Source organism: Rana temporaria, chromosome 8 (assembly GCF_905171775.1).
Source record: "Rana temporaria chromosome 8, aRanTem1.1, whole genome shotgun sequence".
Taxonomy (NCBI): domain Eukaryota; kingdom Metazoa; phylum Chordata; class Amphibia; order Anura; family Ranidae; genus Rana; species Rana temporaria.
The window spans coordinates 182,632,822-182,775,317 of record NC_053496.1 but is presented as its reverse complement, the minus strand read 5'-3'; the positions used below and the strand labels follow the sequence as shown (position 1 = coordinate 182,775,317).

The 142,496-nt window shown below is 45.9% G+C and overlaps 9 protein-coding genes and 3 long non-coding RNA genes across 14 annotated transcripts in view; all 12 read right to left on the bottom strand.

Moving 5' to 3' along the window:
- Nucleotides 1–3,673: 3,673 nt before the first annotated feature.
- LOC120910745 (gastrula zinc finger protein XlCGF17.1-like) lies at nucleotides 3,674–7,936 on the bottom strand. Its single transcript, XM_040322480.1, has 2 exons — nucleotides 7,909–7,936; nucleotides 3,674–4,932 (listed from the first exon to the last, which is right to left on the bottom strand). Exon 2 carries the CDS (start codon nucleotides 4,829–4,831, stop codon nucleotides 3,851–3,853), a length of 981 nt encoding a protein of 326 aa, XP_040178414.1. The 5' UTR covers nucleotides 4,832–4,932; nucleotides 7,909–7,936; the 3' UTR covers nucleotides 3,674–3,850.
- An 18,674-nt stretch (nucleotides 7,937–26,610) lies between these two features.
- LOC120910581 (zinc finger protein 260-like) lies at nucleotides 26,611–33,039 on the bottom strand. Its single transcript, XM_040322340.1, has 4 exons — nucleotides 33,001–33,039; nucleotides 32,024–32,053; nucleotides 31,297–31,432; nucleotides 26,611–28,568 (listed from the first exon to the last, which is right to left on the bottom strand). Exons 1-4 carry the CDS (start codon nucleotides 33,037–33,039, stop codon nucleotides 26,746–26,748), a joined length of 2,028 nt encoding a protein of 675 aa, XP_040178274.1. The 3' UTR covers nucleotides 26,611–26,745.
- A 4,500-nt stretch (nucleotides 33,040–37,539) lies between these two features.
- LOC120909548 (zinc finger protein OZF-like) lies at nucleotides 37,540–39,386 on the bottom strand. The gene has a single exon (XM_040321320.1). The coding sequence runs from the start codon at nucleotides 39,289–39,291 to the stop codon at nucleotides 37,732–37,734; it is 1,560 nt and encodes a 519-aa protein (XP_040177254.1). The 5' UTR covers nucleotides 39,292–39,386; the 3' UTR covers nucleotides 37,540–37,731.
- A 12,851-nt stretch (nucleotides 39,387–52,237) lies between these two features.
- Nucleotides 52,238–58,317, bottom strand: LOC120909543 (zinc finger protein OZF-like). Its single transcript, XM_040321318.1, has 3 exons — nucleotides 58,311–58,317; nucleotides 58,020–58,155; nucleotides 52,238–55,264 (listed from the first exon to the last, which is right to left on the bottom strand). Exons 2-3 carry the CDS (start codon nucleotides 58,141–58,143, stop codon nucleotides 53,868–53,870), a joined length of 1,521 nt encoding a protein of 506 aa, XP_040177252.1. The 5' UTR covers nucleotides 58,144–58,155; nucleotides 58,311–58,317; the 3' UTR covers nucleotides 52,238–53,867.
- A 3,930-nt stretch (nucleotides 58,318–62,247) lies between these two features.
- Nucleotides 62,248–65,364, bottom strand: LOC120910580 (zinc finger protein OZF-like). The gene is made up of 2 exons (XM_040322339.1): nucleotides 65,214–65,364; nucleotides 62,248–64,089 (listed from the first exon to the last, which is right to left on the bottom strand). Exons 1-2 carry the CDS (start codon nucleotides 65,362–65,364, stop codon nucleotides 62,717–62,719), a joined length of 1,524 nt encoding a protein of 507 aa, XP_040178273.1. The 3' UTR covers nucleotides 62,248–62,716.
- Nucleotides 65,365–66,680: 1,316 nt separating this feature from the next.
- On the bottom strand, nucleotides 66,681–67,088 carry LOC120909546. Its single transcript, XR_005741294.1, has 3 exons — nucleotides 67,048–67,088; nucleotides 66,836–66,914; nucleotides 66,681–66,719 (listed from the first exon to the last, which is right to left on the bottom strand). It is a non-coding gene; the product is annotated as an uncharacterized LOC120909546 (long non-coding RNA).
- A 13,280-nt stretch (nucleotides 67,089–80,368) lies between these two features.
- On the bottom strand, nucleotides 80,369–98,983 carry LOC120909544 (gastrula zinc finger protein XlCGF17.1-like). Its single transcript, XM_040321319.1, has 2 exons — nucleotides 98,819–98,983; nucleotides 80,369–81,876 (listed from the first exon to the last, which is right to left on the bottom strand). The coding sequence occupies exon 2, from the start codon at nucleotides 81,563–81,565 to the stop codon at nucleotides 80,822–80,824; it is 744 nt and encodes a 247-aa protein (XP_040177253.1). The 5' UTR covers nucleotides 81,566–81,876; nucleotides 98,819–98,983; the 3' UTR covers nucleotides 80,369–80,821.
- Nucleotides 84,830–85,238, bottom strand: LOC120909545. Its single transcript, XR_005741293.1, has 3 exons — nucleotides 85,198–85,238; nucleotides 84,986–85,064; nucleotides 84,830–84,869 (listed from the first exon to the last, which is right to left on the bottom strand). It is a non-coding gene; the product is annotated as an uncharacterized LOC120909545 (long non-coding RNA).
- A 1,982-nt stretch (nucleotides 98,984–100,965) lies between the features above and the next one.
- Nucleotides 100,966–101,372, bottom strand: LOC120910744. The gene is made up of 3 exons (XR_005741559.1): nucleotides 101,332–101,372; nucleotides 101,122–101,200; nucleotides 100,966–101,005 (listed from the first exon to the last, which is right to left on the bottom strand). It is a non-coding gene; the product is annotated as an uncharacterized LOC120910744 (long non-coding RNA).
- Nucleotides 101,373–112,580: 11,208 nt separating this feature from the next.
- LOC120909542 (oocyte zinc finger protein XlCOF7.1-like) lies at nucleotides 112,581–124,229 on the bottom strand. 3 transcript variants are annotated; one of them, XM_040321315.1, is made up of 8 exons: nucleotides 124,191–124,229; nucleotides 122,635–122,746; nucleotides 121,850–121,984; nucleotides 121,560–121,763; nucleotides 121,265–121,471; nucleotides 119,676–119,846; nucleotides 119,393–119,534; nucleotides 112,581–114,649 (listed from the first exon to the last, which is right to left on the bottom strand). In XM_040321315.1, exons 2-8 carry the CDS (start codon nucleotides 122,716–122,718, stop codon nucleotides 113,664–113,666), a joined length of 1,929 nt encoding a protein of 642 aa, XP_040177249.1. In that variant the 5' UTR covers nucleotides 122,719–122,746; nucleotides 124,191–124,229; the 3' UTR covers nucleotides 112,581–113,663. The 3 variants fall into 3 exon arrangements, with proteins under 3 accessions (XP_040177249.1, XP_040177250.1, XP_040177251.1); XM_040321316.1 differs by lacking the exon at nucleotides 121,265–121,471; XM_040321317.1 differs by lacking the exons at nucleotides 119,676–119,846; nucleotides 121,265–121,471.
- Nucleotides 124,230–130,873: 6,644 nt separating this feature from the next.
- On the bottom strand, nucleotides 130,874–133,042 carry LOC120910579 (oocyte zinc finger protein XlCOF22-like). Its single transcript, XM_040322338.1, has 2 exons — nucleotides 132,804–133,042; nucleotides 130,874–132,695 (listed from the first exon to the last, which is right to left on the bottom strand). The coding sequence occupies exons 1-2, from the start codon at nucleotides 133,040–133,042 to the stop codon at nucleotides 130,952–130,954; spliced, it is 1,983 nt and encodes a 660-aa protein (XP_040178272.1). The 3' UTR covers nucleotides 130,874–130,951.
- Nucleotides 133,043–142,273: 9,231 nt separating this feature from the next.
- The window catches only part of LOC120909539 (oocyte zinc finger protein XlCOF22-like), a 4,031-nt gene continuing 3,808 nt past the window's right edge, over nucleotides 142,274–142,496 (bottom strand). Inside the window, exon 3 of the mRNA XM_040321313.1 lies at nucleotides 142,274–142,496. This exon is cut by the window's right edge and continues 1,697 nt beyond it. The gene's annotated coding sequence lies outside the window, so the exon portion shown is untranslated.

Genomic DNA, 142,496 nt, shown 5'->3' with positions numbered 1-142,496 from the left:
ATTTTGCACAGGTGATTTGATCAGTTTCACTGCCTTAGTAATCACCACAGCCTTTTCATCTGAGGGAAATCCTGAAAACCTGACCTGTTGGGGGGGCCTGAGAACTGGAATTGAGAAACACTGGTTTAGGACGATACATATTCTTCTACATATTTTTCGTTAAAAAAAAAATCACAATAAGCGTTTATTGATTGGTTTGCGCAAAAGTTATAGCGTTTACAAAATAGGGGGTATTTTTATGGCATTTTTATTAATATTTTTGTTTTACTAGTAATGGCGGCGATCAGCGATTTTTTTTTCGGTACTGCGACATTATGGCGGACACTTCGGACACTTTTGACACATTTTTGGGACCATTGGCATTTTTATAACGATCAGTGCTATAAAAATGCATTGGATTACTATAAAAATGCCACTGGCAGTGAAGGGGTTAACACTAGGGGGCGGGGAAGGGGTTAAGTATGTCCCTGGGTGTGTTCTAACTGTAGGGGGGGGGGCCTCACTAGGGGAAACACTGATCCTCTGTTCATACATTGTATGAACAGAAGATCAGCATTTCCCCCCCTGACAGGACTGGGAGCTGTGTGTTTACACACACAGCTCCCGGTCCCCGCTCTGTAACGAGCAACCGCGAGTGCCCGGTGGCGATTGCGCCCGCCGGGCACCCGCACGGGAGTCACGGACGAGCGGAGGGCGCGCGCCCCTAGTGGCCGCTCAAAGAGCCGACGTATAGCTACGGGCTCTCGCCCAGGAGAGCCGACCTGCCGCTGTAGAATGACGGTGGCTGGTCGGCAAGTAGTTAATAACTGTCCATTGACAGCTGTGTGGAGTCTACCAAGTAGGGTTTAAGGTCCCGTTGAATGGTTTGCTTATTATTTTTGAGAAATAAGGATTATACCGAGCGCAACCAAATTCTTCCCGTCTCCCAACTCAGTTTGGGGGTCATCAGACCTCCATATCCTCACAACGGGAGGTTTCTTAGAATAAATAGAAAATAATATCGTATTACCTCCTCAGCTGCCAGTTCTAACAATGTCTCCTCTCTACTTCCTCCCGACTCACCTCTCACCTGAGCTTCCTGTTTGTACCCGACATCACTTCCTGTCAGTAGACCATAGAGACTTTCTGTCTAGGTAGAGGTGAGTTCACCATCTTGTGGAGTTCAAAGGAACTGCAGCCTCGAGAAACATCTGTGTGTGTGTGTGTCACCTCCTCTATCACCAAGGGGGCTTAGAAATATATTACTGCCTAGTCTATGCAATGAATTTATTTATATCAGGGATTTATTGTACAGAGCTCTACGTTAAAGTGTAGCACCTGGCTACTTCCAGAGCCGATGCCAATGTAAATCTAGAGGGGGTCAGAGAGTTAAGTGACTCTGACCATGTTTAATCTGTTTAAATTCGGAGCCTCTGTCCCAGCTTTGGCTGTACTGTGTGTTCATGCTGTCGTTGCCTGGGGTACTGATCCCACCCCGGGCCGACAGGTGGCAGCAGTGGAGTCAAGTGTGTTGGATATTTCCCCCCGGCAACCTATCAGGAGGAGGCTTCCTCGCTGTGCATGCTGGGGAGGAGTATTTATAGGGCAGACGCCATCGTTCTGGGCTCTCGTCTTGGCGCCCACCTTCAGGGTAGCCATTCCACGACACCCCGGCAAAATGTTCTTCCGGGTCGGGTGACCACATTTCCAAACTACCATTCAGGGACACCCCCCCTTCCCAAAAATCAGCTTGTGCTGTAACGAATCACAGCACAGTGATTGGACACAAGAGGCGGGATTTATGATTTCTCGAATCACAAGCAGGGGGCGGGATTGTGCTCCTTCAGGCATTCCCGGCCAGGACAAGTAGTGTCAGTGAGAAAAGCGGCAATGTGGCTGCCTTTTTTGGGGGAATCAGATTGGCCGGGGGGGTGGCTGTGTCAGTTTTATTCCGGGACACTGAATGAATGTGCCCGGGACAGACCTGCAATCCGGGACACGTGGTCACCCTACTTCCGGGCCAGGGTGTGCGTGCTTCGCAGTGTTCCTGGTTCCTGGACCACGTTGGCCCTGAGCAAATAATCTACTACGTGGGCCCAGTGATCGACCGTATCCCCGATCTGAAGGAGGTCCTGAGCTGTCCATCCAGTTGGAGGAAGTTGACCGATGGGGAGTCCGTCTGAAAGATACCAAGCACAAGGCTGGTGTCCCAGGAGGGGCCGTTACATTAATCGGAGGACGAAATTTGGTACTGAGAGGCTGGATGTTGGTTGCCTGTTAGTCGCTGCACCCCTCCTTCTCTCTCCTAGAGGGACCCAACCAGCAGTAACACCCCCTCCTTCTCTCTCCTAGAGGGACCCAACCAACAGCGACACCCCCTCCTTCTCTCTCCTAGAGGGACCCAACCAGCAGTGACACCCCCTCCTTCTCTCTCCTAGAGGGACCCAACCAGCAGTGACACCCCCTCCTTCTCTCTCCTAGAGGGACCCAACCAGCAGTGACACCCCTCCTTCTCTCTCCTAGAGGGACCCAACCAGCAGTGACACCCCCTCCTTCTCTCTCCTAGAGGGACCCAACCAGCAGTGACACCCCCTCCTTCTCTCTCCTAGAGGGACCCAACCAACAGCGACACCCCCTCCTTCTCTCTCCTAGAGGGACTTAACCAGCAGTGACACTCCTTCTTCTCTCTCCAACATCAGTGCCTGGCCTCACAAATGCTCTTCTGGAAGAATGGTCAAACATTCCCATAGACACACTCCTAAACCTTGTGGACAGCCTTACCCGAGTTGAAGTTGTTATAGATCCAAAGGGTGAGCCAACTCAATATTGAACCCTCCGGACTGGGATGCCATTAAAAGTTCATGTGTGTGTAAAGGCAGGCGTCCCAATACTTTTGGTAATATAGTGTATTTACATCTGTATCATACTTTAAAAAAAAAAACTTGTGTTGATAAATTTCCAATATTTTTTTTATAAAATGAAGAAATGTTACATCACAAAAGGACATATATCACTTTCAGCCAGCAGATGGCACAATCATTGAACTAGTTAGTCTTGCAGTATAATCTGATCTCACTTGCCGTTCATCCACCAGCAATATCAATCTCCTCGCCCACCACCGGCTTCTGATGAAGTGTTGTGGAGATCAGACTATGCTTCTACTGGAATGGGTCCTCTTCCTCTCTCTGATGCCCCGTACACACGCTCGGGATTTCCGACGGGAAAAAGTCTGTCCGGAATCCCAACGGGAAAAAAGAAAGCTGGTTCTCTTTTTTTTGCCGGCAGGTTTGGAAGTCTTCAGTGCTCTATGATTTCCTTATACGGTGGAACCTCGGATTGCGAGTAACACGGTTAACGAGTGTTTCGTAATACGAGCACTGTATTTTTAAACATCATAACTCGGCTTCCGAGCAGGATTCAGGCCAAAGCGGTGTGCAGTACCACATTTGGCCTGAGGTGGGGGGGCGCCAAAGCCAAACGGCGCCGTTCGGAAATGCACGGAAAGGCTCGAGGACAGCATGGCTGACCTCAGCAAATCTCTGGAACAAAGTCTTTCTGAGGTTTGTCGAGGTCAGCCGAGGTGTCCTCTGGCCTTTTCTAAAGGCTCTCCGGCGCCCCGCCTGTGGCCACATGCGGTATTGCATGCTATTGAAGTCAATAAATAATTTCCGTTTCCATTGACTTCAATGGGGAAACTCGCTTTGATATGTGAATACTTTGGATTACAAGCATTCTCGTGGAACGGATTATGTTCGTAATCTGAGGTTCCACGATAAAGATCAGAGGAGCGCTCAGCCACGTGTTTTCTGAGATGTATATCAAGGTGAGCTTCTTCCCAGTGTGAGATCTCTGATGTACGGCAACATGTGATTCATATAGAAGACATTTCCTGCACTTGAGGCACTAACTTCGCCTTAAGGGTTACGTGGGATTTGTAATGATTAAAAAGATGGGTCTTCTGTGTAAAACATTTGCCGCACTCATGACAGGAATACGGCTTCTCCCCCGTGTGGATTCTCATATGTCTTTCAAGATCTGCTTTCCAAAGAAAGCTTTTCCCGCACTCCGAGCAGGAATGCGGCTTTTCGCCTCTGTGGTACTTCAGATGCACGGCAAGATTGGCTTTACGCAAGAAACATTTCCCGCAGTCGGGACAGGAATACGGCTTCTCCCCCGTGTGGGACCTCTGATGTATAGTGAGATCGATTTTATATACAAAACACTTATCACACTCAGAGCAAGAAAACGGCCTCTCCTTCGTGTGGCATCTCTGATGTGCAGAGTAATTGGACTTCCGCGAAAAACCTTTCCGGCACTCAGAGCAGGAATACGGCTTTTCCCCCGTGTGGGTCATCCAGTGTGTGACCAGCTGCGATTTATGAAGAAAACCTTTCCCACACTCAATACAGGAATGTAGAGCTTCACCCGTGTGCAATCTCTGATGCGCAGCCAGGATGGACTTCTGTGGAAAACATTTCCCGCACTCCGGACAGGAATGTAGCTCCTCACGCGTGTGCAGCCTCTGATGCGCAGAAAGATTGGACTTCCGGGAAAAACACTTCCCGCACTCGGCACAGGAATGCGGCTTCTCGCCCTTGTGAGATCCCTCATGCCTGAGCAGTGCAGATTTATGAAGAAAAAATTTCCCGCAATTGGGACAGGAATGAAGGTTCTCCCCACTGTGGAATCTCTGATGTAGAGAAAGACTTAATTCAGAGCCAAAGCTTTCCCCGCATTCAGAACAGGAAAATATATTTCCCCCCTGAATTCCGGCCCCATCCCTCGCAGTACGAGGTTGCTCAAAGTCAGAGGGGTTTGATGGTCTATCCATGCTGTGAAGTCCACCATCCATAGGCGAGGACGTGGTCTCTTCCCATACACAATCCTCATCTTCAAATTTATAATCTAGTGATGAAGCAAGATGATTCTTTAAGGATTTCTTGATGGTGTGTCCTGGAAAAATACAAAAATATTATTGTGAGGGGATTAATTCACCTAAACTAGGATGTCACCTGGTTCATGTAGAATTGAGTGACCAGATATGTTCTGCAGATGTCCCAATCAACCTCTTCCCCTCTTATAGGAACTGATGAAGAGTGCCTTTGGACCTCCACCCAGATACTTACATACGTTAAAAAAAAGACACAAGTCCATCGAGTTCAACCAATTAATATGTTTTAAAAACGTAAAAACCTCCCTATACAGAACCCTATTCTGGCAGTCAAAATTTATAAAAACCTTACCAATGCATGGTCCAAGATGTCCCAATAGTGCTTTATTCACCTTTAAGAGATCTCAACTCTTTGAGAACACCTCGGTGTAAACCATCTAGTCCAGGTGCTTTATTCACTGTCAACAGAGCTCAACTCCTTAAGAACACATGGGTGTAAGCCTCCTGGTCCAGGTGCTTTATTCACCTTTACTAGAGAGCAACTCTTTGAGGACACATGGATTTAAAGCGGGAGTTCACCGAATTAGTTTTTTTTTTCTCTTTTCCCCTTAGATGCATGCTCGTTTTGTCTAGGGGAATCGGCTAGTTGTTTTAAAATATGAGCTGTACTTACCGTTTACGAGATGCATCTTCTCCGTCGCTTCCGGGATATGGGTCTTCGGGAGCGGGCGTTCCTTCTTGATTGACAGTCTTCCGAGAGGCTTCCGACGGTCGCATCCATCGCGTCACTAGTAGCCGAAAGAAGCCAAACGTCGGTGCGGCTCTATACTGCGCCTGCGCACCGACGTTCGGCTTCTTTCGGAAAATCGTGACGCGATGGATGCGACCGTCGGAAGACTGTCAATCAACATAGGAACGCCCGCTCCCGCAGCCCATACCCGGAAGTGGCGGAGAAGATGCATCTCGTAAACGGTAAGTACGGATCATATTTTAATACAAATAGCCGATTCCCCTAGACAAAACGAGCAGGAATCTAAGGGGAAAAAGAGTCATGTGCGGGTGAACCTCCGCTTTAAGAACACATGGGTGTAAGCCTCCTGGTCCATGTGCTTTATTCACCTTTACTAGAAAGCAACTCTTTGAGGACATTCTGGTTCAGGTGTTTTATTAACCTTTAACAGAGAGCAATTCTTTCAACACACATGGGTGTAAGCTATCTGGTTCTGTTGCTTTATTTGTCTTTAACAGTGCGCAACTCTTTTGGCACTCATGGGTGTACGACATCTGGTTCAGGTACATTATTCATCTTCAACAGAGCTCAACTCTGTTTAGGACACATGGACGTAAGCCATCTGGTCCAGGTGCTTTATTCATCTTCAACAGAGCTCCACTCTTTGAGGATACCTGGATGTAAGCCTCTTGGTCCAGAAGCTTTATTTACCCTTTCTAGAGCACTTTCTAGAGCACAACGCTTTGAGGACACATGGGTGCAAAGCATTTGGCCCAGGTGCTTTATTTACCTTTAACAGAGCTCAACTCTTTGAGGACACAAGGATGTAAGCCATTTGGTTTGGGTGTTTTATTAACCTTTAACAGAGAGCAACTCTTTCTTTTTTTACGTGTATTTTGTGCGTGTACTCGAGAGAGGAGCCGGACTGCAGGAGTTGAGAGTAGGCAGGCCTCCCCCAGAGGCAGTCTGCCACCTTTCTCCATGCCCCGGGTGGCAATGGCGGGTGCGTGAGGGGGTCCTCCCACACAGCCCACCCTACCTGCTCCGCTTTGAAGCCCAACGGGGCAGAGGGACTCCTTATAAGGGAGTGAGAGGATTAGCCCGCTCAACCAGCCCCGTTAGTCCTTCGCCTCTCTTTTTAGAGACCGCGTGGTCAAAGTGCGTGCATGTTAACCCAATTTCGAGTGCGTGTAAGTGTGGTGGTTTTTGTGGGAGGGGGGTGGGCGTACTAAGCGCAGGCTTACCTCGCATAGCACACCCACCGGGAGCCGGGGTGAGACCACCAAACTCAATTCACATGTAGCCGAGACCGGGATCTGAACCTCTAGCTGCAGAGTTGAATGGCTTGTCAGCGCAGTGCCAATCGCGTTGAGCCACCGCAGCTCAGAGCAACTCTTTCAGCACGCATGGGTGTAAGCCATCTGGTTCAGCTGCTTTATTTACCTTTTCAAGAGCTCAACTCTTTGAGGACACATGGGTGTAAGCCTCATTGTCCAGGAGTTTTTTTTACCTTTTCTAGAGCGCAACTCTTTGAGGACACATGAGTGTAAGCCATCTGGTCCAGGTGCTTTATTCACCTTTAACCTCGCTGGCGGCATTCCCGAGTCTGGCTCGGGGTGAAATTTCAGTACCAATAGCGGTAACCCCGAGCCAGACTCAGGATCGCATCGCACTATCCAGGCAGGGAGTTACTTACCTTGTCCCCTGGATCCTGCGATGCCTCCCCTCTGGGTGTGCGTGCTGTCTCCTCCCTCGATTCACACAGTGCCGGGTGCCGCCGAGCTCCATTCCCTGTGACGTTATGACGCACGGGAGCGGAGACCGGCGCCAAATTCAAAAAAATAAAAACACATACACTTGCAGAATTGAGCGATAGCGATTTGTGGGGAAATTTGTCTTCAAACAGTGAAAGTAATGACAGCGTCAATTCTGCAACTGAGCAACTTTCTGTGTTTTTGATTTGATTACATTATTGAATAATTTTTATTATTATTATATTATTATTTGTTATAATTATTTATAGTTATTTATTATATTATAATTAATGATTTCGTGTTTCAAACTTCATCATACCCGGTATGTCTACTAGACTCTTGTTTGGACAGATTTAATTGAGTTATTCCTAAGAATTACAGGCCTACAATATAAAACGCCAAATTTCCTTGCAAAACAATTGTACCGCTTTCAGCACCAAAAACCTGACATAATCATACCGCCAGGGAGGTTAACAGAGTGCAACTCTTTCAGCACACATGGGTGTAAGCCATCTGGTCCGTCATTTCTAACAGAAGAATAAATGATGGCTCACCTGTGCTGATCTCTGTAGGAGTGTCCTCCTCTATGAATGTCCTCGTCATTCCAGCCTCCTCCGTATATTGCTGATCATCCCTCACATACGTCTCTTCTTCTTCATCCTCGACTTTTATGATAATCAGATCTTCACCCTAAACCAACAGAATGGCAGAAAATAACATCTGGAATACATATAAACACGAAGGAGAAGGCCTTAAAAAAAAAAGGCTGAGGGATCATCATCGGCATTCCAACTTTACAAACAATGCAACAAGAAATGTAAGGGCGCAATCAGGGCGACTAAGGTAGAACACGAAAGGCACATAGCGGAGGAGAGTAACATAGAAGTATTTATGATGTGAGATCACATAGAAAATATCATCTTGTAGAGTCCACACATCATCTCCACATGTCAGAGTGTTCAATCACTTTATGTTTCTGACCCTCAACTCCACCTACCTGATGATGGTGGGGGATGGTGTGACCTTCCTGTGTGGAATCCTGAGAATACAGAGGACGGGGACATCTCTCTGGTGGGTTTCTGTAATTAGGTGACTCCATCGTAATGTCCTTGTAGAGATCCTTGTGTCCTTTAAAAATCTTCATCACCCCATACTCCTCATCTTCTTCTTTATACTCTTCTTTAACAATGATATTATAATCCCCAAAGTTTCCACTCTGAATATATAAAACATTCATTGTAACAAACAAGCTTGTGTATAAATAATAACTACTAATATTTAATATTCATCTACCTGATGATGGTGAGGGATGGTGTGATCTTCCTGTGTGAAATCCTGGGAATACAGAGGACGGGGATATCTCTCTGGGGGGTTTCTATTACTGGATCCATCTGTAGGAAACACACACACTGACTGAATACATTGTTTCTATGTGTTTATCAGATGATGGGGGATCTAGGTGGAGCCTCCGTACTGCTCTCTCCTTTACAATAAAGTTTCCTCTTACCCGGTGATGTGAGGGGCGGCTGATTCTCCACCATGACGTCCTTGTAGAGATCCTTGTGTCCTTCTAAATACTCCCACTCCTCCATGGAGAAATAGACAGTGACATCCTGACACCTTATAGGAACCTGACACACACAATGATACAGTCACCATCCAGACACATCCCTTGTCTGTTACTGGATAATGTCCCAGAATTCCCGGCACCGCTCACCTCTCCTGTCAGCAGCTCCATCATCTTCTTGGTGACTTCTAGAATCTTCTCCATGTTGTGTTTCTCGGGTTTTAGGGAGTCACATGGAGGCACTGTGATGGTCATATGATCACCAAACTTCACAAGAGGAAATCTCTGTATTGGAAAAACATAGGAATATCATGTTAGAATCCCAGAATCATCCTCACCTCTCCAGCCAGGTCTGTGTTTTATTAATAGAGATAAGAGTGATGTCATGTGACCTCCCAGAATCCTCCTCCCCTCTCCGGTCAGGTCTGTGTTTTATTAATAGAGATAAGAGCGATGTCATGTGACCTCCCAGAATCCTCCTCACCTCTCCAGTCAGGTCTGTGTATTATTAATAGAGATAAGAGTGATGTCATGTGACCTCCCAGAATCCTCCTCACCTCTCCGGTCAGGTCTGTGTTTTATTAATAGAGATAAGAGTGATGTCATGTGACCTCCCAGAATCCTCCTCACCTCTCCGGTCAGGTCTGTGGTTTATTAATAGAGATAAGAGTGATGTCATGTGACCTCCCAGAATCCTCCTCACCTCTCCGGTCAGCAGGTAGATGATCTCCAGGGTGAGGTTTAGTATCCGCTCAGTCATGTGACTCAGGTCCTCCTCCATCCTCATTGATGTGGTCATGTGATCTATACAGGTTTCTCTGCAGATGGATAATGGAGAATTATTTGAAAAGCAACAAAAAAATAAATGGGGATAACAAAGAAAAAGTACTTAACAAGTCTCTGGTCTTTGGGTTCAGATAGGGCTCCAAGATTTCAAAGTCTTTTGGGCTTTTAAAGAAATAGGAGTTTTGGCTGAGATTCTTCGTTTTATTTGTAAAGGGGAGCTGGCACTCCCTTAGATACAGTTTTCCAAATGTATTCATATTTTAAATATATCAGATATCACGATCTAAAAACACATAATTCATCATGCACCATAAAATTATGATATGAACACAAGTTCTCATGACCCACCTTTGAAACATCCCTTCCTAAGAAGAAGAAATGGACCTCCCAGACTAGGCAAGAGAGCCACATTTCAAAGGTGTATTACTCGTACATGGTTTTAGGCCATCTATATAAAAGTGTCTGTTCCCAGCCTCCACTTGCAATGGCCATTGACCCATTACAACCAACTAATTAAGGTCTCTCATTCTCAGTTTCTGGGCTTTTTTTGGGATCCTACTAATGTTTTTTCACAACGTCCAATTAACCATTGACAAAAGTCGAGACTAAGGAACGGTTAATAACTGCCCATTGACAGCTGTGTGGAGTCTACCAAGTAGGGTTTAAGGTCCCGTTGAATGGTTTGCTTATTATTTTTGAGAAATAAGGATTATACCGAGCACAACCAAATTCTTCCCTTCTCCCAACTCAGTTTGGGGATCATTAGACCTCCATATCCTCTCAACGGGAGGTTTCTTGGAATAAATAGAAAATAATATCGTATTACCTCCTCAGATGCCAGTTCTAACAATGTCTCCTCTCTACTTCCTCCTGACTCACCTCTCACCTGAGCTTCCTGTCTGTACCCGACATCACTTCCTGTCAGTAGACCATAGAGACTTTCTGTCTGGGTAGAGGTGAGATCACCACCTTGTGGAGTTCAGAGGAACTGCAATCCCGAGAAACATCTCGTAGCGTGAACACATCCTTTTGCTGTGTGTGTGTGTATATGAACTGTTTATCCTTATAGATGGGGTCATCTCCACTCCCACCAAGGGGGATAGAAATATATTGCTGCCTAGTCTATGCAATTAATTTAGTTATTAATACTATACAGGATTTATATAGCGGCAACAGTTTACACAGCGCTTTACAATATTAAAATGGAGGCAATACAGTTATAATACTGTAGCGCTACCCCCTCAGGAGCCGCCGATTGATTTGGGATCAGCGTATCAAGTTACCTCTATGTAGCGTCCAGGGGTGAAGGTAGTGAGCAGAGCAGTAACCAAATGTCCAATCTGTAGTTGGAGTTTTTGAATGCTTTATTTTCCTGGCCCAACACGACCAACATCAACTTGAGGTAGACAGGAAAGGTTGATGAAAGTAGAATAACTTCGCAATATCTGGCTTTGGATAAGGAAGGCAGTCCTGCCTTCTGTAAGTGTATCAGTACGTCGCCACTCCAGCCAGAGTAGGTGAAGTGCCCCAGACAGACCTCTGCCACAGGCCTGGCAGCCGGAGCGTCACTTAAGGTTGCTGGGAGGAACAAGTCTCTGCCACAGACTTGGCTCTGATTAAATTTTGCGGCCTCTGCCACAGGCCTAGTGCAAGGTTGAATTGAACAGCAGAGCGGATCCTCCCAATAAGTCAGGTTAGGGTCACCGGTTGACAGTGTGAGTATACCTGTCAATGCCCGGTCACCAGGTCCCAGACGGTTCGTTCAAGCCCTCTTGGATAACCTGCCTCCGGGTTCTCCTCAAGCCGATCCCCCACCGAACAGCATACAGCCTGGGACCTTCTCAAAAGAAGTGGGGACCCAGTAAGTCACTGGAGCCCCTTGGTAGCATTAGCCACTCTGGACCAGGAGGGCCCAGAGTCAGGAACTCTGCGTAGCACGCGACCCCAGGCCAGGAGGGCCATAGTGGTGGGGCCCTTGATGTGCGCACACCCTAAAGGTGGGTGCCGCACCCGGAACCCGCGAAGATCCCAGAACAACGGCCTCCGCCACAGAAATACCCCTCCCCAGCATGCCCCACGAGGGAAAACTCCTCTAATTGGCTGCTGGGAAAAAGCGGCTCCGCCTGGACCTCTCTGGCGCCACCTGCCGCTAGGGTTGCCACCTCATCCCTTTAAAACAGAACACATATGAATTACACAGGTTCTGAGGCTAATTAAGGTGGTAATTAGAGTCATTTGGTGCCTTACCTGCATTAAATTAGCCTCAGAACCGTGTAATTCATATGTGTTCTGTTTTAAAGGGATGAGGTGGCAACCCTACCTGCCGCCCAGAAATGAAACCGCATCCCTGGAACGCAGACTGACCCACAGAACAATCCAGATTTGGCGACAACCAAATTGAACAAATTCCAGAATGAGAGCAAGATAACTCTCTCATTCCCCACTAAATTTAACATAGCGTCCTTTCTGAAAGTAAAGGGGCGCTACAATACAATAAAATACAAGAGGATTAAGAGGGCCCTGCTCAGAAGAGCTTACAATCTAATAGGGTGGGGTAGGTGGTACAAAAGGTTGTAACTGTGTGGGGAATGAGTTGATGGAAGTGTTAAAAGATTAGTTGGAGACGTGATAGGCTTCCCTGAAGAGATGAGATTTCAGGGATCGCCTGAAAGTAGCAAGAGTAGAGGATAGCCGGACAGGTTGAGGTAACATAAAAAGCAAAAAAATAGGTTGATCCCTCTTCTAGAAGATATCCAGATACACTAATTTTAGTATAATATGAGAATAATAAAAAAATAATTATTTTGACTAGGGATATTATTATTATTATACAGGATTTATATAACGCCAACAGTTTGCGCAGCGCTTTACATCAGGGAAGACAGTACAAATACAATTCAATACAGGAGGAATCAGAGGGCCCTGCTCGTTAGAGCTTACAATCTAGAAGGGAGGGTCAAGTGGAACAAAGGGTAGTTAGCTGTGGGAGATGACATGCCGAACGTACCCTCAGTTTAAGGCCCAATAAGCTGCGGCCTGAGAGTGTTCCTGCAGTCAGCACCTCTCTTGGGACCTGTGGGATAAGGACACGATGGGATAGCAGCCAAAATCCCAGGAAACTCCGTGGCACTTGGCATCAATGACACGGCTCGTGTTTACATTACGAGAGGTTTCTCGGGGCTGCATCCTCTGAGCTCCACAAGGTGGTGATCTTCTCCCTTCTACCCAGACAGGAAGTCTCTATGGAAGACAGGAAGTGATGTCAGGTATTGACAGGAAGTTCCGGGTGAGAGGTGAGTCAGGAGGAAGTAGAGAGGAGACATTTCTGAAATGGACAGCAGAGGAGGTAATAAAGGTAATAAGATCAAATGTTCTATGTACACCCAGTAACCCCCGTCATGTCCGTCCTCTTCCTCCATAGTCGCTGTGACGTCTTTTATCTCCAGAAGATGATGATACACACATATATATTGTGGAAGCGTAGATAGACCCCTTCAGGGTCCGAACATTTCCCCACTTATGAGGCTGAGACATTTCCTTCATTTTAGAGATCTCGAAAGTCATTGGACTGCCACCAATAAAATTTATGAGGGTTATCAATGCTTGAATGTATGTATGAATGGGACAGTAGAGAGAGGAAGGGAAGGTGAGAGCAATCAGCCAAAAAATGTCACTGATTCCTACATTCTTAAAAGTAAGGAAAAGGGGTAGCAAAACCGCTAACATTTTTTTTTTATAAATGGACCTGTAACCCAATCTACATGTGCCAATAACTATTGGACTCAGCCAACATAAAGGCCCCATTATATCCTCATCCTAATATTGTATAACCAATACAGTCCATATAATTCCTTGTTATCCATCTACAGAGAAACCCGCATAGATCACATGACCACATCACTGAGGATGGAGGAGAACCAGAGTCACATGACTGAGAGGATACTAAACCTCACCCTGGAGATCATCTACCTGCTGACCGGAGAGGTGAGGAGGATTCTGGGAGGTCACATGACATCCCTCTTATCTCTATTAATAATACACAGACCTGATCATAGAGGTGAGGAGGATTCTGGGAGGTCACATGACATCACTCTTATCTCTATTAATAATACACAGAACTGATCATAGAGGTGAGGAGGATTCTGGGAGGTCACATGGCATCACTCTTATCTCTATTAATAAAACACAGACCTGATCATAGAGGTGAGGAGGATTCTGGGAGGTCACATGACATCACTCTTATCTCTATTAATAAAACACAGACCTGACCGGAGAGGTGAGGAGGATTCTGGGAGGTCACATGACATCACTCTTATCTCTATTAATAAAACACAGACCTGGCCGTAGTGGTGAGGAGGATTCTGGGAGGTCACATGACATCACTCTTATCTCTATAAATAAAACACAGACCTGACCGGAGAGGTGAGGAGGATTCTGGGAGGTCACATGACATCACTCTTATCTCTATTAATAAAACACAGACCTGACCGGAGAGGTGAGGAGGATTCTGGGATTCTAACATGATATTCCTATTGGTTCTCCAATACAGAGATTTCCTCTTGTGAAGTCAGGTGATCATATGACCATCACAGTGCCTTCATGTGACTCCCTAAAACCCGAGAGACACAACATGGAGAAGAGAGAGGTGGGGAGGATTCTGGAAATGTTGTATGACATTACTGTTGGTGTTTCATTACAGAGTTTGCATCCCGTGAGGTTTGGTGATCGTGTGACCATCACAGTGCCTCCACCTCACTCACTGACTTCTGAGAGACACAACATTCAGAAAATTCTAGAAGTCACCAATAAAATTGTGGAGCTGCTGATGGAAGAAGTGAATGGGGCTGGGAATTTGGGTACCCTATCTACTAAGGAGTGGAAATATTTAGAAGGACACAAGGATCTCTACAAGGACGTCATGATGGAGAATCAGCCGCCCCTCACATCACCGGGTAAGAGGAGACTTTATTGTAAAGGAGAGAGCAGTACGGAGGCTCCACCTAGATCCCCCATCATCTGATAAACACATAGAAACAATGTATTCAGTCAGTGTGTGTGTTTCCTACAGATGGATCCAGTAATGGGAACCCAACAGAGAGATGTCCCCGTCCTCTGTATTCCCGGGATTTCACACAGGAAGGTCACACCATCCCCCACCATCATCAGGTAGATGAGGAACAATCACTGATAGTATCATTAGGATCTGTACATTATCTGCATTGTTACCATTGATGTCATGTTTATTATATATTCAGAGTGGAAACCCGAGAGATTGTAAAGTTGACGTTAAAATAGAGATAAAAGAGGAGGATGATGAGGATGGGGTGATGGAGGAGTTTCTAAAAGGACACAAAGATCTGTACCAGGACACCATGGTGGAGTCATCCAGCTACAGGAACCCACCAGAGAGATGTCCCCATCCTCTGTATTCCTGGGGTTCCACACAGGAAGGTCACACCATCCCTCACCATCATCAGGTAGGTAATAAACAGTTATCAGCAGTTGTGATTTATACACAAACATCTTTGTTACAATTACGGTTTTATTATATCTCTAGAGTGGAAACCTTGGGGAATATAATTTTGTTCTTAAAGAAGAGTTTAAAGAGGAGGATGCGGAGTATGGAGTGATGGAAAAGCTTTCTGAAAGACGCAAGGATAGGATGGATCCACCTAATACCAGGAACCCACCAGAGAGATGTCCCCGTCCTCTGTATTCCCGGGATTCCACACAGGAAGGTCACACCATTCCTCACCATCATCAGGTAGGTGGAGTTGAGGGTCGGTAATGTAACGAAACGTCCCACACTCCGCTTGAGTGGTTTCGTCATATACCACTTCCTCCCAGTCTGAATATAGATATCAGATATTCCAACTGCTCACAAGCACAAATCAAGACGATACTTGTTTAGTTGCTGAACATGGACTGTTTATTCGAACCAGAATACAAGCCTTATATACAGTAGAAGAGGAGGTTCTGCCCTCCTGCTCATAATATTTTAACAATACGCCTGTAACCAGAAACATATATTAACATGAGCTAATTAACTAATTCCTTTGATGTGACTCTGTGTTCTTCTGGTCACTTTTATGATAAATCAGGATTTCACTACAGGTCAGACTTGTTGTCACCGAGTTTTACACAGTAGATGATACATTATCATAAGTATAAACACAGGACACCTTCTCACAATAGCAGGAGCTCCAGTAGGAGTTGGCCCAACTCCTACATTGTACAGAGGCCAATGTGTTTAGCTCTCTCACCTAACATGTTGAGTTCCGAATGAAACAAACCAAGAATAGTCTTTTCATATATCCTGGGAGATATTGTGGATAAACATTACTCTCCCATTTTACGTAATCCAAGACATATTTTCTCAGCCACACAGGATGACTTAGACATAAGAGGTGCATGGGGAGCTGAAACAAGGGTTTCCCAACCTTTCCAAGGGATTCTGGGTTCCACGGGCCCTCCAGTCATAGGGAACATAAAGTGGTTGAACACTCTGACATGTGGAGATGATGTGTGGACTCTACAAGATGATATTTTCTATGCGATCTCACATCATAAATACTTCTATGTTACAAATGTTATTTTCTGCCATTCTGTTGGTTTAGGGTGAAGATCTGATGATCATAAAAACTGAGTGTGACGTAGAAGAGACGTATGTGAGGGATGATCAGCAATATACGGAGGAGGCTGGAATGACGAGGACATTCATAGAGGAGGACACTCCTACAGAGATCAGCACAGGTGACCCATAATATATTCTTCTCTTATCTTTGCTCTGTTACTGCTCACTGATTGGTCCAGAGAACATCTCCTCACTCATATCTACCTGATCCAGATGGAATCTTGATGGAAGTGAACTTACCCTCTCATATCTATTGATGATGTATTTCTATTTTTCCAGGACACGCCATGGAGAAACCCTCAAAGGATCGTCTCACTTTATCTCCAGGTTGTAAAATGGAAGATGAGGACATCACAGGAGATTGTGGAGGAGAAACGACAATGAGCTCCACTATGGATGGAGGACTTCACAGTGTGGATAGACCATGGAATCCCTCTGACTCTGAGCGACCTCGTACTGTGAGGGATGGTGTCGGAATTCAGGGGGAGCAGATATATTTCTGTCCTGAATATGGGGAAAATTTCACTATACACGAGAGCTCTCACACACAGGAGCTTAATTCCTGTTCTGAGTGCGGAAAATCTTTTCTTCATAAATCAGTACTGTACAGACATCAAAGATCTCACACTGGTGAGAAGCCTTTTTCCTGTCCTGAGTGCGGGAAAAGTTTCACACAGAAGTCCCATCTTTCCAGACATGAAAGAATGCACACAGGCGAGAAGCCGTATTCCTGTTCTGAGTGCTGGAAATGTTTTTCCGATAAGACCAGCCTTGTCAGACATCAGAGGTTACACACGGGGGAGAAGCTGTATTCCTGCCCCGAGTGTAGAAAATGTTTTTCACAGAGGGCCCATCTTTCCAGACATCAGAGATTACACACGGGTGAGAGGCCGTTTTCCTGCCCTGAGTGTGGGAAATGTTATACAAGGAGATCAGAAGTTGTCAAACATCAAAGATCTCACTCAGGTGAGAAGCCGTATTCCTGCTCTGAGTGTGGGAAGTGTTTCTCACAGAAGTCTTGTCTTACCAAACATCAGAAACTCCACACAACCCTTGAGGTGTATTAGTGTCCTTACTGCGGGAAATGTCTTCCATATGGTTCATATTTTGCCGCACATCAGAGATCTCACACTGGGAAGAAGCTCACCTTGATATACTCCTCAGAAAACACGTGGCTGAGCGCTTCTCTGATCTTTATCATGGAAGAAACCCTTTATAAGGAAATCAGAGATTACGAAAGACTTCAAAGTTCTGTCTGTCTTCCTCTGCTAGGAGAGAGAAGGAGGGGGTGTCACTGCTGGTTGGGTCCCTCTTGGAGAGAGAAGGTGACGTCACTGCTGGTTGGGTCCCTCTAGGAGAGAGAAGGAGGGGGTGTCACTGCTGGTTGGGTCCCTCTAGGAGAGAGAAGGAGGGGGTGTCACTGCTGGTTGGGTCCCTCTAGGAGAGAGAAGGAGGGGGTGTCACTGCTGGTTGGGTCCCTCTAGGAGAGAGAAGGAGGGGTGTCACTGCTGGTCGGGTCCTTCTAGGAGAGAGAAGGAGGGGGTGTCACTGCCGGTTGGGTCTCTCTAGGAGAGAGAAGGAGGGGGTGTCACTGCTGGTTGGGTCCCTCTAGGAGAGAGAAGGAGGGGGTGTCACTGCTGGTTGGGTCCCTCTAGGAGAGAGAAGGAGGGAGTGTCACTGCTGGTTGGGTCCCTCTAGGAGAGAGAAGGAGGGGGTGTCACTGCTGGTTGGGTCCCTCTAGGAGAGAGAAGGAGGGGGTGTCACTGCTGGTTGGGTCCCTCTAGGAGGGGGTGTCACTGCTGGTTGGGTCCCTCTAGGAGAGAGAAGGAGGGGTGTCACTGCTGGTTGGGTCCCTCTAGGAGAGAGAATGAAGGGGTGTCACTGCTGGTTGGGTCCCTCTAGGAGAGAGAAGGAGGGGGTGTCACTGCTGGTTGGGTCCCTCTAGGAGAGAGAAGGAGGGGGTGTCACTGCTGGTTGGGTCCCTCTAGGAGAGAGAAGGAGGGGGTGTCACTGCTGGTTGGGTCCCTCTTGGAGAAAGAAGGAGGGGGTGTCACTGCTGGTTGAGTCCCTCTAGCTGTGTAGTCTGATCTCACCTGACCTTCAGCAGAAGCTTTAAAGAAAGACATCATGGTGAGAGAGGAGCTAGATATTGCTCATGGATAAATTGAAGGGGAGGTGACAAGACTGATCATTCCATTGCTATAGTTTGCAGCCTGCACAGACTTGGAGAATGCCACCTGCTGGTGAAAAGTGGGAAATATGACATTTTATGATATTTTCAGATGTAACATTTTATAATTATTTGATAAAAGGGAAAATATATTGACACATATTTTTAAGTATAAAACAAAAAGGGAAATGTTTATATTCTTAAAATTGTGTTTTATAAATCTTTTGATAAAAGTCTACCTTCGGATTTGTATTATTAAATGGCTACAAAAAAAAAAGACGCAAGTCCAATGAGTTTATTCACCAACAGAAAACCTCCATATACAGAGCCCTGTGTACCCACAGGGGATCCAGAGGAAGGCAAAATAAAAATACCCTATAAAGCATGATCCACCTTGCTTCAACAAGGGAAAAAATATTCTTCCTCTTACTGATCATCTTATCCAGGGGGCCTCCAAAATCTTCAGTATGAGGGCCACATTGTATATTTTACAAAAATTTGTGGGCCAAAAAAAAAATGTTTTTATGTGGGGGGGGGGGGTGACTCTGATAGGGACTATCCTGTAAGGGGTGACTCTGATAGGGACTATCCTGTAAGGTGTGACTCTTATAGGGATTATCCTGTAAGGGGTGACTCTGATAGGGACTATCCTGTAAGGTGTGACTCTGATAGGGATTATCCTGTAAGGGGTGACTCTGATGTGGACTCTTGTGTAAGCTGGTTCTCTGATGTAAGTGGGACTCTGATGGGGACTCTTATGTAAGGGTTGACTGATGGGGACTTGCATGCAAGAGGGTATTCTAATGGGGACTCTCATGTAATAGGTTACTCTGATGGGCAATCTCATGGAACGAGGGCCTCTGATGAGGACTGTGTTGTAAGAGGGTAATCTGATGGGGACTCTTATGTAAGGGGTGACTATGATGGGGACTCCCATGTAAGGGGTGACTCTGATGGAGACTGTCATGTGAACAGGGATACTGATGAGGACTCTCATGTAAGAGGTGATTCTAATGGGGACTTTCATGTAAGGGATGACTCCGATGGGGACTCTTACGTAAGGGGGAACTCTGATAGGGGCTCTGATGTAAGGGAGACTAAGATGATTGGTTGTTGGACTAGCCCCCTTTGCAACCCTCTGGAAGGCCAATAGAACGCAGATTGTTGCGGCACATTCTATTTTCAAGATCATCTTGCTTCAAAAATGTATAAGAAAGAACCGGGATGGCCGCACTCCAAAAATAAAAATGTGTTCCTTTTAATAAAAACTGGTCACAACATGGATGTCACAGCAAAAAATCAGGAAAAAGGGCTAACGCGTTTCACACTCTTATACAGTGCTTATTCAATAAATAAGCACTGTATGAGAGTGTGAAACGCGTTAGCCCTTTTTCCTGATTTTTTGCTGTGACATCCATGTTGTGACCAGTTTTTATTAAAAGGAACACATTTTTATTTTTGGAGTGCGGCCGTCCCGGTTCTTTCTTATACATATTTGCATACTATTGCAGTGCCTGCACCCAAGAGATTGGACCCCACTTTGCAGTTCTCTGGGACCTCTGAGCGGTAAACTTTCTTTATCATCTTGCTTCAGTTGCAATTGAGCAATGTGGCAGGATGCCTGATCAGAGGAGGGATGGTGTCCTCCAGCATGACTCAGGCGATGCTCTGCCTCTAATACACGATCTCTGAGTTTATGCAGATCCTGTCTGAAGAGATGTCCAGCTTAACCTCCTCGATTTTGGTAGTCAGTGTTGCCTGGCAAGTGGAGATTGCCTCCAGGATCTTAGAAGTTTCAGGGATCGATGTCTCCATCCCAGAAGCGGAGGAGCCGCCATCTTCTCCCTGCCCATCCTTATCTTTGTGGTAGAATCTGTCCAGCTTTGCAATGTACTCTGTGATCTTACGAGGACAGGACAGGATACTGGCAGTAGAGGTATCATAGGAGGTAATTAGTAAACAAATATGGACACAGGACAGATCACAGGATAGACGAGGAGACGAGATGTCCTATGCCGATGGTTCCCCAATATTGTTAAAAGGGGTTTTGAAATGCCAACAAGCCCTGCGATCCCCATAAGCACCAAGCCATGGTTGTGGGGATGAGGCCCTTATCTTTATTTTCATGTGGACAAGTTGCTGTGCCGGGCAGTCCCTGACATTCCCCAGGTTGAGGGCATGTGGCCAGGTATGGTTCAGGAGTAGGGGGGGGCACATGTTTGTCTAGATGCTTGAATTTAATAACATTATAAGACCCTTATATAGGATAGGGGTCTGGTATAGATAAAGAGAATCCCTGGCCATGTAAACAAATAAGTTAGGGATAGTTTAAAAATGGTCAGGAAATAAGGGAACTAGTGTGCCCCCCTCCTCCTGAACCACGCCGGCAAAGCACATTGTTTCTATGGAAAGGGCCTCTAATCAACAACCTTGGCTCGGTGGTTGTGGGGGTCTGTGGAAGGAGGGCTTATCAGAATCTGGAAGCTCCCATTGGGAACCTAGATACCACATCCCATGTGAATGAGTAAGGGCTGCATAGTACTGCTAATTAGAAGTGTAAATAAAAGTCCTTTAATAAAAAGAACCCCCCCTCCCCCCAAAAAAAAAGTCCCACAAAGTACATCCATCGTCAATCACAATTGCTGATGCCCGCTGAAAGAAAAATAAATGCTACCTGCCGACACACGGCATAACCCATGGGTCCTCAAACTATGGCCCTCCAGTTGTTCAGGAACTGCAATTCCCATCATGCCTAGTCATGTCTGTGAATGTCAGAGTCTTGAGGGCCGTAGTTTGAAGATCCCTGGCATAACCCGACGACTGCTCTGGCGGATGCCAGCTGAAATATACAAACGGAGGGGGTCTCCCGGGTGAAGTCATTGATCATATAATGGTCATGTCCCTATACAGTCAATGACATCACCCCGGAGAACACGTCCTTTGTATATATCAGCTGTAACCCACCTGAGCTGTCAAGATCAGACTTGTGTCAATGAGGGGTATTTACGTTTTCAATGTTGGTGGATTTGTGATTTACATGGATCTACGTCGCTGGATGATGTGGAGGGGTGAATGTCCTATTTGTGTGCGTGTGATTTTTTTTTTTTTTTATTAAAGGATTTGTCAAAAACTCTGTTTTTAATTACACTTTTTTTTTTGTGAATGTATAGGGGGGGCCCTTTTTCATTCACATAGTGGGGCCAATATCTATATAAAAGGGGGGTTCCAGATTTCGATAAGGCCCCACCAACAGACCCCCTGCAACCACCACCGGGCCAGGGTTGTGTGGAAGAGGCCCTTGTCCTCATCTACATGATTGCTTTTCTGGAAAAGGTGGGGTGGGTCATGTGGTGTGTTATGGTTCACAATAAAAGGGGGGGGGGTGGAGCATGTTCCTCACCCTCTTTTTGTGGCTACATGCTTGAATAAAAGTCTAGTGTGTGGCCTGCTCTGGCTCAGAATGGAGGGGAGTATGTTCCTCTTACCCTTTTCCTGTATGCTTGAACAAGGGTCTGTTTTTTTTTGGAGTGGGAGGTACCCCAATGACATCTATACCAGATCCTTATATAGGATTAAGGTCTGGTATATATGAATGGAATACCCGGCCCCTTTGTTTACTGAGCAGAACTGTACATACAGTATACATATAGCGACTGTACATATGTTGCCTATGGGGGAACAGCCGTGGCTGCAACACGGCTATGGGAATGCCAGCCATTGAAGGAGCAGAGAGGGCTTAGAGATGGGTTCAACTAGGAAGCCAATAGGTTTCCACCACACTCCGGGGTGATCGGTAAGCCATGTCCGGAACATGAAGCATTATTACATATACAGGCATCTTTAAAATGGAGGAGTGGACAAGAACTTAGCCAATTTCAGCTAAGATGATATAGACCTTTAGATCTTTGTAGAAGGTCAATTACCACAGACCCGTGGCTCTCACATAGATGAGAAGTCCATGTCCTGCTCATCACGACCTCGCCTTTTAGATCCTTGTGGAAGATCAATCATCATGGAGCTGTGGCTCTCACATAGACAAGAAGTCCATGTCCTGCTCATCATGACCTCACCTTTTAGATCCTGGGGTTCTGCTGGCAGAGGGCAAAAGCCTCTTCCCCACAACCCTGGTCAGTTTTTGTGGGGGTCTGCTGGCAAAAGCAAGAGCCTTTTCCCTAAAAACCTGGTCGGTGGTCATAGGGGTTTGCTGGCAGAGGGTAAGGGCCTCTTCCCTGCAACCTTGGTTGATAGTCCTGGGGGTCTGCTGGCAGAACACAAGGGCCTCTTCCCCACAATCCTGGTCCGTGGTCGTGGGGTTCTGCTGGCAGAGGGCAATGGCTTATTTTCCCATATCCCTGGCCTGTGGTCGTGGGGATCTTCTGGCAGAGGGCAATGGCCTCTTAACCACAACCATGGTCAGTGTTCATTTGAGTCTGCTGGCAAAAGCCTCTTCCTCACAACCCTAGTCTGTGGTCGTGGGGGTCTGCTGGCAGAGGGCAAGACCCTCTTCCCCACAACCCTGGTCAGTTTTCGTGGGAGTCTGCTGGCAGAGAGCAAGAGCCTTTTCCCCACAAACCTGGACAGTGGTCATAGGGGTTTGCGGGCAGAGGGCAAGGGCCTTTTCCCCACATCCCTGGTCTGTGGTCGCGGGGGACTTCTGGCAGAGGGCAAGGGCCACTTACCTACAAACCTGGTTGGTGTTCATAGGGGTCTGCTGGCAAAAGCCTCCTCCACACAACCCTAGGGCAAAGGTCTCTTCGTCACAACCCTAGTCGGTGGTCGTGGGGTTCTGCTGGCAGAGAGCAAGAGCCTCTTCCCCACAACCCAGGTCAGTTTTCATGGGGGTTTGCTGGCAAAGAGCAAAAGCCTTTTCCCTACAAACCTGGTCGGTGGTCATAGGGGTTTGCTGGCAGAGAACAAGGGCCTCCTCCCTACTTCCCTGGTTGGTGGACGTAGGGGTCTTCTGGCAGAGGGCAAGGGCCTCCTACCTACAACCATGGCCGGTGTTCATAGGGGTCTGCTGGCAAATGTCTCTCCCTTACAACCCTAGTTAGTCAGTGGTCGTGGGGGGTCTGCTGGCAGAGGGCAAGAGCCTCCTCCCCACAACCCTGGTCGGTGTTCGTGGGGGTCTGCTAAAAGAGGGCTTATCAGAATCTGGAAGACGAAGGTGTGTTTCTCTATTATGGATGCGCCTGGTGGCACGTGATCTTGCATAGGCATTAACAAGGTGTGTAGCGTGGGGCGCCATGAAGAACTAACGGCACCGGCAAAAGGGATGCACATTTCTTGTTCTTTGTGGGACTGTCCTGGATTTAGCCCGTCGTTCCCGCATGGCACACATTTGAACCCAGTCTTAATAACACAAATTCAAAGCACACAAGGATTTTAAATGTATATATATTTATTACATATACAACACATTTGTATCCCGAAAAAAAAAAAATTCTCATATATTTGCATTTTGTTTAATTAAACCTACATCTGCAAAATTACCACTTTTAGCCAGCGGGTGGCACAACTACTGCACTGAGCTTGTTTGCCATGCTGTGTAATCTGATCTCCCCTGCTCTTCAACCGCAAGCAATATCTAACTCTTCTCTCGCAACAATTTCTTCATTGGCAGCTTCTACCGAAGTGCAGGGGAGATCAGACTACAAAGCTAGAGGGCCTCAACCAACGACGATACCCCCTCTCTTCTTCTCTCCACGCACACAGAACGGTGAACGTTGATATCTTCAGCGAACTTGCTTTTCCTTGTGAAGCGTTTCTTGCCTGAAGAATGGAGGAGCTCAGCCACGTGTTTTCCGAGGTCTCGTGCTTCTTCCCAGCGTGAGGCAAAACAGGATTCATATACACTATATTACCAAAAGTATTGGGACGCTTGCCTGTACACACACATGAACTTTACCATCCCAGTCTTTTAGGCAGATTCAGAAAGATTTAGGCCGGCGTATCTACTGATACGCCGGCCTAAATCAGAATCTGCGCCGACGCAAATTTAAGCGTATTCTGGAAACCAGATACGCTTAAATTAGGCTCAGATACGAGCGGCGTAAGTGTCTTACATCCTCGTATCCTAAAGTGTAATTTTTAGGCTGACCGTTAGGTGGCGCTTCCATTGCGGTCGGCCTAGAATATGTAAATGAGTAGTTACGCCGATTCACGAACGTACGCTTGCCCGACGCAGTAAAGATACGCCGTTTACGTAAGGCATTTTCAGGCCTAAAGTTATTCCATCAAATAGCTGGACTAGTAATGTTAAGTATGGCCGTCGTTCCCGCGTATAAATTTGAAAATTTTACGTCGTTTGCGTAAGTCGTCCTTGAATAGGGCTGGACGTAATTTACATCCACGTCGAAACCAATAGGACCGTGCGGCGTACTTTGCCGCAATGCACACTGGGATATGTACACGGACGGCGCATGCGCCGTTCGTAAAATACGTCAATCACGTCAAATCACCCCCCATTAACATAAAACACGCCCCCTCAGCCGAATTTGAATTAGGCGAGCTTACGCCGGCCCGATTTACGCTACACCGCCGTAAGTTAGCAGGCAAGTATTTTGTGAATCATGTACTTGCCTCGCTAACTTACGGCGGCGCAGTGTAAACACGATACACTACGCCACTGCTAGGTTAAGGCGGTCTTTCTGAATCCAGCTATTTGTCTGTAGGGTTCAATATTCAGTTTGCCCCGCCCTTTCCAGCTCAGTTGGCCTCAGATTTATCCCTCAAAGTCTTCCTGAAGAAGTGGGTTTATCCCACGAAACATGTTGAGGCACACCTGTATTATGAGCCCCCTACACTATTTTGTCAAAAGTATTAGGACACCTGTCTTTACACGCACATGAATGTTAATGGCATCCCAGTCTTAGTCCGTAGGGTTCAATATTCAGTTGGCCCCGCCCTTTGCAGCTCAGTTAGCTTCAGATGTATCCCTCAAAGTCTTCCTGAAGAAGTGGGTTTATCCAACGAAACGCGTTGTGGCACACCTGTATTATGACCCCCCCCTACACTTTATTGTCAAAAGCAGGGGTCTTCAAACTATGGCCCTCCAGTTGTTCAGGAACTGCAATTCCCACCATGCCTAGTCATGTCTGTGAATGTCGGAGTTTTGCAATGCCTCATGGGATGTGAAGTTCCGGAACAGCTGGAGGGCCGTAGTTTGAGGATCCCTGATCAAAAGTATTAAGACGCCTGTCTTTAAACGCACATGAACTTTAATGGAATCCCAGTGTTTGTCTGTAGGGTTCAATATTGAGTTGTACCCCACCCTTTGCTGCTCAGTTGGCCTCAGATTTATCCCTCAAAGTCTTCCCGAAGAAGTGGGTTTATCCCACGAAACACGTTGAGGCACACCTGTATTATGACCCCCCTATACACTATATTGTCAAAAGTATTAGGACGCCTGTCTTTACACGCACATGAACTTTAATGGCATCCCAGTCTTAGCCCGTAGGGTTCAATATTGAGTTGGCCCCGCCCTTTGCAGCTTTAACTCTTCTGGGAAGGCTGTCCACAAGGTTTAGGGGTGTCTCTATGGGAATGATGGCGAACCTTGGCACCCCAGATGTTTTGGAACTACATTTCCCATGATGCTCAACTGCACTGCAGAGTGCATGAGCATCATGGGAAATGTAGTTCCAAAACATCTGGGGTGCCAAGGTTCTCCATCACTGGTCTATGGGAATGTTTGACCGTTCTTCCAAAAGCACATTTGTGAGGTCAGGCAACTGATGTTGGGCGAGAAGGCCTGGCTCGCAGTCTCCGCTCTAATTCATCCGAAAGGTGTTCAGGACTCTGTGCAGACCAGTCAAGTTTTCCACCCCAAACTCTCTCATCCATGTCTTTATGGACCTTGCCTTGTGCACTGGTCCAAATCATTTGGTGGAGGGGGGATTATGGTGTGGGGGGTTGTTTTTCAGGAGTTGGGTTGGCCCCTTAGTTCCAGTGAAGGGAACTCTTAAGGCGTCAGCATACCAAGACATTTTGGACAATTTCATGCTCCCAATTTTGTGGGAACAGTTTGGGGACGGCCCCTGTTCCAACATGACTGGGCACCAGTGCACAAAGCAAGGTCCATAGAGACATGGGTGAGCGAGATTGGGGTGGAGGAACTTGACTGGATTGAGGTCAGGATGCGGTGCAGGCCAGTCATGTTCCTCCACCCCAAACTTCTCCCCCACGTGGCATCTCTGACTTTTACAAAGACTGTACATCCACGAAAAGCATTTCTCTCACTCAGCACAGGAATTCGGCTTCTCCCCCTTGTGAGACCTTTGATGCGTTTCCAGGTCTGATTTATAAAGAAAACATTTCCCGCACTCCGGACAGGAATGAAGTTTCTCACCCGTGTGCGACCTCTTGTGCACAGCGAGACGATACTTCCGTGAAAAAGATTCCCCGCACTCGCGGCAGGAATAAAAGGGATCTGGCTTCTCCCCCACGTGGGACCTCCCATGTCTGACAAGCTGCGGTTTCCTTTCAAAACATTTCCCGCACTCAGAGCAGGTATACGACTTTTCCTCCGCGTGAGACCTCTGGTGCTTAGTGAGATCAGACTTGCGCAAAAAGCTTTTACCGCACTCAGAGCAAGAATATGGCTTCTCCCCCGTGTGGAATCCTTCATGTCTGACGAGTTGCGGCTTCTTTCTAAAACATTTCCCGCACTCGGAGCAAGAGTATGGCTTTTCCCCCGTGTGAGACCTCTGATGCTTAGTGAGATGAGACTTGCATAAGAAACGTTTCTCGCACTCAGAGCAAGCATACGGCCTCTCCCCCGTGTGTGACCTCTGATGCACGACGAGATTACATTTATCTAGATAACTTTTCCCGCACTCGGAGCAGGAAAACAGCTTCTCCTTGGCATGAGCTACCTGATGTCTAGCAAGATGTGAATGAGTCATAAAATGTTTCCCGCACTTAGAGCAGGAATATGGTTTCACCCCTGTGTGGGTTCTCTGATGTATTGCAAGTTGGGCTTTCAGCTGATAACGTTTCCCGCACTCCGAGCAGGAAAACGCCCCATCACCCCCCGCGTGAGTTTTTTGATGTATGACAAGTGTTGATTTCCAAGAATAACGTTTCCCGCACTCGGGGCAGCTATACGGTTTCTCCCCCGTGTGAGACCTCAGATGCGCATCGAGATTAAGTTTAGATACGAAACATTTCCCGCACTCGGAGCAGGAATGCGGCTTTTCACCCGTGTGGTATTTCAGATGCACATTGAGATTGGTTTTATGTGAAAAACATTTCCCGCACTCAGCACAAGTATAGGACTTTGGCTTTGCGCCTTTGTGAGACCTCTCGTGTTTAGTGAGATCGGACTTACAGACAAAGCTCTTCCCACACTCGGAGCAGGAATACAGCCTCTGACCTGTGTGGCGCAGCTTATGTTCGGTAAGATGGGAATTCTGTAGAAAACTTTTCCCGCACTCAGAACAGGAATACTTCTTCTCCTCGTGACACTTCTGATGTCTCATCAGTTTGAATTTCTTAGGGAAACATTTCCCGCACTCGGGGCAGGAATAGAGCCCCTTACCCGGGTGCGATCTATGATGTACAGCGAGGTCTTTCTTATACCGAAAAGATTCTCCGCACTCAGGACAGGAATAGATCATCTCCTCGCCGACGTGCCTTCTCAAATGTGCGGAAAGACTGGACTTCTGCGAAAAATAGATCCCGCATTTAGAGCAGGAATATGGCTTCTCCCCCGTGTGGGATCTCCGATGCAGGACCAAGTCCGATTTGCTGAGAAAACATTTCTCGCACTCGGGACACGAGAAGATCTTCTTGCCCGTGTGCGATCTCTGGTGCACAGCGAGACGGTATTTATGTAGGAAGGATTCCCCGCACTCGGGACACGCGTGTCGCTTTTCACCTGTACGAGGTTGCTCAGAGTCAGAGGGATTCCGTGGTCTATCCACACTGTGAAGTCCTCCATCCATAGTGGAGCTCATTGTCTTTTCTCCTCCACAATCTCCTGTGATGTCCTCATCTTCCATTTTACAACCTGGAGATAAAGTGAGACGATCCTTTGCGGGTTTCTCCATGGCGGGTCCTGGAAAAATAGAAAGAAACGTCGTCAATGTATCTGAGACGGTTAGTTCACTTCCATCAAGATTCCATCTGGATCAGAGGAGAAGGGAAGCACCCTACATTGCCACATCCGTAAATAATTGGGCATTGATTGGCATTCCCTGGTGGTGTAGGGTAGCATACCTAGTGGTCCAGTGTGGATGCCCATCCCTGGTGGTCCTGGGCGGCATACTTGTGGTCCTGGGCGGGATCAGAGGGGGGGCTGCGCTGATGAACTATCAGCACAGACCCTCCCTGTCAGGAGAGCCGCCGATCGGCTCTCCTCTACTCGCGCCTCTCAGACGCGAGTGAGGAAAAGCCGATCGGCGGCTCTTCCGGTTAACATTTGGGTGGGCACTGGTTGGCAGCTTCCTGGACATTGATTGGCAGCTGACTTGGCACAGATTGGCATTCCCTGGTGGTGTAGGGTGGCATACCTAGTGATCCAGTGTGGATGCCCATCCCTGGTGCTGCGTACTGGTGGTCCTGGGCAGGTTCCAAGGGGGGGGCTGCGCTGATAAACTATCAGCACAGACCCTCCCTGTCAGGAGAGCCGCCAATCAGGTCTCCTCTACTCGTGTCTCTCGGATGCGAGTGAGGAAATCACCGCAAAGCCGACGCCTGCAGCTGCGGGCATCATCCCAGTATAACCCCCGAAAGCCGAGGACGCATATGTGCGTACGTTCGGCGACAAGGGGTTAAAAAACATATGTATTAAGAGACATAATATATAGTGACCCCTTGCGTGTCAACGCGTTTCGCTGTTAAGCTTTGTCAGGACACGTTGGGGTTCGTTGGTTGCAAGAGAAAGGAGAGATGGGTCTCATTATCTTGCAGGAAGATCCTTTAACAAGTAGTTAAAGGAGTATGATGTCCAACAAAGAGGAAAAAGGAGAATGGCTCCAATAATCTCGTAATAAGACTTGTGACTCGTACATTTATGTATCCTCATATGGTGGTCTCAAATAGAGGATAATACACAGGCTCGACAAAAAGACAGTGGGGTAAACAGCCGGAATTTAACTGGATCCTTGGGTCCAGGGTATTTCAACGATTACAAAGTCCTCCAATACAAAGGGTTCGACTGTGCCTAACTAAGCCATATAGTGTCCCCAAGTGGGTTGGCAATGTAAAAGGATCTCAATTAACCCCCCCCCCCCTGGGAGAAAGCTCAAAGCTCTTCACTTGTTGAACAAGACTGATCTTCCGGCAAGATAGCGAGACCGTCTCTCCTTTCTCTTGCAACCAACGAACCCCAATGTGTCCTGACGAACCTTAACAGCGAAACGCGTTGACGCACAATGTCTCTTAATATGTGTTTTTTTTATTTATTTTTCCATGCTCCGTTTCCTACCACATATATGTATTTTTGTATTTCTGTCTTGATAAAATATAAATTTTCTATATTCCCCATTGTTTAAAGTCCGACCTCGGGTTACCCTTTTGGGGACCCTTCTCTGTATCTCCATCTGTAACAGGTAGATATGAGTGAGGAGATGTTCTCTGTGGAGGTCCCAACCAGCTGGGACTCTTCCCCTATTCAGTCAAAGGGCATTGGGTCCTCCTCCCAGATCACTTCTACATTTACACAGCCTTGTCAGAAGAGCAGGAACCAATGGGGACTGGGAGGGGCGTGCTCTTTACACAACCACGAGCCTAGGCACTGGGTCATGTGATCTCCAATAAACAAGAGGGTCAACGTTCAGACTTGTAGACCCTTTACCATAGAACAAGTGACCATAGGCCTAGGCTTCTGGTGATATGTACAGTGGAACCTCGGATTACGAGCATAATCCGTTCCAGGAGAATGCTCGTAATCCAAAGTACTCGCATATCAAAGCGAGTTTCCCCATTGAAGTCAATGGAAACTAAAATGATTTGTTCCGCATTGACTTCAATGGCATGCAATACCGCATGCAGCCAGAGGCGGGGGGCATCGGAGAACCTCGGAAACAGCCGTAAAGGCCCGAGGACAGCTTGGGAACATAGTATTTCAGAGTCTTTCCGAACGGCACCAATCGCCTATGGTAGTTTTCAGCACCCCCCCACCTCAGGCCAAATGCGGTACTGCACACCACTTTGGCCTGAATCCTGCTTCTTTTGCGAGACAACACTCGCAAACCGAGTTAGGATTTTTCAAAATACAGTGGAACCTCGGATTGCGAGTAACGTGGTTAACGAACATTTGGCAATACAAGCACCGTTTTTGAAAAAATCCTAACTCGGTTTGCGAGCGTTGTCTCACAAAACGAGCACGATTCAGGGCAAAGTGGTGTGCAGTACTGCATTTTCCTGAGGTGGAAGGGCCCTGAACCTTTCCGAGGTGTCCTCGGGCCTTTCCAGCCATTTACGAGGCTCTCCGGCACCCCCCCCCCCACCTCTGGCCGCATGCGGTATTGCATGCCATTGAAGTCAATGCGGAACAAATTATTTTTGTTTCCATTGACTTCAATGGGAAACTCGCTTTGATATGCGAGTACTTTGGATTACGAGCATTCTCCTGGAACGGAATATGCTCGCAATCCAAGGTTCCACTGTACAGTGTGCATATTGCAAAACGCTTGTTAAGCACATTACTAGCAATACGAGGTTCCACTGTAGTACCATTATCAACCTATTATTGGCTGATATCACTCAGCTCCCGCTCTACTCTGGACCAATCAGTGTGCAGTAATAGAGCGGAGATAAAAGAAGAATATATTATGGGTCACCTGTGCTGATCTCTGTAGGAGTGTCCTCCTCTATGAATGTCCTCGTCATTCCAGCCTCCTCTGTATATTTCTGATCATCCCTCACATACGTCTCTTCTACTTCACCCTCAACTTTCATGATCATCAGATCTTCACCCTAAACCAACAGAATGGCAGAAAATAACATCTGGAATGCATATAAACACGAAGGAGAAGGCCTTTAAAAAAATACAAGGGGTCATCATCAGCATTCCAACTTTACAAGGAACGCAACAAGAAATGTAAGGGTGCAATCAGGGAGACTAAGATAAAATACGAAAGGCACATAGCGGAGGAGAGTAACATAGAAGTATTTATGATGTGAGATCACATAGAAAATATCATCTTGTAGAGTCTACACATCGTCTCCACATGTCAGAGTGTTCAATCACTTTATGTTCCCGACCCTCAACTCCACCTACCTGATGATGGTGGGGGATGGTGTGACCTTCCTGTGTGGAATCCCCGGAATACAGAGGACGGGGACATCTCTCTGGTGGGTTTCTGGTTATAGGTGGCTCCAACATGTCCTTGCGTCCTCCGGAAAGTTCCTCCATCACCCCATACTCCTCATCCTCCTCTTTATACTCTTCTTTAACAACAATGTTATAATCCCCGAGGTTTCCACTCTGAGTATATAATAAAACATTAATTGTAACAAACATGCTTGTATTTAAATGATAACTACCAATAATTTTTGATCACTTACCTGATGATGGTGAGGGATGGTGTGACCTCCCTGTGTGGAATTCCGGGAATACAGAGGACGGGGACATCTCTCTGGTGGGTTTCTGTAGCTGGATGACTCCTCCATGGTGTCCTGGTACAGATCTTTGTGTTCTTCCTCCATCACCCCATCCTCGTCATCCTCCTCTTTTATCTCTTCTTTAACCTCAACTTTAGGATCTCTCAGGTTTCCACTCTGAATATAGAATAAAAATGACATCAGTGGTAACAATGCAGATAATGTACAGATCCTAATGATACTATCAGTGATTGTTCCTCATCTACCTGATGATGGTGGGGGATGGTGTGACCTTCCTGTGTGGAATCCCGGGAATACAGAGGACGGGGACATCTCTCTGGTGGGTTCCCATTACTGGATCCATCTGTAGGAAACACACACACTGACTGAATACATTGTTTCTATGTGTTTATCAGATGATGGGGGATCTAGGTGGAGCCTCCGTACTGCTCTCTCCTTTACAATAAAGTCTCCTCTTACCCGGTGATGTGAGGGGCGGCTGATTGTCCATCATGACGTCCTTGTAGAGATCCTTGTGTCCTTCTCAATACTCCCACTCCTGCAAGGAGAAATTGAGTGACATAACAGCAGTAATAAGTGTGTGAAAAGCTCTCGCGCCCCGAAATGAACTCAGTGAAACAAATATATTTAAATATCTTTAAAATATCGGCCACAACAATCGGCATCATATATCGGCTGCCCCAATTTCTAAATATCAGCATCGGCCAGAGAAAAACCCATATCAGTCTACCTCTATCTGGGACCCCTGGATCTCAAAAACTACCAAGGAGGGAATATAGATGACCCGTCATGGTCACTCCAACTGATTTTACTCTATCATTGGGGAGCCCACCCGGTTGGTGGGGGAGTCTCTGGCTCTACGCCAATCCTATTCTTCCCCCATTTGTCCTTTTGGACCCTTCACTATACTTCTTCCTCACTTTTGCCAAGCCCATGGCTTGCTCACTGTTATTCTCCATGATGGGATCTCCCCCAGCCCCATAACTACTAAAGTGCACAGGCCCGACTATAGACATACGAAGCTCACCATACAGATTGCCTAGCTTGATGTTAGGTTCTATTGAAGGTTCAAGCTCAAATACACTATACTGCCAAAAGTATTGGGACGCCTGCCTTTACACGCACATGAACGTTTATGGCATCGCAGTCTTAGTCCGTGGGGTTTAATATTGAGTTGGCCCCGCCCTTTGCAGCTATAACAGCTTCAACTCTTCTGGGAAGACTGTCCACAAGGTTTAGAAGTGTGTCTATGGGAATGTTTGACGATTCTTCCAGAAAAGCACAAATGTGAGGTCAGGCACCGACGTTGGACGAGAAGGCCTGGCTCGCAGTCTGCGCTCTAATTCATCCCAAAGGTGTTTTATCGGGTTGAGGTCAGGACTCTGTGCAGGCCAGTCAAGTTCCTCCACCCTAAACTTGCTCATCTATGTCTTTATGGTCCTTGCCTTGTGCACTGGTCCAAATCATTTGGTGGAGGGGGGCTTATGGTGTGGGGTTGTTTTTGTTAGGGCTTGGGCTCTTAGTTCCAGTGAGAGAAACTCTTAGGGTCCTTTCACACGGAGCGGGCCGTTTTTGTGTCCGCTCCATGTGTGTCCGTCGGCTCAGCAGGGATCATCCGTAATCCCCGCTGAGCTGTCGGCGGACAGGGCGGTCCCCGCACACTGTGCAGAGACCGCCCTGTCTTTCCTCCGCTCTCCCCTATGGGGAATCGGATGAATACAGACAGTCTGTTCGTATTCATCCAACCCGCCGGACGGAAGAAAAATAGGGTTTTCTTCTGTCCGAAAAACCGGATCTTTACGGACGCGGATCTTTGCGGACGTTAGCGGATGCATCATCCGCTAACGTCTGCAATCCCATAGGGATGCATTACAAGTCAACGGACTTGTAAAAAGCGGACGAACGGTCCGCACATGTGAAAGGGGCCTTAAAGCGGAGGCCCACACAAATAGTGAACCTCCGCTTTTCGGAACCCTCCCCCCCTCCGGTGTCACATTTGGCACCTTTCAGGGGGGGGGGGCTGCAGATACCTGTCTAATACAGGTATTTGCACCCACTTCCGGGAATAGACTCCCACGGGAGTCACACCCCTTTGTGTCACCCCCCGATGTCTTCCGGGAAACACACTGGTCCCAGGAGACAGCGGGGGCCCAGCGAAGAAGCGACACATTACTCGCGCATGCACAGTATGGAACCGGGCAATGAAGCCACAACGCTTCACTTCCTGATTCCCTCACCGAGGATGGCGGCGAGGGCAACCGAGAGACGAGCGGTTGCTCAGCCTCGGCTGCCGACATCACGGGCACCATGAACAGGTAAGTGTCCATTTATTAAAAGACAGCAGCTGCAGTATTTGTAGCTGCTGGCTTTTAATATATTTTTTTTTTTTGTGGGATCTCCACTTTAAGGCCGGAGTGAGGTGCGAATTTCAGCTCTCTTATCTCTGCAGAGAGATAAGAGAAGTGTTCAGCAGATTAGCAACGTTTTAGATGCAAATTTGGAGACCTGGGAGAAGTAACGGGTGAGAGGAGAGTGGGGGAGAAGTGTATTGAGCTGAATGAGAGAAATTCCTGAAGAGAACTGAACACATCTGCGAATCAGCTGCGTACCCATAGAAGATAATGGGCTTGAATTTGCACCTGAGCCGCACCGCAATGCCTAAAAGACGCACACGGTTTTACTGCAATGCGCAGTGCGAATGCATCGCACATATGTGAACCAGCCTCATTGAAAACAATGTATTTAGAAATGTTCTGCGTATTGGATGCGGTTTAAGCCGCACTCAATTCGCATAAGTGTGAACCTGGCCTTAAGGTGTCAGCATACAAAGACATTTTGGACAATTTCATGTTCAGGCTCCACCCGAGCGCACAAATAAAAGACCACTTACATGCAGCCGTGGATGTCTGACCAACAACTAAATGGATGTGTGAAGATCCACCACATATGCTTCAGATAAATGGATAAGATAGCGGGTTACACGTGTATTTTTCTATAGATGTAGTCCTCTCTACTAGTCATAGAAGACGACATAACGGGAGGAGTTCCTGGGTGTAAATAAAAAAAATAAGATCTTATTACCTCCTCTGCTGCCAGTTCCAGCAATGTCTCCTCTCTACTTCCTCCCGACTCACCTCTCACCCGGAACTTCCTATTTATAATCTGACATCACTTCCTGTCTGTACCTGACATCACATCCTGTCTTCTTGTCTGGGTAGCTGTGGGATCACCACGTTGTGGAGCTCAGAGGAACTGCAGCCCTAAGAAACATCTTCACTCCCTCTATCACAGGGGTTCTCAACCCGTGGTTGGGACCCCCTCGGGGGTCAAAAAACAATTTGCCAGGGGTCACCATATCCTGGGCTGTTCCTGAAGTCCGCACCACTCTCTCAGACTCAACTGGGTTGTTCCTGGAGCAGCCGCCCATTCAGTTCACGGCATGGCCAGGGGGCAAAGACTAGAGGTTAGCTGACTGGTGAGGAATGTGAAGTGGGAGGGGCTGGAGGAGAACCTATGTCCTAAGTCCTAGGGCCAGATTCACAAAGAGATACGACGGTGTATTATCTACAGATCCCCCGTCGTATCTCTGACTTACACTGGTCCTATCTATGCGCCTGATTCATAGAATCAGATACGCATAGATAGGGCTAGATCCGACAGTGTTACACTGTGTTACACTGTCGGATCTTTTTTTAAATTTAAAAATGGCGCGGGGGCGTTCCCGCTGATTTACGATAAATAATATGTAAATCAGCGAGATACGCAAATTCACGAACGTACGCGGACCCGTCGCAGTGTTCTTACGTCGTTTCCGTAGCGGTTTTCCCGTCGTATACTTACCCCTGCTTTTATCAGGCGCAGCCAATGTTAAGTATAGCCGGCGTTCCAGCGTCGAATTTGAATTTTCCTACGTCGTTTGCGTACGCCGATTCACGAACACGCGCGTCGCAAGTCCCGCTCACGTCGCAACCACTGACGTCCTAGTGACGTCAGTGGGAGCAATGCACGCCGGGAAATTCCCCGGACGGCGCATGCGCATTTAAATCGGCGCGGGAACGCGCCTGATTTAAATAGTACACTCCCCTAGCCGCGGAATTTGAATTCCGCCGGGGGAGTTAGGATCCGCCGTCGCAAGTTTGAAGGTAAGTGGTTTGTGAATTAGCCACTTGCCTCCTAAACTTGCGGGAGCGGATCTTAATTCACGAAGATCGAGCGGATCTATAGATCCGCTGCGCTACGTGAATCTGGCCCCTAGTTCTTATACACTTATAGGTAGATTCAGGTACGTTGGCGTAACTTTGCGGCGGCGTAGCTTAAGGAATTTAAGCTACGCCGCCGTAAGTTAGCGAGGCAAGTACATGATTCACAATGTACTTGCCTGCTAAGTTACGTTGGCGTAGCCTAAATCGGCGGGCGTAAGGGCGCCTAATTCAAATGTGTTTGACGGGGGGCGTGTTTTATGTTAATGGCGCTTGACCTCACGTTTTTTACGGGTTTTTTCACTGCGCATGCGCCTACATTTCCCAGTGTGCATTGCGGCTAAGTACGCCGCACGGCCTATTGATTTCGACGTGGATGTAAATCCCGATTCACGGACGACTTACGCAAACGACATAAAAAATTCGAATTTCGACGCTGAAACGGCAGCCATACTGGACATTACTATTCCAATAGGGCCTAGCTCTAACTTTACGCGGCCTATCTCTTACATAAACAGCTTAAAAGTACTGCGTCGGCCGGGCGTACGTTTGTGAATCGGCGTATCTCCTCACTTACATATTCTACGCCGACCGCAATGGAAGCGCCACCTAGCGGCCATCCAAAATATTGCAATCTAAGATAGGACGGCGCAAGCCGTCGTATCTTAGATATGTTTAAGCGTATCTCTGTTTGAGCATACGCTTAAACATAAGTCGTGCCGTCGTACGTGTTGTAAAATTAACACCTTTGCACATTACTCGCTGCGTTGGAAACCAAACAAAAAAAGACCAAAAATATGGTAAATAAATTTAATAGTACAAAATGCAAGAAAAACTTTTATTATCAACTCTGCAAAGGATATCCAACTTTAAATATATATATATAAACACATTATAATACCAAAAGTATTGGGACGCCTGCCTTTACACGCACATGACCTTTAATGGCATTTCCAGTCTTATTCCGTAGGGTTCAATATTGAGTTGGCCCCGCCCTTTGTAGCATGGATGAGCAAGTATGGGGTGGAAGTTGACTGGCCTGCACAGAGTCCTGATCTCAAAGGGGATGTGGTGCCAATAACTTATAGATAAGTAAAAAAATCTTCTTTGTTTTTCAGGGTTGGGCTTGGCCCCTTAGTTCCAGTGACGGGAACTCTTAAGGCGTCGGCATGCCAGGAAATTTCGGACAAGTTCATGCTCCCAACTTTGTGGAAACAGTTTGGGGACGGCCCCTTCCTGTTCCAACATGACCAGCGCACAAAGCAAGGTCCATAAAGACATGGATGAGCGAGTTTAGGGTGGAGGAACTTGACTGGCCTGCACAGAGTCCTGACCTGAACCCGAAAGAACACCCTTCAGATGAATTAAAGCGAGCCAGGCCTTCTCGTCCAACATCAGTGCCTGACCTCGCAAATGCGGTTCTGGAAGAAGACATTTCCCGCACTCCTGACACTAATACACCTCGAGGTTTGTGTGGGTTCTCTGATGTTTGATAAGGTAACACTTCTGCGTAAAGCATTTCCCGCACTCAGGACAGGAAAACGGCTTCTCACCCGTGTGAGACCTCTGATGTCTGATCAGTTCCGATTTAGAAGGAAAACTTTTCCCGCACTCGGCACAGGAATGAGGCCTCTCGCCCCGGTGCAATCTCTGATGTTTCGAAAAATTGCTTTTCTTGGAAAAACATTTCCCGCACTCGGAACACTTAAACGGCTTCTCTCCCGTGTGGCATCGCTGATGCTCATGAAGGCTGTACTTCCATGAAAAACATTTCCCGCACTCAGAACAGGAATGCGGCTTTTCCCCCATGTGAGATCTCTGATGGGTGACCAGTTCCGACTTATAAAAAAAACATTTCCCGCACTCAGGGCAGGAATGAACCTTCTCTAGGGTTGCATGCGTTATCTGGTGTTTGTTAAGTGTAGACTTCTGCGTAAAACATTTCCCGCACTCAGGGCAGGAATACGGCTTCTCACCTGTGTGAGACCTCTGATGTGTGACAAGATCTGATTCATAAGGAAAAAATTTCCCGCACTCAGAACAGGAATGAAGCTTCTCCCCCGTGTGCAATCTCTGATGTGCAGAAAAATTGCTTTTCTTAGAAAAACATTTCCCGCACTCAGAACAGGAAAACGGCTTCTCCCCTAAGTGAGATCTCTGATGTGTGACCAGTTCCGATTCATAAACAAAACATTTCCCACACTCAGGGCAGAAATGAGACTTCTCACCCGTGTGCAACCTCTGATGTGCTGAAAGTTTGCACTTCTCTGAGAAACATTTCCCGCACTCGGGACAGGAAAACGGCTTCTCACCCCTGTGAGACCTCTGATGTCTGACCTGTTCCGATTTATAGAAAAATCTTTCTCCGCACACGGCGCAGGAATATTTATTCTGAACCGCGTGCGATCGCTGATGTACAGAAAGATCGCACTGCTTTGAAAAACGTTTCCCGCACTCAGGACAGGAATGCAGTTCCTCACCCGTGCGCGATGCCTGATGCGCAGAAAGATTGGACTTTCGTGAAAAACGTTTCCCGCACTCGGCACAGGAATATGGCTTCTCCCCCGTGTGAGATTTCTGATGTGTGAGCAGTTCTGATTCATAAAGAAAACATTTCCTGCACTCAGGGCAGGAATGAAGTTTCTCACCCGTGTGTGTTCTTTGATGTACGGTAAGGAGATACTTCCGTGAAAAAGATTCTTCGCACTCAGGGCAGGAATGAAGCTCCTCCCCCGTGTGAGATCTCTGGTGCACAGTAAGACCTAATTCAGACTTAAAGCTTTTTCCGCACTCAGGACAGGGAAATGGCTTCTCCCCCTGAATCCCGGCCCCACCCCCCACAGTACGAGGTTGCTCAGAGTCAGAGGGATTCCATGGTCTATCCACGCTGTGAAGTCCTCCATCCATAGTGGAGCTCATTGTCTTTTCTCCTCCACAATCTCCTGTGATGTCCTCATCTTCCATTTTACAATGTGGAGATAAAGTGAGACGATCCTTTGAGGGTTTCTCCATGGCGTGTCCTGGAAAAATAGAAAGACATCATCAATAGATCTGAGAGGGTTAGTTCACTTCCATCAAGATTCCATCTGGATCAGGTAGATATGAGTAGACATGTGCACTGCCGAAAAATTTGTTCATTTTCGCTGTATTCGTTTTTTAGCCTTTTTCGGAAACTCTGAAAATTCAAAGATTCGAAAATTTGAAAATGTTTGAATTCTGAATTTTTGAATTTCCAAATTTCCGAAATGTTCAAATTTCCGAAATTTCGGCATTCAAATTTTCGAATTTCCGAAATTCTAATTTTCGAGTTTCGAAATGTTGTAAATTCGGGAATTAACAAATTAGTCAAAATTAGTTAAAAAACTAATTAGGAACTAAACAAATTGCACATGTCTAGATATGAGTGAGGAGATGTTCTCTGTGGAGGTCCCATCCAGCTGGGACTCTTCCCCCCATCAAAGAACCTTTGGTCCTCCTCCACTTCTACATTTACAAAGCCTTGTCAGCAGAGCAGGAGCCAATGGGGGCTGGGAGGGGCGTGCTCTTTACACAACCACAAGCCTAGGAACTGGGTCATTTGATCTCTGATAAAAGAGGGTCAAAGTTCAGACTTGTAGACCCTTTACCATAGAACAAGTGACCATAGGCCTAGGCTTCTGGTGATATGTACAATGGAACCTCGAATTACGAGTATAATCCGTTCCAGGAGAATGCTCGTAATCCAAAGCACTCCCATGTCAAAGCGAGTTTCCCCATTGAAGTCAATGGAAACAAAAATAATTTGTTCCGCATTGACTTCAATGGCATGCAACCACAAGCCTAGGCACTGGGTCATGTGATCTCTGATAGACAAGAGGGTCAAAGTTCAGACTTGCAGACCCTTTACCATAGAACAAGTGACCATAGGCCTAGGCTTCTGGTGACATGCAATACCATTATCAACCTATCATTGGCTGATATCACTCAGCTCCCGCCCTACTCTGGACCAATCAGTGTGCAGTAACAGAGCAGAGATAAGGAAATACAGAAAAAGGGAGCACTCACATCGTTTCCTCTCCAATTTACGCATGTGGCAAAGAAAAAGATACTCAAGGAGTTACCATTGGCCGGACTTTAGGAGCATAGAAAACAATTGGGAAGTAGAAAAATATATAACAATTTTAGAAAAGTACATGGTATATTCAAAAAGTGTTCAGAATGATTAAAAATCATGTAGAATGATACAAATTGTACTGTGAGCGTCGACGCGTTTCACCGTTGGGCTTCTTCAGGACGCGATCAAGGTTCAGAGAGGTAACAAAGAGAGAGAACGAGTCTCACTGTCTTATAGTAGACTAGATCTCATTCGCAAAAATATCCAGTGACCGGGGTATTTCCAAAAACAGGGTCCAATATGTAAAATAATTCCAAAGGACTCCAAAGAAATAAGCCGCAAACGGCTAATTTCGCACTGAAAATAGGGAATCATCGAGCAGAGGCATGGAAGCTATACTATATCCCATCAGCACTACGAGCTCCGTGTGTGTAGTCCTTTCTTGGACCCTGGATCTCCTGACATGGTCACATGCCCTATTTTGGGCAACATGAGATGCCTCCATGCCTCTGCTCAATAATTCCCTATTTTCAGTGCGAAATTAGCCGTTTGCGGCTTATTTCTTTGGAGTCCTTTGGAATTATTTCACATATTGGACCCTGTTTTTGGAAATTCCCCCGGTCACTGGATATTTTTGCAAATGAGATCTAGTCTATTATAAGACAGTGAGACTCGTTCTCTCTCTTTGTTGCCTCTCTGAACATTGATCTAGTCCTGAAGAAGCCAAACGGCGAAACGCGTTGACGCACAAGGGCTCACTGTACAATTTGTATCATTATACGTAATTTTTTATCATTCTGAACACTTTTTAAATATACCATGTACTTTTCTTAATAAAATTGTTATATTTTTTCTACTTGCCCATTGTCCGGCCAATGGAAACTCCCTGAGTACCTTTTTCTTTGTTTGCAGAGCAGAGATAAGAGAAGAATATACGATGGGTCACCAGTGCTGATCTCTGTAGGAGTGTCCTCCTCTATGAATGTCCTCGTCATTCCAGCCTCCTCCGTATACTGCTGATCATCCCTCACATACGTCTCTTCTTCTTGCTCTTCTTCTGATTTAACCTCAACTTTTACGATAATCAGATCTTCACCCTAAACCAACAGAATGGCAGAAAATAACATCTGTAACATAGAAGTATTTATGATGTGAGATCACATAGAAAATATCATCTTGTAGAGTCCACGCATCATCTCCACATGTCAGAGTGTTCAATCACTTTATGTTCCCGACCCTCAACTCCACCTACCTGATGATGGTGGGGGATGGTGTGACCTTCCTGTGTGGAATCCCGGGAATACAGAGGACGGGGACATCTCTCTGGTGGGTTTCGGTTACTGGACGACACCACCATGGTGTCCTGGTACAGATCTTTGTGTTCTTCCTCCATCACCCCATCCTCATCATCATCCTCCTCTTTTATCTCGTCTTTAACCTCAACTTTACAATCTCCAAGGTTTCCACTCTGAATATAGAATAAAAATTACATCAATGGTAACAATGCAGATAATGTACAGATCCTAATGATACTATCAGTGATTGTTCCTCATCTACCTGATGATGGTGGGGGATGGTGTGACCTTCCTGTGTGGAATTCCGGGAATACAGAGGACGGGGACATCTCTCTGGTGGGTTCCCATTAATGGATCCATCTGTAGGAAACACACACACTGACTGAATACATTGTTTCTATGTGTTTATCAGATGATGGGGGATCTAGGTGGAGCCTCCGTACTGCTCTCTCCTTTACAATAAAGTCTCCTCTTACCCGGTGATGTGAGGGGCGGCTGATTCTCCATCATGACGTCCTTGTAGAGATCCTTGTGTCCTTCTAAATACTCCCACTCCTCCATGGAGAAATAGACAGTGACATCCTGACACCTTATAGGAACCTGACACACACAATGATACAGTCACCATCCAGACACACCCCTTGTCTGTTACTGGATAATGTCCCAGAATCCTCCTCACCTCTCCTGTCAGCAGCTCCATCATCTTCTTGGTGACTTCTAGAATCTTCTGCATGTTGTGTCTCTCAGGTTTTAGGGAGTCACATGGAGGCACTGTGATGGTCATATGATCACCTGACTTCACAAGAGGAAATCTCTGTATTGGAGAACCAATAGGAAGATCATGTTAGAATCCCAGAATCCTCCTCACCTCTCTCTCCGGTCAGGTCTGTGTATTATTAATAGAGATAAGAGTGATGTCATGTGACCTCCCAGAATCCTCCTCACCTCTCCGGTCAGGTCTGTGTTTTATTAATAGAGATAAGAGTGATGTCATGTGACCTCCCAGAATCCTCCTCACCTCTCCGGTCAGGTCTGTGTTTTAATAATAGAGATAAGAGTGATGTCATGTGACCTCCCAGAATCCTCCTCACCTCTCCGGTCAGCAGGTAGATGATCTCCAGGGTGAGGTTTAATATCTTGTCAGTCATGTAACTCCGGTCCTCCTCCATCCCCAGTGACGTGGTCATGTGATCTATGCGGCTTTCTCTATAGATGGATAGAGGAGAATTATGTGGACTGCACTGGTTGTACAATATTAGGGTGAGGATGTATGGGGGATAATGCCCGGCTTTGTTCTATTTGATCCAGCACTGCTCATTATTTTTTGATCTTTATCAAAAGTCGCCGGAAATATAATTTTCCCCCTTTTTTAAAAGGGATGAGCCAATCGGAATGGGTTAGTTTTGCAGGCTGCTCATTGAAATGCATCAGAAAGCATGCTGGGAACCTAAAATTTTACAGTGAGGGGGTGGGCATGTAAGAAAACCACCATGACACGTCCTTCTAAGCCAGGGGTCTTCAAACTATGGCCCTCCAGCTGTTCAGGAACTACAATTCCCATCATGCCCAGTCATGTCTGTGAATGACAGATTTACAATGCCTCATGGGATATGTAGTTCCGCAACAGCTGGAGGGCCGTAGTTTGAAGATCCCTGTTCTAAGCCACCTGATCACAGATTATAGGCCAGGAAGGGCATTCTTGGTAACCGGATCGGTATTGTGGCCAACAAAAATCTCATTAGTTAGTCCCTATTACCAAACTGTGAATAACTTGAATTTGGGTCAAAGTCGTGGTTGACCTGAAGCTCATCCCTACTCCCTAACTAACGCCTAATAAAATTAAGACTTTTACGTTCCAATTTGTATCTAATGGAAAAAAATATTTCGGGAATTTTTATCCTCATCTATTTGAGGCTCATTGGAGCCACTTCCGGTCCCAGAGAGACAACAGGATGTGAGAAGAACTCCTCGAAATGAGGGAAAAGGTGACCTCGCTGAAAGAAAAGAGGGGGCTGGATTCAAGAAGCAAATTGCGCCTGTGTAACCATAGTTACACAGCGCAATTGCTTACTTGCCCCGGCGTAACGAATGCTCCTGATTCAGGAACCTCGTTACGCCGACTGCAGCCTAAGATATGCGCGGCATAAGGCTCTTATGCCCGCATATCTTAGGCTGCATTCTTGCGATGGCCGCTAGGTGGCGTTCCCGTTGTGCTCAGCGTATAGTATGCAAATTGCATACTAACGCCGATTCACAACGTTACGCAAGCCCTGCGTGCGCAGTTTACGTCGTTTCCGTACGGCGGTTTTCGTGTAAGGCTGCCCCTGCTATTAGCAGGGGCAGCCAATGTTACGTATACCCGTCGTTCCCGCGTCGCGAAATTTCAAATTTACGTAGTTTGCGTAAGTGATTCGTGAATGGCGCTGGACGCCATTCACGTTCACTTTGAAGCAAATGACGGCCTTGCGACGTCATTTGCCGCAATGCACGTCGGGAAAGTTTCCCGACGGAGCATGCGCTCTACGATCGGCGCGGGAACGCGCCTAATTTAAAAGATTCCCGCCCCCTACGGGATCATTTAAATTGCGCGCGCTTACGCCGGGCATTTTGCCGGCGCGCCCACGCAATTTACGGAGCTACTGTTCCGTGAATCAAGGGCAGCACAGTAAATTTGCGGGGGCGCAGGGCAAAAACATTGCCCTGCGCCTCTGTAAAAAAAGCGCAAATCTACTTGAATCCAGCCCAGGGGTTCTAATCCTTGCACATTTTTGGGGGGTAATAGATGCACTTTAAGGCTCTGTTCAACCCACCAACAAAATGTCATAGAATACGTTTGGATAAAGAGATAAATGATAAAATACGATCGTATTACCTCCTCGCCTGCCAGTTCCAGCAATGTCTCCTCTCCAATCTCCTTACTCACCTCTCACCAGGAACTTCCTGTCTGTATCTGACATCACTTCCTTTCTTCCATAGAGACTTCCTGTGCCAGGTTAAGTGAGATCACCACCTTGTGGCGCCCAGAGGAACTGCAGCCCCAGAAACATGGACTTGTGCTGTGTGTGTATGTACTGTACACTCATCTGCCATAACTTTATGACTTTTTATCCCCATCTAGTCCTCCTAGAGATATTTCCCTTCACTTCCTGTCCCGAGAGACAACTGGAAGGGAGAAGAAATCTCTTCGAAGAGAGGATAATGAGGTAATGAGGTTGTTCCAAATTATAGTGTAGCGGTACCCCCATAGGGGCTGTTGTGGCCCAGCTGTCACCCTGCCCAGCCCGGCATTCACTTTCCAGACACTCCAAGACAATGAACTTGCCATGAACTGGCTTTGTTTTTGTTCGTTTTATTGAGGGAATTAACTTGAATGGGGTAAAGGAAATATTGGATGCCCAGTGAATTGGGACAGAACTATGTACACTCACTGCACATGCTACTACTTCGGTCTCCTCTAGCACTTTCCTTGCTTACAGACTATTAGCTAGATTCAGAGAGACTTAGGCTGGCGTATCAGTAGATACGCCAGCCTAAGTCTGAATTTGCGTTGGCGCTAATTTAAGCGTATTCTGGTAACCAGATATGAGCGGCGTAAGTGTCTTACACCGTCGTATCCTAAAGTGTAATTTTTAGGCTGACCACTAGGTGGCGCTTCCATTGCGGTCAGCGTAGAATATGTAAATGAGTAGATATGCCTATTCACGAACGTACGCCCGGCCGACGCAGTACAGATACGCCGTTTACGTAACGCATTATCAGGCCTAAAGTTATTCCATCAAATAGCTGGAATAGTAATGTGAGGTATGGCCGACGTTCCCGCATCGAAATTTGAAAATTTTACGTTGTTTGCATAAATCGTCCGTGAATAGGGTTTTACGTCATTTACGTCCACGTCGAAATTAATAGGACCGTGCGGCGTACTTTGCCGCCATGCACACTGGGATATGTAGGCGGACGGCGCATGCGCCGTTCGTAAAATACGTCAATCACGTCGGGTCAAGCCCCATTAACATAAAACACGCCCCCTCAGCCTATTTTGAATTAGGCGCCCTTACGCCCGCTCGCTTTAGGCTACGCCGCCGTAACTTAGCAGGCAAGTACTTTGTGAATCATGTACTTGCCTCGCTAACTTACGGCGGCGTAGTGTAAACACGATACACTACGCCGCCGCAAAGTTAGGGCGGGCTATGTGAATCTAGCCCTATTCCTCCTCCTTCATCCTGCACATCTCTTGATTCCCAGGAGCAGCTAGCACAGGTAATGTTAGGCCTGACACTGGCTCAGCCAGACCTCAGCAACTGCCCTTTGCAGGCAGGGGCCGTGGGCCCCTATAGTGTAGCAAAAAAATATAAAGTCTTTGGTTCTAGCTGTCCTAGATGGACTACTGCTCCCAGTCAGCCCTCTTCAGGCCCTGCCAGCCCTCCTGACTCCACTGCCCATGACACCACAGTCCACTCCACTGGCTCTGCACCCATCCCCGATTGCATGCTCCCAGTCCTCTCAGGTGTGCCCCCCAGTCCTCTCCACTGTGAATGTCACTCACCAGCCCTCCTGGCTGTGACCAGTTGTTCCTCTCCTTGAAGACTTGCCCGGCAATGCTCCCACCTGCTGTCCTCTCTTGCTCCTCCTGTGCTTCCTGTCCAGATCCTTCATGCGTTCTTAAAGGGCTCCATCCTGCACCCAGGCCCAAGGTCACCCCCCCAGACCGGGGAGCTCCCTCAAAGGCCCCAACAGCCTAGCATTCCATCTTCAAGCTCTGAACGACTCCAACTCCACCCCAGCTGGGCTAACCCCAGGTATTTAAGGAGGCCTGCCCCCTGCCAATCCAAGTTGGGGATTGGTCAGGGCTCCTTAGAGCACCCCAGGCAGCTCCACCTTCTCTCTCCTCCTTTCTTTCTAGTACCTTCCAGAATGCTCTAGAAAGAAGAGGGAGGTCTTAGTGATGCTGCCTGTGAGTGACCAGCTGCTAAACTCTGAGCCACTCCCAGCCCACACAAACCAAAACAAACAGGCCTGGCTGGTAGCCAGGCTGCCTAAATCTACTTTACTTAATTCACAAACCCCACTCTAGCACTTACTTAAGTAGAGGGTGCTACAAAAGATTTCCCCCTTCATTTCTTTTTTTATTGACAACTGTAACATTTTGGGTTTCCTGTCACTCATCCGGACATATAAAGGGTATCGATCTTCCGAACTGGAGCATACAATGATTAGCCATAACATTATGATCACTGACATTTAATGTAAATAACATTGATCATGTGATTACAATGGCATCTGAAAGTCAGGAGGTTGACACCGAGCGCGGAGTGGGAGAGCAGCAGTACGGAGGGGGGACACAGAGCGTGGAGGGGGAGAGCAGAATAATGGAGGAGGACAGCAGCAGCACGAAGGGGGTAACGGAGCGCGTAGGGGTAAAGCAGCACAGATGGGGGGAACTGGAGGAGGATACATAGACAGTCAGGTATCAGGTGAAGCATCGGAGCATTTTCCCCGAGTACAAGTACTCAGGGAAATGCTTGGTATCGGTACAACCCTACCACCAGAGCTGATCATTTAGGGCGCAAGTTCTGTATTCAGAAACAACTTGCGCCCTTAGTTACGGCGGCGTAACGTATCTGTGTCGGCGTAAGCCCGCCTAATTCAAATGTGGATGATGTGGGCGTGTTTTATGTATATTAACTGTGATCCCGCGTATTTGATGTTTTTTACGAAAGGCGCATGCGCCGTTTGTGAAAAAATCCCAGTGCGCATCGTCGAAATTCCGCCGCAAATCGTCATTGCTTTCGACGTGAACGTAAATTACGTCCAGCCCTATTCGCGAACGACTTAGGCTAACGACGTAAAATTTTCAAAACTCGACGCGGGAACGGCGTCCATACTTAACATAGGATACGCCTCATATAGCAGGGGTAACTATACGCTGAAAAAAGACTAACGTAAACGACGTAAAAAAATGCGCCGGCCGGACGTACGTTTCTGAATCGGCGTATCTAGCTCATTTGCATATTCCTTGTGTAAATCTATGGAAGCGCCACCTAGTGGCCAGCGTAAATATGCAGCCTAAGATACGACGGTGTAAAACACTTAAGCCGGTCGGATCTTAGGGAAATCTATGCGTAACTGATCTAGAGATACGCCGTCGTATCTTCTCTCTGAATCTACCCCACTGTCTATTCTTGATGTCTATCTATGGAGGAACAATAAGAAACCTCAGACACTTTAGCATACGAATATCTTTATTGCACGTATTACACAATGTTGATGCCGGTTCCCATTACCTTGGAACTTATACTCAGATTCACAACTTATTTTTTTTGCACTCAAAATCCCTAAATAGTTGAAAAATACAATTGGAAATACTAAAGGAAGTGGTTTTGGGATGGTTGAGTGAGTAATTGAAATGGGTTGGAAGGGAGGGCAATGGGAGGTTAATAGAGCAGATTGGGGGGCAGACATTACCAGAGAATGAGAAGACATGGTGGTGGAAGGTTATAGAGGTCCATAGGAGGATCCCTACCTTACCAATACATAAACACATAATAAAGTAACTCATTGTGCAAAGAGCCAGTAAGTAGGATTGCGAAAAAGGGAAACCTTAACATTTTTGGGTTCCTGAGGAACTAATGCCCGGTACACATGAGTGGAATTTATTTTGGAAAGAGTCTGATGTGAGCTTCTCATCGGAAATTCCAACCGTGTGTAGGCTCCATTAGACTTTTTTGTGTCGGAAATTCCAACGGACTTAGAGAGCAGGTTCTCTATTTTTCCGACAGAAAATATTCCTATCGGAAAATCCGATAGGAATAGACATCCAATGCTTCCGAGTATGCGTCAAATTATTTCCGAGCAGACGTGTTTGGAATACAGACGGGAAAAAAAACACGTCTGCTCGGAAATATTTTGACGCATGCTCGGAAGCATTGGATGTCTTTTTCTCGCCTCGTTGTAGTGTTGTACGTCACCGCATTCTTAACGCTCGAATGTTCAGAGAACTTTTGTGTGACCGTGTGTATGCAAGCCAAGCTTGAGCAGAATTCCGTCGGGAAAACCATCCAACTTTTTTCCGACGGAAATTCCGCTCGTGTGTACGGGGCATTAGGCTTCATGTACACTGTCCTACATTTACTGTGGCCAAGGGAATACACAAAACATTTTGTGGCCGGCGGGTCAAAACATTCCTATCCTGAACTTGAACCCTTCCGCGTTCAGGAGAGGAAGGTTGAAGCTCACCTAAATGAGGCAGATCCTAAACTCTGATAAAAAGCCTCCGTGTACATGGACACATAGGCCTTTATGGCGTTGAGTTCGGGAGCCTGGGCAAAAAAAATATAAACTCCAAAAACTCCTAAACTCAAGTTTAGGAGGTGCCAATGTACATGAAGCTTAAATATCCTTATCCTAAACATGGAAGTATACCGTTCAGGATGGGAACGTTTTGACAACAAGCCGTGGGAAAATGCAACATGCAGTAATGAATGGTGAATGGTCTTCAGTTTGGTCCTGAGACCTGATCCATTGTATTTGTCTACTTTGGTATGACCCGGCTTCGCCTCTGCTCCTTGCCTCTACGTAGCTCATCTGGTTACTCTGAACTTGGCCAGTTTACTGGACTTGTCTCTACTGCTTTGCCCATACTGACCTTGGTCTTCTTCGCCAGCCAATTTTTGCAATGTTTTTGAGTTTCCCATGGCCGTGGTCAGGGTAGGCTAGTGTACATGTAGCCTAAGGTAAGCTGGATTCTCAGGAAACCAGTGCAGACTTATGCTCATGCCGATGCGCATTGCAATGTTGCTCGTACTTCTGGACGAAAGGGCAACACCAGACGTGCTATGGTGACCCAACACGCACATGCACACGTAATAATTGGCGTGCATACTTTGTGCTCAGCAGCCTCTTTAAATGGATGTGTCACTGTGAGGCCTCGTACACACGACATAGTTTCTCGGCAGAATTCACTGAGAAACTCGGTCAAAACCCGGATTCTGCCGAGAAACTCTGTCGTCTGTACAGTTTTGGCTCGATGGAGCCGCCGAGGAACTCGACGAGAAAATAGAGAACATGTTCTCTATTTTCTCGTTGTTCTATGGGAGAAGGCGGCCCGCCGAGCTCCTCGGCGGCTTCATCCCAAAACTCGACGAGGAACTCGACGTGCCAAGCACGTCGAGTTTCTCTGTCGTGTGTACGAGGCCTGAGAAGTTGCTGAATGGTCTTCAGTTTGGTCCTGAGACCTGATCCATTGTATTCGTCTACTTTCGTATGACCCGGCTTCGCCTCTGCTCCTTGCCTCTACCTAGCTCATCTGGTTACTCTGAACTTGGCCCGTTTACTGGACTTGTCTCTCCTGCTTTGCCCAGTTGTTACTGACCTTGGTCTTCTTCGCCAGCCAATTTTTGCAGTGTTTTTGAGTTTCCCATGGCCAGGGTAGGCTAGTGTACATGTAGCCTAAGGTAAGCTGGATTCTCAGGAAACCAGTGCAGACTTATGCTCATGCCGATGCGCATTGCAATGTTGCTCGTACTTCTGGACGAAAGGGCAACACCAGACGTGCTATGGTGACCCAACACGCACATGCACACGTAGTAATTGGCGTGCATACTTTGTGCTCAGCAGCCTCTTTGAGGCCAGGTTCACACCTATGCGAATTGAGTGCGGCTTAAACCGCATCCAATACGCAGAACATTTCCAAATACATTGTTTTCAATGAGGCTGGTTCACATATGTGCGATGCATTCGCACTGTGCATGGCAGTAAAACCGTTTGCGTCTTTTAGGCATTGCGGTGCGGCTCAGGTGCGAATTCAAGCCCATTATCTTCTATGGGTACGCAGCTGATTCGCAGATGTGTTCAGTTCTCTTCAGGAAATTCTCTCATTCAGCTCAATACACTTCTCCCCCACTCTCCTCTCACCCGTAACTTCTCCCAGGTCTCCAAATTCGCATCTAAAACGTTGCTAATCTGCTTAACACTTCTCTTATCTCTCTGCAGAGATAAGAGAGCTGAAATTCGCACCGCACTAGTGTGATTCCGGCCCAAATGGAAGTGTCACTGTGAGAAGTTGCTGAATGCTCTTCAGTTTGGTCCTGAGACCTGATCCATTGTATTTGCCTACTTTCGTATGACCCTGCTTCGTCTCTGCTCCTTGGCTCTACCTTACTTCATCTGGTTACTCTGAACTTGGCCCGTTTACTGGACTTGTCTCTACTGCTTTGCCCAGTTGTTACCAAAATTGGTCTGCTTATTGGGCTTTCTTTGCCATGCACACTTGGCCCCCAGGAGCCTCTTTAAATGGATGTGTCACTGGGAGAAACTGCTGAATGATCTTCAGCTTGGTCCTGAGACCTGATCCATTATATTTGCCTACCTTGGTAACACCCAGCTTTTCCTGGGCTTCGTCTCTGCTCCTACTTCTACCTAGCTCATCTGGTTACTCTGAATTTGGCCTGTTAACTGGACTTGTCTATACTGCTTTGCCCAGTTGTTACTGACCTTTGTGTGCTTCTTGGACCTGCTGATCTTTCCCACGGGTGAGGTTTGGGTAGGCTAGTGTACATGTAGCCTGCTGAATGGTCTTCAGCATGGTTTTGAGAACTGATCTGTTGTGTGTGCCTACCTGGCTTCTCCTGGGCTTCGCCTCTGCTCCTTGCCTCTACCTTGATCATGTGGTTACTCTGAATTTGGCCTGTTAACTGGACTTGTCTATACTCCTTTGTCCAGTTGTTACTGACCTTGGCCTGCTTCTTGGACTTGCTTTGCCTGCTGATCTTTCCCACTGTTTTCCCATGGCCACCATTTAGGCTACATGTACACTAGCCTACCCAATGTGGGCTGGATTCTCAGGAAACCAGTGCAGACTTATGCTCATACGCATTGCATTGACTCTTATACTTCTGAGCAAAAGGGTAACAACCGATGTGCTATGATGACCCAGCACCCGCACATGGTGATTGGCGTGCACCCAGCAGCCTCTTTAAATGGATGTGTCACTGGGAGAAACTGCTGAATGATCTTCAGCTTGGTCCTGAGACCTGATTCCTTATATTTGCCTACCTTGGTATCACCCAGCTTTTCCTGGGCTTTGTCTCTGCTCCTTGCCTCTACCTAGTAGCTCATCTGGTTACTCTGAACTTGGCCTGTTAACTGGACTTGTCTATACTGCTTTGCCCAGTTGTTACTGACCTTTGCCTGCTGATCTTTCCCACGGCTGCGGTTTGGGTAGGCTAGTGTACATGTAGCCTGCTGGTCTTCAGCATGGTTTTGAGAACTGATCTGTTGTGTGTGCCTACCTGGCTTCTCCTGGGCTTCGCCTCTGCTCCTTGCCTCTACTTTGATCATGTGGTACTCTGAATTTGGCCTGCTAACTGGACTTGTCTATACTGCTTTGTCCAGTTGTTACTGACCTTGGCCTGCTTCTTGGACTTGCTTTGCCTGCTGATCTTTCCCACTGTTTTCCCATGGCCACCATTTGGGCTACATGTACACTAGCCTACCCAATGTGGGCTGGATTCTCAGGAAACCAGTGCAGACTTATGCTCATACGCATTGCATTGACTCTTATACTTCTGAGCAAAAGGGTAACAACCGATGTGCTATGATGACCCAGCACCCGCACATGGTGATTGGCGTGCACCCAGCAGCCTCTTTAAATGGATGTGTCACTGGGAGAAACTGCTGAATGATCTTCAGCTTGGTCCTGAGACCTGATTCCTTATATTTGCCTACCTTGGTATCACCCAGCTTTTCCTGGGCTTTGTCTCTGCTCCTTGCCTCTACCTAGTAGCTCATCTGGTTACTCTGAACTTGGCCTGTTAACTGGACTTGTCTATACTGCTTTGCCCAGTTGTTACTGACCTTTGCCTGCTGATCTTTCCCACGGCTGCGGTTTGGGTAGGCTAGTGTACATGTAGCCTGCTGGTCTTCAGCATGGTTTTGAGAACTGATCTGTTGTGTGTGCCTACCTGGCTTCTCCTGGGCTTCGCCTCTGCTCCTTGCCTCTACTTTGATCATGTGGTACTCTGAATTTGGCCTGCTAACTGGACTTGTCTATACTGCTTTGTCCAGTTGTTACTGACCTTGGCCTGCTTCTTGGACTTGCTTTGCCTGCTGATCTTTCCCACTGTTTTCCCATGGCCACCATTTGGGCTACATGTACACTAGCCTACCCAATGTGGGCTGGATTCTCAGGAAACCAGTGCAGACTTATGCTCATGCGCATTGCATTGACTCTTATACTTCTGGGCAAAAGGGTAACAACCAATGTGCTATGATGACCCAGCACCCGCACGTGGTGATTGGCGTGCACACTTGGCACCCAGCAGCCTCTTTAAATGGATGTGTCACTGGGAGAAGCTGCTGAATGATCTTCAGCTTGGTTTTGAGACCTGACCTGTTGTGTGCCAACCTGGCTTCTCCTGAGCTTCGCCTCTGCTCCTTGCCTCTACCTTGATCATGTGGTTAAACTGAACTTGGCCTGTTAACTGGGCTTGTCTATACTGCTTTGCCCAGTTGTTACTGACCTTTGCCTGCTTCTTGGACTTGCTTTGCCTGCTGAACTTTCCCATGGCCGCGCTTTGGGTAGGCTAGTGTACATGTAGCCTGCTGAATGGTCTTCAGCTTGGTTTTGAGACTTGATCGATTTGTGCCTACCTAGGTAGGACCTGGCTTCTCCCTGGACTTCACCTTGCTCCTTGTCTCTACCTTGCTCATCTGGTTACTCTGAACTCGGCCTGTTTACTGGACTTCTCTCTACTGCTTTGCCTAGTTGTTACCGACCTTGGCCTGCTTCTTGGGCTTGCTCTGCCTGCCGATTCAGTCCCTCACTTTCTGGCTACCGCTGACTGCTTCCTGCTCTGGTGCCAATTTGCTTCAGCATCCTATCCTGTGGACTGCGACTCCCAGCTCTACGGACAGTAGCAGCCAGCTACTCCGGCACACATGCTACTCCATGCCCTCCACTTTCCGCAGGGGTGCAAAAAGAGGCCTCCACAACGCTCTAGTCTTCACCCAGGATATGTGATACACCATGACTCAACTGTTGTTGCAGAAAAACTCCTCTATTCACTACAAGACTAGGCTCTTTGCATTGGTGCTAATACTCTTACTCTGAGGCACATGGTAAATGTTAAAAAAAAAAAAAAATGGAGGTGTGGAGGATCCCTGATGTACAGCAAACTATAAATCATATAGAAAACAATTCTGCGCTACTGCACCTTGAGGTTTGTGTGGGACCTCTCATGTCTGATAAGATTGGATTTCTGCGAAAAACATTTCCCGCAATCAGCACAGGAATACGGGTGCTTCTCCCCCGTGTGAGATCTTTGATGTGTGATGAGCTGAAACTTCCGTTGATAACGTTTCCCGCACTCAGGGCAGGAATACGGCTTCTCCCCCGTGTGAGACCTCTGATGTATGACAAGTTGTGATCTCTGTTGATAACACTTCCCGCACTCAGAGCAACAATACGGTTTCTCCCCCGTGTGAGACCTCTGATGCTCGACAAGTACCGATTTCCGTTTGTACGATTTCCCACACTCGGGGCAGGAATACGGCTTCTCAGCCGTGTGAGATCGCTGATGTATGATAAGTTCTGATTTCCGTGGAAATCTTTGCCCGCACTCGGGGCAGGAATACGGCCTCTCGCCCGTGTGGCATATTAGATGTACGTTGAGAATAGATCTATTCGAAAAACATTTCCCGCACTCAGGGCAAGAATACGGCTTCTCCCCCGTATGGGATCTCTGATGTATGACTAGGTTTGATTTCAATCGATAACATTTCCCGCACTCGGGGCAGGAATGCGGCTTCTCCCCCGTGTGAGACCTCAGATGTACGGTGAGCTCAGATTTCCACAAAAAACGTTTCCCACAATCAGAGCATGAGTATTTCCTTTCTTCTGTGTGAAATCTTTCATGTCTGGCAAGTAGTGATTTCTGTGTGAAACATTTCCCGCACTGAGAACAGGAATACGGTTTATCGCTGCTGTGGTATTTCTCATGCGCGGAAAGGTGGGCCTTCTGTGAAAAACATTTTCCGCAATCAGGACAGGAAAACGGTTTCTCCTCCGTGTGAGTTGTCTGATGTCTGGCCAGAGTTGATTTATAAAGGAAACCTTTCCCGCACTCAGGGCAGGAGTGAAGCTTCTCACCCGTGTGCGACCTCTGATGTACACTAAGGTGATATTTACGTAGAAATAATTCCCCACAGTCAGGACAGGAAAGTAGCTCCTCGCCTGTGTGAGTGCTCTGATGTCTGATCAGAAATGATTTATAAAGAAAACATTTGCCGCATTCAGGACAGGAATGTGGCTTCTCCCCCGTGTGAGATTTCTGATGTACAGAAAGACTTAATTCAGAGCTAAAACTTTCCCCACATTCAAGACAGGAAAATTTGTCCTCCTGAATTCCGGCACTGTCCCTCACAGTACGAGGTTGCTCAGAATCAGAGGGATTTGATGGTTCAACTACAATGTGAGGCCCTCCACCCATAGTGGAGCTCATTGTCGTTTCTCCTGTGCAAACTCGTATGACGTCTTCGTCTTCCAATTTGTAGTCTGGAGATAAAGTGAGACGATCCTTTGAGGGTTTCTCCATGGCGTGTCCTGGAAGAAAATATAATAACATCGTCAATATATCTGAGAGGGTTAGTTCACTTCCATCAAGATTCCATCTGGATCAGGTAGATATGAGTGAGGAGATGTTCTCTGTGGAGGTCCCAACCAGCTGGGACTCCTCCGCTCTTCAGTCAAAGGGCCTTTGGTCCTCCTCCCAGATCACTGAACCGCTTCCTTCCCGCCGTACGACTATAAACGTCCTCTCTTTGAAGAGGACTACCGTTGTTATGGTAGCAACTAGCTACCATAACCCCAGTATCCTCTTAAAGAGCCGGCGGTTCTCTTTCAGATAAAAGTGGTCTCTGTGGCGGATTCGCAGCAAGATCACTTTTATCGGTGACAGGAGAGGGGCCCACCCACCCTCCTCCTGCCACGCTCCAGTGTCCTCCGCCGCTTACCATGGCCGTCAGTAGCGGCGGAGGCGATCGGATCCTCTTCCGAGCCTGAAATGGAGACAAGCGAGTCATTGCAGGGCGGAAGCGACGTCACAACGTCACTTCCACCCATAGCTCTCAAAATGGTGTCAAAAGTGTTCGATGTGTCCGATATCATGTCGCAGTCATGACGCTGATCGCCGCCATTACTAGTAAAAAGAAAAAATATTTATAAAAATGCCAAAAAACTATCCCCTATTTTTAGACGCTCTAACTTTTGCGCAAACCAATCAATAAACGTTTATTGTGATTTTTTTTTACCAAAAATATGTAGAAGAATACGTATCGACCTAAACTGAGGATTTTTTTTATATATTTTTGGGGGATATTTATTATAGCAAAAAGTAAAAAAATATTGCTTTTTTTTCAAAATTGACACTCCATTTTTGTTTATAGCGCAAAAAATAAAAACCGCAGAGGTGATCAAATACCACCAAAAGAAAGCTCTATTTGTGGGAAAAAAAGGACGCCAATTTTGTTTGGGAGCCACGTCGCACGACCGCGCAATTGTCAGTTAAAGCGACGCAGTGCCGAATCGCAAAAAGGGCTCTGGGCTTTGGGCAGCCAAATGGTCCGGAGCTGAAGTGGTTAATAGAGTTTTATAGTAACATTGTACGGTATCTCACAATAGTAAGTACACCCCTCACATTTCTGTAAATATTTTCTTCTATCTTTTCATGTGACAACACTGAAGAAATTACACTTTGTTACAATGTTGTGTAGTGAGTGTACAGCTTGTATAACAGTGTAAATTTGCTGCCCCTCAAAATAACTCAACACACAGCCAGTAAAGGTCTAAACCGCTGGCAACAAAAGTGAGTACACCCCTAAGTGAAAATGTCCAAATTTGGCCCAAAGTGTCAATACTGTATTTTGTGTGGCCGCCATTATTTTCCAGAACTGCCTTAACCCTCTTGGGCATGGAGGTCACCAGAGCTTCACAGGTTGCCACTGGAGTCCTCTTCCCCTCCCCCATGACAATAAAAAATCCTTACATCCCTAAGTGAAAATGTCCAAATTGGGCCCAATTAGCCATTTTCCCTCCCCCGGTGTCATGTGACTCGTTAGTGTTACAAGGTCTCAGGTGTGAATGGGGAGCAGGTGTGTTAAATTTGGTGTTATCGCTCTCACTCTCTCATACTGGTCACTGGAAGTTCAACATGGAGCCTCATGGCAAAGAACGGATCTAAAAAAAAAGAATTGTTGCTCTACATAAAGATGGCCTAGGCTATAAGAAAATTGCCAAGGCCCTGAAACGGAGCTGCAGCACGGTGGCCAAGACCATACAGCGGTATAACAGGATGGGTTCCACTCAGAACAGGCCTCGCCATGATCGACCAAAGAAGTTGAGGTCACGTGCTCAGCGTCATATCCGGAGGTTGTCTTTGGGAAATAGACGTATGAGTGCTGCCAGCATTGCTGCAGAGGTTGAAGGTGTGGGGGAGGGGGGTCAGCCTGTCAGTGCTCAGACCATACGCCGCACACTGCATCAAATTGGTCTGCATGGCTGTCGTCCCAGAAGGAAGCCTCTTCTAAAGATGATGCACAAGAAAACCCGCAAAGACAAGCATACAAAAGACATGGATTACTGGAACCATGTCCTGTGGTCTGATGAAACCAAGATAAACTTATTTGGTTCATATGGTGACAAGTGTGTGTGGCGGAAACCAGGTGGAGAGGACAAAGACAAGTGCATCTTGCTACAGTCAGGCATGGTGGGGGGAGTGTCATAGTCTGGGGCTGCATGAGTGCTGCCGGCACTGGGGGGGGGCTACAGATCATTGAAGGAACCATGAATGCCAACATGTACTGTGACCTACTGAAGCAGAGCATGATCCCCTCCCTTCGGAGACTGGACCGCAGGGCAGTATTCCAACATGATAAAGACACCAAACACACCTCCAAGATGACCACTGCCTTGCTAAAGAAGCTGAGGGTAAATGTGATGGACTGGCCAAGCATGTCTCCAGACCTAAACCCTATTGAGCATCTGTGGGACATCCTCAAAGAAAAGGTGGAGGAGCGCAAGGTCTCTAACATCCACCAGCTCCGTTATGTCATCATGGAGGAGGGGAAGAGGACTCCAGTGACAACCTGTGAAGCTCTGGTGACATCCATGCCCAAGAGTGTTAAGGCAGTGCTGGAAAATAATGGTGGCCACACAAAATATGGACACTTTGAGCCCAATTTGGACATTTTAACCTATTTCACCTATTATTGGCTGATATCACTCAACTCCCGCCCCTACTCTGGACCAATCAGTGAGCAGTAACATAGCAGAGATAAGAGAAGAATATATTATGGGTCACCTGTGCTGATCTCTGTAGGAGTGTCCTCCTCTATGAATGTCGTCGTCATTCCAGCCTCCTCCGTATATTGCTGATCATCCCTCACATACGTCTCTTCTACGTCACACTCAGTTTTCATGATCATCAGATCTTCACCCTAAACCAACAGAATGGCAGAAAATAACATCTGTAACATAGAAGTATTTATGATGTGAGATCACATAGAAAATATCATCTTGTACAGTCCACACATCATCTCCACATGTCAGAGTGTTCAATCACTTTATGTTCCCGACCCTCAACTCCACCTACCTGATGATGGGGGATGGTGTGACCTTCCTGTGTGGAATCCCGGGAATACAGATGAGGGGGACATCTCTCTGGTGGGTTCCTGGTATTAGGTGGTTCCATCATATTTTCCACGTATTGGATCTTTGGGTTCAACGGAAAACTCCTCCATCACTCCATACTCCTCATCCTCCTCTTTATACTCTTCTTTAACAATAATATTATAATCCTCAAGGTTTCCACTCTGAATATATAATAAAACATTTATTTTAACAAACATGCTTGTGTATAAGTCATAACTACTAACAATTCTTGATCACCTACCTGATGATGGTGGGGGATGGTGTGACCTTCCTGTGTGGAATCCCGGGAATACAGAGGACGGGGACATCTCTCTGGTGGGTTCCTGTAGCTGGATGACTCCACCATGGTGTCCTGGTACAGATCTTTGTGTTCTTCCTCCATCACCCCATCCTCATCATCCTCCTCTTTTATCTCTTCTTTAACCTCAACTTTAGGATCTCTCAGGTTTCCACTCTGAATATATAATAAAAATGACATCAATGATAACAATGCAGATAATGTACAGATCCTAATGATACTATCAGTGATTGTTCCTCATCTACCTGATGATGGTGGGGGATGGTGTGACCTTCCTGTGTGGAATCCCGGGAATACAGAGGACAGGGACATCTCTCTGGTGGGTTCCCATTACTGGATCCATCTGTAGGAAACACACACACTGACTGAATACATTGTTTCTATGTGTTTATCAGATGATGGGAGATCTAGGTGGACCCTCCGTACTGCTCTCTCCTTTACAATAAAGTCTCCTCTTACCCGGTGATGTGAGGGGCGGCTGATTCTCCATCATGACGTCCTTGTAGAGATCCTTGTGTCCTTCTAAATACTCCCACTCCTCCATGGAGAAATAGACAGTGACATCCTGACACCTTATAGGAACCTGACACACACAATGATACAGTCACCATCCAGACACCCCCCTTGTCTGTTACTGGATAATGTCCCAGAATTCCCGGCACCGCTCACCTCTCCGGTGAGCACTACAAAGATCTTCTTGATGATTTCTGGAATCTTCTTGTTTTTTCTTTTTTTTTTACAAAGTTTTGGGTTTATTTCTCAGCCTATAATTGAAAAAAAAAAAACAACAGCATTTTTTCATGTACATATGGACTTAATAAAATCTTTATGTGGCCTTAAATGTAAGTACGTGAATTACTCATCGAGTTATTGCCAAGTTGACCAACCCACGCTCGCCTGGCATTATTTGAACTGGGTCGATGATCTTTGGACATGAAATGGTTAACCCCACTCAGGTTCAGAACATTCCCCCAGTTACGGGGCCGGAACATTTCCTTCATGTTGGAGACGGTGTCACCTCTTCTCACCTTAACGAATTATAAACTTCTAATTGGATTTGGGTTTTATTTCATAGCAGGTTTCCAGACATCTTCAATTCATAAACTATGATTGGAAAGAAAGAGCACAAAAGAACCATTAGCTCCTCTGCTGCCAGTTCCAACAATGTCTCCTCTTTACTTCCTCCCAACTCACCTCTCACCCGGAAACTCCTCTTTATACTTGACATCACTTCCTGTCTCTGCCTGACATCACTTCCTGTCTTCCATAGAGACTTCCTGTCTGGGTTTAAGTGAGATCACCGCAGCTAGGGGTTCGGATCCCGGTCTCAGCTACATGTGAATTGAGTTTGGTGGTCTCAGCCCGGCTCCCGGTGGGTGTGCTATGCGATGTAAGCCTGCGCTTAGTACGCCCACCCCCCTCCCACAAAAACCACCACACTTACACGCACTCGAAATTGGGTTAACATGCACGCACTTTGACAACGCGGTCTCTAAAAAGAGAGGCGAAGGACTAACGGGGCTGGTTGAGCGGGCTAGATCCTCTCACTCCCTTAGAGGGAGTCCCTCTGCCCCGTTGGGCTTCAAAGCGGAGCAGGTAGGGCGGGCTGTGTGGGAGGACCCCCTCACACACCCACCATTGCCACCCGGGGCATGGAGAAAGGTGGCAGATTGCCTCTGGGGGAGGCATGCCTACTCCCAACTCCTGCAGTCCGGCTCCTCTCTCGAGTACACGCACAAAATACACTTTAAAAAAAAAAGAAGTGAGATCACCACCTTGTGGAGCTCAGAGGAAACTGCAGCCCCCTCGTGAAACGTCTAGTAGTGTGACCAGTCATTGAAACCATAGCTCCCAACTGTCCCTGATTCCGAGGGACTGCCCCTGATTTCGAGGAATGTCCCTCTGTCCTCCTCATGTGTCCCTCATTTTGGTCTGATCTATATAGTTGTATAAAAAAATGCACTTGTTATCTATCAAAAAGTGTTTCCCAGTGCCAAACCTTTCATACAATTTCTAAATGGCTGCATTTATAAATTTTAAAAGCCAATATAAAGGAATAGTAGTGGTTAAAAAAAAAAAGCACTTGTGGATTTAATTAACCTTTTTAGGGTTAATTCCCCTTTTGAGGGGGTGTGGTAGGTGGGCGTGTCCTATGCCTACATACGTTTGTTAGTAGGTGTCCCTCATTCCTATCTCAAAATGTTGGGATGTGTGCTGAAACCAACGAGGGGGCTTATTTTATTCCACTGATACCAACAATGGCTCACTGCCTCCTGGTGTTGTCCCATGACCTCCAGTGTTCCCAGTGTCCATCCACCCTGTACCCAGTGTCCATCCAGCCTGTACCCAGTTCCCAGTGTCCATCCAGTCTGTATCCAGTTCCCAGTGTCTATCCAGCCTGTACCCAGTTCCCAGTGTCCATCCAGCCTGTATACAGTTCCCAGTGTCTATCCAGCCTGTACCCAGTTCCCAGTGTCCATCCAGCCTGTACCCAGTTCCCAGTGTCCATCCAGCCTGTTCCCAGTGTTCATCCAGCCTGTACCCAGTGTCCAGCCTGTACCCAGTTCACAGTGTACATCCAGCCTTTATCCAGTTCCCAGTGTCCATTCAGCCTCTACCTAGTTCCCAGTATCAATCCAGCCTCTACCCAGTTCCCAGTGTTCATTCAGCCTCTACCTAGTTCCCAGTGTCAATCCAGCCTCTACCCAGTTCCCAGTGTCCATCCAGACTGTACCCAGTTCCCAGTGTCCAGCCAGTACCCAGTTCCCAGTGTCCAGCCTGTACACAGTTCCCAGTGTCCAGCCTGTACCCAGTTCCCAGTGTCCAGCCTGTACCCAGTCCCCAGTGTCCATCCAGCCTGTACCAAGTTCCCAGTGTCCAGCCAGACTGTACCCAGTTTCCAGCCTGTACCCAGTTCCCAGTGTCCATCTAGCCTCTACCCAGTTCCCATTGTTCCCAGGGTAATCAGGTATTCCAGCCTACATACAGTCTTGGGTCCTACTACCAGTGAATTTGAGATTGCTCTTGTGATCCTTGTGTTCTCCCGTCTGTTTCCTGCTCCAATGATCTCCGTGGACTCCTGCCAGCATCCAGTCTTCCTTCACCATTGTGTCTCCTTTACCTACTTCTTTAGCTCCATCTAGTGGCCAAAATGTGGTACAGGTTCCTGAAATACCTCAATGAGAGAACTGTACCACATTCTGGCCACTAGATGGAGCTGATAGTACTGGAATGTATCTCTTAGAAAAATTACAGTGACACTTCATTCATTCAGCTTGCAGCATGCTTCTAACGTTCGTGCAACAAATGTTTTATAACTAGACCCCATAGAGATTGTGATGGTACCGACACCTTATAAGGGTCATCTTTAAGTAAAGCCCCCTAAACTTTTCTAATTTGAGACCCCCCCATCCCCCAATGTGCTCTTTTACCTCTGACAATTACAAAAGACTCCTGCATTGCTTTCATTTTGGCTGTAAAAATCCAGTTGAGATCTAAAGGAACCATTCAATCAGTCACCTGATTAACGATTTAAGTATATAGAAATTACAAATTTTATAGAGTATAAAATAAAAAAAACTTTGTAAATACAATTCAATTTTTATTAGATATAAATATGAAATTATATATCTGAAAATGTCATACTGGGCACGTACACCCAGCCAATGGCACTCTCCTAGCAAAGGCTGCTGCACCAAATTGTTTTTCTGTGTAGTCTGATCTCCCCTGCTCTTCAGCCAGAAGCAATATTTAACTCTTCTCTCTCTCTTTTGCTATTACAGTGTATATATCACAAGAAGAAGACGACGACTTGGTGAAAAATTTTGGTAAAATTTTTTATGAAATATTAGGCTTAGTGCAGTTTAGAGCTTGGGGCTGAAGAGCAGAGGAGATCAGACTATACTGCAGAAAGAACTCAACCAGCAGTGGCACCTCCCTCTTGCCATGTGGTTTCTGAGGTGTCCTCCTAATACCTTTAAGCTTCTGAGCTTCTGACGTAGAGCAAAACTGTAGTCTGTCTGTCTGTCTCAGAAAACATTTCCTGCACATTAATCTGCATTGGGGGACTTATGGGATCTTAGATGTCTGGAAAGATCTGCTTTTTTCGAAAAACATTTCCCACAGTCGGGACATAAATACGGCTTCTCCCCCGTGTGAGATCTGCGGTGGATAGTCAGGTCTACTTTATACACAAAACTTTTCCCGCACTCAGGACAGGAATACGGCTTCTCGCCCGTGTGGGATCTCAGATGCCCAGGAAGATGGGACTTCTGCGAGAAACCTTTCCCACACAGGGGACAGGAATACGGCTTCTCCCCCGTGTGAGACCTGTGATGCCTGGCGAGATCTTGCTTGCGCACAAAGCTTTTGTCGCACTCGGAGCAGGAATACGGCTTCTCGCCCGTGTGATATATTTGATGGGCGACAAGTTGTAATTTCTGTGAATAGCACTGTCCGCAGTCGGGGCAGGAATACGGCTTCTCGCCCGTGTGGGATCTCTGATGTCTGGAAAGATGGGCCTGCTGCGTGAAACATTTGCCGCACTCAGGGCAGGAATATGGCTTTTCCCCTGTGTGGGATCTGTGATGTCTGTCTAGTATTGATTTCTGCGAGAAACATTGCCCACACTCCGGACAAGAATACGGCTTCTCGCCCATGTGGTATTTCTGGTGTTTGGTAAGATGGCACTTCTGTGAAAAACATTTCCTGCACTCAGGACAGGAAAATGGCTTCTCCCCCGTGTGAGACATTTGGTGTCTATCAACGTGAGACTTTCTGGCAAAACACTTTCCGCAAATGGGACAGGAATAGGACCGCCGACCCATGCATGAACTGTTTTGCTCATGAAGATGGGATGAATGGGATTCTGTTAAGGTAATCATGTTATCTGCCTGAAGGATGGCTCCATCTCTTACAGTCGGAGGTTCCTCAGAATAATATTGTTGGGTGGTAGGGCTTTCTCCTGGACAATATTGTTGGGTGGTGGGGCTTTCTCCTAGACAATATTGTTGGGTGGTGGGGCTTTCTCCTAGACAATATTGTTGGGTGGTGGGGCTTTCTCCTGGACAATATTGTTGGGTGGTGGGGCTTTCTCCTGGACAATATTGTTGGGTGGTGGGGCTTTCTCCTGGACAATATTGTTGGGTGGTGGGGCTTTCTCCTGGACAATATTGTTGGGTGGTGGGGCTCTCTCCTGGACAATATTGTTGGGTGGTTAGGCTTTCTCCTGGACAATATTGTTGGGTGGTGGGGCTTTCTCCTGAACAATATTGTTGAGTAGTGATATTTTTTCCTGGACAATATTGTTGGGTGGCCAGGTTTTCTCCTGGACTATACTGTGTGATGTCCTCATCTTCTACTTTACAGTCTGGAGATAAAGTGAGACAATCCTCTGAGGTTTTCCAGATGTCGAGTCCATATACTATAAAAAAAAAAAAAACAATGAATGAAAAGGTTTATTGCTAGATAACCTCAGCCAGGGTTCAACCTACACCAGACAGCTTCAAAGCAGGTGCTGAGTATCTTATGCTTCCACCCTCAAGTAAACCAGGAAATAGTCCCTTCAAAAATAGGGACTGTCCTTTTATTGGAATGATAATGGTAATGGTGGTCCCCAACCCCTCTATCATTCATTTATGTATTACAGTTCCTTATACGGCCAATGATGTAGTAATATGAATAACAGTTGGTAAGGCCAGAGAGTGGGAATGCAGGAAGCCTAACCAACTTGCATTATGCATGACACAAATAAGGACTTAAATCATGAAAGAATGATTTTGAAGACCACCATTATTGGGTTCATAACTCAATAAGATCTTGAAGACCACCATCATTGGGTTCATGACTCAATAAGATCTTGAAGACCACCATCATTGGGTTCATGGCTCAATAAAATCTTGAAGACCACCATCATTGGGTTCATGACTCAATAAGATCTTGTAGACCACCATTATTGGGTTCATGACTCAATAAGATCTTGAAGACCAACATCATTGGGTTTATGACTCAATAAGATTTTGAAGACCACCATCATTGGGTTCATGAGTCAGTAAGGTCTTGAAGACCAACATCATTGGGTTTATGACTCAATAAGATCTTGAAGACCACCATCATTGGGTTCATGAGTCAGTAAGATCTTGAAGACCACCATCATTGGGTTCATGAGTCAGTAAGATCTTGAAGACCAACATCATTGGGTTCATGAGTCAGTAAGATCTTGAAGACCACTATTATTGGGTTCATCACTCCTTACATCACTTTCTAATGATATCTAGGATCAATTCCTATGTGTTAATGAATAAGATTTCATTCATCACTTTCTTACATCCTTATACGATCAATAATGTTATAATGAATACCAGTGGGGAAGAGCCCAAACGGAGGCCAGACAGTGGGAATGCAGGAAGCCCAACCAATTTGCATTATGCATGACACAAATAAGGACCTGAACTATGAAAGGAAGATTTTGAAGACGCCATCATTGAGTTGTTGACTTCTATTATCACTTTCTATGACACATGCGATCAATATGTGACAATTAATTACAGTGAAGAAGAGCCAAACTGGAGATCAGAGAGTGAGGGTGCAGGGAGCACGGCCAATTTGGAACATATATGACACAAATAAGATCTTGAAGATCACCAAAATTGGGTTCATGAATCAGTAAGATCTTGAAGACCACCATCATTGGGTTCATGACTCAGTAAGATCTTGAAGACCACCATCATTGGGTTCATGACTCAGTAAGATCTTGAAGACCACCATCATTGGGTTCATGACTCAATAAGATCTTGAAGACCACCATCATTGGGTTCATGACTCAGTAAGATCTTGAAGACCACCATCATTTGGTTCATGACTCAATAAGATCTTGAAGACCACCATCATTGGGTTCATGACTCAATAAGATCTTGAAGACCACCATCATTGGGCTTGTGACTCAATAAGATCTTGAAGACCACCATCACTTGGGCTTGTGACTCAACAAGATCTTGAAGACCACCATCATTTGGTTCATGACTCAATAAGATCTTGAAGACCACCATCATTGGGTTCATAACTCAATAAGATCTTGAAGACCACCATCATTGGGTTTGTGACTCAATAAGATCTTAAAGACCACCATCACTTGGGCTTGTGACTCAATAAGATCTTGAAGACCACCATCACTTGGGCTTGTGACTCAATAAGATCTTGAAGACCACCATCATTGGGTTCATCATGACTCAATAGGATCTTTAAGACCACCATCATTGGGTTCATGACTCCTTACTTTCTAATGATATTTATGATCAATGTGGTAAAGATTTCATTGATCACTTTCTCATATCCTTATACGATCAATAATGTAATAATGAATACCAGTGGGGAAGAGGCCAAAGACAGAGAGAGAGGATACAGGAAGCCCATCCAACTTGGAGCATGCATGACACAAATGAAGACCTAAACCATGAAAGGAAGTGATACTGAGGACCACCAGTATTGAGTTAATAACTCCTTATCATTTTATGATGACATATAAAGGTCTATGATTCAATCAAAAAGCATACGTAAAATGTGTAGGAGGTGCCAAAGGAATATGATCAAAAGAAGTGCATGTTATGTTTATTAAATTAGTGGATAGAGCAGAACTGACGGGTCGGAGGACATTTCATACGTCCCTGTCCTACTTTGATACAATGACTGTGGTATGAACAGAAGAAAAAGTATTTAGAATTTATGACCCACCTGTGCTGATCTCTGTAGGAGTGTCCTCCTCTACGAACGTCCTCGTCATTCCAGCCTCCTCCGTATATTGCTGATCATCCCTCACATACATCTCATCTTCTTCTGTCTTAATCTTAACTTTTATATCTATCAGATCTTCACCCTAAATTAGGAAAATTATAGAAAATAAGTATAAGCTTTCATACATATCAGACTTTTGTTGGCTTTTATGTTCTAGTTGGTCAGTCCCATCTACCTGATGATGGTGGGGGATGGTGTGACCTTCCTGTGTGGAATACAGAGGACGGGGACATCTCTCTGGTGGGTTCCCATTACTGGATCCATCTGTAGGAAACACACACACTGACTGAATACATTGTTTCTATGTGTTTATCAGATGATGGGGGATCTAGGTGGAGCCTCCGTACTGCTCTCTCCTTTACAATAAAGTCTCCTCTTACCCGGTGATGTGAAGGTTTGGCATTTCTCTATCTTTACATCCTTCAAGAAGTCCTTACTGTCTTCTAAATACCCCCAACCCTATATCAAGAAAAGGACAGTGACATCCTGACACCTTATAGGAACCTGACACACACAATGATACAGTCACCATCCAGACACATCCCTTGTCTGTTATTGGATAATGTCCCAGAATTCCCAGAATCCTCCTCACCTCTCCTGTCAGCAGCTCCATCATCTTCTTGGTGACTTCTAGAATCTTCTCCATGTTGTGTCTCTCAGGTTTTAGGGAGTCACATGGAGGCACTGTGATGGTCATATGATCACCTGACTTCACCAGAGGAAATCTCTGTATTGGAGAACCAATAGGAATATCATGTTAGAATCCCAGAATCCTCCTCACCTCTCTGGTCAGGTCTGTGTTTTATTATTAGAGATAAGAGTGATGTCATGTGACCTCCCAGAATCCTTCTCACCTCTCCGGTCAGGTCTGTGGTGTATTAATAGAGATAAGAGTGATGTCATGTGACCTCCCAGAATCCTCCTCACCTCTCCGGTCAGGTCTGTGGTGTATTAATAGAGATAAGAGTGATGTCATGTGACCTCCCAGAATCCTCCTCACCTCTCCGGTCAAGTCTGTGGTGTATTAATAGAGATAAGAGTGATGTCAGGTGACCTCCCAGAATCCTCCTCACCTCTCCGGTCAGGTCTGTGTTTTATTAATAGAGATAAGAGTGATGTCATGTGACCTCCCAGAATCCTCCTCACCTCTCCGGTCAGGTCTGTGTTTTATTAATAGAGATAAGAGTGATGTCATGTGACCTCCCAGAATCCTCCTCACCTCTCCGGTCAGCAGGTAGATGATCTCCAGGGTGAGGTTTAGTATCCTCTCAGTCATGTGACTCCGGTCCTCCTCCATCCTCAGTGATGTGGTCATGTGATCTATGCGGGTTTCTCTGTAGATGGATAATAGAGAATTATCTGGACTGTACTGGTTATACAAAATTAGAATGAGGATATATTGGGATTAATATGAGGGTTGATGTTACCATTAGAATTTCCTGATTCTGTACTATTGCTTCCGATGTGATTAAGCTCAAAACAGATTTTAATTTGTCTGGCTCCTGCCTTAACATGCAATTAGCTGTGAGGTCAGTGTGATGTCATAGGTGCTGACTCAGGATGGAGGGACATTTGAAGGAGGAGCTGTAAGGACCGTGTAGGGTTAGTGTGAATCCATGTGATGTGCTGACTCTGGATATAGGACTAGTGGGTTGGGCTTTAAAGGCACACAGTACAAATAATATAGAAAACTAGGAAAAATATATTGTTGATACAGAAATATCATAAAAACAGTTATCGATATAAAATCACGAGTGAATTTGAATTAACAACTGGTTTCACACACACGGTTCACATTCATTGTATGATTCTTAACATAGAAAGCTTAAATGAAAAGCATAATCATAAGGTAAGTTATATCACGAGTGACCGGGTGGTTATCCAAAGGAACAGGAGGGCTTGCTTTGAGCAATTCAATTTTAATTTTTTTACGTCGATTGCGTAAGTTAAAGTCGAAACCAATGACGTCCTAGTGACGTCATTTGGAGCAATGCACGCTGGGAAATTTAGCCGGCGGCGCATGCGCAGTTAAATCGCGCGGGGACGCGCCTGATTTAAATAGTACACTCCCCCTAGCCGCGGAATTTGAATTCCGCCGGGGGATTTACGATACGCCGCCACAAGTTTTGTGGTAAGTGCTTTCTGAATTAAGCATTCGCCTCAAAAACTTGCGGCGGCGGATTGTAAATTAGATAGGTTACGCGGATCTAAAGATCCGCTAACCTATCTGAATCCGGCCCAATATATACAACATTGAGTCTGACTAGCACAGATCATAGTGGGAATCTTATTCACCCTGTGCCCCTATTAGAGACAGAGGGTGATTTACACATAAGAGAGTCTGGGGAAGCTGGACACAGAGTTTTCCGAGCTCTCCAAGGTAAGCTGAGTTGCACAAACCCCCCACCCAACGTGACAGCACAGACACACAGGCTTGGCCTGAGGAAAGGACTCAGAGTTATGAAGTTATGAAACGTCTTCAACATTTAGGTCATGGTATATCTAGAAATAGTTACATTCAACTGGGCTTGTCCTGTAATCTTGAAGTTGTTATGTATCTTGCCCAAGCCACTTCTTCAGTTGGAGTAGCTACGAAATATCTTCAACATTACAGAACAAGTCCAGGTGAATGTAACTAGCTACCAATAGATGTACCATGACCTTGTTAATCGAGAACCTTCAGAGCCACACAGGCTTTGCCTGAAGAAGGGGCTTGGAGAAGCTATGAAACATCTTCAACATTCAGGTCATGGTACATCAAGTAGTAGTTGGTCACATTCAACTGGGCTTATTCTGTAATGTTGAAAATGTTTTGTGTCTTGTCCAAAGACACTTCTTCAGTTGGAGAAGCTACAAACATTACAGGACAAGCCCAGTTGAATCTACTACTTGATGTACCATGACCTAAATGTTGAATACATTTCATAGCTTCTCCAAGCCCTTTCTTCAGGCCAAGCCTACGTGTCTCTAAAGGTTTTCATTTGTCCAGGTCATGGTACATCAAGTAGTAGCTACCGTGTTTCCCTGAAAATAAGCCCGGGTCTTATATAAATTTTTGCAACCAAAAACACACTAGGGCTTATTTTCGGGGTAGGGCTTGCAATTTAATCCCCAGTGTGCACAGCCTAAAAGTGCTTGAAAAATGCCAGAATGCACCGCCATCACAGCAGAATATAATGCAATGGGTATTTGTCTCTGCAATCCAATTGTGTCACATACCTTCCCACATCGCCGATGGGTGCTTCTGTGACCCACCAGATCCTTCTTCCCTGGCACAAGCACTGCAGAGGGAGGGGGGCCAAGATCCCAGAAGAGGAGAAGAGGAGGGCAGCGGGGATCAGCTCAGCACTTCCGTGACCCACCAGATCATTCTTCCCTGGCACAAGCAATACAGAGGGGCCAAGATCCCCTGATGACAGCTGGCAGAAGAGGAGGGCAGCGGGGATCAGCTGAGTACAGCTCGGCGCTTCCGTGACCCGCCTGAGTTCTTCTACCTGCTCTGAGCCTTGCAGAGGGTGGGCTGAATTCCCCCGCTGACAGTTGGGTTTAGGGGAGAACTCCAGCGGCCCACAACTAGCCTAAGCTAGGGCTTATTTTGGTAGTAGGGCTTATATTACAGCCCTCCTGGAAAATCAGGGTAGGTCTTACTTTCGGGGAAACACGGTAGTTACATTCAACTGGACTTGTTCTATAAATTTGAAGACGTCTTGTAGTGTCCTCAACTTAGGAAATGGCTTGGATAAACGAACTCCAATCCAATCCAACGTTACAGAACAAGCCCAGTTGAATGTGACCAACTACTACTAGATGTACCATGACCTAAATGTTGAAAACATTTCATAGCTTCTCCAAGCTCTTTCTTCAGGCTAAGCCTATGTGTCTCTAAATGTTCTAATTTATCCTTATGACCTAGATAAACGAGAACCTTCATGGACATAAAAACCAAGATATACGCAATAAAATCTGCATACAACAGATAATGCTATACCCTCCACCCAAAAAAGATTTCACATGTTAAGCCCTGTACACACGCGGCTCGGCGGTAAAAAGTCAGCAGAGAAAACCGAGGGGGAAAGCCGAGAACCCGGCAGGAAAACTGCCATGGAGCTTTGGCCAGGAATCCCGGCCGTGTGTATGCTCCATCGGCACTGCCTCGCAGTCTTTCCCATAGGTAAATAGTAGATCTGGTGAAAAAAAAAAACGTTGGGAATCCCGACAGGGAAAATATAGAGCAGATTCTCTATTTTCCCGACTGTTTTCCTGACGGGAAAACTGCGAGGAAGCACACACGTTCGGTTTTCCCGGCCAAAAGCTCTCCTGGCAGTTTTCCTGCTGGGAAAACGAGTCGTGTGTATGAGGCTTTAGACTGCTAACATGAAATTGTACAAATCCAACACTTTTCCAAATCGAAGAAAATATTATGTGAGTGCACACAGGTTGTCTCCCTTGAGTGGTTAATATAATCTCTATGCGGTATAAGTGTCTTAGCATCAGCCGGTGATGAAAGTCACCATATCGTAATATAATATCTTAAGTTATTACCTCCTCTCTTGCCAGTTCCAGCAATGTCTTCTCTCTACTTCCTCCCGACTCTCCTCTTCACTTCCTACTTATACTTGACATCACTTCCTTTCCATGCGTTCCAGCTATTCCCGTCTACGCGTTCCACGATGAAGGTCGCCATCTTGTGGTGAATATGAAAACTGCAGCCTTCATTAACTCTTACTGGTCTGACTGGTGGCGCGTTTGCTCGTTCCAGCTTCATGTTATTACGTGTCCATATCACACATTGGTTAGACCAGCCCTTCCCAACCATTTTACCATGGAGGGACCCCTTGAAATAACATTTCCGTTCTCAGAGAATCACTGCTAATAATTACTATGTAGCGCCTGTGTACTTTCGTACAGGTGCTATATTTAAATTTAGTGGGGGAATGAGAGAGTTATGTTGCTCTCATTCTTTGATTTGTCAAATTTGGCTGTTGCCAAATCTGGATTGTTTTGTGGGTCAGTCTGTACTCTAGAGATGCAGTCTCATCTCTGGGCGGCAGGTGGCACCAGAGGGGTCCAGGCGGAGCCGCTTCTTCCCAGCAGCCAATGAGAGGAGTTTTACCTCGCGGGGCATGCTGGGGAGGGGTATTTCTGTGGCGGAGGCTGTTGTTCGGGGTTCTTTGCGGGTTCCTGTTCCAGGTGCGGCACCCACCTTTAGGGTGTGCGCACATCACGGGCCCCACCACTGACCACTGACTTACTGGGTCCCCATTTCTATTGAGAAGATCCCAAGCTGGGTGCTGTTCAGTGGGGGATTGGTCTGAGGAGAACCCAGAGGCAGGTGATTCAACAGGCTTGAACGAACCACTGGGGATCTGGGTGACCGGACACTGACAGGTTACATTCAAACTGTCGGTCGGTAACCCCAAAAGACATACTGGGAGGATTCGCTCTATCGTTCGAACTTTCAAGCACTAGGCCTGTGGCAGAGGTCTCACTTTAACATCCCAATCTAATCAGAGCCAAGTCGGCGACAGAGACTTGTTCCTCCCTGAAGTTGTAAGTGGCGCTCTGGCTGCCAGGCCTGTGAGAGGCCTCGTACACACGACAGAGATTCTCGGCAGAATTCGCCGAGAAACTCGGTCAAAACCCGGATTCTGCCGAGAATCTCTGTCGTCTGTACAGTTTTGGCTCGATGGAGCCGCCGAGGAGCTCGACGAGAAAATAGAGAACATGTTCTCTATTTTCTCGTTGGCCGCGTTGTTCTATAGGAGAAATCCCAAAAATATTCCGATTGCACACCTTCCGGCAAAATGGCCAAGTAGTAAAAGGGTGCTGAAACGATCACCGGCTGGGAACCGGAAAGTAAATCATATATATATATACTCGCCAGCACACCAGGAATCATAACGTCCAAAGATTTAATGCATATCTATTATGTCAAAAAGAGCAACGTTTCGAGGCCACGCAGGACCTCTTCGTCAGGCAATCTTTTTGGCATCTTTTTGCCTGACGAAGAGGTCCTGCGTGGCCTCGAAACGTTGCTCTTTTTGACATAATAGATATGCATTAAATCTTTGGACGTTATGATTCCTGGTGTGCTGGCGAGTATATATATATATGTTCTATAGGAGAAGGCGGCCCGCCGAGCTCCTCGGCGGCTTCATCCCAAAACGAGACGAGGAACTCGACGTGCCAAGCACGTCGAGTTCCTCTGTCGTGTGTACGGGGCCAGAGAGGTCTGTCCAGGGGCACTTCACCCACTCCGGCTGGAGTGGCGACGAGACGAATACAATTACTAAAGGGCAGGATTGCCTTTACTATCCATAGCCTGATTCTGTGAAGTTGCTCTTCCTTCATCAACCTATCCTGTCTACCTCAAGTTGAATGTTGGTCGTGTTTGAACGGAGAATAAAGCATTGTAAACGTCAACCAACGGTCTGGACATTCTGGGCCACATTCACATAGATCCCGCGTTGGCGTAGTGTAAGCCATTTACACCACGCCACCGCAACTTACTGGAGCAAGTGCCGTATTCTCCAAGCACTTGCTCCGTAATTTGCGTCGGCGTAGTGTAAATGGCCTGGTGTATGGCCGCGTAATTCAAAGGGGGCGGCTTGTATTCAAATTAAGCGCGTCCCCGCGCCGATTGAACTGCGCATGCGCCGGGCTGAAAAATAGCCCAGTGCGCATGCTCCAGCTCACGACGGAAAACGTCAATGACGCCGACGTGAGCGTCATTGATGTAAAGTCGTATTCAAGAACGACTTAGTAAAACGACGTAACTGACGGAAAAAGACAACGCGGACCCGACGCCATACTTAACATGGCATACGGCGGACTGGCGTAAGGTTACCCCTCATATAGCAGGGGTAACCTTACACTTACGGAAACGACGACGACGCATCGCAAATTCATTCGGGAATCGGCGTATCAGGCTCATTTGCATAGTCAAATGAGACCTGAACGTAAACGCCACCTAGCGGTCAGCGTTGTATTGCATTTAGGATCCGACGGTGTAAGTGACTTACACCAGTCGGATCCTAGCCGAATTCCGGCGTATCTTGTTTTGCGAATACAAAACAATGATACACTGGCGGGAATTTCGAATTACGCCGGTGTATCTGTAGATACACCGGCGTAACTCTTTTGAGAATCTGGCCCTCTATTACTAGGTAACGTACGCTGATCCCAAATCTAACCAGCGGCTCCTCCGGGGGTAGCGCTACAACTATATCTACAGCGGGGGCCTCAAACAGGCCGCCCTCCAGCTGGTGCAGAACTACAAGTCCCATCATGCCCCAGTCTATGAGAGTCATGCTTGTAACTGTCAGCCTTGCAATGCCTCATGGGAATTGTAGTTCTGCAACAGCTGGAGGGCCAACAGTTTGAGACCCCTGATCTACAGCCTATGGTACATTAGCATGATGGTTAGTGGGAAGAATGCTCCTTACATTTGTATTCATTGGGAAGAATTTCTCCCCTTACAGATAGATAAAAATATCAATGGTGTCAATAGTGGGAACCTAACTGAGAGGCAGAAATTGTTCATTGCTCAAGGAACCCCTAGCAACCTCTGGCGGAACCCTAGAACTATGGTTGAGGAAGAAGGTTCCTTACACTTGTAGTCATTGGGAAGAATTACACAGGATCGGAAATTCTGACAACAAAACCGTGGATTTGTTTCCGACGGAATGTTGGCTCAAACTTGTCTTAGATACACACGGTCACACAAATGTTGTCGCAAATTCCGATCATCAAGAACGCAGTGACGTACAACACTACAACGACCCGAGAAAAATGAAGTTCAATGATTTCGAGCACGCGTCGAATTGATTCCGAGCATGCGTAGGATTTTTGTGGGTCGGAATTGGATATACACCCGGTCGGAATTTCCGACAATAACTTTTGTTGTCGAAAAAAATTGAGAACCAGCTCTCAATCATTTGATGTCGGAAATTCCTACAGCAAATGTCCGATGGAGCCTACACACGGTCGGAATATCCGACCAAAAGCTCACATCAAACATTTGTTGTCGGAAATTCCGATCGTGTGTACGCGGCATTAAGTGTTATGATGCCTCCTGGCATATATAAATATATCTTTAATAGCACCAAAAAAGCATTTACTGTAAGTGCACGTGGGTTGTTTATTTACACCTGAACGCATTAAAATGTCTGGAAGGACAACAAACAGAGGCAGAGAGTCACGAGGGCAACCAGGCTCTGCATGTAGAGGCAACGCTGGTGGTGGACGTGGTGCATCCTCTTCAGCACGTGGCCGTGGCCGCTCGTCCTTCTTTTTTCGGGAGCTGGCCGTGTTGAGCCTCAACATGCAGAGAAATTAGTAGAGTGGATGACCAAGCCGTCCTCATCCTCCTCATCCTCTCTCACACAGACTGATCATAGTTTGTCTGGCAAAGCAGCTGCCAAGGCGTCCTCTTCCCTCTGCACAATGGCATCACACAATCCTTCCCTAGTCCCACCGTGTCCTCCTGAGGAGTCCCCCGAACTGTTTCAACACAGTGTTGGGTACATGCTGAATCAAGATGCACAGCGTTTTGAAGGCTCCGATGATGGAACACAGATAGAGGAAGGCATTGATGTGAGCCCAGGAAGAGGGGGTGGCGGAGAGGGACAGCAATCTGGCAGTGATGTTCCCCCAGCTGGAGCATACTGCCAGGTTTTCGACAGTGATGAGGAGGGAGGGGATGATGAGGTCACTGACTCTACATGGGTGCCTGATAGGAGAGAGGAGGAGGAGGAAGAGGAGGAGGACGAGGCACATCTCCAAAGAGGCAGGATGCCCTCCAGGGGTCAGGTTAAGGGCACACCAACTGCATTACATCGCACATCTACGCTTGTGCATGGCGCTGCTGTGTCTATACGGTACAGCAAAAGTTCTTTGGTGTGGGCCTTTTTTGAAACATGTCCATCAGATCGTACCTTTGCTATTTGCAACATATGTCGCAAGCGTATCTCGCATGGCCAAAACATCACCCGCTTGGGCACCACATGTTTGTCCAGACATATGTCGAGCTGCCATGCAGCTTGTTGGCAAGCATACCAGAAAGACCCACACCAAAGACCAAAGCGGACCTCCCCTTGCCCTTCTGTGACCTCCAACCCCACTAGACCCCCAGTCCTCTCTGAAGCCTGCACTGAAGGTGTAGAAATAGGTGTGTCACAACCTAGTAGTGGTAGTACATGCGGGCAATCTACTGATAGTACCAGACAAATTTCCCTGCCCCAGCTGCTGCAGCGCCGAAAGAAGTACGCTCCCAGCCATCCACATGCCCAGCGGTTGAATGCTAGCTTAGCAAAATTGCTAGCACTTCAACTGCTACCTTTTCAGTTGGTAGATTCTGCCCCCTTCCGTGAGTTTGTGGAATGTGCAGCCCAAGAGATGCCATGCGGTGCTAGAGCTGGTGTGCTTGGGAGACAGGAGCCACACTGGGGAAGAGGTTCTTTCAGCTCTGCAGGGGCAGGCTCAGAGGTGGTTGACGCCACGCCAGCTGAAGCCTGGAATGGTGGTCAGCGATAATGGCACCAACCTCCTTTCTGCCCTGCGACAGGGAAAACTCACCCATGTGCCCTGTTTTGCGCATGTCCTGAATTTGGTGGTGCAGCGGTTCTTGGGCAGGTACCCAGGCTTACAGGATGTCCTGAAGCAGGCCAGGAAAGTCTGTGTGCATTTCCGGAGGTCATATAATGCCACTGCTCGGCTGACAGACCTCCAAAGGGAATACAACCTGCCCAAGAACCGCCTAATCTGTGACATGCCCACCAGATGGAACTCTACGTTGGCCATGCTGCAGCGGCTGCACACGCAGCAGAGGGCCATCAATGAGTACCTGTGCCAATATGGCAGCAGAATTGGGTCAGGGGAGCTTGGTTTTTTTTCACCACGCCAGTGGGCCTTGATCAGGGATGCATGCACTGTCCTGTCACCATTTAAGGAGGCCACGAGGATGGTGAGCAGTGACAGTGCATGCATCAGTGAGACTGTCCCTCTTATTCACATGTTGGAGCACACGCTACGTGGAATAATGGACAGGGCCCTTGAGGCAGAACAGAGGGAGGAAGAGGAGGACTTCCTTACCTCTCAAGGCCCCCTTTATCCAGACAGTGGTCCTGCTTTCCCACCTAGCACACAGGAAGAGGAGGAGGAAGATGAGGAGAAGGAGGATGATTGTATCAGCAGCATGGAGGTGGAGCCTAGCACTCAGCATCAGCAGCAGCAGTCTTCAAGGGATCATTTACAGTCCCAAGGAACACGTGGACTTTTACGTGACTGGGATGAGGTGGCTGCGGATCCTGTCGTCCTCAGTGACCCAGAGGACTGTGCCCCGAATGCCTCTGCAAACCTACGCTGCATGGCCTCCCTGATCCTGCAAAGCCTGCGTAAGGATCCTTGTGTATGTGCTATCAAGGAGAGGGATCATTACTGGCTGGCAACTCTTCTTGATCCACGTTACAAGAGTAAGGTTGCGGACCTTATGTTGCCATCGCAGAGGGAGCAGAAGATGAAACTTCTGCGGGAGGCCTTGCAGAAGGGTCTGTGCAATGCGTTCCCAGAACCGGGGGGATTACCAAAACCTGGCCCTGGACAACGTGTTGCTGAGGCTTCAGTGAGTCACAGAAGGAGCGGTGGAGAAGGTGGCCATCTGACCGATGCGTTCAGACAATTCTTTAGTCCGCAGCCCCAAGGTCTGACCGGTTCCAGCAACCATCGCCAGCGTCTGGTTTACATGGTCCGGGAATACCTAGGGGAAAGATCCGACTTGGACACCTTCCCCACGGAAAATCCTCTGGCTTACTGGGTCTTGAGGATGGATCACTGGCCAGAGTTTGCACAGTACGCAATTGAGCTACTGGCTTGCCTTGCATCCAGTGTTCTTTCAGAACGCACATTCAGTGCTGCTGGAGGCTTTGTGACCGATCACAGGGTGCGCCTCTCCACCGACTCTGTTGATCGTCTGACCTTCATCAAAATGAATCAGGCTTGGATCAACACCAGCTACCAAGCACCTGATGCTGATGTTACTGAATAATACATTTTTGTTGAAATGTCAGATCCCTTTGAGACTGCTGATGCTGAGTGACTGTCCTGTTATGCTGCTGATGGAATATCCTTCTCCTCCTCACTTTTCTTGCTGATAGCTAGTAAGAAATTTTGTGTTTCTGGGCTCCGCCACCAGTGCCTAAGGCCTAATTTTTCTGCCCCTGTTTAACAGGGGTGCCTAATAACAATTTTTGATGCAATACTTTGCACGTGGCTCCTTGTTGCGCTCCAATTACAGTTATTGGGAGGGGACCGAACGCGGGTATGTTGGGCTCATCCCTAGTAATCAGGTATTCCAGCCTACATACAGTCTTGGGTTCTACTACCAGTGAATTTGAGAATGCTCTTGTGATCCTTGTGTTCTCCCGTCTGTTTCCTGCTCCAATGATTTCTGTGCACTCCTGCCAGCATCCAGTCTTCCTTCACCATTGTGTCTCCTTTACCTACTTCTTTAGCTCCATCTAGTGGCCAAAATGTGGTATACGTTCCTGAAATACCTCAATGAGAGAACTGTACCACATTCTGGCCACTAGATGGAGCTGATAGTACTGGAATGTATCTCTTAGAAAAATTACAGTGAGGCCCCGTACACACGTCCGAGGAACTCGACGTGCCAAACACATCGAGTTCCTCGTCGAGTTCTGTGTTGAAGCCGCCGAGGCCGACTTTCCTCATTGAAGAACGAGGAAATAGAGAACATGTTCTCTATTTGGCCCGAGGAGTTCCTCGTCGGCTTCCTCGCTGAAAAGTGTACACACGACCGAGTTTCTCGGCAGAATCCGGCTCCGATCGAGTTTCTGGCTGAATTCTGCCGAGAAACTCGGTCGTGTGTACGGGGCCTCACACTTCATTCAAGTGTGAGGCCCCGTGTTTTATAACTAGACCCCATAGAGATTGTGATGGTACCGTCACCTTATAAGGGTCATCTTTAAAGTGGAGTTCCACCCATAAATATAACATTACATCAGTAGTTTTAAAAAAATGTCATTAGTCCTTTACGAATTTTTTTTTTTAGATGCCTTCAAAGTGTTGTTGCTAGGCAGAATAGTTAATCTTCCCTCTTCCTGCACCTAGGTGCCTAATGCACCGCACAGACTCCTGGCAATGTAGTGGGTGTAACTTTCCAGGAGTCTGTGCACTCCCCAGTCTCAAAGAATCATGTGACTTGGACAGCACAGGTGCTGAAACCTGATCTGACACTGCTTGTGCAGCACTGAGCATGTGCAAGGCTGAAATCCAGGAAGTCATACAGTCTGGCTTCATGATGCCCACACTTAAGATGGCCCCAGTCAATTTCTATTTTATAAAGTGTCTAAATGCTGTAACAACCTAACTAAATGGACCTTAGTTTACAGACTAACTTTACTAGAATACATTAAGCTTGTGTATTACGGGGGTATTTATATTTAAAAAGTGAAATTGTGGCCGGAACTCCGCTTTAAGTAAAGCCCCCTAAACTTTTCTAATTTGAGACCCCCCCCATCCCCCAATGTGCTCTTTTACCTCTGACAATTACAAAAGACTCCTGCATTGCTTTCATTTTGGCTGTAAAAATCCAGTTGAGATCTAAAGGAACCATTCAATCAGTCATCTGATTAATGATTTAAGTATATAGAAATTTAAATTTTTATAGAGTATAAAATAAAATAAACTTTGTAAATACAATTCAATTTTTATTAGATATAAATATGAAATGATATATCTGAAAATTTCATACTGACCACGTACACCCAGCCAATGGCACTCTCCTAGCAAAGGCTGCTGCACCAAATTGTTTTTCTGTGTAGTCTGATCTCCCCTGCTCTTCAGCCAGAAGCAATATTTAGCTCTTCTCCCACCATCAACCTTCAATTAGCTTTGGCTGATTTACCAATGTTTGTACTAGCCAGGACATATACTACATTGCCAAAAGTATTGGGACGCCTGCCTTTAAATGCACATGAACTTTAATGGCCTCCAGTCTTAGTCCGTAGGGTTCAATATTGAGTTGGCCCCGCCCTTTGCAGCTATAACAGCTTCAACTCTTCTGGGAAGGCCATCCACAAGGTTTAGGAGTGTGTCTACGGGAATGTTTGACCATTCTTCCAGAAGCATACGCGGATCGGGTCATGGAACGACAGAACGGGGGGATGTCTTTGTAAACGAGACAACTCCCTATTCTGCCTAGTGACACAGCACTGATCACCTGCTCCCTCTCGTCGGGAGCAGTGATCAGTGATGTGTCACAGTAAGCCACGCCCCCTAACAGTTAGAATCACTCCCTAGGACACACTTAATTTAACCCTTTTACTTGTTAACCCCTTCCCTGCCAGTCCCATTTACACAGTAATCAATGCATTTTTATAGCACTGATCGCTGTATAGATGACACTGGTCCCAAAATAGCACCAAAAGTGTCCGATGTGTCCATCATAATGTCGCAGTCACGATAAAAATTGCAGATCGCCGCCATAACAAGTAAAAAAAATAAATAATAATAAAAATGCCATAAAACTACCCCTATTTTGTAGACGCTATAATTTTTGCGCAAACCAATTAATAAACGCTTATTTCGATTTTTTTACCAAAAATATGTAGAAGAATACGTAACGGCCTAAACTGTGAGCAAATATTTATTATAGCAAAAAGTACAAAATATATTGCTTTTTTTTTAAATTGTCGCTCTATTTTTGTTTATAGCGCAAAAATTCAAAACCGCAGAGGTGATCAAATATCACCAAAAGAAAGCTCTATTTGTGCGAAAAAAAGGACGTCAATTCTGTTTGGGAGCCACGTCACACGACCGCGCAATTGTCAGTTAAAGTGACGCAGTGCCGAATCGCAAAAAGTGGCCCGGTCATTTGGCACCCAATTGGTCCGGGGCTGAAGTGGTTAAAGTTCAGATGTGTGTAAAGGAAGGTGTCCCAATACTTTTGTTATTACAGTGTATATATCATAAGAAGAAGACGACGGCTTGGTGAAAAATTTTGGTAAAATTTGTTATGAAATATTAGGCTTTGTGCAGTTTAGAGCTTGTGGCTCAAGAGCAGAGGAGATCAGACTACACTGCAGAAAGAACTCAACCAGCAGTGACACCTTCCTCCTGCCATGTGGTTTCTGAGGTGTCCTCCTAATACCTTTAAGCTTCTGAGCTTCTGACGTAGAGCAAAACTGTATTGTCTCAGAAAACATTTCCTGCACATTAATCTGCATTGGGGGACTTATGGGATCTTAGATGTCTGGAAAGATCTGCTTTTTTCGAAAAACATTTCCCACAGTCGGGACATAAATACGGCTTCTCCCCCGTGTGAGATCTGCGGTGGATAGTCAGGTCTACTTCTCGCCCGTGTGGGATCTCAGATGCCCAGGAAGATGGGACTTCTGCGAGAAACCTTTCCCACACTCGGGACAGGAATACGGCTTCTCCCCCGTGTGGGATCTCAGATGCCCAGGAAGATGGGACTTCTGCGAGAAACCTTTCCCACACAGGGGACAGGAATACGGCTTCTCCCCCGTGTGAGACCTGTGATGCCTGGCGAGATCTTGCTTGCGCAGAAAGCTTTTGTCGCACTCGGAGCAGGAATACGGCTTCTCGCCCGTGTGATATAATTGATGGGCGACAAGTTGTAATTTCTGTGAATAGCACTGTCCGCAGTCGGGGCAGGAATACGGCTTCTCGCCCGTGTGGGATCTCTGATGTCTGGAAAGATGGGCCTGCTGCCTGAAACATTTGCCGCACTCGGGGCAGGAATATGGCTTTTCCCCTGTGTGGGATCTGTGATGTCTGTCTAGTATTGATTTCTGCGAGAAACATTGACCACACTCCGGACAAGAATACGGCTTCTCGCCCATGTGGTATTTCTGGTGTTTGGTAAGTTGGTACTTTTGTGAAAAACATTTCCTGCACTCAGGACAGGAAAACGGCTTCTCCCCCGTGTGAGACATTTGGTGTCTATCAACGTGAGCCTTTCTGGCGAAGCACTTTCCGCAAATGGGACAGGAATAGGACCGCCGACCCATGCCTGAACTGTTTTGCTCATGAAGATGGGATGAATGGGATTCTGTTAAGGTAATCATGTTATCTGCCTGAAGGATGGCTCCATCTCTTACAGTTGGAGGTTCCTCAGGATAATATGGTTGGGTGGTGGGGCTTTCTCCTGGACAATATAGTTGGGTGGTGGGGCTTTCTCCTGGACAATATTGTTGGGTGGTGGGGCTTTCTCCTGAACAATATTGTTGGGTGGTGGGGCTTTCTCCTGGACAATATTGTTGGGTGGTGGGGCTTTCTCCTGGACAATATTGTTGGGTGGTGGGGCTTTCTCCTGGACAATATTGTTGGGTGGTGGGGCTTTCTCCTGGACAATATTGTTGGGTGGTGGGGCTTTCTCCTGGACAATATTGTTGGGTGGCCAAATTTTCTCCTGGATTATACTGTGTGATGTCCTCATCTTCTACTTTACAGTCTGGAGATAAAGTGAGACAATCCTCTGAGGTTTTCCCGATGTCGAGTCCATATACTATAAAAAAAACAAAAACAAAACAATGAATGAAAAGGTTTATTGCTAGTTAACCTCAGCCAGGGTTCAACCTACACCAGACAGCTTCAAAGCAAGTGCTGAGTATCTTAGGCCTCCGTCTTCAAGTAAACCAGGAAATGGGCCTTTGGATCGTCTTCCAGGTCAATTCTACATTTTCAGAACCTTCCTCAAAAAATAGGGACTGTCCTTTTATTGGAATGACAATGGTAATGGTGGTCCCCAACCCCTCTGTCATTCATTTATGTATTACAGTTCCTTATACGGCCAATGATGTCGTAATATGAATAACAGTTGGTAAGAGCGGAGGCCAGAGAGTGGGAATGCAGGAAGCCTAACCAACTTGCATTATGCATGACACAAATAAGGACTTAAATCATGAAAGAATGATTTTGAAGTCCACCATCATTGGGTTCGTGACTCAGTAAGGTCTTGAAGACCACCATCATTGGGTTCATGGCTCAATACAATCTTTAAGACCACCATTATTGGGTTTATGACTCAATAAGATCTTGAAGACCACCATCATTGGGTTCATGACTCAAAAAGATCTTGAAGACCAACCTCATTGGGTTCATGGCTCAAAAAGATCTTGAAGACCACCATCATTGGGTTCATGGCTCAATAAAATCTTGAAGACCACCATTATTGGGTTCATGACTCAAAATCTTGAAGACTACCATCATTAGGTTCATGACTCAATAAGATCTTGAAGACCAACATCATTGGGTTCATGACTCAATAAGATCCTGAACACCACCATAATTGGGTTTGTGACTCAATAAGATCTTGAAGACCATCATCATTGGGTTCATGACTCAATAGGATCTTGAAGACCACCATCATTGGGTTCATGACTCAATAGGATCTTGAAGACCACCATCATTGGGTTCATGACTCAATAAGATCTTGAAGACCACAATCATTGGGTTCATGAGTCAGTAAGATCTTGAACTCCACAATCATTGGGTTCATGAGTCAGTAAGATCTTGAAGACCAACATCATTGGGTTCATGAGTCAATAAGATCTTGAAGACCACTATTATTGGGTTCATCACTCCTTACATCACTTTCTAATGATATCTATGATCAATTCCTATGTGTTAATGAATAAGATTTCATTCATCACTTTCTTACATCCTTATACAATCAATAATGTTATAATGAATACCAGTGGGAAAGAGCCCAAATGGAGGCCAGACAGTGGGAATGCAGGAAGCCCAACCAATTTGCATTATGCATGACACAAATAAGGACTTGAACTATGAAAGGAAGATTTTGAAGACCGCCATCATTGAGTTGATGACTTCTATTATCACTTTCTATGACATATGCGATCAATATGTGACAATTAATTACAGTGAAGAAGAGCCAAACTGGAGATCAGAGAGTGAGGGTGCAGGGAGCACGGCCGATTTAGAGCATGTATGACACAAATAAGATCTTGAAGATCACCATAATTGGGTTTATGACTTAGTAAGATCTTGAAGGCCACCATCATTGGGTTCATGAGTCAGTAAGATCTTGAAGACCAACATCATTGGGTTCATGACTCAATACGATCCTGAACACCACCATAATTGGGTTTGTGACTCAATAAGATCTTGAAGACCATCATCATTGGGTTCATGACTCAGTAAGATCTTGAAGACCACCATCATTGGGTTCATGACTCAATAAGATCTTGGAGACCACCATCATTGGGTTCATGACTCAGTAAGATCTTGAAGACCATCATCATTGGGTTCATGACTCAATAGGATCTTGAAGACCACCATCATTGGGTTCATGACTCAATAAGATCTTAAAGACCACCATCACTTGGGCTCGTGACTCAATAAGATCTTGAAGACCACCATCATTGGGTTTATGAGTCAGTAAGATCTTAAAGACCACCATCACTTGGGCTCGTGACTCAATAAGATCTTGAAGACCACCATCATTGGGTTTATGAGTCAGTAAGATCTTAAAGACCACCATCACTTGGGTTCGTGACTCAATAAGATCTTGAAGACCACTATCATCAGGTTCATGACTACTTACATTACTTTCTAATGATATTTATGATCAATGTGGTAAAGATTTCATTGATCACTTTCTCATATCCTTATACGATCAATAATGTAATAATGAATACCAGTGGGGAAGAGGCCAAAGACAGAGAGAGAGGATACAGGAAGCCCATCCAACTTGGAGCATGCATGACACAAATGAAGACCTAAACCATGAAAGGAAGTGATACTGAGGACCACCAGTATTGAGTTAATAACTCCTTATCATTTTATGATGACATATAAAGGTCTATGATTCAATCAAAAAGCATACGTAAAATGTGTAGGAGGTGCCAAAGGAATATGATCAAAAGAAGTGCATGTTATGTTTATTAAATTAGTGGATAGAGCAGAACTGACGGGTCGGAGGACATTTCATACGTCCCTGTCCTACTTTGATACAATGACTGTGGTATGAACAGAAGAAAAAGTATTTAGAATTTATGACCCACCTGTGCTGATCTCTGTAGGAGTGTCCTCCTCTACGAATGTCCTCGTCATTCCAGCCTCCTCCGTATATTGCTGATCATCCCTCACATACGTCTCTTCTTCTTCTGTCTTAATCTTAACTTTTATATCTATCAGATCTTCACCCTAAATTAGGAAAATTATAGAAAATAACTTTAGTAAAGTATAAGCTTTCATACATATCAGACTTTTGTTGGCTTTTATGTTCTAGTTGGTCAGTCCCATCTACCTGATGATGGTGGGGGATGGTGTGACCTTCCTGTGTGGAATCCCGGGAATACAGAGGACGGGGACATCTCTCTGGTGGGTTCCCATTACTGGATCCATCTGTAGGAAACACACACACTGACTGAATACATTGTTTCTATGTGTTTATCAGATGATTGGGGATCTAGGTGGAGCCTCCGTACTGCTCTCTCCTTTACAATAAAGTCTCCTCTTACCCGGTGATGTGAAGGTTTGGCATTTCTCTATCTTTACATCCTTCAGGAAGTCCTTATTGTCTTCTAAATACCCCCAAACCTGTATCAAGAAAAGGATAGTGACATCCTGACACCTTACAGGAACCTGGCACACACAATGATACAGTCACCATCCAGACACACCCCTTGTCTGTTACTGGATAATGTCCCAGAATTCCCAGAATCCTCCTCACCTCTCCTGTCAGCAGCTCCATCATCTTCTTGGTGACTTCTAGAATCTTCTCCATGTTGTGTCTCTCAGGTTTTAGGGAGTCACATGGAGGCACTGTGATGGTCATGTGATCACCTGACTTCACAAGAGGAAATCTCTGTATTGGGGAACCAATAGGAATATCATGTTAGAATCCCAGAATCCTCCTCACCTCTCTGGTCAGGTCTGTGTATTATTAATAGAGAGAGTGATGTCATGTGACCTCCCAGAATCCTCCTCACCTCTCCGGTCAGGTCTGTGTTTTATTAATAGAGATAAGAGTGATGTCATGTGACCTCCCAGAATCCTCCTCACCTCTCCGGTCAGGTCTGTTTTATTAATAGAGATAAGAGTGATGTCATGTGACCACCCAGAATCCTCCTCACCTCTCCGGTCAGGTCTGTGTTTTATTAATAGAGATAAGAGTGATGTCATGTGACCTCCCAGAATCCTCCTCACCTCTCCGGTCAGGTCTGTGGTGTATTAATAGAGATAAGAGTGATGTCATGTGACATCCCAGAATCCTCCTCACCTCTCCGGTCAGGTCTGTGTTTTATTAACCTCTTCCATACCGGGCAGTTATACACACTTCCATACCAGGCGTATTCTGGCACTTCTCTCCTACATGTACAAATCATAATTTTTTTGCTAGAAAATTACGCAGAACCCCCAAACATTATATATGTTTTTTTAGCAGACACCCTAGGGAATAAAACGACGGTCATTGAACCTTTTATCTTGCACGGTATTTGCGCAATAATTTTTCAAACGCCTTTTTTTGGGAAAAAAATTGTTTCATGAATTAAAAAAATTTAAAAACAGTAAAGTTAGCCCAATTTTTTTGTAAAATATGAAATATGATGTTACACCGAGTAAATAGATACCTAACATGTCACGCTTTAAAATTGCGCACACTCATGGAATGGCGCCAAACTTCGGTACTTAAAAATCTCCATAGGCAACGATTTGAAATTTTTTACAGGTTACCAGTTTAGATTTACAGAGGAGATCTAGTGCTAGAATTGTTGCTGGCACTCTAACGCACGCGGCGATACCTCACATATGTGGTTTAAACGGCGTTTACATATGTCGGCGGGACTTGCGTGTGCGTTCGCTTCTGCGCGCAAGCTACCGGGGACAGGGGCGTTAAAAAAATTAATTTTTTTTTTTTTTTTTTTTATATATTTATTTCTTTTTTTACACTTTTTTTTTTTTTTTTTTTTTTTTTTTATCACTTTTATTCCTATTACAAGGAATGTAAACATCCCTTGTAATAGGAATGTGTGTGACAGGTACTCTTTATGGAGAGATGCGGGGTCAATAAGACCCCACATCTCTCCTCCAAGCTGGAAAGCATGAAATCGGTGAAAAAAAATTCACCGATCTCATGCTTGTGGTTGCTTAGCAGCCGCAATCGCGGCTTTGTTTACTTACGGGGACCCGGGCGTGACGTCATCACATCGCGCCCGGGTCCTCCGATGGTCATAGAGATGACTGGTGACCATCTGGTCACCAGTCATCTCTATGCTTCCTGCGAGCGCCGGACGATTCGTTCTCCGGGCCCCCGATGGCACGGGAGAGCCCGGAGAAGCACCGGATGGCGGCGGGAGGGGGGGGATGTCCCCTCCCGCCGCCTGTAAGAACGATCTAGCGGCGGAACCGCCGCTATGATCGTTCTTACGTTGTGCAGAATCGCCGGCAGTTTAGAAGGATATCTGAATGATGCCTCTAGCTGCAGGCATCATTCAGATAACCACCCGGAAAGCCCAGGACGTCACATGACGTCCACTCTGAACGGCAGAAGTTCTTTGTGGACGTCATTTTACTATGGGCCGGTAGGGAAGTGGTTAATAGAGATAAGAGTGATGTCATGTGACCTCCCAGAATCCTCCTCACCTCTCCGGTCAGGTCTGTGTTTTATTAATTGAGATAAGAGAGATGTCATGTGACCTCCCAGAATCCTCCTCACCTCTCCGGTCAGGTCTGTGTTTTATTAATAGAGATAAGAGTGATGTCATGTGACCTCCCAGAATCCTCCTCACCTCTCCGGTCAGGTCTGTGTTTTATTAATTGAGATAAGAGAGATGTCATGTGACCTCCCAGAATCCTTCTCACCTCTCAGGTCAGGTCTGTTGTGTATTAATAGAGATAAGAGTGATGTCATGTGACCTCCCATAATCCTCCTCACCTCTCCGGTCAGCAGGTAGATGATCTCCAGGGTGAGGTTTAGTATCCTCTCAGTCATGTGACTCCGGTCCTCCTCCATCCTCAGTGATGTGGTCATGTGATCTATGTGGGATTCTCTATAGATGGATAATAGAGAATTATCTGGACTGTACTGGTTATACAAAATTAGAATGAGGATATATTGGGATTAATATAGGGTTGATGTTACCTTTAGAATTTCCTGATTCTGTACTATTGCTTCCGATGTGATTAAGCTCAAAACAGATTTTAATTTGTCTGGCTCCTGCCTTAACATGCAAGTAGCTGTGAGGTCAGTGTGATGTCATAGGTGCTGACTCAGGATGGAGGGACATTTGAAGGAGGAGCTGTAAGGACCATGTAGGGTAAGGCCCCGTACACACCAGCGGATCTGTCCGATGAAAACGGTCCGCGGACCGTTTTCATCGGAACACAAACCTCTCACCCAACGTGACAGCACAGACACACAGGCTTGGCCTGAGGAAAGGACTCAAGAGAAGTTATGAAACATCTTCAACATTTAGGTCATGGTATATCTAGAAATAGTTGGTTACATTCAACTGGGCTTGTCCTGTAATCTTGAAGTTGTTATGTATCTTGCCCAAGCCACTTGTCCGTTTTTCCCAGCCAAAAGCTCTCCTGGCAGTTTTCCTGCTGGGAAAACCAGTCGTGTGTACAAGGTTTTAGACTGCTAACATGAAATTGTACAAATCGAACACTTTTCCAAATCAAAGAAAATATTCTGTGAGTGCACACAGGTTGTCTCCCTTGAGTGGTTAATATAATGTCTATGCGGTATATACGTAAGTGTCTTAGCATCAGCCGGTGATGAAAGTCACCATATCGTAATATAATATCTTAAGTTATTACCTCCTCTCTTGCCAGTTCCAGCAATGTCTTCTCTCTACTTCCTCCCGACTCTCCTCTTCACTTCCTACTTATACTTGACATCACTTCCTTTCCATGCGTTCCAGCTATTCCCGTCTACGCGTTCCACCATGAAGGTCGCCATCTTGTGGTGAATATGAGAACTGCAGCCTTCATTAACTCTTACTGGTCTGACTGGTGGCGTGTTTGCTCCTTCCAGCTTCATGTTATTACGTGTCCATATCACACATTGGTTAGACCAGCCCTTCCCAACCATTTTACCATGGAGGGACCCCTTGAAATAACATTTCCGTTCTCAGAGAATCACTGCTAATAATTACTATGTAGCGCCTGTGTACTTTCGTACAGGTGCTATATTTAAATTTAGTGGGGGAATGAGAGAGTTATGTTGCTCTCATTCTTTGATTTGTCAAATTTGGCTGTCGCCAAATCTGGATTGTCCTGTGGGTCAGTCTGTACTCCAGAGATGCAGTCTCATCTCTGGGCGGCAGGTGGCACCAGAGGGGTCCAGGCGGAGCCGCTTCTTCCCAGCAGCCAACGAGAGGAGTTTTACCTCGCGGGGCATGCTGGGGAGGGGTATTTATGTGGCGGAGGCCGTTGTTCGGGGTTCTTCGCGGGTTCCTGTTCCAGGTGCGGCACCCACCTTTAGGGTGTGCGCACATCACGGGCCCCACCACTGACCACTGACTTACTGGGTCCCCATTTCTATTGAGAAGATCCCAAGCTGGGTGCTGTTCGGTGGGGAATCGGTCTGAGGAGGGGTTCAGGCAGGTGATTCAACAGGCTTGAACGAACCACCGGGGATCTGGGTGACCGGACACTGACAGGTTACATTCAAACTGTCGGTCGGTAACCCCAAAACACATACTGGGAGGATTCGCTCTATCGTTCGAACTTTCAAGCACTAGGCCTGTGGCAGAGGTCTCACTTTAACATCCCCATCTAATCAGAGCCAAGTCGGTGGCAGACACTTGTTCCTCCCAGAAGTTCTAAGTGGCGCTCTGGCTGCCAGGCCTGTGAGAGAGGTCTGTCCAGGGGCACTTCACCCACTCCGGCTGGAGTGGCGACGAGACGAATACAATTACTAAAGGGCAGGATTGCCTTTACTATCCACAGCCTGATTCTGTGAAGTTGCTCTTCCTTCATCAACCTATCCTGTCTACCTCAAGTTGAATGTTGGTCATGTTTGACCGGAGAATAAAGCATTAAAAACGTCAACCAACGGTCTGGACATTCTATTACTAGGTAACTTAAGTACGCCGATCCAAAATCTAACCAGCGGCTCCTCCGGGGGTAGCGCTACAACTATATCTACAGCGGGGGCCTCAAACAGGCCGCCCTCCAGCTGGTGCAGAACTACAAGTCCCATCATGCCCCAGTCTATGAGAGTCATGCTTGTAACTGTCAGCCTTGCAATGCCTCATGGGAATTGTAGTTCTGCAACAGCTGGAGGGCCAACAGTTTGAGACCCCTGATCTACAGCCTATGGTACATTAGCATGATGGTTAGTGGGAAGAATGCTCCTTACATTTGTATTCATTGGGAAGAATTTCTCCCCTTACAGATAGATAAAAATATCAATGGTGTCAATAGTGGGAAGTTAACTGAAGGCAGAAATTGTTCATTGCTCAAGGAACCCCTAGCAACCTCTGGCGGAACCCTAGAACTATGGTTGAGGAAGAAGGTTCCTTACACTTGTGGTCATTGGGAAGAATTACACAGGATCGGAAATTCTGACAACAAAACCGTGGATTTGTTTCCGACGGAATGTTGGCTCAAACTTGTCTTAGATACACACGGTCACACAAATGTTGTCGCAAATTCCGATCATCAAGAACGCAGTGACGTACAACACTACAACGACCCGAGAAAAATGAAGTTCAATGATTTCGAGCACGCGTCGAATTGATTCCGAGCATGCGTAGGATTTTTGTGGGTCGGAATTGGATATACACCCGGTCGGAATTTCCGACAATAACTTTTGTTGTCGAAAAAAATTGAGAACCAGCTCGCAATCATTTGATGTCGGAAATTCCTACAGCAAATGTCCGATGGAGCCTACACACGGTCGGAATATCCGACCAAAAGCTCACATCAAACATTTGTTGTCGGAAATTCCGATCGTGTGTACGCGGCATTAAGTGTTATGATGCCTCCTGGCATATATAAATATATCTTTAATAGCACCAAAAAAGCATTTACTGTAAGTGCACGTGGGTTGTTTATTTACACCTGAACGCATTAAAATGTCTGGAAGGACAACAAACAGAGGCAGAGAGTCACGAGGGCAACCAGGCTCTGCATGTAGAGGCAACGCTGGTGGTGGACGTGGTGCATCCTCTTCAGCACGTGGCCGTGGCCGCTCGTCCTTCTTTTTTCGGGAGCTGGCCGTGTTGAGCCTCAACATGCAGAGAAATTAGTAGAGTGGATGACCAAGCCGTCCTCATCCTCCTCATCCTCTCTCACACAGACTGATCATAGTTTGTCTGGCAAAGCAGCTGCCAAGGCGTCCTCTTCCCTCTGCACAATGGCATCACACAATCCTTCCCTAGTCCCACCGTGTCCTCCTGAGGAGTCCCCCGAACTGTTTCAACACAGTGTTGGGTACATGCTGAATCAAGATGCACAGCGTTTTGAAGGCTCCGATGATGGAACACAGATAAAGGAAGGCATTGATGTGAGCCCAGGAAGAGGGGGTGGCGGAGAGGGACAGCAATCTGGCAGTGATGTTCCCCCAGCTGGAGCATACTGCCAGGTTTTCGACAGTGATGAGGAGGGAGGGGATGATGAGGTCACTGACTCTACATGGGTGCCTGATAGGAGAGAGGAGGAGGAGGAAGAGGAGGAGGACGAGGCACATCTCCAAAGAGGCAGGATGCCCTCCAGGGGTCAGGTTAAGGGCACACCAACTGCATTACATCGCACATCTACGCTTGTGCATGGCGCTGCTGTGTCTATACGGTACAGCAAAAGTTCTTTGGTGTGGGCCTTTTTTGAAACATGTCCATCAGATCGTACCTTTGCTATTTGCAACATATGTTGCAAGCGTATCTCGCATGGCCAAAACATCACCCGCTTGGGCACCACATGTTTGTCCAGACATATGTCGAGCTGCCATGCAGCTCATTGGCAAGCATACCAGAAAGACCCACACCAAAGACCAAAGCGGACCTCCCCTTGCCCTTCTGTGACCTCCAACCCCACTAGACCCCCAGTCCTCTCTGAAGCCTGCACTGAAGGTGTAGAAATAGGTGTGTCACAACCTAGTAGTGGTAGTACATGCGGGCAATCTACTGATAGTACCAGACAAATTTCCCTGCCCCAGCTGCTGCAGCGCCGAAAGAAGTACGCTCCCAGCCATCCACATGCCCAGCGGTTGAATGCTAGCTTAGCAAAATTGCTAGCACTTCAACTGCTACCTTTTCAGTTGGTAGATTCTGCCCCCTTCCGTGAGTTTGTGGAATGTGCAGCCCAAGAGATGCCATGCGGTGCTAGAGCTGGTGTGCTTGGGAAACAGGAGCCACACTGGGGAAGAGGTTCTTTCAGCTCTGCAGGGGCAGGCTCAGAGGTGGTTGACGCCACGCCAGCTGAAGCCTGGAATGGTGGTCAGCGATAATGGCACCAACCTCCTTTCTGCCCTGCGACAGGGAAAACTCACCCATGTGCCCTGTTTTGCGCATGTCCTGAATTTGGTGGTGCAGCGGTTCTTGGGCAGGTACCCAGGCTTACAGGATGTCCTGAAGCAGGCCAGGAAAGTCTGTGTGCATTTCCGGAGGTCATATAATGCCACTGCTCGGCTGACAGACCTCCAAAGGGAATACAACCTGCCCAAGAACCGCCTAATCTGTGACATGCCCACCAGATGGAACTCTACGTTGGCCATGCTGCAGCGGCTGCACACGCAGCAGAGGGCCATCAATGAGTACCTGTGCCAATATGGCAGCAGAATTGGGTCAGGGGAGCTTGGTTTTTTTTCACCACGCCAGTGGGCCTTGATCAGGGATGCATGCACTGTCCTGTCACCATTTGAGGAGGCCACGAGGATGGTGAGCAGTGACAGTGCATGCATCAGTGAGACTGTCCCTCTTATTCACATGTTGGAGCACACGCTACGTGGAATAATGGACAGGGCCCTTGAGGCAGAACAGAGGGAGGAAGAGGAGGACTTCCTTACCTCTCAAGGCCCCCTTTATCCAGACAGTGGTCCTGCTTTCCCACCTAGCACACAGGAAGAGGAGGAGGAAGATGAGGAGAAGGAGGATGATTGTATCAGCAGCATGGAGGTGGAGCCTAGCACTCAGCATCAGCAGCAGCAGTCTTCAAGGGATCATTTACAGTCCCAAGGAACACATGGACTTTTATGTGGCTGGGATGAGGTGGCTGCGGATCCTGTCGTCCTCAGTGACCCAGAGGACTGTCCCCCGAATGCCTCTGCAAACCTACGCTGCATGGCCTCCCTGATCCTGCAAAGCCTGCGTAAGGATCCTTGTGTACGTGCTATCAAGGAGAGGGATCGTTACTGGCTGGCAACTCTTCTTGATCCACGTTACAAGAGTAAGGTTGCGGACCTTATGTTGCCATCGCAGAGGGAGCAGAAGATGAAACTTCTGCGGGAGGCCTTGCAGAAGGGTCTGTGCAATGCGTTCCCAGAACCGGGGGGATTACCAAAACCTGGCCCTGGACAACGTGTTGCTGAGGCTTCAGTGAGTCACAGAAGGAGCGGTGGAGAAGGTGGCCATCTGACCGATGCGTTCAGACAATTCTTTAGTCCGCAGCCCCAAGGTCTGAGCGGTTCCAGCAACCATCGCCACCGTCTGGTTTACATGGTCCGGGAATACCTAGGGGCAAGATCAGACTTGGACACCTTTCCCACCGAAAATCCTCTGGCTTACTGGGTCTTGAGGATGGATCACTGGCCAGAGCTTGCACAGTACGCAATTGAGCTACTGGCTTGCCCTGCATCCAGTGTTCTTTCAGAACGCACATTCAGTGCTGCTGGAGGCTTTGTGACCGATCACAGGGTACGCCTCTCCACCGACTCTGTTGATCGACTGACCTTCATCAAAATGAATCAGGCTTGGATCAACACCAGCTACCAAGCACCTGATGCTGATGTTACTGAATAATAATTTTTTGTTGAAATGTCAGATCCCTTTGAGACCTGTTATGCTGATGCTGAGTGACTGTCCTGTTATGCTGCTGATGGAATATCCTTCTCCTCCTCACTTTTCATGCTGTTAGCTAGTAAGAAATTTTGTGTTTCTGGGCTCCGCCACCAGTGCCGAAGGGGTGCCTAATAACAATTTTTGATGCAATACTTTGCACGTGGCTCCTTGTTGCGCTCCAATTACAGTTATTGGGAGGGGACCGAACGCGGGTATGTTCGGCTCATCCCTAGTAATCAGGTATTCCAGCCTACATACAGTCTTGGGTTCTACTACCAGTGAATTTGAGAATGCTCTTGCGATCCTTGTGTTCTCCCGTCTGTTTCCTGCTCCAATGATCTCTGTGCACTCCTGCCAGCATCCAGTCTTCCTTCACCATTGTGTCTCCTTTACCTACTGCTTTAGCTCCATCTAGTGGCCAAAATGTGGTATACGTTCCTGAAATACCTCAATGAGAGAACTGTACCACATTCTGGCCACTAGATGGAGCTGATAGTACTGGAATGTATCTCTTAGAAAAATTACAGTGAGGCCCCGTACACACGTCCGAGGAACTCGACGTGCCAAACACATCGAGTTCCTCGTCGAGTTCTGTGTTGAAGCCGCCGAGGCCGACTTTCCTCATTGAAGAACGAGGAAATAGAGAACATGTTCTCTATTTGGCCCGAGGAGTTCCTCGTCGGCTTCCTCGCTGAAAAGTGTACACACGACCGAGTTTCTCGGCAGAATCCGGCTCCGATCGAGTTTCTGGCTGAATTCTGCCGAGAAACTCGGTCGTGTGTACGGGGCCTCACACTTCATTCAAGTGTGAGGCCCCGTGTTTTATAACTAGACCCCATAGAGATTGTGATGGTACCGTCACCTTATAAGGGTCATCTTTAAAGTGGAGTTCCACCCATAAATATAACATTACATCAGTAGTTTTAAAAAAATGTCATTAGTCCTTTACGAATTTTTTTTTTTAGACGCCTTCAAAGTGTTGTTGCTAGGCAGAATAGTTAATCTTCCCTCTTCCTGCACCTAGGTGCCTAATGCACCGCACAGACTCCTGGCAATGTAGTGGGTGTAACTTTCCAGGAGTCTGTGCACTCCCCAGTCTCAAAGAATCATGTGACTTGGACAGCACAGGTGCTGAAACCTGATCTGACACTGCTTGTGCAGCACTGAGCATGTGCAAGGCTGAAATCCAGGAAGTCATACAGTCTGGCTTCATGATGCCCACACTTAAGATGGCCCCAGTCAATTTCTATTTTATAAAGTGTCTAAATGCTGTAACAACCTAACAAAATGGACCTTAGTTTACAGACTAACTTTACTAGAATACATTAAGCTTGTGTATTACGGGGGTATTTATATTTAAAAAGTGAAATTGTGGCCGGAACTCCGCTTTAAGTAAAGCCCCCTAAACTTTTCTAATTTGAGACCCCCCCCATCCCCCAATGTGCTCTTTTACCTCTGACAATTACAAAAGACTCCTGCATTGCTTTCATTTTGGCTGTAGAAATCCAGTTGAGATCTAAAGGAACCATTCAATAAGTCACCTGATTAACGATTTAAGTATATAGAAATTAAAAAATGTATAGAGTATAAAATAAAAAAACTTTGTAAATACAATTCAATTTTTATTAGATATAAATATGAAATTATATATCTGAAAATTTCATACTGACCACGTACACCCAGCCAATGGCACTCTCCTAGCAAAGGCTGCTGCACCAAATTGTTTTTCAGTGTAGTCTGATCTCCCCTGCTCTTCAGCCAGAAGCAATATTTAGCTGTTCTCCCACCATTAACCTTCAATTAGCTTTGGCTGATTTACCAATGTTCGTACTAACCAGGACATACACTATATTGCCAAAAGTATTGGGACGCCTGCCTTTACACGCACATGAACTTTAATGGCATCCCAGTCTTAGTCCGTAGGGTTCAATATTGAGTTGGCCCCGCCCTTTGCAGCTATAACAGCTTCAACCCTTCTGGGAAGGCCGTCCACAAGGTTTAGGAGTGTGTCTATGGGAATGTTTGACCATTCTTCAAGAAGCATACACGATCGGGTCATGGAACGGCAGAACGGGGGGATGTCTTTGTAAACAAGACAACTCCCTATTCTGCCTAGTGACACAGCACTGATCACCTGCTCCCTCTCGTCGGGAGCAGCGATCAGTGACGTGTCACAGTAAACCACGCCCCCCTAACAGTTAGAATCACTCCCTAGGACACACTTAAGTTAACCCTTTTACTTGTTAACCCCTTCCATGCCAGTCCCTTTTACACAGTAATCAATGCATTTTTATAGCACTGATCGCTGTATAAATGACAATGGTCCTAAAATAGCACCAAAAGTGTAAAATTGCTAGATATGTGCATTCCCGTTCGTACGAATGTTATTTTCGTACGAAAATGTTCATTTTCGTACCCGCGGAATAATGTGTACATACGAAAAAACTAAAGCACCAAAATACGAATACAACGGGATTACGAATGAGCCGCATAACGAACAACCGCAAATACGAACGATCCGACGAAAATACGACAAAACGAAAACGGCAAAAGAACGAAAATGAAATCTATAACAAAAGATTTGCATTCTGTATTTTTTTTAAATCTTTTTTCTGTTCGTATTTTCAGTCGTATGTTCATATGACATCTATAACAAAAGATTTGTATTCTGTATTTTGAATTCCTTTTTCTGTTCGTATACAGAATGCAAATCTTTTGTTATAGAGTATTTTTGAATGGGCAGTGAGTGTAGTTAGTGAAGCAGCTTCTCTTTTGTGCTGAGTAGTACAGTAAAGCCAAATAAACTTTTCTGTGGATTTTCATCTGAAGGGAGATCAGTTGGCCAGACTTTTGAACCCAAAAATGGTTTTCTGATGGAGTTTAAAAACGAACAAATTTTCTGAGAACGAACGGAAAACGATCGTTTTTATGTTTGTTGTTAAAAAAGTCTGACCAAGTGTATGGGGCTTAACAATAGTTAATATGGATGAGCCGCGTGTTGAAAGTGCCGCGAATCCCGCAATATATTTACGAAAGTACAAAATGACGAAAATCCTTTTTCTGTTCGTATTTTCAGTCGCATGTTCATATGACATCCACAACAAATTGTTATAGATGTCATATGAACATACGACTGAAAACACGAACAGAAAAAGGAATCCAAAACACAGAATGCAAATCATTGACGAAAATTCACAAAAATTATTGTCTAACAAGTAACGAACATGAATTAAACAGAATAACGAACCATCCCGCATGTACGAAAATAAAACGGTAACGAAAATACGAAACGATCGGAATACGAAAAGATCTCGTCGTACGAAAAACGAACGGAAACGAACAGGAAAACGGGCGTCTTACGAAAAACGAACGGAAACGAACCTACGGAACGATACGAAACGGAACAAAAAAAAACAAAACAAAATTCTGTGCACATGTCTAAAAATTGCAGATCGCCGCCATAACAAGTAAAAAAAAAAAAATAATAATAATAAAAATGCCATAAAACTATCCCCTATTTTGTAGACGCTATAACTTTTGCGCAAACCAATTAATAAACGCTTATTTCGATTTTTTTACCAAAAATATGTAGAAGAATACGTAACGGCCTAAACTGAGAGCAAATTAGCTTTTTTTTAAAAAAAAATTGGGGATATTTATTATAGCAAAAAGTACAAAATATATTGCTTTTTTTTCAAAATTGTCGCTCTATTTTTGCTTATAGCGCAAAAAATAAAAACCGCAGAGGTGATCAAATACCACCAAAAGAAAGCTCTATTTGTGCGAAAAAAAGGACGTCAATTCTGTTTGGGAGCCAATTGAACGACCGCGCAATTGTCAGTTAAAGCGACGCAGTGCCGAATCACAAAAAGTGGCCCGGTCATTTGGCACCCAATTGGTCCGGGGCTTGAGTGGTTAAAGTTCAGATGTGTGTAAATGAAGGTGTCCCAATACTTTTGTTATTACAGTGTATATATCACAAGAAGAAGACGACGGCTTGGTGAAAAATTTTGGTAAAATTTGTTATGAAATATTAGGCTTTGTGCAGTTTAGAGCTTGTGGCTCAAGAGCAGGGGAGATCAGACTATACTGCAGAAAGAACTCAACCAGCAGTGACACCTTCCTCCTGCCATGTGGTTTCTGAGGTGTCCTCCTAATACCTTTAAGCTTCTGAGCTTCTGACGTAGAGCAAAACTGTATTGTCTCAGAAAACATTTCCTGCACATTAATCTGCATTGGGGGACTTATGGGATCTTAGATGTCTGGAAAGATCTGCTTTTTTCGAAAAAACATTTCCCACAGTCGGGACATAAATACGGCTTTTCCCCCGTGTGAGATCTGCGGTGGATAGTCAGGTCTACTTCTCGCCCGTGTGGGATCTCAGATGCCCAGGAAGATGGGACTTCTGCGAGAAACCTTTCCCACACTCGGGACAGGAATACGGCTTCTCGCCCGTGTGGGATCTCAGATGCCCAGGAAGATGGGACTTCTGCGAGAAACCTTTCCCACACAGGGGACAGGAATACGGCTTCTCCCCCGTGTGAGACCTGTGATGCCTGGCGAGATCTTGCTTGCGCAGAAAGCTTTTGTCGCACTCGGAGCAGGAATACGGCTTCTCGCCCGTGTGATATAATTGATGGGCGACAAGTTGTAATTTCTGTGAATAGCACTGTCCGCAGTCGGGGCAGGAATACGGCTTCTCGCCCGTGTGGGATCTCTGATGTCTGGAAAGATGGGCCTGCTGCCTGAAACATTTGCCGCACTCGGGGCAGGAATATGGCTTTTCCCCTGTGTGGGATCTGTGATGTCTGTCTAGTATTGATTTCTGCGAGAAACATTGACCACACTCCGGACAAGAATACGGCTTCTCGCCCATGTGGTATTTCTGGTGTTTGGTAAGTTGGTACTTTTGTGAAAAACATTTCCTGCACTCAGGACAGGAAAACGGCTTCTCCCCCGTGTGAGACATTTGGTGTCTATCAACGTGAGCCTTTCTGGCGAAGCACTTTCCGCAAATGGGACAGGAATAGGACCGCCGACCCATGCCTGAACTGTTTTGCTCATGAAGATGGGATGAATGGGATTCTGTTAAGGTAATCATGTTATCTGCCTGAAGGATGGCTCCATCTCTTACAGTTGGAGGTTCCTCAGGATAATATGGTTGGGTGGTGGGGCTTTCTCCTGGACAATATAGTTGGGTGGTGGGGCTTTCTCCTGGACAATATTGTTGGGTGGTGGGGCTTTCTCCTGAACAATATTGTTGGGTGGTGGTGCTTTCTCCTGGACAATATTGTTGGGTGGTGGGGCTTTCTCCTGGACAATATTGTTGGGTGGTGGGGCTTTCTCCTGGACAATATTGTTGGGTGGTGGGGCTTTCTCCTGGACAATATTGTTCAGTAGTGATATTTTCTCCTGGACAATATTGTTGGGTGGCCAAATTTTCTCCTGGATTATACTGTGTGATGTCCTCATCTTCTACTTTACAGTCTGGAGATAAAGTGAGACAATCCTCTGAGGTTTTCCCGATGTCGAGTCCATATACTATAAAAAAACAAAAACAAAAAAAAAACAATGAATGAAAAGGTTTATTGCTAGTTAACCTCAGCCAGGGTTCAACCTACACCAGACAGCTTCAAAGCAAGTGCTGAGTATCTTAGGCCTCCGCCTTCAAGTAAACCAGGAAATGGGCCTTTGGATCGTCTTCCAGGTCAATTCTACATTTTCAGAACCTTTCTCAAAAAATAGGGACTGTCCTTTTATTGGAATGACAATGGTAATGGTGGTCCCCAACCCCTCTGTCATTCATTTATGCATTACAGTTCCTTATACGGCCAATGATGTCGTAATATGAATAACAGTTGGTAAGAGCGGAGGCCAGAGAGTGGGAATGCAGGAAGCCTAACCAACTTGCATTATGCATGACACAAATAAGGACTTAAATCATGAAAGAATGATTTTGAAGTCCACCATCATTGGGTTCGTGACTCAGTAAGGTCTTGAAGACCACCATTATTGGGTTCATGACTCAAAAAGATCTTGAAGACCACCATCATTGGGTTCATGGCTCAAAAAGATTAAAATTAAAAAGATTAATTACAGTGAAGAAGAGCCAAACTGGAGATCAGAGAGTGAGGGTGCAGGGAGCACGGCCAATTTAGAGCATGTATGACACAAATAAGATTTTGAAGATCACCATAATTGGGTTTATGACTTAGTAAGATCTTGAAGACCACCATCATTGGGTTCATGACTCAGTAAGATCTTGAAGACCACCATCGTTGGGTTTGTGACTCAATAAGATCTTGAAGACCATCATCATTGGGTTCATGACTCAATAAGATGTTGAAGACCACCATCATTGGGTTCATGACTCAATAAGATCTTAAAGACCACCATCACTTGGGCTCGTGACTCAATAAGATCTTGAAGACCACCATCATTGGGTTTATGAGTCAGTAAGATCTTGAAGACCACCATCGTTGGGTTTGTGACTCAATAAGATCTTGAAGACCATCATCATTGGGTTCATGACTCAATAGGATCTTGAAGACCACCATCATTGGGTTCATGACTCAATAAGATCTTAAAGACCACCATCACTTGGGCTCGTGACTCAATAAGATCTTGAAGACCACCATCATTGGGTTTATGAGTCAGTAAGATCTTAAAGACCACCATCACTTGGGCTCGTGACTCAATAAGATCTTGAAGACCACCATCATCAGGTTCATGACTCCTTACATTACTTTCTAATGATATTTATGATCAATGTGGTAAAGATTTCATTGATCACTTTTTCATATCCTTATACGATCAATAATGTAATAATGAATACCAGTGGGGAAGAGGCCAAAGACAGAGAGAGGATACAGGAAGCCCATCCAACTTGGAGCATGCATGACACAAATGAAGACCTAAACCATGAAAGGAAGTGATACTGAGGACCACCAGTATTGAGTTAATAACTCCTTATCATTTTATGATGACATATAAAGGTCTATGATTCAATCAAAAAGCATACGTAAAATGTGTAGGAGGTGCCAAAGGAATATGATCAAAAGAAGTGCATGTTATGTTTATTAAATTAGTGGATAGAGCAGAACTGACGGGTCGGAGGACATTTCATACGTCCCTGTCCTACTTTGATACAATGACTGTGGTATGAACAGAATAAAAAGTATTTAGAATTTATGACCCACCTGTGCTGATCTCTGTAGGAGTGTCCTCCTCTACGAATGTCCTCGTCATTCCAGCCTCCTCCGTATATTGCTGATCATCCCTCACATACGTCTCATCTTCTTCTGTCTTAATCTTAACTTTTATATCTATCAGATCGTCACCCTAAATTAGGAAAATTATAGAAAATAACTTTAGTAAAGTATAAGCTTTCATACATATCAGACTTTTGTTGGCTTTTATGTTCTAGTTGGTCAGTCCCATCTACCTGATGATGGTGGGGGATGGTGTGACCTTCCTGTGTGGAACACAGAGGACGGGGACATCTCTCTGGTGGGTTCCCATTACTGGATCCATCTGTAGGAAACACACACACTGACTGAATACATTGTTTCTATGTGTTTATCAGATGATGGGGGATCTAGGTGGAGCCTCCGTACTGCTCTCTCCTTTACAATAAAGTCTCCTCTTACCCGGTGATGTGAAGGTTTGGCATTTCTCTATCTTTACATCCTTCAGGAAGTCCTTATTGTCTTCTAAATACCCCCAAACCTGTATCAAGAAAAGGATAGTGACATCCTGACACCTTATAGGAACCTGACACACACAATGATACAGTCACCATCCAGACACACCCCTTGTCTGTTACTGGATAATGTCCCAGAATTCCCGGCACCGCTCACCTCTCCTGTCAGCAGCTCCATCATCTTCTTGGTGACTTCTAGAATCTTCTCCATGTTGTGTCTCTCAGGTTTTAGGGAGTCACATGGAGGCACTGTGATGGTCATATGATCACCTGACTTCACAAGAGGAAATCTCTGTATAGGAGAACCAATAGGAATATCATGTTAGAATCCCAGAATCCTCCTCACCTCTCCGGTCAGGTCTGTGTTTTATTAATAGAGATAAGAGTGATGTCATGTGACCTCCCAGAATCCTCCTCACCTCTCCGGTCAGGTCTGTGTATTATTAATAGAGATAAAAGTGATGTCATGTGACCTCCCAGAATCCTCCTCACCGCTCCGGTCAGGTCTGTGTTTTATTAATAGAGATAAGAGTGATATCATGTGACCTCCCAGAATCCTCCTCACCTCTCCGGTCAGCAGGTAGATGATCTCCAGGGTGAGGTTTAGTATCCTCTCAGTCATGTGACTCCGGTCCTCCTCCATCGTCAGTGATGTGGTCATGTGATCTATGTGGGTTTCTCTGTAGATGGATAATAGAGAATTATCTGGACTGTACTGGTTATACAAAATTAGAAGGAGGATATATTGGGATTAATATGAGGGTTGATGTTACCTTTAGAATTTCCTGATTCTGTACTATTGCTTCCGATGTGATTAACCACTTGCTTACTGGGAACATATACCCCCCTCCTGCCCAGGTGAAATTTCAGCTTCCGGCACTGCGTCGCTTTAACTAACAATTGCGCGGTCGTGCGACGTGGCTCCCAAACAAAATTGACGTCCTTTTTTCCCCACAAATAGAGCTTTCTTTTGGTGGTATTTGATCGCCTGTGCGGTTTTTATTTTTTGCGCTATAAACAAAAAAGAGCGACAATTTTGAAAAAAATACAATTATTTTTTACTTGTTGCTATAATAAATATCCCAATTTAACGTCAAGAACGCGGTCACGTACAGCACGTACAACGGCAAAATAAAACGGAAGTACCATAGCAAGTGCGCCACCCTTTGGGCTCCTTCTACTAATCTTGTGTTAGTAGAAGTTTGGTGAGAGACGATTCACATTTTTCAGCTTCGTGCTTTTCAGTCCGTTACAGCGTGACAAATCTCCATTACGAACGCTAGTTTCACCAGACCGATCGCTTCCGTCTCGTACTTGATTCAGAGCATGGAATTTTGTGCGTCGGAACACGCTCAGAATTTACGGAGTTTTTTGTCGGAAAATTTGAGAACCATCTCTCAAATTTTTGTTGTCGGAAATTCCGACAGAAAATGTCCGATGGGGCCTACAAAAGCTCCCATCTAACATTTGTTGTCGGAAATTCCGAGCGTGTGTACGCGGCATAGGAAACGTCTTCAACATTCAGGTCATGGTACATCAAGAAGTAGTTGGTCACATTTAACTGGGCTTGTTCTGTAACACTGAATATTTTTCATAGTTTATCAAAGCCATTTCCTTAAGTTGGAGACACTACAAAATGTCTTCAGCATTATAGAACAAGTCCAGGTGAATGTAACTAGCTACCAATAGATGTACCATGACCTGGTTAATCGAGAACATTCAGAGGCACACAGTCTTGGCCTGAAGACGTGGCTTGGAGAAGCTATGAAACGTATTCGACATTCAGGTCATGGTACATCAAGTAGCAGATGGTCACATTCAACTGGGCTTGTCCTGTAATGTTGAAGATGTTTTGTATCTTGTCCAAAGACACTTCTTCAGTTGGAGAAGCTACAAACATTACAGGACAAGCCCAGTTGAATGCGACTATCTACTACCAGATGTACCATGACCTAAATGTTGAATACATTTCATAACTTCTCCAAGCCCTTTCTTTAGGCCAAGCCTACGTGTCTCCGAAGGTTCTCATTTGTCCAGGTCATGGTACATCAAGTAGTAGCTAGTTACATTCAACTGGACTTGTTCTATAAATTTGAAGACGTCTTGTAGTGTCCCCAACTTAGGAAATGGCTTGGATAAACTAACTCCAATCCAATCCAACGTTACAGAACAAGCCCAGTTGAATGTGACCAACTACTACTAGATGTACCATGACCTAAATGTTGAAAACGTTTCATAGCTTCTCCAAGCCCTTTCTTCAGGCTAAGCCTATGTGTCTCTAAATGTTCTAATTTATCCAGGTCATGGTACCAGCTACTACTAGATATACCGTGACCTAGATAAACGAGAACCTTCATGGACATAAAAACCAAAACATACGAAAATAAAATCTGCATACAACAGATAATGCTATACCATCCACCCAAAAAGATTTCACATGTTAAGCCCTGTACACACGCGGCTCGGCGGTAAAAAGTCAGCCGAGAAAACCGAGGGGGAAAGCCGAGAACCCGGCAGGAAAACTGCCATGGAGCTTTGGCCGGGAATCCCGGCCGTGTGTATGCTCCATCGGCACTGCCTCGCAGTCTTTCCCATAGGTAAGTAGTAGATCTGTCGGAAAACAAAAACACCGGGAATTAGACATGTGCACAGCAAAAATTTTCGTTTATTTCTGTTCGTTTATCGTGATTCGTAACGAGTCGTAATTTCGTAAGACGTTAGTTATCGTATTCGTACTCTTTAGTATTTTCGTAACACTCTTTTTTCCGTTTCTGTTTTTTTCTGCTAGTTTATTTTTCGTTGAATCTAGATTCGTATTTTCGTTATATTTTGTATTCTGCCGCGTTCGTATTTTTAAAATGATTTTATTAGTTTCTTCGTTTTTACGTTAGTTTAATTTTCGTTGTTTTGCTATTCGTATTTACAGTATATTTTCCATCATGCCGCATTCGTATTTTCGTAAGAAATATATTTTCGTTGCTTTATGATCATTCGTATTTTCGTGTCTAATTTCCTTTGATTGTAAAAACGTACTTTTGTAGATTTTATTGCATTCGTAATTCTGTTAGAATACATTTTACGTTTATTCGACACACTACTCGTCGTCATTTTGAAATTCATACTTTACTGTGATTGACTTGACTGTCTTAGTTAGCACACACACCCTGTCTAGAATGAAGTCTGACGTAAAAGAAAACTAAAATATGTCAGATATTACAAATACCAATCTAGAAATGAGATGCACTGCAGTCTAACACAGAAAAAGACACAAGGAGCCAGGAGGTAATGAGAAAGAAGCTCATTGGGGGAAGGAACAAACCTCTTCAGAGGAAAGGGACAGCGCTCAGTGGCTATTGGTCAATGTCCAGAAATATTTTAATACTAACGAAAGCTAATTTACATTATTTTGTATTTTCGTTGTTTTAATTTCCGTTTTCCGAAGATTCGTAATTTATTTTTCGTTAGTTTTGATTTTCGTTTTTTATTCTTTGTTCGGCATTTCAGTTGTTTTCTTTTCGGTCTTCGAATATTAGTAAGTTTGCATTTTCGTTCATTTTGTTTTTCGTAATTATTATTTTTTTTGGGTTTGGTATTTTCGTTGTTTCATCTTTCGTATCTTCGTCGTTTTTCATATTCGTTATTTTGAAAATTGCGTTATTCGTTATTAATTGCGCTAAACCGTTCGTTCATTCGTATGTTAACGAATCAACTAAAATAACGAAAATTGACGGAAAACGTATTCGTAACTTAAAAAATTGCACATGCCTACCGGGAATCCCGACGGGAAAATAGAGCGCAGGTTCTCTATTTTCCAGGTGGAATTCCCTGCTGTTTTCCTGACGGGAAAACTGCGAGGAAGCATACACACGTCCGTTTTTCCCAGCCAAAAGCTCTCCTGGCAGTTTTCCTGCTGGGAAAACGAGTCGTGTTTACGAGGCTTTAGACTGCTAACATGAAATTGTACAAATACAACACTTTTCCAAATCAAAGAAAATATTATGTGAGTGCACACAGGTTGTCTCCCTTGAGTGGTTAATATAATCTCTATGCGGTATATACGTAAGTGTCTTAGCATCAGCCGGTGATGAAAGTCACCATATCGTAATATAATATCTTAAGTTATTACCTCCTCTGTTGCCAGTTCCAGCAATGTCTCCTCTCTACTTCCTCCCGACTCTCCTCTTCACTTCCTACTTATACTTGACATCACTTCCTTTCCATGCGTTCCAGCTATTCCCGTCTACGCGTTCCACCATGAAGGTCGCCATCTTGTGGTGAATATGAGAACTGCAGCCTTCATTAACTCTTACTGGTCTGACTGGTGGCGTGTTTGCTCGTTCCAGCTTCATGTTATTACGTGTCCATATCACACATTGGTTAGACCAGCCCTTCCCAACCATTTTATCATGGAGGGACCCCTTGAAATAACATTTCCGTTCTCAGAGAATCACTGCTAATAATTACTAGTAGCTAGATTCAGGTAGGTCGGCGCCTCTTTGCGGCGGCGTAGCGTATCGTATTTACACTACGCCGCCGTAACTTAGCTAGGCAAGTACTGTATTCACAAAGGGCCAGATTCACCAAAGAGATACGACGGCGTTTCTCCTGATACTCCGTCGTATCTCTGTTTCTATCTATGCGGCTGGTTCATAGAATCAGTTACGCATAGATATCCATAAGATCCGACAGGTGTAATTGTTTTACACTGTCGGATCTTAGGATGCAATACCGCAGCCGCCGCTGGGGGGAGTTTGCGTCGTAAACCAGCGTCGGGTATGCAAATTAGGAGTTACGGCGATCCACGACGGATTTTCGCGTTCGCTACGTCGCCGCTAGTCTAGTTTCCCGTCGCAAAGTTAGTCATTATTTGACCTGCCCTAACTTTACACAGCAATCGTATTGCTGTATAAAGTATGGCCGTCGTTCCCGCGTCGAAATTTAAAATTTAACGTCGTTTGCGTAACACGTCCGGGAATACGGAAGTACGCAACGCACGTCGCCGTTCGAAAAAATGACGTCACGGCGAGCAAAGCACGACGGGAATTGCGCAACTGAGCATGCGCAGTAGGTCCGGCGCGGGAGCATGCCTAATTTAAATGGCACACGCCCATTTGAATTGGCCCGCCTTGCGCCGGAGGCCGCCGGCGTAGTTTTCATCGCAAGTGCTTGGTGAATCAGGCACTTGCGATGAAAACTTGCCGCGGTGTAACGTATCTACGATCTACGATACGTTACGCCGCCGCACTTCTACGTGAATCTGGCCCAAAGTACTTGCCTGCTAAGTTACGGCGGCGTAGCGTGAATGGGCCGGCGTAAGCGCGCCGAATTCAAATGAGGATGTGGGGGGCGTGTTTTATGTAGATTAACTGTGACCCGACGTGATTGACGTTTTTTACGAACGGCGCATGCGCCGTCCGTGTACATATCCCAGTGTGCATTGCGGCAAAGTACGCCGCAAGGACGTATTGGTTTCGACGTGGACGTAAATTACGTCCAGCCCTATTCACGGACGACTTACGCAAACGACGTAAAATTTTCAAATTTCGACGCGGGAACGACGGCCATACTTAACATTACTAGTCCAGCTATTTGATGGAATAACTTTACGCCTGAAAATGCCTTACGTAAACGGCGTATCTTTACTGCGACGGGCGCACGTACGTTCGTGAATAGGCGTATCTAGTGATTTACATATTCTACGCCGAACGCAATGGACGCGCCACCGAGCGGCCAGCTAAAATATTGCACCCTAAGATACGACGGCGCAGGCTGTCCTATCTTAGCTAGGTTTAAGTGTATCTCAGTTTGAGAATACACTTAAACTTAGGACGGTGCAGATTCAGAGTTAGGTCGGCGTATCTACTGATACGCCAGCCTAACTCTTTCTGAATCCACCTATATATCTACAGCAGGGGTCTCAAACAGGTCGCCCTCCAGCTGTTGCAGAACTACAAGTCCCATCATGCCCCAGTCTATGAGAGTCATGCTTGTAACTGTCAGCCTTGCAATGCCTCATGGGAATTGTAGTTCTGCAACAGCTGGAGGGCGACCTGATCATCAAGAACGCAGTGACGTACAACACTACAACCACCCGAGAAAAATGAAGTTCAATGATTTCGAGCATGCGTCAAATTGATTCCGAGCATGCGTAGGATTTTTGTGCGTCGTATTTGGATACACCCGGTCCGAATTTCCGACAATAACTTTTCTTGTCGGAAAAATTGAGAACCAGCTCTCAATCATTTAATGTCGGAAATTCCTACAGCAAATGTCCGATGGAGCCTACACACGGTCAGAATATCCGACCAAAAGCTCACATCAAACATTTGTTGTAATTCCGATCGTGTGTACGCGGCATTAAGTGTTATGATGCCTCCTGGCAGATGACGTGGGCCCACCCTGGTCTTCATAAGAGCTCCAGATGGCAGAGATGGATCAGAAACCCTAGTGGTTCCAGTTTTCTTTGCTGGAAGCTGTATATGGATGCTGAGGGCCACAATTTAACACAAAACAGGAGGACATACTGTCCATAAATGAAGTAGGAGATGGAGGCCATACAAGGCATTTCGGGTATATGGATTCTGAGGGTTATGATTCAACACTGAGAACGGGAGGCCATACTGTCCATAAATGAAGTAGGAGATGGAGGCCATACAAGCCATCTCGGGAATATGGATGCTGAGGGCCATGATTCAATACAGAACAGGACATACTGTCCAGAAATGAAGTAGAGTATGGAGGCCATGCAATACATTATGGGAATATGGATGCCAAGGGCCATGATTCAATACAGAACAGGACATACTGTCCAGAAATGAAGTAGAGTATGGAGGCCATGAAATACATTATGGGAATATGGATGCCAAGGGCCATGATTCAACACTGAGAATGGGAGGCCATACTGTCCTCACTGAGATGGAGGCCACACAAGGCATTTCGGGTATAAAAATGCTGAAGGCAAGGATTCAAAATTCAGGACAGGAGAACATACTGTCCATAAATGAGGTAGGAGATGGGAGTCATGAAAGAAATTATAGATATATGTATGCAGAGGGCCACAATTCAACACTGAGAACAGGAGGCCATTCTGTCCATAAATTAAGTAGAAGACGTTGGCCATACAAGACATTACGGGTAGATGGATGCTGAGGGCCACAATTTAAAATTTAGATTGGGAGGATCTACTGTCCATAAATGAAGTAGGAAATGGAGGCCATACAAGACATTATGGGTATATGGATGCTGAGGGCCATGATTCAATACAGAACAGGAGGCCATACTGTCCATAAATTAAGTAGGAGATGCAGACCATACAAGGCATTTCGGGTATAAGAATGCTGAGGGCTAGGATTCAAAATTCAGAATGGGAGGATATACTGTCCATAAATGAAGAAGGAGGTGGAGGCCTTTCAAGACATTTCGGGTATATGTATGTTGAGGGCCACGATTCAACACTGAGAAAGGGAGGCCATACTGTTCATAAATTAAGTAGGAGATGGAGACCATACAAAGCATTACGGGTATATGGATGCTGAAGGCTATGATTCAAAATTCAGAATGGGAGGCCATACTGTTCATAGATGAAGTAGGAGATGGAGGCCACGCAAGGCATTTTCGGGTATATGGATAGAGAGGGCCACGATTCGACACTGAGAATGGGAGGACATACTGTAAATAAATGAAGTAGAAGATGGAGGCCACGCAAGGCATTTTCGGGTATATGGATAGAGAGGGCCACGATCCAACACTGAGAATGGGAGGACATACTGTAATCAAAAGAAGTAGGAGATGGAGGCCATACTGTCCATAGATGAAGTAGGAGATGGAGGCCACGCAAGGCATTTTCAGGTATATGGATAGAGAGGGCCACGATTCAACACTGAGAACGGGAGGCCATACTGTCCATAGATGAAGTAGGAGATGGAGGCCGTACAAGGCATTTCGGGTATATGGATGCTGAGGGTTACGATTCAACACTGAGAACGAGAGGCCATACTGTCCATAAATGAAGTAGGAGATGGAGGCCATACAAGGCATTTTGGGTATATGGATAGAGAGGGCCACGATTCAACACTGAGAATGGGAGGACATACTGTAATCAAAAGAAGTAGGAGATGGAGGCCATACTGTCCATAGATGAAGTAGGAGATGGAGGCCACGCAAGGCATTTTCAGGTATATGGATAGAGAGGGCCACGATTCAACACTGAGAACGGGAGGCCATACTGTCCATAAATGAAGTAGGAGATGGAGGCCATACAAGGCATTTTGGGTATATGGATAGAGAGGGCCACGATTCAACACTGAGAATGGGAGGCCATACTGTCCATAAATGAAGTAGGAGATGGAGGCCATACAAGGCATTTCGGGTATATGTATAGAGAGGGCCACGATTCAACACTGAGAACGGGAGGCCATACTGTCCATAGATGAAGTAGGAGATGGAGGCCATGCAAGACATTTTCGGGTATATGTATAGAGAGGGCCACGATTCGACACTGAGAATGGGAGGACATACTGTAAATAAATGAAGTAGGAGATGGAGGCCACGCAAGGCATTTTCGGGTATATGGATAGAGAGGGCCACGATTCAACACTGAGAATGGGAGGCCATACTGTCCATAGATGAAGTAGGAGATGGAGGCCATGCAAGACATTGAGAACGGGAGGACATACTGTCCATAAATAAAGTAGGAGATGGAGGCCACGCAAGGCATTTCGGGTATATGTATAGAGAGGGCCACGATCCAACACTGAGAACGGGAGGCCATACTGTCCAGAAATTAAGTAGGAGATGGAGGCCAAACAAGACATTTTCGGGTATATGGATAGAGAGGGCCACGATCCAACACTGAGAACGGGAGGCCATACTGTCCATAGATGAAGTAGGAGATGGAGGCCATACAAGGCATTTCGGGTATATGGATAGAGAGGGCCACGATTCAACACTGAGAACGGGAGGCCATACTGTCCATAGATGAAGTAGGAGATGGAGGCCATACAAGGCATTTCGGGTATATGGGTGGAGAGGGCCACGATCCAACACTGAGAACGGGAGGCCATACTGTCCATAGATGAAGTAGGGTATGGAGGCCAATCAATACATTTTGGGTATATGGGTGCCGAAGACCATGATTCAACACTGAGAACGGGAGGCCATAATGTCCATAGATGAAGTAGGAGATGGAGGCCACGCAAGACATTTTCGGGTATATGGATAGAGAGGGCCACGATTCAACACTGAGAATGGGAGGCCATACTGTCCATAAATGAAGTAGGAGATGGAGAACATACAAGGCATTTCGGGTATATGGGTGGAGAGGGCCACGATTCAACACTGAGAACGGGAGGCCCTACTGTCCATAGATGAAGTAGGAGATGGAGGCCACGCAAAGCATTTTCGGGTATATGGATAGAGAGGGCCACGATTCAACACTGAGAACGGGAGGCCATACTGTCCATAAATGAGAAAATAATGAACTCATACTCAGGTAAACGCAATGCAGAATTTATTTCCGTGAGACAAAAGTATAAAAGACAAACTTCCTTATAATATTAGAAAAGATCAGAAAGAAAAGAAAATCGAGAGTCCAGGTACATTTCAATCACCTGACTTACAAACATTGTAATGATTTCAAGTATATAGAATTATTTCATCGACATGTTTAATAGTAAAACAAACTTTGGAAAAACTTTATTTATTTTTTGGTAATAATAAAAAACGTTACATTGGAAGATTTGTACGAACCAGTAGGGGGCACTTTCCAAACAACTGAAACATGCTCATAGAGAATGCTGCGCCAACTAGGCCTTGGGTGTAGTCTGATCTCCCCGGCTCTTCAGCCCAAAAGCTGTATTTAGCTCCTCCCTTATCGCCGTCTCTTGCTTGGAAGCTTCTCCCGACGTATCCGCGTCCGGTCTGTGAAAACTACGGATGAGAAGTCCCATGGAAAAGCGGGCGTTGCCATCCATGGAGATAGACGATCTGCTTAGATGAACCTCTTCCCGATGGCTGTAGGTGGTGGGACTGGTGGCCTTTAAGGGCTCAGATGCCTTAGGCAGGGCGGATGCAAGGATTTTTGACACCCTAGGCAAAACCCCATTTTGCCACCCCCCTGGCTCCACCCCCTTTGCCCTGCCCATGTATTCCCCCCCCTATTTTTTATTGAAGCGCCCATCAAATGCAGCCTCACCAGTGCCCATAAATGCAGCCTCACCAGCACCCATCAAATACAGCCTACCAGCACTCATCAATGCAGCCTCACCAGCGCCCATCAATGTAGCCTCACCAGTGCCCATCAAATGCAGCCTCACTAGCGCCCATCAATGCAGCCTGACCAGCGCCCATCAAATACAGCCTGACCAGCGCCCATCAAATACAGCCTCACCAGCGCCCATCAATGCAGCCTGACCAGCGCCCATCAAATGCAGCCTGACCAGCGCCTATCAAATGCAGCCTCACCAGCGCAAATCAAATGCAGCCTAACCAGCGCCCATCAATGCAGCCTCACCAGCGCCCATCAATGCAGCCTCACCAGCGCAAACCAAATGCAGCCTCACCAGCACCCATCAATGCAGCCTCACCAGCACCCATCAATGCAGCCTCACCAGCGCCCATCAATGCAGCCTCACCAGCGCAAACCAAATGCAGCCTCACCAGTGCCCATCAATGCAGCCTCACCAGCGCCCATCAATGCAGCCTCACCAGCACAAACCAAATGCAACCTCACCAGCACCCATCAAATACAGCCTTACCAGCACTCATCAATGCAGCCTCACCAGCGCAAATCAAATACAGCCTACCAGTGCCCATCAATGAATGTTTGCTTGCTTCCATTCTTTCAGGAGTCGGAACACAGACACGGTCCTCCAGCCGCCGCTGCGCCTCATGTGCGAACAGAGCAGCGACTGCCTGCTGATGCTGAGACTTAGTTACTTGCTGCAGAGAGAAGAGAGTAGGAACACCAGTGGCCGGGTGCCCTAGTAAGCAGTGAGCCCCAGGCGGCTTCCTAGTTTGCCTAGTGGTAGCACCAGCCTTAGGTATCCATGGGGAACCACCGTTGTGTGTTGGCTTGCACCCAGCATAGTGACCAAGCTGTCATGGGCAACTCCCGGTCGTTTGTTGACGATTGGGACAATTGGTCTAAAATCACCTTCATTGTAGAATCTACAGACACAGCAGAGGGGAACACAGTACAAAATCAAACGCGCTTTGCATGAAACGCGTTGGGCATACAGAACAAAGATGAACGCGTTTCATGCGAAACACGGTTGATTTTGTTCTGTGTTCCCCTCTGCTGTGTCTAAGATTCTACAATGAAAGTGTTTTTTTGAAGTACCGCCGACCAATTTTTTTCCTTTTCCTGGACCGGACTTCCTACATCTGTAGTGTCTCACGGGTGGGCAGTAGGGGGCCACCAGCTCTGAGACATCAGGAAGTGGCAGCCGTCTCCCGAAACAAAGATGGGGCTCTGGAAAGAACCAGCTGGAAAACAACGTTGGACTCCATGAGCTGGTAAGTATCTACAGCAGTAGTTCTCAACCTCAGTCCTCAAGTATCCTCAATAGGGCCGCCACCTAATCAGTGTGATATTAGCGGTGTATCAGCAGATTGGCCTGGAGCCTGTTTTGGTTCTGTGGACCCCTGGGACATGATCCTGGGGGGCTGAGGTCATGGGGTTGGAGGGAGGGGCCTAGTAAAGCAAGGGATGGCTGGGTGACCCCTGGGACATGATCCCGGGGGGGGCTGAGGTCATGTAGTTAGAGGGAGGGGCCTAGTGAAGCAAGGGATGGCTGGGAGACCCCTGGGACATGATCCCGGGGGGCTGAGGTCATGGGGTTAAGGGAGAGGCCTAGTAAAGCAAGGGATGGCTAGAAGACCCCTGGGACATGATCCCAGGGTGCTGAGGTCACGGGGTTGAGGGAGGGGCCTAGTAAAGCAAGGGATGGCTGGGAGACCCCTGGGACATGATCCCAGGGAGCTGAGGTCATGGGGTTGGAGGGAGGGGCCTAGTGAAGCAAGGGATGGCTGGGAGACCCATGGGACATGATCCCGGGGGGGCTGAGGTCATGGGGTTGGAGGGAGGGGCCTAGTGAAGCAAGGGATGGCTGGGAGACCCCTGGGATATGGTCCGAGGGGCTGAGGCCATGGGGTTGGAGGGAGGGGCCTAGTGAAGCAAGGGGTAGTTGGGAGATCCCTGGGACATGTGCCGAGGGGGGGCTGAGGTCATGGGGTTGGAGGGAGGGGCCTAATGAAGCAAGGGATGGCTGGAGAAGAGATCAGACTACACTGTAGGAATCATCTGGTTATGCTCCATCCTCCTCTCTAAATCAGATGGAACCTTTGTTGGTTGGACCCTTGGAAGGCAGCGCAGGCTCAAGGGGCAGCTGCTTGGGGCCCACAACAATGACTGGGCCCGGGGGAAGCTTTCCCTTTTGCCCTGCGTTAAAGATGGTCCTGGTTGTAATGCACAAAACTTTACCCGCACTCTTAACATTCATACACCACGATGGTCTCGTGGGACCTCTGATGTCTGGAGAGATCAGATTTTTTTACAAAGCTTTTCCCACATTCGGAGCACTCATACGGCTTCTCCCCCGTGTGGGACCTCTGATGCACGACGAGGTCCGATTTAGACACATAACCTTTCCCGCACTCGTGGCAGGAATGCGGCTTCTCGCCCGTGTGATAGATCTGATGCCTAAGCAGCTGCGATTTCCGCGGATAACACTGCCCGCACACGGTGCAGGAAAATGGCTTCTCGCCCGTGTGGCACCGCTGATGCCTGGAAAGATGGGACTTCTGCGAAAAGCATTTCCCGCACTCGGGACACAAGAACGGCTTTTCCCCCGTGTGAGACCGGTGATGCCTGATGAGATCTTGCTTCCGCAGGAAACATTTCCCACACTCCGTACAGGAAAACGGCTTCTCTTCCAAGTGGGACCTCTCATCCATGTGGGACCTCTCGTGTTTGGCCAGCTCTGACTTCGTTAGAAAACACTTCCCGCACAGCAGACAGGCCTGAAGGCCATCATCCGCCGCGTGAGAGCTCTTGTGTATGGTAAGGTTGTATCTATGTTCGAAGCATTTCCCGCATTGCAAACACTGGTGAAGTTTCTCACCCGTGTGAGATCTTTGGTGCCTGTCGAAATCGTACCACTTGACGAAACATTTCCCACACAGGGGACAGGAATACTGCCCATCTTCTTTGTGAGATCTTTGATGGACCAGAAGACTGGATTTTAGGCTAAAACATTGTCCACAATCAGAACAGGAGAACAGCTTATCCGTATGAAGGGCGGAGCCGTCATTTGGCATTAAGATGGAAGGTGGTCCATCCGCACTCTGAGGCAACGGGTAGATGTTTTCGGTGAAGAGGTCTTCGTCAGGACAATACTGAGTAGCGTCCACATCTACTTTGCTATCTGGAGACCAAGAAAGATGACCATCTGAGGTTCTCCTAACGACGTCACATCCTAAAAAGAAAGAATAAAATGAAAATATTATTGCTAGACGTAGTTGGTAGACTTGTGCACAACAGAAAAATTTGTTTAGTTTAGTTTCTTTTACGTCCTTTCGTAAAATTGTTTAGTTTAGTTTCTTTTCTGTCCTGTCGTAAATTTGTTTAGTTTAGTTTCTTTTCCGTCCTGTTGTAAATTTGTTTAGTTTAGTTTAGTTTCTTTTCCGTCCTGTCGTAAATTTGTTTAGTTTAGTGTCTTTTCCATCCTGTCGTAAATATGTTTAGTTTAGTTTAGTTTAGTTTCCGTCCTGTCGTAAATTTGTTTAGTTTAGTTTAGTTTCCGTCTTGTTGTAAATTTGTTTAGTTTAGTTTAGTTTCCGTCCTGTCGTAAATTTGTTTAGTTTAGTTTCTTTTACATCCTGTCGTAAATTTGTTTAGTTTAGTTTCTTTTCCTTCCTGTCGTAAATTTGTTTCGTATAGTTTATTTTCCATCCTGTCGTAAATTTGTTTAGTTTAGTTTATTTTCCATCCTGTCGTAAATTTGTTTAGTTTAGTTTCTTTTCCTTCCTGTCGTAAATTTGTTTTGTTTAGTTTATTTTCCATCCTGTCGTAAATTTGTTTAGTTTAGTTTATTTTCCATCCTGTCGTAAATTTGTTTAGTTTAGTTTCTTTTCCATCCTGTCGTAAATTTGTTTAGTTTAGTTTCTTTTCCGTCCGTCGTAAATTTGTTTAGTTTAGTTTATTTTCCGTCCTGTCGTAAATTAGTTTAGTTTAGTTTCTTTTCCGTCCTATCGTAAATTTGTTTAGTTTAGTTTAGTTTCTTTTCTGTCCTGTCGTAAATTTGTTTCGTTTCTTTTCCGTCCTGTCGTAAATTTGTTTAGTTTAGTTTCTTTATTGTACTGTCGTAAATTTGTTTAGTTTAGTTTCTTTTACGTCCTGTCGTAAATTTGTTTAGTTTAGTTTCTTTTCCGTCCTGTCGTAAATTTGTTTAGTTTAGTTTCTTTTCCGTCCTGTCATAAATTTGTTTAGTTTAGTTTCTTTTTCGTCCTGTCGTAAATTTGTTTAGTTTAGTTTCTTTTCCGTCCTGTCGTAAATTTGTTTAGTTTAGTTTCTTTTACATCCTGTCGTAAATTTGTTTAGTTTAGTTTCTTTTCCTTCCTGTCGTAAATTTGTTTAGTTTAGTTTATTTTCCATCCTGTCGTAAATTTGTTTAGTTTAGTTTCTTTTCCATCCTGTCGTAAATTTGTTTAGTTTAGTTTCTTTTCCATCCTGTCGTAAATTTGTTTAGTTTAGTTTCTTTTCCGTCCGTCGTAAATTTGTTTAGTTTAGTTTATTTTCCGTCCTGTCGTAAATTAGTTTAGTTTAGTTTCTTTTCCGTCCTATCGTAAATTTGTTTAGTTTAGTTTAGTTTCTTTTCTGTCCTGTCGTAAATTTGTTTCGTTTCTTTTCCGTCCTGTCGTAAATTTGTTTAGTTTAGTTTCTTTATTGTACTGTCGTAAATTTGTTTAGTTTAGTTTCTTTTACGTCCTGTCGTAAATTTGTTTAGTTTAGTTTCTTTTCCGTCCTGTCGTAAATTTGTTTAGTTTAGTTTCTTTTCCGTCCTGTCATAAATTTGTTTAGTTTAGTTTATTTTCCATCCTGTCGTAAATTTGTTTAGTTTAGTTTCTTTTCCATCCTGTCGTAAATTTGTTTAGTTTAGTTTAGTTTCTTTTCTGTCCTGTTGTAAATTTGTTTAGTTTAGTTTATTTTCCGTCCTGTCGTAAATTATTTTAGTTTAGTTTCTTTTCCGTCCTATCGTAAATTTGTTTAGTTTAGTTTAGTTTCTTTTCTGTCCTGTCGTAAATTTGTTTAGTTTCTTTTCCGTCCTGTCGTAAATTTGTTTAATTTAGTTTCTTTATTGTCCTGTCGTAAATTTGTTTAGTTTAGTTTCTTTTCCGTCCTGTCGTAAATTTGTTTAGTTTAGTTTCTTTTCCGTCCTGTCATAAATTTGTTTAGTTTAGTTTCTTTTACGTCCTGTTACAAATTTGTTTAGTTTAGTTTATTTTACATCCTGTCGTAAATTTGTTTAGTTTAGTGTCTTTTCCGTCGTGACGTAAATTTGTTTAGTTTCGTTTCTTTTACTTCCTGTCGTAAATTTGTTTAGTTTAGTTTATTTTCCGTCTTGTCGTAAATTTGTTTAGTTTAGTTTCTTTTCCTTCCTGTCGTAAATTTGTTTAGTTTATTTTCCGTCCTGTCGTAAATTTGTTTAGTTTATTTTCCGTCCTGTCGTAAATTTGTTTAGTTTAGTTTCTTTTCCGTCCTGTCGTAAATTTGTTTAGTTTAGTTTCTTTTCCGTCCTGTCGTAAATTTGTTTAGTTTCTTTTCTGTCCCGTCGTAAATTTGTTTAGTTTAGTTTCATTTCAGTCCTGTCGTAAATTTGTTTAGTTTAGTTTCTTTTCCGTCCTGTCGTAAATTTGTTTAGTTTAGTGTCTTTTCCGTCCTGTCGTAAATTTGTTTAGTTTCGTTTCTTTTACGTCTTGTCGTAAATTTGTTTAGTTTAGTTTCTTTTCTGTCCTGTCGTAAATTTGTTTAGTTTAGTTTCTTTTTCGTCCTGTCGTAAATTTGTTTAGTTTCTTTTCTGTCCCGTCGTAAATTTGTTTAGTTTAGTTTCTTTTCTGTCCCGTCGTAAATTTGTTTAGTTTAGTTTAGTTTCTTTTACGTCCTGTCGTAAATTTGTTTAGTTTCGTTTCATTTCAGTCCTGTCGTAAATTTGTTTAATTTAGTTTCTTTTCCGTCCTGTCGTAAATTTGTTTAGTTTAGTTTCTTTTCCGTCCTGTCGTAAATTTGTTTAGTTTAGTGTCTTTTCCGTCCTGTCGTAAATTTGTTTAGTTTCGTTTCTTTTACGTCCTGTCGTAAATTTGTTTAGTTTAGTTTATTTTCTGTCTTGTCGTAAATTTGTTTAGTTTAGTTTCTTTTCTGTCCTGTCGTAAATTTGTTTAGTTTAGTGTCTTTTCCATCCTGTGGTAAATTTGTTTAGTTTCGTTTATTTTCTGTCCTGTCGTAAATTTGTTTAGTTTCCGTCTTGACGTAAATTTGTTTAGTTTAGTTTCTTTTGCGTCCTGTCGTAAATTTGTTTAGTTTATTTTCTGTCCTGTCGTAAATTTGTTTAGTTTAGTTTCTTTTCCGTCTTGTCGTAAATTTGTTTAGTTTCGTTTTCTTTTCCGTCCTGTCATAAATTTGTTTATTTTAGTTTCTTTTACGTCCTGTTGATTCGGAATCATTCGTAATTTTGCTAAACAGGATTTTTTGTGTTCGGACCAATTAGTTTTTTCGCAAGCGTCATTTTTCGTAGAATCGGAATGATTTGTATTAATGTAAGCCTTATTTTTAGTTGATTTATAATTCGTTTTTTGTTGATTCATATATTTTTCTGGTTTCGTTGATTCGTAATTTTCCGTGTCTCTCTCACAATGGCGCTGCCTAACGTGCTTCGAATGGATTTGTACTTTTCTAAATACATTGCGGTTATTTGTAACGATTCGAAATCTCGTATTTTACTTTCGTTTTTGACATGCGGCTATAGCCTCCGCCCCTGTACACCATTTTGAGAGGGAGTTTAGAACGGTGAGGGAGGAGCAGAGAGCAGAGCAGAGAGTGTTATTGTTGGATGTGTGGTTGGGATCACAACAAGTCGACTTGCTGTTGAATTAGGCCGCATTAACGCAACAACCAATCATGCCGAAGGCATTAGCTATTTGCTATAAATAATTTATTTCAGATTCGGTTTTATTCGTAATTGCTTTGTTCGGAAATTCGAATGCTTCCGAACCTCCGAAAGTTGCTAAATTAGTCCAAATTTTGATTCGTTACGAAACAAATTGCACAAGCCTAGTAGTTGGTTGATCTTGACCAGAATTCAACAGAAAAGCCCAGAACGTATTGGAACTAGAAGACTATTGCCTATATAGGCCGGACTATGACATGAACAGATTGCCGAGTGGTCTTCACATACACTATATTACCAAAAGTATTGGGACACCCGCCTTTACGCGCACATGAATTTTAATGGCGTCCCAGTCTTAGTCCGTAGGGTTCAATATTGAGTTGGCCCACCCATTGCAGCTATAACAGCTTCAACTCTTTGGGGAAGGCTGTCCACAAGGTTTAGGAGGGATTGTTTGACCATTCTTCCAGATGCACCTTTGTGAGGTCAGGCACTGATGTTGGAGGAGAAGGCCTGGCTCGCAGTCTCCGCTCTAATTTATCCCAAAGGTGTTCTATCGGGTTGAGGTCAAGATTCTGTGGAGGACAGTAAAGTTCCTCCACCCCAAACTCGCTCATCCATGTCTTTATGGACCTTGCTTGGTCTAAATCATTTGGACCTGAATCCAAATTAACACCACCTCCTCAAGGATCCCCAGGCATACAGCTCACAAAGAGCACCGTTCCCCCAAATGCCAGGGCCCATAATCGGTAGGCATGAGGCTAGCATTCAGTCCCCTCCAAAAGCCACTGTGACGGGTGAGTCTGTCACACTGGTTCTAATGGATCTATAATGAGGACCGTCTTCCTTCAAAGAAGCTGATCCCTGATGAATGTATAACGTATATGGATCTTGTTCTGGTCCTAAGCTGCTACCTCGCTCAATGATGGAATGCACTAGAGCAGCATTTCTCAACTAGGGTTCCCCCGAGAGGGAAGATGTTGAGAAAGTCTGTGATAGACCAATTGGATTGTGAAGTAGCAGAATTAAGAAAATAATCTAATTTTTATGACCCACCTGGGCTGATCTCTGTAGGAATGTCCTCCCCTTGAATTGTCACCATGACAAACTCCTCTGTAGATGGGGGGGGATCATCAGCCACATACACAACATCTTCTTCCTCTTTAATCTCCCCATTGATGTTAATCAGATCTTCAACCTAAATAAGAAAATATCAAATATATACTGTATGAAGCAAGACCACATAGAAGAATATCATCCCGTAAGGTCCAAGCCTTGTCTAAAGAGATTTCACACATTGTTGGGTCAATTCATGTTCAAGAACCATATTCCCACCTACCTGTGTGGAATCCCGGGAATACAGAGGACGGGGACATCTCTCTGGTGGGTTCCCGGAGTAGGACGATTTCACTATGAGGTCCTTGTAGAGATCATTATGTCCTTCAGAAAACCCGATGACATCTTCTATCTCGTCTTTAACAATAATATCACGTTCACATGGATTTCCACTCTAAATCAATAATTAAAAATACTGCATTTATCGGCGTATAAACACGCGCATGCGTATAACACGCACCCCAATTTTAAGAGGGACATTTAAAATGTTTTCACAGCCCCCTTTATAGTACACAGTCCCCTCCCCCTCCCAGTACACAACACTCCAACCCCTGCACAGTACACAGTCCCCTCCCAGTACACAGCACTCCAACCACTGCACAGTACACAGCCCCCCTCCCCAGTACGCAGCCCCCAATCCAGTATACAGCCCCCCCATCCATTATACAGCCCCCCTCCCCAGTACGCAGCCCCCAATCCAGTATACAGCCCCCTCCCCAGTACACAGCCCCCCCATCCATTATACAGCCCCCCCTCCCCAGTACGCAGCCCCCAATCCAGTATACAGCCCCCTCCCCAGTACACAGCCCCCCCATCCATTATACATCCCCCATCCATTATACAGCCCCCCTCCCAAGTACACAGCCCCTCCCCCCATCCAATATACAGCCCCAGTACACAGCCCCAATCCAGTATACAGCCCCCCCATCCATTATACATCCCCCTATCCAGTACATAGCCCTCCATCCATTTTACATCCCCCCATCCAGTACACAGCACCCTGCCCATCATACAGCCCCCCTCCCCAGTATACAGCTCCCCCATCCATTATACGTCCCCCTATCCAGTACACAGCCCCCCCATCCATTATACATCCCCCCTCCCAAGTACGCAGCCCCCAATCCAGTATACAGCCCCCTCCCCAGTACATAGCCCCCTTATCAATTATACATCCCCTATCCATTATACAGCCCCCCTCCCCAGTACGCAGCCCCCTCCCCAGTACACAGCCCCCCCATCCAATATACATCCCCCATCCAATATACATCCCCCCTATCCAGTACACAGCCCCCATCCATTATACATCCCCCTATCCAGTACACAGCCCTCCATCCATTTAACACCCCCCCTATCCAGTACACAGCCCCCCCCCCCAGTATACAGCTCCCCCATCCATTATACATCCCCCCTATCCAGTACACAGTTCCCATCCATTAAACATCCCCCTATCCAGTACACAGGCCACCATCCATTATACATCTCCCCCCATTATACAGCCCCCCTCCCCAGTATACAGCCCCCCCATCCATTATACAGCCCCCCTCCCCAGTATACAGCCCCCCCATCCATTATACAGCCCCCCTCCACATTATACAGCCCCCGTATCCAGTACACAGCCCCCTGCCCATTATACGGCCCCCCATCCATTATACATCCCCCCATATATCAGCGTACAACACGCAGGCACTGTTTACCCTCTGTTTTCAGGGGGAAAAAAGTGTGTGTTATACGCTGATAAATACGGTATAATCGAGTGTAAAATAACCAACCTACAGGTTGTAAGTTAATTCTTTGACATTGTTCCTCATCTACCTGATGATGGTGGGGGATGGTGTGATCTTCCTGTGTGGAATCCCGGGAATACAGAGGATGGGTCCATCTCTCTGATCGGTTTCTGGTATAGGACGATTCCTCCATGAGATCCTTGTAGAGATCATTATGTCCTTCAGAAACCTCGATGACATCATCATCTTCTATCTCTTCTTTAACAATAATATCACGTTCACATGGATTTCCACTCTAAATTAATAATTAAAAAATATAATCGAGCTTAAAACAACAAACCTACAGGTCGTAAGTTAATTCTCTGACATTGTTAATCATCTACCTGATGATGGTGGGGGATGGTGTGACCTTCCTGTGTGGAATCCCGGGAATACAGAGGACGGGGACATCTCTCTGGTGGGTTCCCATTACTGGATCCATCTGTAGATGTTTGGTGGTCCTCGATATGGATATCCTTGTGTCCTTCTAAATACTCCCACTCCTCCATGGAGAAATAGACAGTGACATCCTGACACCTTATAGGAACCTGACACACACAATGATACAGTCACCATCCAGACACCTCCCTTGTCTGTTACTGGATAATGTCCCAGAATTCCCGGCACCGCTCACCTCTCCTTTCAGCAGCTCAGTGATCTTCTTGGTGACTTCTAGTATCTTCTGCATGTTGTGTCTCTTGGGTTTTGAGAAGTGAAATCGAGGGATTTTGATGGCCACCTTGTCACCTGACTTTACAGGAGGAAAACGCTGAAAGAACAAGGGTAATATTATGAGTCCCTCCCAGAATCCTCCTCACCTCTATGGTCATGATCATGTGGGCCCATAGATCTCCTGTTCCTCAGGGCTTGGGTAAGACATCAATCAATGAAGTAACCAACATAACCATTAACAAATCAAGCAATCAAACCCTGAGGACTGCGCCACTTCTGGGTCCCTAAACCATCTCATTGTGCAATTGTATATAGACTACCCAACTTGGATAACCCCCATTTTTGAGAAGCCCCCACTTTGTGGACAGGTACCAAACCCAAGCCATTAACCATTTCTTGGATTTTATTAATAGCGATAAGAGTGATGTCATGTGACCTCCCAGAATCCTCCTCACCTCTTCGGTCAGGTCTGTGTTTTATTAATAGAGATAAGAGTGATGTCATGTGACCGCCCAGAATCCTCCTCACCTCTCTGGTCAGGTCTGTGTTTCATTAATAGAGATAAGAGTGATGTCATGTGACCTCCCAGAATCCTCCTCACCTCTCCGGTCAGGTCTGTGTTTTATTAATAGAGATAAGAGTGGTGTCATGTGACCTCCCAGAATCCTCCTCACCTCTCCAGTCAGGTCTGTGTTTCATTAATAGAGATAAGAGTGATGTCATGTGACCTCCCAGAATCCTCCTCACCTCTCCGGTCAGCAGGTAGATGATCTCCAGGGAGAGGTTTATTATGCTCTCGTTCACGTGACTCCAGACATCGTCCATCCTCATTGGCGTGATCTATACCGAACGCTCCACTCTATTGAAGGACAATAAGCTGAGAATTATCTGGGCTGTACTGAGACGATTATTCTTTTCAGTAACTCCCCCATGTCCCATAGGGGGCGCTGTGCTGTGCTCTTATCAGAGTTAGTGTGATGCCTACTAAGCATGGGGGAACCCCACAAGCCCAGTGATATTCTTCAGTATTACACAAGGGAAGCTCAATGGTTTCTATGGGCAATACTGACGGTTTGGACTTCAGATGTTAGTAAACGTAGCACCAAATACAAAGGCTGGGGTGAAGGGGTGAAGTTGGTTGGGGGGGTTGAAATAACTTAAAGCAGAACTCTAGCCAAAAATTATAAGATAAAAATGAGTCACCCATTAAAAAATAAAACAACAAAACCAGCTTTTGCTGCAATATTGAGCTCCAATACAGAGATTTCCCTTGCAGTACCTTTTTCAGCCACTAGATGTCCTTAGTCTAATGGTCAAAATCAGTCGACCCAAACAGATACATGGTCACATTCAATCTCCATGATTAAGCTCCAACGGGTGGAGCGAAATACGTTGGGACATGGCCTGGGTGGAGTCCAGGCTGAGGTTGCCACTGACCAGTGATCCATGGATTTGTTTAGATATATGGCCATAGGGAGACCTTCTTAGAAATCCAGAGATCACAGGAGTCTGGATTAGCTCCCTCCCAGATCGGCCCTCTCAGCGGTAGAGGTTAAGGACTTTTGCCCCTTTTGAGAACCTCACATATTGGGTCTTTTGGGTCACAATCAGGTAGGCTTAGTTCCCACCTACAGGCTCGACTACCCCTCCACGTAATTTTTACACGTCGCGTGTAGAGCAGCCCTATGATCTCAATGGGCTTCCCTACACTCAAGAAACGCCTAAAAGAATTCCCTTGGCTCTTTTCCAAAAATGCTTCACACCAAACTGCATGGAGCGTGTTCCCGACACGTAGTGTGAATCTAGCCTAATATATATATATATATATATATATATATATATATATATATATATATATACATACAAATACACACACAATATATATTATGATACTTTAAATGAAGGAGCTGCTGGGTATTAGATGAATATTACCTCTGTAGTTGGATATTATTATGATATATATATATATCAGCATACTATGTTGCCTTCTATTACCGACTTACGGTAAGAGCCGGTTCACGCACAGGCGGCACGACTTTGGGGGCAACTCGGCAAGGCGATCTCAAGACGACTTGAGAGGCAGCTTGCAAAATTACTTCTGTATTGAAGTCAATGCAAGTCGCCCCCAAAGTCCTACAGGAACCTTGCGTCGCTCCTATTAGAACGGTTCCATTGAATAGAGCGGACCATGACTTATCAGGCAGCTGAGTCGCCTGATAGGTTGCTCCTGTGTGAACCGGCTCTAATAGACGATGGCACAACGGGACGTTACTTAATGTAAATAGGAAATACGATCTTATTACCTCCTCTGCTGCCCTTCCCAGCAATGTCTCCTCTCAACTTCTTCCTGACCCACCTCTCACCCGGAACTTCCTGTCTGTACCTGACATCACTTCCTGCGTGTCCCTGTTATCACTTCCTGTCTGTGCGTTCCACGTTGTATAAATGAGGTCACCATCTTGTGGAGGACATAAGAACCGCAGTCAACGTTAACAGTCCAACCTCTCGTAGTTGCCAATCCTCCTTATATTACATTTGAGCTTCTAGTAAAAATGATAAATCCATATTTTTCTAAAATTAAAAAATATATATATACAATTTGTACTATAAATTGAACTAAAACCACAGAATTTTGTTTCAAAAGTTTTGGGCCCGTGACAGGCTTTTGCTCGCTTTCATCTGGTCGAAGAAGCTAACTGAAGTCAGAAGGACCTGGACAATGGAGGTATCTGAAATAGATTCCATTTACACATGACCAAAGACCGTCCACACAGGGCCTTACCATGAGTCCCAGAGAAAAAAGATGGACGGGCTCTGTAACTGGACTGAGGAACTTAAGGTAATCTGTCATGGCCACTAAGCTGGTGTGGGGTCTGTGGTCTTTACAAGTAGTGAGGTGATATAGAACTACTAGTAAAAAAAAAAGCAAGTAGGGGAACAAGAAACCATGGGAGAAATCCTTCTAGACTTCAAGATGTATACAGGCTCAAGTGTTTTAGAAAAGTTGCTGTATATGTGGTTTCACATTTGTGGTGTTGATAGACACCCTAACATGGGTAAGGTGACTATTGGATAAACCTGTGGGGAATATAACTCAACAGAAAATATGGTGGACGGTTGTGCTTGATACTTGTTGAGGTTTTCACGCTACTGCCAAGTTGGACAAACAATGGCTTCCTGTAGAGAAAGAACCCTCAACAGGTTTCATTACTCTCTGGTGGCATCTTGATCAGGACAAAGCTTACATTCCTTCAGTTTTTTTTTTTTGGGGGGGGGGGGGGGGGGGCGCTATCATTCATACCTAAGCGGTGAGGTGATTCCTGAAAAGATAGGCACATTTAATGGTATGAAGGCTTCAATGTTGGTGGTTGTTATGGTCCTCTTGGGACTCGGTTCGAAACGGACTTCAAGTTTTATGAGAAGAATTTCCAGCTGGTGAGGTGCAGAGGTGAAGCTGAAGACTGGGGCTTTCTATCTAATGCATACTGGAACCAGAGACCACCTGGTTACTGTTACTAGTTGTCTTTTAAGTAGTTGTAGATTTAATTATTATTTCATAAATGGTGGCTATGGCCAACTAAATCCAACATTGCTCAGTTTAATCAGGGGAATGTCACCCAGTAAGTAATGCTTTCATAAGTTGGCTTACATTTTAGTGTCTTTTCTCTTGTGTTCTTGAAGGTCCTTATTTATGCAGGTCATGGTATAACTGTTGTGTAGCTGTAGCTCTGTTGTCATGTCTCTAGTAAGTAGACACTAAGGGCTCATTTACACTTGTGGTCGTGGTTGGTAAAAGCAGGCTGTCAAGGTGCGGTTTTACTGCCCCTTGACTGTCCACCTAAACTAAGGCATGCAGGGCTGTACATGTGATGGAGCCACCATGCTTTGCTTTTCACCACAATCACCCATACACTGCAGTGGGTCGGGATTTGGAGGTTTAAAGCAAGTGGTGAGGAAGCAACATATCACCCTAAGTATAAAGTCTTGGGCCCTTGTGCCTCATGGTCCTCAAGCATTTGACTATCTCAACCGAGCCCTAGCCTGCAACCACAATACATTGTAGGGCCCAAAACTGAAAACCGATTCATAGTTTAGTTCCAAGATGACTTGTTAATCGTAGGACCCCAGCAGAAGAGATCAGCCACAAGGAGCAGCTATGCGCCTACAAGTATGTTACTGGCAGAATAATGTTCACGGGAAGTTGACTAAAGCGAATGACGAGGAAAAACTTTTTTCAAGACTGGGTCTATTTATTACTTTCTTTGTACAAATATGAGACACATTAGAAGTTTTTAAACATACGACTTGGTTCCATCTTGAAAATGCTTGATCCTCAGGCATTTTGGCTAGATCTACGGGGCCCTAACCTGCAACCACGATAAATCACAGGTCCCTGCGTGATAATGTACTCCAGACATGTCATAGGAGGAGTTGGATGTAGATCAGGGGAAGGAGTGAAGATAGTCTTGGACCTTACATCGTGTACATGTGTGGCAGGTATAAAAATCAGCTTTGAACACCATGTACTGTAGATCAGAGGATGGAGCGAAGATGGTCTTGGACCTTCCATCGTGCACATCTGTAGCAGATATAGGGATCAGTGTTGAGCACCAGGACTGGAAACCAATTTATAGTTCAGTTCCAAGATGACTTGTTTACTGTAGGGTCCCAGAAGGAGGAATCAACCACGTGGTGAAGCAGCTATGGGGCACCTACAAGTATGTAACTGAAGGAATCACCATAATAATGTTCAAGGCAAGTTGACTAAAGCCAACGAAAAGGAGAAACTGAGAAAAAGTACCTCCAGACTGTATTTTTTATTACGTTTTCTATACAGATATGAGATATATTAGAAGTTTCACCTTGAAAATGCTTGTTCCTCAGGCATTTGGCTAGATCTACAGAATCCTTGCCTGAAACCACGATAAATCAAGACATGTGGGGAGTTGGATGTAGATCAGGGGATGGAGCAAAGATGGTCAAGGCTCTTCCATCTTGCACATGTGTGGCAGATATAGAAATCAACGTTGAGCACCAGGACAGGAAACCAATTCATAGTTCAGTTCCAGGTTCACTTGTTTACTGTAGGACTCCAACTGGAAGGACCACGTGGAGCACCTATGGGGCGCCTACAAGTATGCTACTGGCAGGAGCACCAAAATACTGTAATGGGAAGTTGTATAAAGCCATTGACGAGGAGAAACTGAGAAAAAGTCCCTCAAGACTGGGTCTTTTTATTAGTTTCTTTGTACAAATATGAGATATCGTCAAAGTTTTCAAACATACGACTTGGTTCTATCTTGAAAATGTTTGAACCTCAGGAATTTGGCTAGATCTACAGAGCCCCAACCTGCAACCAGATAATATGCTCCAGTCACGTGGGGAGTTAGATGTAGACCTTCCATCATGCACATCTGTGGCAGATATGGGAATCAATTTTGAGCACCAGGACTGGAAACCAATTCATAGCTCAGTTACAAGTTAACTTGTTTACTGTGGGGCTCCCACTGAAGGGACCATATGGAGCAGCTATGCTACTGGAAAAATCATCAAAATACTGTAACGGGAAGTTGTATAAAGCCGTCGACGAGGAGAAACTGAGAAAAAGTCCCTCAAGACTTGGTCTTTTTATTACTTTCTTTGTACAAATATGAGATTTATTAGAAGTTTTCAAACATACGACTTGGTTCCACCTTGAAAAAGCTTGATCCTCAGGCATTTAGCTAGATCTACAGAGCCCTAGCCTGCCCAGATCATGTGCTCCAGGCATGTGGGGAGTTGGATGTACTGTAGATCAGAGGATGGAGCGAAGATGGTCTTGGACCTTCCATCGTGCACATCTGTAGCAGATATAGGAATCAATGTTGAGCACCAGGACTGGAAACCAATTCATAGCTCAGTTCCAGGTTGACTTGTTTACTGTAGGGCTCCAACCCGAGGGACCACGTGGAGCAGCTATGGGGCACCTACAAGTATGCTACTGGCAGGATCACCAAAATACTGTAACAGGAAGTTGTATATAACCATTGAGTAGGAGTAACTGAGAAAAAGTCTCTCAGAAAGAATCATCATAATAATGTTCAAGACAAGCTAACAACAAGGAGAAATTGAGAAAAAGTCCCTCATGACTTTCTTTGTACAAATATGAGAAATATTAGTTTTCAAACATACGACTTGGTTCTATCATGAAAATGTTGGATCCTCAGGCATTTGGCTAGATCTACAGAGCCCTAACCTTCAACTAGATAATGTGCTTCAGGCATGTGGGGAGCTGGATGTACTGTAGATCAGGGGATGGAGCGAAGATGGTCTTGGACCTTCCATCATGCACATCTGTGGCAGATATATAGGAGTCGATGTTGAGCACCAGGACTGGAAACCAATTCATAGTTCAGTTCCAGGTTGACTTGTTTACTGTAGGGCTCCAACTGGAGGGACCACGTGGAGCAACTATGGGGCACCTACAAGTATGTTACTGGCAGGATCACCAAAATACTGTAACGGGAAGTTGTATAAAGCCATCGACAAGGAGAAACTGAAACTGAAAATTCCCTCAGAAAGAATCACCGTAATAATGTTCACGACCAGCTAAGAACATAGAGAAACTGAGAAAAAGTTCCTCAAGACTTGGTCTTCTTATTACTTTCTCTATACAAATATGAGAAATGTTAGTTTTCAAATATACGACTTGGTTCTATCTTGAAAATGTTTGATCCTCAGGCATTTGGCTAGATCTACAGAGCCCTAACCTGCAACCAGATAATGTGCACCAGGCATGTGGGGAGTTGGATGTAGCCCAAGGAATGGAACGAAGATGGTCTTGGACCTTCCATCGTGCACATCTGTAGCAGATATAGGAATCAATGTTGAGCACAAGGACAGGAAACCAATTTATAGCTCAATTCCAGGTTGACTTGTTTACTGTAGGGCTCCAACTGGAGGGACCACGCGGAGCAGCAATGGGGCACCTGCAAGTATGCTACTGGCATGATCTTCAAAATACTGTAATAGGAAGTAGTATAAAGTCACGAGGAGAAAATGAGAAAATGTCCCTCAAGACTTGGTCTTTTTATTACTTTCTTTGTACAAATAGGAGATATATTAGAAGTTTTCAAACATACGACTCGGTTCTATCATGAAAATGAAAATGTTGGATCCTCAGGCATTTGGCTAGATCTACAGAGCCCTAACCTTCAACCAGATAATGTGCTCCAGGCATGTGGGGAGTTGGATGTACTATGTAGATCAGGCGAAGTAATAGGAAGTTGTATTAAGCCATCAACGAGGAGAAAGAATCACCATAATAATGTTCACGACAAGCTAACAACAAGGAGAAACTGAGAAAAAGTCCCTCAAGACTTGGTCTTCTTATTACTTTCTCTGTACAAATATGAGAAATATTAGAGGCTTTCAAAAAAGTTATACTCGGTTCCATCTCGAAAATGCTTGATGTCTCTGCCTTTCTGCATATGCGCGGACATATTTCGACGGCGGGCACATTTTAATAGAACATCGGAAAACGACTCCTACTTATAAACGGAATACACACACACCTTTCTCGCACTTCAGAAATGAGCACATCATTGTTCCCATGTGAGATCTTTGATTTCTGGATAGCTGAGATTGACAAATCTTTCTCGCACTTTAGAAACTAATGGCGCATACACAGATCTTTTTTTATGTCATTAAAAACGATCACGTGTGGGCTCCAGAGCATTTTTCACAACGTAAAAAATGGGCATTAAAAATTTAGAACATGCTCTAAATTTTCGCAACGTTTTTAAAGCGGAGGTTCACCCTAAATTACAACTTTGGCTGTCTAAAACCACCAGCCATTGATAGTAATGATCCGTTTTTTTTTTTTTTAAATCGCCGTCCTTACCTTTGTACCCAAGCCTTTTGTGAGCTGTCACTCACTTTTCCCCGCGGGAGTGGGCGTGGATTTCGAATTCCCCCGACCGGCGCTATGTCTCCTGGGAGTGAGTCCTGAGAATCCCAGGAGACATGCTGTGCTGAAATCCCGCGATATCTCGCGGGTCACGTGACTAGTCAAGCAGGGGGTGACCGACGCCGGCCGATATGATGGCAACAGTGCATAGTTAACGGCGACGCTCGCCGTCAACACTGCACATGCGCGGGATAGAGCGGTGAATGCTGGGACGTCAGCATTCACCGCATCCCGGAAGGAACAGCAGCTGGGCTTCACAGTGCCCACAGTAAAGATGGAAACGTCCATCACAGATTTTTGAAAGATCCTCTTTTCTGGCGATTAGTAAGGGAGCGGGCTAAAAGACTGGGACAGATGAGTGATAACTTTTACAAGGTAAGAGCGGCAGAAGCCATAAAAAAAAAAAAAAAAAAAAAAAAAAAAAAAAGAAGAAAACCCGTGGAATCTCCGCTTTAACGTCGTAAAAAATGGTCGTGTGTGGGCTTTTTAACGACGTGAAAAAAACGCGCATGCTCAGAAGCAAGTTATGAGACGGGAGCGCTCGTTCTGGTAAAACTAGCGTTCGTAATGGAGTAAGCACATTCATCACGCTGTAACAGACAGAAAAGCGTGAATCGTCTTTTACTAACACGAAATCTGCAAAAGCAGCCCCAAGGGTGGCGCCATCCGAATGGAACTTCCCCTTTATAGTGCCGTCGTACGTGTTGTACGTCACCGCGCTTTGCTAGAGCATTTTTCACGATCGTGTGTAGGCAAGGCTGTTTTAACGATCGGGTTGAAAAAAACATCTGTTTTTTCTAGACCAGTAAAAACATAATTTTTTACAACCCGAAAAACGGTCATGTACACGCGGGCATAACACATCATTGATCTCATGTGAGTTTTTTTTTTTTGTATGTATGGCTAGCTAGAATTTACAATCATTTTCTGCACTTTTAAAAATAACGCATCATTGTTCCCATGAGGCATCTTTGATTTCTAGCTAGCTAGGATGGACAAGCAAACCCTTCCCACACCTTAGAAATCCATACATTATTGTTTCCATGGAAGATCCTTTATTTCTGGCTAGCTGGAAATGACACACAAACTTTTCCCGCACTTGTGAACAAAGATTAGCTAGTGAGATCTCCGATGTCTGGCAAGCTGAGATTTACATACAAAACATTTCCCGCACTCAGGACAGGAATACGGCTTTTCCCCCGTGTGGGATCTCTGATGTACAGCAAGGTCCGATTTCTGAGTGAAACATTTCCCGCACACCGGACATGAATAAGGCTTCTCCCCGGTGTGCGATCTCTGATGTCTTATAAGATGTGACTTCTGTGCAAAACATTTGCCGCACTCGGGACATAAAAACGGCTTTTCGCCTGTGTGAGATCTCTGATGTACGGCAAGGTCTGATCTATGTGAAAAAAGTTTCCCGCACTCAGAACACGAGTGAGGTTTCTTTCCAGTGTGTGACCTTTGATGAGTGACAAGATGCGAATGATGTACAAAATGTTTCCCGCACTCGAGACACAGATACGGCTTCTCTCCCGTGTGAGTCCTCAGATGAGCGGTAAGGTAGGATTTTTGGACGAAACATTTCCCGCACTCCGAGCATGAATACCGTTTCTCGCCGGTGTGATATTTCTGATGTACAGTAAGAGCAGACTTGTGTTTAAAGGTTTTCCCGCACTCGGAACACAAATAGGGCTTCTCGACTGCGTGGCACCTCTGATGTCTGGCAAGATGCGATTTCTTAAGGAAACCTTTCCCGCACTCGGGACAAATATGGGTCCTCTCCCCCAAGTGAATCTTCTGATGTCCGAGAAAGACGCTTCTCAGGGAGAAGTTCTTCCCGCACTCAGAGCAGGAATAAGGTTTATGCCCCGTGTGGACTCTCTGATGTATAGCCAACTGCGACTTAAACAAATAACTCTTCCCGCACGCAGAACAAGAGTGCGGCTTCTCCCCCGCGTGAGTTCTCTGGTGCCGGACAAGATGCGACTTCTTGGCGTAACTTCTTCCGCATTCGGAGCAAGAGAAGGGTTTCTGTCCCGTGTGAACTCTTTCGTGTTCCTCTAGTTGGGATTTAAACAAAAACCTCTTCCCGCACCCGGAGCAGGAATGGTGCTTGTCCGTCCTGTGAGATCTTTTGTGCGCTTGAAGGCTTGATTTGAAATTAAAACATCTCCCGCACTCGGCACAGGAAAATATCTTCTGCCTCTGAACTCCGGCATGGGAAGTCTTGGGATCCGGCGAGGAGACCGCACTCAGAAGAGCAAGATGGTCAACTGAGGTCGAAGGGTTTCCTCCAGGAGAACCTCGGGAGACGTCCTCATCTTCAGTCTTACAGTCTAGGGCTAAGGTGAGACAGTCCTCGGTGATCCTCTTTGTCTTCGTGTGTCCATCTGCTTTAAAACAAAGAAAACCGATGACTAGTTTGTAAGATGAGCAGAAAAGTTGGATCAAAACAGAGCCCAACCTGGATCTGTCATGGAACCCCCGACTACGGAGGAACCTGTAGAGGTCCCGGGGGTTGGCGGTGGCACCAAAAGGCCTATATAAGGAACGGCCTGGATCAATGTTACTTGCCTTCAGCTTCTTCCCCGACCCATCTGGACCTGCCTTTGGCTCCTGCTCTGGACCTGTCTCTCTGGACCTTTTTTTGGATCCACCTCTCTGGACCCGCCCTTGGATCCTGCTCTGGAACTGCCTTTGGCTCCTGCTCTGGACCTGTCTTTTGATCCACCTCTCTGGACCCGCCCTTGGATCCTGCTCTGGACCTGCGTTTGGCTCCTGCTCTGGACCTTTCTTTGGATCCACCTCTCTGGACCCTCCCTTGGCTCCTGCTCTGGACCTGCCTTTGGCTCCTGCTCTGAACCTTTCTTTGGATCCACCTTACTGGAACCGCCCTTGGATTCTGCTCTAGACCCGACTTAGGATCCTGCTATGGATCTGTCTTTAGATCATTCTCTGGACCTACATTTGGATCCTGCTTTGGACCTGCGTCTCTGGACTTGAATTTGTATCCTGCTCTGGACCTGCCTTTGGATCCTGCTCTGGACCTGCCTTTGGATCCTGCTCTAGAACTGCCTTTGGAGCCGCCTCTCTGGACCTGACTTTGGCTCCGCCTCTCTGGACCTGCCCTTGGATCTTGCTCTGGACCTGCCTTTGGCTCCTGCTCTGGACCTTTCTTTGGATCCACCTCTCTGGACCCGCCATTGGATCCTGCTCTGGACCTGCGTTTGGCTCCTGCTCTGGACCTGCGTTTGGATCCACCTCTCTGGACCCGCCCTTGGCTCCTGCTGTGGACCTGCCACACCGAGAGAGCCACACCGCCCAGCGCCACCAGAGAGAGACAAACTTAGCTACTGCCAGGGTACAGACATGCTACACTACTGACGAAAGTCGCCCCCAGACAACCCAGAGTGAGCGATCGACCAGTCAGTGGGATCACTGCTGTAGTTTCACTGGGTCTGGTAAGAGGGCCTATCGACCATTATCCATTACTTATCCTGGGACTGTAAGACTTCTGCAGTCTCTGACCATGACATTGTGATAATGACATTGAACATGGTTGACCCTAAAATGATGCCCCCCCCCCCTAAAAAACGTTCTGCGGACACCCATGCTCCAGACACTCGTGTTCCTCTTGTACCTCAGATCTTTCTGTCTCGTTTCAGAGGTACTTAGACTGGAGATACAAGGCCACCCTCGTTGTTTCGGTTTCCTAATGGGTACGTGAGAGGATCAAAAAGTATTGCATCAAGTGACTGCTCGCCAAGGATCTCGTGCCCAAGCCACCAGATAAATCGATTTATTCTAAGGGTCTTCTGAAGGTCTCTACTGATTCTCTCATGAGAAAGTTATAGAACTGATGGGAATTCCCTTTTTTCCCCTTCTAGCAAAGAAAATGGTGCAGATAAAGATGAGGTGACATTCCCCACCTACATTGCCATTCATGACTGCACCGGAATTGGAAGTACTGTACAGTGGAACCTCGGATTGTAAGTAACGCGTTTCGCAATACGAACACTGTATTTAAAAAAATCCTAACTTGGTTTGCGAATGTTGTCTCGCAGAACAAGCAGGATTCAGGCCAAAGTGGTGTACAGTACCGCATTTTGCCTGAGGTGGGGTGCCACAGAGCCGATCGGCGCCATTCGGAAAGGTCAGAGGATAGCTCGGCTGACCTCGGGAACAGAGACTTTCCGCGGTTTGCTGAGGTCAGCCGAGATGTTCTCGAGCCTTTCCGGCCATTTCCAAGGCTCTCCGGCGCCCCCCAACCTCTGGCTGCATGCGGTATTGCATGCCATTGAAGTCAATGCAGAACAAATTGTTTTTGTTTCCATTGACTTCAATGGGGAAACTTGCTTTGATATGCGAGCATTCTCCTGGAACGGATTATGCTCGTAATACAAGGTTCCACTGTATTTAATTATTATGCCTTCTCCAACAAAGCCCAATCTTGGTTGAACTAGATGGACTTGAGTTTGCCATGGTCGTAACCTTCACTTTCATTGCAACAATGAGGAGAAAAAGTGAAATTTGTCATTTAAAGGGGACTATGTTACCACATTCATATAACTGAATACATTGTTTCTATGTGTTTATCAGGTGATGGGGGATCTAGGTGGATCCTCCGTACTGCTCTCTCCTTTACAATAATGTGCACCACCCTTCAGTTTGGGCCCCACTGTTAGCTGGGAATACAGAGGACGAGGACATATCTCTGGTGGGTTCCCATTACTGGATCCATCTGTAGGAAACACACACACTGACTGAATACATTGTTTCTATGTGTTTATCAGATGATGGGGGATCTAGGTGGAGCCTCCGTACTGCTCTCTCCTTTACAATAAAGTCTCCTCTTACCCGGTGATGTGAGGGGCGGCTGATTGTCCATCATGACGTCCTTGTAGAGATCCTTGTGTCCTTCTAGATTGTCCATGTCCTGCACCACACCATCCTCCTCATCTTCCTCTTTGATCTCTTCTTTGATAATAATCTTACAAATATCCAGGTATTCACTCTGAAGAGATTAGGAAAAAAACACGAGTTGTTACCATGTAAATAATATACAAATTATAATGTAAACATTTCTTATGGTTAGGAAAGTCTCTACCTGATGATGGTGAGGGATGGTGTAACCTTCCTGTGTGGAATCCCGGGAATACAGAGGACGGGGACATCTCTCTGGTGGGTTCCCATTACTGGATCCATCTGTAGGAAACACACACACTGACTGAATACATTGTTTCTATGTGTTTATCAGATGATGGGGGATCTAGGTGGACCCTCCGTACTGCTCTCTCCTTTACAATAAAGACTCCTCTTACCCGGTGATGTGAGGGGCGGCTGATTCTCCATCATGACGTCCTTGTAGAGATCCTTGTGTCCTTCTAAATACTCCCACTCCTCCATGGAGAAATAGACAGTGACATCCTGACACCTTATAGGAACCTGACACACACAATGATACAGTCACCATCCAGACACACCCCTTGTCTGTTACTGGATAATGTCCCAGAATTCCCAGAATCCTCCTCACCTCTCCTGTCAGCAGCTCCATCATCTTCTTGGTGACTTCTAGAATCTTCTCCATGCTGTGTCTCTCAGGTTTTAGGAAGTCACATGGAGGCACTGTGATGGTCATATGATCACCTGACTTCAGAGGACAAAATCTCTGTATTGGAGAACCAATAGGAATATCATGTTAGAATCACAGAAGCCTCCTCACCTCTCCGGTCAGGTCTGTGTTTTATTAATAGAGATAAGAGTGATGACATGTGACCTCCCAGAATCCTCCTCACCTCTCCGGTAACAGGTCTGTGTTTTATTAATAGAGATAAGAGTGATGTCATGTGACCTCCCAGAATCCTCCTCACCTCTCCGGTCAGGTCTGTGTATTATTAATAGAGATAAGAGTGATGTCATGTGACCTCCCAGAATCCTCCTCACCTCTCCGGTCAGCAGGTAGATGATCTCCAGGGTGAGGTTTAGTATCCTCTCAGTCACGTGGCTCCAGTCATCATCCATCCTCTTCAAGCTGATTATGTGATCTATACAGGAATCTCTTCCCTGTAGACGGGTAATAAACTGAGAATTATCTGGATCGGATTGGAATTAAAATTGTCTTTTATACTTCACACAAGGCACATGGTGGACATTGTGTGGTGATGTTAGGAGAGTGGGCAGCATCAGGTCAGTGACATAAATTAAGACCACTTATTGGTAATTAGTAAAGAATGAACCCATCTGGGTTAGGTTCGAGAAGGGTTCAGAGAACATAGGTAAAGCTCAGGTCCCGAAGAACCCTATTTGAAGTCAATAGCTGAATGTTAAAAATAAGTCTTGGCCGTTTTCTAGGCTAATGAGAAAGGGATTGTCAAACTGCATGGAGGGCTGAGCACCACCCCTGAGGAACATGTACCAAACCAAAACACTTCTTTAAAAAATAGTTTGGCTGGGGGCAAAGATTTTCGTAATGCTTAAAAACGCAAAACTCCATTAAATAACATGTCTGAGGGATGTCCTGACTTACACGTAGATAAAGGTCCACACATTTACTATTTCTCATAGATCTGCTGGAGAAAAAAAGACGTCACAGTGACTATGGAGGAAGAGGACGGACATGACGGGGGTTACTGGGTGTAAATATAAAATAATGTCTTATTACCTCCTCAGCTGCCAGTTCCAGCAATGTCCCCTCTCTATTTCCTCCCAACTCACCTCTCACCCGGAACTTCCTGTCTATACCCGATATCACTTCCTGTTTCAATGGGAGCTTCCTGTCTGTAGATACCATAGAGATTGTTCAACCTTGTATAAGCAAGATCAGCACTTGGTGGAGCCTGGAAGAACTGCAGCCAAAGACCGACTCCCCACCGAACAGCACAACTCGCTTGGGATCTTCCTCATGAAGGGTGGGGACCCAGTAAGTCACTGGGGCCCCGTTGCAGCTTTAGTTGCTCCGAGCCATGAGGGCCCGGAGTCAGGAACTCCGCATAGCATGTGCGCCCCGGTCTGGAAGGCCATCTCGCCGGGGCCCGTGATGTGCGCACACCCTAAAGGTGGGTGCCGCACCTGGAACCAGGAACGGGTGAGGACCCCTACAAAATGGCGTCTGCCCTAGATGTACCCTCCCCCAGCATGCACCGCAAGGCTAAAACTCCTCTGACTGGCTGCTGGCAGGAAGGCGCCACCGCCTGGACTCCTCTGGCGCCACCTCTCTCCCAGAGATGAAAAGGTATCTCTGGAACACAGAATGAAACCACAGAGCAGCCCAGCCCGACAAAACCCAATTTACACAAATCAACATGGATGAGAGCAAAGTAACTCTCTCATCCCCCTCTAAATTTAACATAGCACCTGTACTGAAAGTACACAGGCGCTACACAGTTTAGAGCAGGGGGTCTCCAAAACTTTCTAAGCAAAGGGCCAGTTTACTGTCCTTAAGACTTTAGGAGGGCCGGATTGCGGCCAGTGGGAGTAGAAAATGCCTCAGACTTGGTGTTCCGCGGGGGTAAAATAATTACATGTCTGTGCGAGGTAGGAGGTGTTGGCGTTAGTGGGGAGAATAATCTTCATCGTTGGTGTCAGTGGCAGGAATACTGTCCCATATATGATGTCAGTGGGATGAATAGTGTCCCTTCTATGATGTCATTCGGGTGAATAGTGCTCCATCTTTGGTGTCAGTGGAAGTGATAGTGCCCCATTGTTGGCATCAGTGGGAGGAATAGTGTCCTAAAGGCCAGATAAAGGCAAGCAAAGGGCCACATCCAGCCCACAGGCCGCAGTTTGGAGACCACTGGTTTAGAGGGTTTAAGTGTAGCACCCTCTACCTTAGGTAGGTAGGTGCTAGTGTAGTTTTTGTGTAAGCTGCCAGCTCAGGTAAATTTAAGCAATCCTGTGCTGTGAGCCAGGCCTGTTTGTTTTGATCTGGGGGCAGGGGAGTGGCTTAGTATAGCAGTAGGTGACCGACATGTACTTCAGCTCTTGTTCTTCTTCCAGGGAGAAAGTTCTGGAAAAGGGGCAGGGCAGAGAGCTGGAGTGGCATGGGGTGCATGTGGGAGCCCTGACCAATCCCCAACTAGGATTGGCAGGGGGCAGGCCTCCTATATATACCAATGGTCAGCCTGCTGGGGGAGGAGTTGTCGGCTGGGTGAAATGGATGATGGAGTGTTAGACTGTCGTGTCTGAGGGAACCCCCTTTCTGGGGGGGGTGTACCTCAGGCGGGGAGCTCGGGAGCTAGGAGGGAGCCTCTCCTTACATGGGCATGGAAAGGTGTCCTGGAACAGGAGCTGGAAGGACAGTTAGTCAGGGTGAAATGTGTGGATGCTGTAACACGTAGCAACCCCGCGGGGCCATCGCTACTTAAGAATATTGCTGTGTGTTTCTAGAGTTTTGGCTCTTGGCTTATGCTTCTAAAGAAACTGGCAATGAGAAATCCACCGAAGTACATGAGAAGTTACAGAACTTAATAGTAGATCCATTAACAAAGCCCTGTAAGTCTCACATGGATGTGAAGTCCATGTCCTGCTCCTCCTAATTACCTTACCTGTATGGAGGAACATCCCATCTGGTGGCTGATCATCTCTCGGCACATGGTCATCTCCCATACACACGGTCAGATTTTTAGTGTGGTATGTCACCGCGTTCTTGGCGGTCGAAAGTTCAAAGAACTTTTGTGTGACCGTGTGTATGCAAGACAACCTTGAGCGGAATTCCGTCGGAAAAACCATCCAAGTCATGTAAGGGTTTGTCACAGGGGCTCGTGACATCATGTAAGGGGCGTGCATGTGTTGTGGCTGGTGACTGGGTGGGCTAAAGATTCTTGGATAGTCCTGATTCTAGACAGAGGACGGTGGACAGTCTGGGTTGAGGATGAGGGTTCGTCACAGGGGCTCTTGACATCATGTAAGGGGCATGCAGTGCTCTGGACAGCTAGTCTTACAGATACAACCAGCCCTTTGAGGGCAACCATAATGCTGATGCAGCCCTCAATGAAATGGAGTTCAACACCGCTGGAGTATACCATGCTAGAGCTCCCGTTAAAAATAGCTATTGTCATTTCTTTATCTTATTTTTTATTAACCACTTCAATACCGGCCCATCGTCATATGACGTCCACAGATAGGATCTCCCATCCTGGGTGGACGTCATATGACGTCCTGGGCTTTGGGGGGGGGGGTATCTGAATGATGGGGGCAGCTAGAGGCATCATTCAGATATCCATGTCTTCAGCCGGTGATCTTGCGCACCAAAAGAACGATCATAGTGGCGGTTCCTCCGCTTGATCGTTCTTATAGGCGGCGGGAGGGGACATCCCCCTCCCGCTGCCATCCGGTGCTTCTCCGGGCTCTCCCGTGCCATCGGGGGCCCGGAGAAGGAATCGTCCGGCGCAGGCAGGAAGCATAGAGATGACTGGTGACCAGATGGTCACCAGTCATCTCTATGACCGTCGGAGGTGCAGGTGTGATGTGATGACGTCACGCCCGGGTACCCGTAAGTAAACAAAGCCGCAATTGCGGCTAGTGAGCAACACTGATCATGAGATCGGTGAAATTTTTTTCAGCGATCTCATGCTTTCCAGCCTGGAGGAGAGATGTGAGGTCTTATTGACCCCGCCTCTCTCCATAAAGAGGACCTGTCACACACATTTCCTATTACAAGGGATGTTTATATTCCTTGTAATAGGAATAAAAGTAATAAAAAAAAAAGTGTAAAAAAAAAATAAAAAGTAAAAAAAATTAAAACCATAAAAAAAAAAAAAAAAAACGCCCCTGTCCCCGGTAGCTCACGCGCAGAAGCGAACGGACACGTAAGTCCCGCCGACATATGTAAACGCCTTTTAAACCACATATGTGAGGTATCGCCGCATGCGTTAGATTGCCAGCAACAATTCTAGCACTAGATCTCCTCTGTAACTCTAAACTGGTAAACTGTAAAAAATTTCAAATCATTGCCTATGGAGATTTTTAAGTACCGAAGTTTGGCGCCATTCCATGAGTGTGCGCAATTTTAAAGTGTGACATGTTAGGTATCTCTTTACTCGGTGTAACATCACCTTTTTTTTATATTTTACAAAAAAATTTGGGCTAACTTCACTGTTTTGTTATTTTTTAATTCATGAAACATTTTTTTTCCCAAAAAAAAGGCGTTTGAAAAATTATTGCGCAAATACCGTGCAAGATAAAACGTTGCAATGACCGCCATTTTATTCCCTAGGGTGTCTGCTAAAAAAAACATATATAATGTTTGGGGGTTCTGCGTAATTTCTAGAAAAAGAATGATGATTTGTACATGTAGGAGAGAAGTGCCAGAATAGGCCCGGTATGGAGGTGGCTTTAAAATCCCGGTATTGAAGGGGTTTTTAACATGAGTATCATCGTGACAGAATCGGACAATACATATACAAAGAGATTGATTAAATCGCATTAAACCAGGTTGTCTCAGCTGTTCCAAAGGAAATAAAGTCTGGGATTCGGGTGGTCGTGGTCCTCAAAGGTCCGAGAGGTCAGAACAGAAAAGCATATTGAAGACCCAAAGGCCCCAGGTTTCCTTCGGAGAAAGAGAGGAGAGAAGCCGAAGAGTCCTTAACCACTTGCCGACCGCCGTCTATACATATACGTTGGCCGAATGGCACGGCTGAGCAAAGTAACGTGTATATACATCACTTCGAATTTCGCGAGCGCCGTGACCGTGCCCGCGGGACCCGTGGATTCGATGTCCGCCGGTGTCCCGCGATTGTGTTACGGAGCTGCAGAACGGGGGGATGCCAGTGTAAACAAGACTGGACACAGATCGTCTGTTCCCTCTCATCGGGAGCAGTGGTCTATGTCATGTCAGTGGTAGCCCAGCCCCCACACAGTTAGAATAGCTCCCTAGGACACACTTAACCCCTTCCTCGCCCCCCTAGTGGGTGACCCCTTCCCTGCCAGTGTCATTTACACAGTAATCAGTGCATTTTTACAGCACTGATCGCTGCATAAATGACAATGGTCCCAAAATAGGATCCAGCTACATGGGAAGGAAAATATGGCTCTGTGAGGTCTATTTCCCTCGGATAATCTTGCCATTTGACAGTTGAGTGGGCTACATGGGCCTGGTCTTGACAGTTGCGAGAACTCGTTGGGCCTGATCTTGACAGTTGGAAGGGCTAGATGGGCCTGATCTTGACAGTTGGAAGGGCTAGATGGGCCTGATCTTGACAGTTGGAAGGACTAGATGGATCTGGCTTTGACAGTTGGGAGGGCTAGATGGGCCTCATCTTGACAGTTGGAAGGACTAGATGTATCTGGCTTTGACAGTTGGAAGGACTAGATGGGCCTGATCTTGACAGTTGGGAGGGCTAGATGGGCCTGGTCTTGACAGTTGGGGGGGCTAGATGGGCCTGGTCTTGACAGTTGGGAGGGCTAGATGGGCCTGGTCTTGACAGTTGGGAGGGCTAGATGGGCCTGATCTTGACAGTTGGAAAGACTAGATGGGCCTGGTCTTGACAGTTGGAAAGACTAGATGGGCCTGGTCTTGACAGTTGGGAGGGCTAGATGGGCCTGATCTTGACAGTTGGGAGGGCTAGATGGATCTGGCTTTGACAGTTGGAAGGGCTAGATGGGCCTGGTCTTGACAGTTGGGAGGGCTAGATGGGCCTGGTCTTGACAGTTGGGAGGGCTAGATGGGCCTGGTCTTGACAGTTGGGAGGGCTAGATGGGCCTGGTCTTGACAGTTGGGAGGGCTAGATGGGCCTGGTCTTGACAGTTGGGAGGGCTAGATGGGCCTGGTCTTGACAGTTGCGAGAACTCGATGGGCCTGGTCTTGACAGTTGGAAGGACTAGATGGGCCTGATCTTGACAGTTTGGAGGGCTAGATGGGCCTGGTCTTGACAGTTGGGAGGGCTAGTTGGGTCCAGTCTTGGCAGCATGGTTGACTAGTTGGGCCTGTAATGGTTATGTTAGTTGTGAGGGCTAGATGAGGGATCTTCAAATGGAGGATCCAGCTACCTGGGAAGGAGAATGAGGCTCCGTGAGGTCTATTTCCCTCTGATAATCTTTCCATTTGACAGTTGAGTGGGCTACATGGGCCTGGTCTTGACAGTTCTGAGGACTAGATGGGCCTGATCTTGACAGTTGCAGGAACTAGATGGGCCAGATCTTGACAGTTGGGAGGTCTAGATGGACCGTATAGTGACCCGATGTCCGAAGGATCCCTTAATTGTGGATAATTTCACCAAGAAAACGTGACAGTTCAGAGAAACACCTCCACCTCAAAAAAAAAAAAAAAAATGGCCGCTTACCTTCTCCTAAGACCTCCTGTTACGAGAGGTCCAAGACACTTGTGGCTATTTACCCAGCCGGGGCCTTTGATCATTGAGGGAGATCTCGCTATTAAGCCTCCACCGCCCAATGGACTCGATCCCAGAGGGGTTCCAAGAAAAGATAAAGCCACCATAGTGTTAAATCTTAAGGTTTATTCAAGTAAAATAAAAATGTTGCACTTACATCAATGAAAGTAAAACTCACAGAAAAAAAAAAAAAAAAAAAAAAGAGCCGGCCGGCTCAAAATTCCAGCCCGTGGTTCGGGACTGGCGCAAACGCGGTGACGTCAGCACGTCGCTCCTCCCTGCGCGTTTCGTCAAAGATGACGTCGTCCTGGGGCATTTTTTTAATGCCTTTC

What these genes read in the sequence shown, in the direction of transcription:
- LOC120910745 (XM_040322480.1), bottom strand. Translation starts at nt 4,831, where the DNA reads ATGGATGGTGGACTTCACAGCATGGATAGACCATCAAACCCCTCTGAC.
- LOC120910581 (XM_040322340.1), bottom strand. Translation starts at nt 33,039, where the DNA reads ATGGAGAATAACAGTGAGCAAGCCATGGGCTTGGCAAAA. An exon ending in AAGCCATGGGCTTGGCAAAA is followed by an intron (nt 32,054 to 33,000) that starts GTGAGGAAGAAG and finishes AATTCCACACAG; the next exon opens with GGAGGTCACACCATCCCTCA. An exon ending in TCCTACAGAGATCAGCACAG is followed by an intron (nt 28,569 to 31,296) that starts GTGACCCATAAT and finishes CTATTTTTCCAG; the next exon opens with GACCCGCCATGGAGAAACCC.
- LOC120909548 (XM_040321320.1), bottom strand. Translation starts at nt 39,291, where the DNA reads ATGGAGAAACCCTCAAAGGATCGTCTCACTTTATCTCCACATTGTAAA.
- LOC120909543 (XM_040321318.1), bottom strand. Translation starts at nt 58,143, where the DNA reads ATGATCATGAAAACTGAGTGTGACGTAGAAGAGACGTATGTGAGGGAT. An exon ending in TCCTACAGAGATCAGCACAG is followed by an intron (nt 55,265 to 58,019) that starts GTGACCCATAAT and finishes ATTTTCTTCCAG; the next exon opens with GACACGCCATGGAGAAACCC.
- LOC120910580 (XM_040322339.1), bottom strand. Translation starts at nt 65,364, where the DNA reads ATGAACCCAATGATGGTGGTCTTCAAGATCTTACTGATTCATGAACCC. An exon ending in CAGTTTGGCTCTTCTTCACT is followed by an intron (nt 64,090 to 65,213) that starts GTAATTAATTGT and finishes TTTTTTTTATAG; the next exon opens with TATATGGACTCGACATCTGG.
- LOC120909544 (XM_040321319.1), bottom strand. Translation starts at nt 81,565, where the DNA reads ATGATTACCTTAACAGAATCCCATTCATCCCATCTTCATGAGCAAAAC.
- LOC120909542 (XM_040321315.1), bottom strand. Translation starts at nt 122,718, where the DNA reads ATGAGGATGGACGATGTCTGGAGTCACGTGAACGAGAGCATAATAAAC. An exon ending in TCTACCTGCTGACCGGAGAG is followed by an intron (nt 121,985 to 122,634) that starts GTGAGGAGGATT and finishes TTGTTCTTTCAG; the next exon opens with CGTTTTCCTCCTGTAAAGTC. An exon ending in TCCTACAGAGATCAGCCCAG is followed by an intron (nt 114,650 to 119,392) that starts GTGGGTCATAAA and finishes CTTTCTTTTTAG; the next exon opens with GATGTGACGTCGTTAGGAGA.
- LOC120910579 (XM_040322338.1), bottom strand. Translation starts at nt 133,042, where the DNA reads ATGGCGGGTCCAGAGAGGTGGATCCAAAGAAAGGTCCAGAGCAGGAGC. An exon ending in GTCCAAAGCAGGATCCAAAT is followed by an intron (nt 132,696 to 132,803) that starts GTAGGTCCAGAG and finishes AGAAAGGTTCAG; the next exon opens with AGCAGGAGCCAAAGGCAGGT.